The 139,792-nt window shown below is 42.1% G+C and overlaps 1 protein-coding gene across 6 annotated transcripts; it reads right to left on the bottom strand.

Moving 5' to 3' along the window:
- Nucleotides 1-23,295: 23,295 nt before the first annotated feature.
- TRIM9 (tripartite motif containing 9) lies at nt 23,296-135,486 on the bottom strand. 6 transcript variants are annotated; one of them, XM_060004566.1, is made up of 13 exons: nt 134,591-135,486; nt 73,019-73,114; nt 70,658-70,780; nt 57,007-57,117; nt 55,734-55,887; nt 47,506-47,663; nt 46,176-46,314; nt 33,964-34,152; nt 31,385-31,426; nt 30,937-30,960; nt 29,806-30,109; nt 27,339-27,501; nt 23,296-25,328 (listed from the first exon to the last, which is right to left on the bottom strand). In XM_060004566.1, exons 1-13 carry the CDS (start codon nt 135,410-135,412, stop codon nt 25,266-25,268), a joined length of 2,388 nt encoding a protein of 795 aa, XP_059860549.1. In that variant the 5' UTR covers nt 135,413-135,486; the 3' UTR covers nt 23,296-25,265. The 6 variants fall into 6 exon arrangements, with proteins under 6 accessions (XP_059860549.1, XP_059860550.1, XP_059860552.1 ...); XM_060004567.1 differs by having other exon boundaries at nt 47,506-47,651; XM_060004569.1 differs by lacking the exon at nt 33,964-34,152.
- Between the last annotated feature and the right edge of the window lie 4,306 nt (nt 135,487-139,792).

Raw genomic sequence — 139,792 nt, 5'->3', positions numbered from 1 at the left:
GCCAGGGACCTGGGCTGAATCCTCTTGGCAGTTGAAGGTGGGACCTTTGGTGACTCACGTGGACACTCTGACGCCTCCTTTCGGATCTGGGGAATGGGGCTGGGGGGTGAGTAGAGGAGGGAATTTGTCCTGCCTCCCCACTCTAGAGTCTTGGGTAGAAGGAGGATGTCTGGTGTGAAAGCGTTGTAAGCAGATGGGGGGCAGGGGGGGAAGGTCCCTGGAGATGGGAGAACCACCTGCATGGCTTTCTTGACATAAGAGAAGGCATTTTTGGCCTAAGCCATGTTGTGATCTAAGCCTGGCCACGGTGCTTGTCCTTGAAGAGGTCTCAGTGATTAATGATCTTAAGGGAAGTAAGGGAATGCAGGAACAAAGGAAAAGCAGTCAAGAAATAATGGTTCAGTGATAAAAACAGAGTCCTAGTTCCTCCTCAAGGGATATACATAGCAATCTGATACCCATCTTTGAGGTCTGCAGGAACTAAGGCCCCCCAGCCAGGCGGAGGGTGCAATGATGATGTTGACCCTAATGACTTAAGTCAAGGAAAGCTTGGCTTCTGTCTACCTTTGCCCCAATTCTTTGCTGAGTTCTCCTCTCCTCCAGCCCTTTCATGAATATGCATGTACCCTTAGCTTAAAACATCCCCAGTTTTGCTGTTCAGGGAGACTCTGCTTTGGGAAGGATTCCGCGTGTTCTCCTTACTTGCTGCAAGTAATAAATTCTTCCTTCTCCCGATCTTTGGCTTGGTTGTGTCTCTGGGCTCGACACCCACCAAGAGGCGAACCCAGTTTTCAGGTAACAGCAGGTTGCTGGCAAACTTTTGTTTTACGGAGGTTTATTTGCTATTATTATTGCTATTATTTCTCACCTGGAATGGGTTCTACCACAAGCTTCGGAAGGGATCCTGGAGGGTCAGCACTCTTTTACTTCGGTTGTCCCATGTCCCTGTCAGTCCTTGACATCCCCCCATCTAGGATCAGAAAAGAAAGCCAGGGCACCCCGTTTGCTTTCATTTAGTTTTTGAGGAGTCAGGAATTCGGGCTTCTTGACTCTTAGACTCATGCTTGCCCTGTCAAAGCATCCTACTGCTCATCTGTACAGACAAGTTAGTGAGAATCAGAAGTTCTGAGTTGGACCTTCAGGCTGATTAGGTGGCAGGGGCTTTCACCTTTGGCCTCTTGTTTAACCGAAGGCAGGGTGGAGGGAGGAGAAAAAAGAAAGGTGTGTCCTGTAAAATGGAGGGATAACTCACTGGGCTGGTTGCCTCGTTTACAGGAAACAAAGCAGTCTGTGTTACTCTGCAGTACAGGCTGATCTTTGCACCATTCACCTCCAGCGTAGGTGGTATTTATTGGCGTGTGTGTGTGTGTGTGTGTGTGTGTGTGTGTGTGTGTTTAAACATTGGCAAAGGATGTCAGAGGCTTTTTCTTTTTCAGTAAGATGTGGTATTAATCTATTATTTTAGAAACAGTCCATTGCCAGAATTGAATTTCCCCCCAAAAAATCTTAGTGCAACTTATTAATGGACTTTACTGTTAATAATAAACCAAAGCTGATTATTTTGAGTTGATGTGGTGTGTGGGGGAGGATTATTTGACTCAGGCTAAATGCAGCTCTCGCCATCAAAATAAAACTTCAGATCTCATAGGTCTAGCAAAATATCCAGACCCCTTGTCCTCCCAATGTCAGGGCTTTAGACTCTAGGCCTTTGGGGCAGAGCCAGGACTGAGTTACAATATGCAGTGCCTGTAGTACTGATGACCTGCATAGGAAAGCATTTAGGAGACACAAGGATGAGGGTCTGGCCATCTGGATGAGGCCAGAAATACCCTGAATTAAAAGTGAGAGTGGAGCAGTGTCAAAATGGTTGATCTTACAGATAGAACAAACTAGTGGTTACCAGTGGAGAGAAGGGGGGGGGGGAGGGGATTAAGATATACAAACTGCTAGGTATAAAATAAATAAGCAATGAGGGACTTCCCTGGTGGCACAGTGGTTAATAATCCGCCTGCCAATGCAGGGACATGGGTTCGAGCCCTGGTGCAGGAAGATCCCACATGCCACAGAGCAACTAAGTCCATGCACCACAACTACTGAGCCTGCGCTCTAGAGCCTGCAAGCCACAACTACTGAAGCCCAAGTGCCTAGAGCCCGTGCTCTGCACCAAGAGAAGCCACTGCAATGAGAAGCCGGCGCACGGCAACGAAGAGTAGCCCCTGCTCGCCGCAACTAGAGAAAGCCCGCGCACAGCAACAAAGACCCAACGCAGCCAAAAAAAAAGCAACAAGGATATATTGTACAGCAGAGGGACTATAGCCATTCTTTTGTAATAACTTTAAATGGAGTATAATCTATAAAAATGTTGAACCACTGTGTTGTACACCTGAAACTAATATTGTAAATCAACCATATTTAAATAAAAAATAAATTAAATAAATGAAAAAAAAAAGTTGATCTTAAAATAACCAGGTCTCTATGGTAAAATTTGAGGGGAGGCTGAAAGGGCAGGTCTCTTGACAAATTAGATGATAACAAATATGTTTCTAAAAGCAGTTTTGAATACCTCTAGGATGGTCACAGCATTAAGCCAGTTGTGGGTCAGTCACAGGTTGGTGTGAAATAGTTCAACAGTTAGATGGAAAATAGGGTAGAGCAGTGAGATGAGGGGAAGCTAGGTCTGAGTAGATCTTACTCCCAGGGAGGCCTGAACAGCAAAAGGCAAAAGAATTGTCTGGGTACTTGGATGGGGAGTGAGGAATTAGGGGGTGCAAAAGAAGAGATGGAAGCCACCAAAGGCAAACTCGCTGCTTCTTAGTTTCGTTTAAGAAAATTTCAAATAGGTGGATCCTAGCCCCCCTATCTACTTAGATGGACTAAGTTCTTGTCGGAAACCCAGGATAATGATGAACTAATAAACACACTATTTGCTTGATTCTGTAGCCAGTTAGTAAACCTACACCCCTGAGTTGCACATCTCTCAAAGTGGAAAAACTGTGAATGGTAGAATGTCCAAACTACAGCGTGAGGGGAGGGATGTCCAAGCCCATGTGAAAGGGGTGACTTAGGTGACTTAGGAGTGTGGCATAGATCTAGTCTTGAATGACAATGAATCACATTGTCAGATAGTCTTTTCACTTCTCTTCCATTCTTTCTAGAAAGTATTTGGTGTTAGCAGGTCTCTAACCTGCTATATTAGCAGGTCTCTAATCTGCTAATATAATCTATATTTTTAACAGAAATCAGGCCCAGACTCTACACCTTCTTCAGGTTTTAGCATCTAACAAGAATTTAATAACGTTGTCTTCCACTTATGGTAAATGATACTTCTCCAGTTAACACTCTGACATAAACTTCGCTTTTTAAATTTTAAGTTAAAGTGAATTTACCTGAAGAAAAGTTAGCATTTGGGTGGCACATGGGTTGGCCTAAAAGTGTACAAATGTAACTAAAGTTTGGGAAACACAGAGCTTATGGTCTCCCAGGTCCCTTTGAAAGCTAACATCCGCTCATTCTGTACTGGTCTAGGACACTGAGGCCCAGAGAGGTTAAGTTACTTGACCAAGAAGATTACGATCTTTAAAAACCGTTCCTTCAGCCTCTCCCTGACTAGAAACACCCAAAACTGTGGTTCCCTGAAAAAGTGTCAGCCTTATGTGGCTCACCTCTGTTCACACCAGCCTGTGCAACGATGACCCCTGTTAATTCCTGTTTCTCAGCTGTGGCTTCCTCATGGCTGCTCTGATGAAATGGCCCTTGCGAATAGCTGAACAAACCGTGCAGACCTCACAAGACAAGTGTAAGTTGGCCACTTCAGAAAAGAACGTGGGAAAGCGTGTCAGTCCGGGTCTTCAGAGAAGCAGATGGCGAGACAGGATTCAGCATGCAAGGATTTTGTTAGGGCCAATGCCTGCGGGCAAGAAAATGGGGAAGGAGCCAAGTTAGCCTGGTAGAGTTTCAGGCTATGATGCAAGTCTGACCCCCAGTGAAGAAGAGAGGGGGGGAACAATGGGAGGGACGATCCCAGACTGCCCTCAGTCCCAGGAAGATCCAGCAAAGCCACTGGCAATTCTGGCACCAAAGCCAACCGTCAGAGAAGTCACCATGCTCTCTTAGCCATTGCTGGGAGCAACCTGGGGAGGCGTGGCCTTTTCACAAGCCCAGCAAGGACATCCGTGGCCCTTGGTCAGTTATATGCTCCCTGCAGTTGGAGGTCTATGAGGCCCATTCTGGTAACCACCAGAAAGATATCAGATAACAAACATAGGTTAACAGCCACTATGTTCCAAAGTAGGGCTTACTGTGTTGGCACACCACTTTCAGATTCATCGAATCTGCAGCTAGCATTTTCCAAGGGCTCTGGCTAGGCTCTTAATGTGTGTTCCCTCATTTAATCCTCTTATCAGCTCTGTAGGGCAAGTTCTATTTTTCTTCTCATTTTGTAGATGAAGAAACCGAGGCTTGGAGAAGTTAAGTAGTTTGCTCAAGATCACTTAACGGGTAAGAGGCTGAAGAGGTTTTCAAATATTTGCATATTGTTTTCAGGTTTGGGATCTGTTAAGTAAGCATGAATTCTCACTGCACTTTAGCTGACCTACTTACCCTGTCCCCTTAGTTTGTTTTATACTGTTCTCTGGCCTTTTTTTTTTTTTTTTTTTTTTGCGGTACGCGGGCCTCTCACTGTTGTGGCCTCTCCCGTTGCGGAGTACAGGCTCCGGACGCGCAGGCTCAGTGGCCATGGCTCACGGGCCCAGCCACTCCACGGCATGTGGGATCTTCCCGGACCGGGGCACGAACCCGTGTCCCCTGCATCGGCAGGCGGACTCTCAACCACTGCGCCACCAGGGAAGCCCAGGATGGGATTATTTTTTGAAATATTAGTCAGCATTTCCCTTATTCTCCTGGTGGTTTACTTTTCCACTCTACCTTGTGCTCCTACTCGCTGAGGAAGGACGTAGCCTTCCTGGTTTGTAGCTGGTCTAGGTTAACATTTGGGAGATGCTGAATGAGAGCCAGGGGTCTGAGAAGACTCACAGGAGTGAGAAGCTATCACAGTGGGTGTGAGGGGAGTAGAGATGTCACTGATCTTGGAGCAAGGAGCCTGGAGGGAGCCTGCCTCCCTGGGGAGGCAGCAGAAACCCCAGGGAGCAGCCTGGGGTGTGGCCCTGCTTGTCTGGAAGATCCAGGGGAAGTAGCAGGACCTCAGGGAGGAGGCTGGGCTTAGACACGATCACAGAGACTCCCCATCCCCAGGGAGGCGTGGGGCAGCCCTTGGGTGAAGACCGGATGCCGAAGGCTGACTCAGAAAATACCCAGGGGGAGACTTGTCAAGGCCTGGGCTTCCCACCCCCAATCCCCTGCCACTGGTGCTTGGAGTCACGTTTTCCCTTTCCTGGAGGAATGAGTGTTCCAATTAGAAATTCAAATTATATATAACAAATAAAGCTGCATTTTGCACACACCTGAGTTTTCATACTGTTTGTATCTGCTTTACCCTCTGGTATTATTACTAATGCAACAAGACTCATGTTTCCGAAAAAGTTTTCACCTTGTTATGGGAATGAATAACATTTATAGGAGATAAATTCTGGGAAAGTTTTGCAAGGAGATATGAACAAATCCTGACAGAGGAAGGGAAGTGAGAAGTGTGCTAAGCCTAGGGTTTCAGCAGGTAATCAGGATGCAACATGCACTAGAGACAGCCTCCCTGCCACCTCGTCTCAGGGCCTTTGTCGTGCTGACCATAGTTGGTCCGCATTTTCACTTGTTCTTCGTGTGTAATAGATTTATTGCGGGGACTACCTATAAAACATATAGCTGCCATACAAATATTACTGTTCTTTAGACTTTTGTTCTCTTAAGGAGTAAACTGAAGGAATCCCAAACACCAGGTTCTCAAATGCAAACACTTTTAACTTCTCTGAGCTGTTAATCATCCATCCTTAAAGCTCTAACCAATAGGATGCTTGGATTTGAGGTAACATTTATCAGCTTAAAACATATTACAGAGAAGAAAATAGCTTCCTTTTCCTTTAATGTTTTCAAGGATGGAGCCTGGGAGTCTGGATGATGTATTAAAAGCTGATCTCATGCACAAATGTCGGGCTTTTCTTTTTGCATTTCTTGTTTGTACTAGAGTTCATTCAGCATAGGTTCGCATAGCATAGCCTATCTCTGTTTTTCAAATTCAATGTTTTAATTTATTGATTTATTTTAAAAATATTTGTTAAGAAACTACTATGTGTCCAGCCTTTTGCTGGGCACTTGGGATACATCAGTGAACCAAACTGATGACAGAGTAGCCAGGCACATTGTTTCCCCAGTCCCTGGTTTCCTGGGAACTCACTCCCTCTCTTTATCTGCTTCCCCTCGCCCCTTTATACTTAAGTATATCGTGGGAGTGGTCATTTTACAACAATGACTATAGAGGACTCCCTTTTGGTCTGTTCCCGGTGAAAGAAGGAACTGGAAGAATGGACCAACTTGGAAAGTCAACAAATCAATCATTGAATGAGCACCCATTGTATGCAAGGAACTGTGCTCACTGTTAATGGTACAAAAAATACAGGCCGCAGTCTCTGCCTTACCAGGAACTTTTAAACTAGGTTAAGGCACCACACTCACATGAAAATACAAGGCAGAGTATATGCTGAAGGAAAAAACAGTTAGCCCAGAACTTAAGTGCTCAGTTCACAGGAAGGAAAGAGCATCTTGTATTCGTCTTGAAGCCAAATGACAACAGCTGTTTCTCTTTCTTCTTAGAAGTGCTATTTCTTCCTCCACACCCTTGAATCATAGTATATTAGTCATGGGATCACAATACATTTCCAGTTGAAGATGAAAACATGAAGTTTCACTCCATCCATAATTTTCATGACAAATCATCATTTTATATTTTTGAGATTTAAGTGTGAGAACTGCAGAGTCAAGCTTATACCAGCAGGTGGAGGAATTTACTATTTGAACTCAACATCTCAGGCCATCCAGTGGTTCAGCAAAGGATGTGATTGCAATTTTAATTATTGCCTTATTTCTCTTTCTTTGTTCCAGATATTTATGCACTCTGAAAAAATTACCTATATTCTGATGAAAAAGAATATATATATGTGTGTGTGTGTGTGTGTGTGTGTGTGTCACAATATTGTAAATCAACTATACTTGAATAAAATAAAAGAAAAACAAGCAAACAAAAATTACCTGTATTCTGAAGAAGATGAATCAAAATTGATTAGTTTCATCCCTCTAGCCAGAGCATAAAATAGGTGGTACTTTCTCCCTTTCAAAATCTTAGATGTAGATGTATTGACATCTAAAGTAATAATTTATTCTCACACAGAACATTGAAGAAGTCTTTTTAAAAAAGAAGATTTTAACATTCTGTTAAGAATCTTAACATTCTTTTTCTTTTTTTACATTTTTTAAAACATCTTTATGGAAGTATAATTGCTTTACATTGTTGTGTAAGTTTCTGCTGTATAACAAAGTGAATCGGCTATACGTATACATATATCCCCATATCCCCTCCCTCTTGCATCTCCCTCCCTCCCACCCTCCCTATCCCACCCCTCTAGGCGGTCACAAAGCACCGAGCTGATCTCCCTGTGCTATGCGGCTGCTTCCCACTAGCTATCTATTTTACATTTGGTAGTGTATATATGTCAGTGCCACTCTCTCACTTCGTCCCAGCTTACCCTTCCCCCTCCCCGTGTCCTCGGGTCCATTCTCTATGTCTGCGTCTTTAAGAATCTTAACATTCTTATGCTCGATTTAGAACACACTCAGAGTTGGGTATACTGGTGGCTTGGGCTCCCATATGGGTCAAGCATCTGAGTTTGCAAATATTAAAGTAGCAGAGTAGAGGGATTGCTACACTGGTTTATCTGGGGTCTATCACAGGTTTTCAGGCCTGTCTGAGCACATCAGTGAACTGGTGAGACAGGCCTGAGTGACATCAATACACCCAGGGAAGGTTGGAATCATGGGGAAAGAAGTCATGCCCTTCCCGCTGCTGGGGTGAGGGCATGTCCAGCTGTGGGAGGCTGCTGGAGGCTGAGGAGTTTCCTGGGCAAGAAATCACCCTAAGGGTAGAAGGAATCTGCTGATGAGCTTGAGCCAGCAAGAAACCTTAGCTGTCAGAGGGGAGCAGTAAGTCTGATTGGGGCACTGTAGCAGTTTCTTGATACCCTGGTCTAAGTATCTAGACGCATGATTTCCACGAGCACGTAGAAGGCCGTCAGTAAAAACTGAAAGAGTTTTCTCACTGAGCTTTATAAAAAATACTCAGATCCAAGAAACACTGTTTTAACATCCCACCTGAGCAGGGGACTCAATCTCTTGTGCTTCACTTCTGCACAGCTTAGAGGGTCTGGAGGAAGCACTGGGCTCAATGGGCAGAGGAATTGCCAGCATGACTGGGAGCACGTGGAGGCTCCCAGAAACACACGACTTGGTGCACAGGGCGTGGAGGTTTGCTATGGAAAATGGGAGCAAGACCCAGACATTTGCGCTGGAGTTAACGAGATTCCTCCGACTCAAAGACGCATAAAGTCTGGAGAAATAGGCATTACATATATACTGTTGGTCAGGTTCTTAGAGTTATTGAACATTTACTAAAAGAACCGTAATTACTATGTCTGTTTTTGATGTGTAAGCTCTTTGTAAAACCCTCCTTTTTGGTTAATATTTATTTTATTTTTTACAATTTTATCTATTTATTTATTTATTTGTGGCCACGCCACGCAGCATGTGGGATCTTAGTTCCCTGACCACGGATCAAACCCATGCCCCTGCATTGGAAGCGCAGAGCCTTAACCACTGGACCGCCGGGGAAGTCCCCATGAGTAATATTTTTATAGCAGTAAAGTATACAGACAGATGTATAAATCTTAAGTTTTTATCACAGTGAATTTTTACAAATGAATAACTTGTGCAAACTCCACCAAGACGGAGCTACAGAATATTACGAGCAGCTCGGAAGCCTCTCTTGTGCCCCTTCCTTGTCTCCCTCTCTAAGGGTAATCACTACCCTGATTTCCAATATTGCAAATTACTTTTGCCTGTTTTAAACTTTGCATAAATGGAATTAATTATACAGTGCATCTCTATTTTGCCTGACTTCTTTTACTCAACATTATGTCTGTACGTTTTGTGTTCTTGCCAAACTTCATTGCTTTTCATTGGTGTATAGTGTTCCGTTATATGAATGTAGCACAATTTTATCCCTTTTTTTAGTTACCCATGTTTTATGTATCCACTGTTGATGGACATTTGGGTTGTATCCAGTTTTTGGTAATTATGAACAAAGCCGCCATAAAGATATTGGTACATGTTTTTACTGCACACAGGCCCCCCATTTCTGTTGGGAATATAATTGCTGGATCTGATCTATAGTTTTAATGACATTTTTTGCTTCCCATTGTGGAAAATGTAGTTTAGCTATAGATGTACAGTTCTCTTGCCGTAAAGGGATTGAAGTGATGAAGAAACTAAGTTCATCTACGAGGGGGGAAATAAAGAGTTGGCATTACTCAGAGTAGCCGGGTATTGACAAATTGGGTACTTAAGGTTGAATCCTTGCTGGTTATCATAAGTCATAATAAGTGGTAACAATGTAAACTGTTGTATTGCTGATGCCAAACTGAAAAACATTTAGGATCGTTTCCCACTGCTACCTAGAATGTGTTTAGGATTCCTCCTCCTATAAGCTAAGTTTTAATATTAACCTTAGGAAGATATGCTTGGAAAGTAATTAAAAATTTTAAAAAATTGTTTCCATCCATCAGTGGAGATCGCTAAAAGTTGATTGCATCACTATAGGTTGTAGCATTTGCCACTGGAAGCTGAGAAACATCAGTGGATCTTCTGATTTTTTATTTTCAGTTTATCAGTTGACAAATCTTCTTTAAGTGTTGACCATTGTATTTTCCAAGTTTATTTATGAAGACTGAATGGAAGAGAACAACACTAAGTTTGAGTCCCAAAGGACAAATGCTTTGTGATGTGGGCCTCGCTCAGAATGCCTGTGGCCAAAAATATCCCTGAGGTCAAAGTTATCCAGTGGATCTAGGCCCATCCCTGCAGATTCTGCATCTAATCTACAGGACCAACACTCAGATTTGTTGGAAAGTAACATTTATTTCTACTTGTTTTGTAATTATAGCAATAGTATGTGTTTATTCTAGAAAATTTGGAAGGCATATAAAAATACAACAAATAGGAGAGGCCACGACAGTGAGAGGTCCGCATACCGCAAAAAAAACCAAAAAACAAAAGACAAATAAAAGTCTCATGTAATAGCATTTTCCTTTGTTAATATATTTCAGAGTATTTTCTTTCAGGTTTTAAATTATCCAATTTTTTTCTTTTTACATGACGCATTTATGTAACACATGTTTTTGAGAGCTTCTTATGTACTAATGGCAAAACTGAATAAAACCAGAGATCCTGAGATCTTACAGGGTTTCCAAGACTTGAGCTTACCCAACAGAATCCGGAACAAGTCCAAGATCAGAGGTGTTGGGGGCTGGGGAGAGGGGCCTCTGGGAGACTGTGCAGAAAATAGTTGACATAGCAGCCCTGAGACACCTGTTCTTAGCAAGCCCTGCTTGCAAGGTTGGCCCTTGTCTAGCATCTGGGAACTTGGATTTCAGGAGTTTTCCCACCATTCCCTAATGATAAGGACAGTTTACTGTGTCTAGACTGTGCAAACAATATGTTCATGCTGAACACCTGCTTCCTTCTGGGAGTCTGAAGTTTTGACACGTGTTTGGCAGCGGGTCTGTACATGGCCGGCCTCCAATAAAAAGCTCGACGATGAGGCCAGTGAACTTCCCTGGCAGACACACTTTGCAAGTATTGCCACACGGTGCCATGGGAGGAATTAGGTGCCCCCTGTGCGACTCCACTGGGCGAGGACTCTGGAAAGCTTCTGCCTGTTTTCCTCCAGGCTTTGCCCCATGCGCCTGTTCCCTTTGCTGGTTTCGTTTTGTATCCTTTCATTTCAATAAGCTGTACCTGTGAGTATAACTACCTCTTAGTCCTGAGTCCTTTTAGCAAATCACTGAACATGAGGTTGGTCTTGGGGGACACCTGATACACCTGACCGCCCCCCGCCCCGGGAAATTAAATTACCAGGTGAGTCATTACCTATACTTTTATGGTGACCTTTAGGGCAGAGCTGGGAATATAACTCCTGGAGTGAGTCTCCTCAAACGTGCTCCAAGAGTGGAGATCTGGGCAAGAGAAATGGATTAATGTCCCAGGTACCTTGCAGCCACAGGAGGGCTGGGAATGCTTTTCCTGAGGAAGAGCCACCTATTCCATCCACAGCCTCCTCTGCCCTGAACAATTCTACTGCAGGGGAACAGTCTCACTGGTATGAAAGCAAAAACAACATGCTGCTGCCAGTATAGTTCAACATACCTTCAACACAAATACAGCGAAACATTTAAGGAAAGCCAACAGATTGACACACATGGATTCAACAGACAGAACTGACACACAATCAAAAAAGAGTTAATATAGGAAACAGAAGGAAACTTAAAAATAAGTACAAATATGTAATAAAATTAAGAAAATTTTATTTCTTTAGTCCTCCTTACTGAGTGCACTTAGAGTCCTCCTTACTGAGTGCACTACATGTGTTGGAAGAATCACTATACATGTTACTTGGGTGCTGGCTTATTCAGTCATTCCCGGGCATTTTAGTTTAACCCTCCGATCCCCAGATCACTCACTCTCAAGCAGTGAGGCACTTCTCGCTTAAAACTGGCACTGGGTTATATAAGTTAGGCTTCTCTAAAGACTCGGCAGGGAGGGTGATAATAGAAGAGAATTATGTCACAACACAGGAGATATCTTGAAATCAGAGTTTAGACAGCATCGAGGCCAGAGACCATTAGACAAACGGTGTCAGAGGGAATTCCTTACTGACTGTTTCTTTCCTTGGGTCCTATTCTGCTTCCATGTTCCTAGAGACCACCCTTTTCGATTAGAGTGGCTTTTTCCATCTCCTCTTTCTTTTGGGACCACCAAGTGTAATCTTTGGGCCGCCAGGAGAAAAAAAGAAGTCCTTTAAAATGAAACAAACAAACCTCTCTCCCCAAACCTTACCTGCACAAAGATGAAACACGTTACTGCAGAGAGCTATTTAGCTCCGCATTCTCTCAGCCACCCCTACTGGGATGGGCTGGGGCTTTCCTGTTGTATAATCAGAGGTCCCTTTAAGGCATTTTAACAAAAAAGGGGGAAAAAAGAAGAAAAAAAGCAGTTTCACCCAAAGCAGTTGTTTACAGTGTCCTCAATGCCAGCAATGGCTGCAGCTTAAAAACTTCTTTTCTCTCTAGTCTCCCTGCTCCTAACTCCTTCTCTTTCATTCTGTCTTACTAAGGAAGATCATTTTTGTCCTCAAGAATATTAGCAAAACACCCTGAGCATGGCTTGCCTCTGAAGATCTTCTGCCCCTGCCCTCAGGTGCCAGCATCACCTCCCCGGCAGAGCATCCTGTCTGCATACAGCTGTCATGGGTGCGCTGAGAGGTATAGTCGTGAATGCATACAAAAGAGGTGGTTCCCGGGCTTCCCTGGTGGCGCAGTGGTTGAGAGTCCGCCTGCCGATGCAGGGGACGCGGGTTCGTGCCCCGGTCCGGGAGGATCCCGCATGCCGCGGAGCGGCTGGGCCCGTGAACCATGGCCGCTGAGCCTGCGCGTCCGGAGCCTGTGCTCCGCAACGGGAGCGGCCACAGCAGTGAGAGGCCCGCGTACCGCAAAAAAAAGCAAAAAACAAAAAAAAAAACCAAAAAAAAGAGGTAGTTCCCCTCTTGGCTGCAGCAGGGCATAGGTCCCTGCGTGTTATTTTGTGCAGGACCTGCATTCCTGAGCTGGGTGCTGATAGTGGGGTGACTCAAGCCTCTTTTTCTCTCCTTCCCAGGTGACCATGCTGCTCTGTCCCAGGGGGTAAAGCCTGTTTATTTCAATAAATTCCTTTTGCATTTTGGCCACAATTGTCAGCCCCCTTTATGCTGACATTGGTGTGAATTCTTTTTAGGCACTGTCAGATGGTTGATAGGATTTTTAATGCTGTTGAAACTTTTATATGTTAAGAAGCTTCTATGGATATCTTAGTAGGAAGTTGCAAGAAACTATATTGGAGTTTATTACCCTGTCACAGCAATAACCTGGAAATTGAAGACTGGGAGATTTGATAAATGAGGGAAATGGAAAAGAGATTGAGCTCCTGAGGCATGGGGTAAGTTGTCACTGTTGGAAATTTTCAGTGCTTTGGATACTGTATTCCTGGTGAGAAGTGATGGACACAGAAAGGAAAGAGAATGTGTCAAAGAGACACCTTGTTTACTTCGGAATTTTGCCTGGAGTTGGCTTTGTCCTCTATCCTCCAGGACACGAAATAGGACAATAAAGCCTAGAGAAGAGAGCATCTTTACAATAGCTTAGCGATCCTCCGAGGAGGCCAAGGCCAAGGGCCAGGTTTCAGGGAGACCAGGTTTCCTTCAGAATTCCTCCAGGTCCTGGGCATAAACCTCTCATTTTATTACTTAATTTTATTTTGTTTTGTTTTATTGGGATGAGAACACAACATGAGATTTATGCTCTCGGCAAATTATTATTTTTATTTATTTATTTTTAAGTTATTTATGGCTGCGTGGGGTCTTTGTTGCTGTGCGTGGGCTTTTTCTAGTTGCGGCGAGCAGGGGCTACTCTTCATTGCAGTGCGTGGGCTTCTCATTGCGGTGGCTTCTCTTGTTGCTGTAGGTGCGGGCTTCAGTAGTTCTAGGCGTGTGGGCTTCAGTAGTTGTGGCACACGGGCTTAGTTGCTCCGCGGCATGTGGGCTCTTCCTGGACCTGGGCTCGAACCCGTGTCCCCTGCATCGGCAGGCGGATTCTTAACCACTGTGCCACCAAGGAAGTCCCTCTTGGCAAATTTTTAAGTGCACAATACAGTATTGTTAACTATAAGTACAGTGTTGCACAACAGATCTCTAGAACTTATTCATCTTGCTTAACTGAAACTTTATGTCTGTTGATTAGCAATTCCTCATTCCCACCTCCCCCAGCCTCTGGCAACCACCATTCCATTCTTTGATTTCTTTGTGGATCCATGCAACACACATAACTTTATAACTGGAGGCTTAATTTGTTACTCCAAATGGAACAACTTGCATGCAAAGGAGGGAGTTGCCCATGGGTGAGGTAGTGTGTAGATTAGTGCTTCTTTGCTATTTGGAAAGTGAAGCAGAATGGTTAGGAGTGAAGGCCCCAGGACCAACACGTAGGGGTTCAACTCCCAGCTCTGTCACCCACCAACTGTGTGACCTTGGGCACATACACAAACTTTATTTGTTCTAGCTTTCTAATTTTTAAAATGTGGGATAATAATAAGGCCAACCTCATGGGGTTGCTGTATAGATTAAATAAGTAAATAAATATGAAGTGCTTAGAATAGTGCCTGGGACATTGTGAGCACTAAAGTAATAGTAACGATGATTATTATTACTTGTCCTAAGAAACATTGGCATGAACCATATTCCCAAGGAATGTAAATCTTTTAAATTTATTCAAGGCCAAAACCTTGCGTCGACTTTCTTCCCCCTCCACATCCACACTAATGTAAACATACTAGCAATGGTGTTTTTTTTTGCGGTACGCGGGCCTCTCAGTGTTGTGGCCTCTCCCGTTGCGGAGCACAGGCTCCGGACGCACAGGCTCAGCGGCCATGGCTCACGGGCCCAGCCGCTCTGCGGCACGTGGGATCTTCCCGGACCGGGGCACGAACCCGTGTCCCCTGCATCGGCAGACGGACTCTCAACCACTGCGCCACCAGGGAAGCCCCTAGCAATGCATTTTTTAATTGTATGCAGAGCATTCTCACGGCAAGGATCAACAAGTGCTTAATCAAGAGGAATCCCAAAGAGGTGCTGTATTAGGCACGCAACGTATTTTCTAACTCAGTCCTTACAATCACCCTATGGTGTAGGCATTATTATCTCCAGTTTATCACAAACTAAGGCTGATGGAGGTTAATTAACGTGTCTAAGCTTATATCTAATAAGTGGTTGATGTGGGCTGGGAAACTGGTTTTTGTGACTTTACAGCTCATGTTGAGGCAGATTTTCAGATGAGCAGGACCCAAAGAATAATTTTTAAAACTCGACCGTGTGACTCTTTATGCCACGAGAAAAATTCCCAGCTCAGTTCTGAGTAGCTTAGAGGCAACGATTTCTGTGTTCATTGCTTGGAAATTTCTATTAGGTAGAATTGGCTGTGGTCCCAGTTTCGACAGAGTTATAGAAGCTCTGTTGTTTTCTGAGCTAAATAAGTTGTGAGCGTTTAGTATCCTGAGATATAAAGTCAGTACTGAAGAGAACATCCCCCTTCACTGTTCATTCTCTGCAGAGATTGAAATTAAGCCTCCTCTCTTCCTACCATTTCGAAAACATTTGCTTTTGTAAACACACACCGCCCGCCCCCCAAACCACCCCCGACCCTGCATCCCAGAAACTGAAGGCACAGACGTAAGCAGCATTCATTCATTCAAAACATGACCTGGATAGAACCTGTCCCTTTGCTTTGTTCATTTGGCTGCCAGCACGCGTCCCCTACCTTTCTGGAAACAGCACACAGATCGGATGCAGTAGTTGGGGTTCTAGGTCCTGACGTCAGCTAAGAGGCAGACACTGGAGCGAAGCCAAAGCGGACACTGTCTTTCTGGAATCAAATCTTGAGCAGAGACTAGGAGATGAGGCACTGCGGGAGTATACGGTCTCGGGGGCTTGGAGAAGGCCGTTGCGCATCAGTTCCTGCTCCCTTGATACCTAGAGCTGCCCTGGATCCCATCTTTCTGAGCTGCTCCCTGCCATTCCAGTACCTTCCTTCTGTGTCTTTAGGTCAGCCAGAGTCAAGTTTGTTTTTTTGTAACCAGACTCCCAGCTGGTGCACCTGGCCTGCAGGAGCCTCAGTGGTCTGGCCCAATCCCGCCCCAAGCACACACACACCTGGTGCTGCGCTCCTCTCTCTCTCCCCTCCTCTCACTGCTTGTCAGCCGAACTGACTCTAGTTCCTTGGACACACAAAGCTTCCTTTTGCCCCAAGGCCTTTGCCCCTGCCGTTCCCAATCCACCCCCCTGCCCCCTGTGCCCACCCCCCAGCCCCCCGTCCCCACCCCCGCCTCTTCAGCCCAAACGTCATCTCCTCAGGGAAGCCATTGCTGACCACCCCAAAACCTTCCATCTCATCAGCCTGTTCAATTTCTGATATAGTATTTATTACTACCTAAAATTACCTTGAGCTTTATTTACTTATTTGCATTTCCCTGTTAGAATATCAGCTCTAAGAAGGTAGAGACCTTGACTATTTTCTTCGCTAGTATCTCCAGTTGTTATGACAATGTTTATAGCATTTAATACGTGCTCATTAACTACTTACTGAAGGTATTGTATGGGGTACACCCTATGTGCAGCAATCACAGTGCCCTATCACCAAGTGGTTAAAAGCGTGAGCCCTGAAGTTAGGCCATCTAGGTTCAAATCCTGGCACTTGCTTGCTGTGTGACTTTGGACAAGTTACTTAACCGCTCTGTGCTTCAATTTTCTCATTTCTAGAATGGTTATAATAAAAATATGTAGGTAAGATGAAGATTAAGTAAGATGATTCACTTAAAGCCTTTGGGCATTGCATGGAAAACAATGAGATCCAATATATAGCTACTATATTATTAGAGTATTTCTCAGTTGTAAGAAAATTTGTTATAGATCGTAAGATGCACCACTGACAATATTATTGACGGTTCTTTGGACAAAACCAAATACAACATAAAATGTATACAACCTTAAAAAAAAAATCTAATTTACCACAGTGTATATTTATACCCACAAATACATGCTACTTTCCTCTTCAGAATGACAATCACAGTTGGGGTCTAGAATGCCTATCTCTCAATTATGCCTACTGGCAGCTACATGTAACGGTCAGGTCACCCCTGCTGATGATCTGGACCTTGTCAGCATCTTTGTGATGCTGCAGAATAATTTAAACACATACCAAAGAACACTGTGCGTTCTGTAGGGTTTTGTTTGTTTGCTTGTTTGTACTTCCCTCTTGGCTATTTTGTTTGTATTATTGCTAACTGAATTACACATAACTAAGGTAAAGAGATTTTTTGGAAAGTAGCTGGAAGCTTTTGACAGATTTGGACATCTGAAGGATAGTTTTTTTAACACATCTGTTGGTCCCAACAATTGAAAAGCTGTGATCTGGTCTCAGAATTTTGGCTATTTTTATTGCCTTCAGTTGCATTATCCAGTATGTGATTAATTTTGTGTACACACAATATATTTTTTCTTTTCTATACTACATTGTAGTGAGTTTTTTTGTTTTGTTTTGTTTTTTGTCCGTTCCACGTGACTTGAGGGATCTTAGTTTCCTGACCAGGGATCAAATCCGGGCCCCCTGCAGCGGAAGTGTGGAGCCCTAACTACACTACAGGGAATGCCTTGTAGTGGGATCTTTTAGAAGATCTTTTAAGTGGAAATTATGATGTGAGTTTAAGTTTACAAGTTATCAATGCAAATAACTCCACAGAAGTAACAGACTGATGAACTGATGGTCTCCCCATCCCCACAACTTATTAATTTCCCAAATGTACAGGCAATAAAAACTGTCTCTGAGTGCATGCCACCCCCTCATCCCTTACCCCTTCATTCTCAACCCTGGCTGCATGTTAGAATCACCTGGGGAACTTCAAAAAGCCCACATTCCCAGGCTGCATCTCAAGCCAATTAAATTAGTAGCCTGGTATCAGTATTTTTAAAGTCCTTCAGATGACGTCACTGCGTGGCGAAGGTTGAGAATCACCACTTTACCAGTGGTGAATTTCTTTTGATACGTGTGAGATGTATCTTCATTGCAGAGATGTTAAAGTGTGGAAAACAAAAATAAAAAAACAAACCACCCTTGTATTCAAGAAATAAGAAAATAGGGTATTATTATGATGATGTTATTATTAGCCTAGCCCCGAGATGATTCAGACCATGAAAAATATCATATTGAGTCAGACCCACTTGGTGGAAGAACCGATGTTTCTTTGTTGTCCTTTATAGTATCTTTGAAAGTTTCTACTAGGAATATGCCCCAGTGATTGAGTTTCCAATGGTTATTGCCAAAGGCTCGACAAGAGGCTTAAGGATGAAGCCTAACACTTGAGACCTCTAGGAAAAAAAATGCACATGTGAAATGCATCCGAATCTCCTTGTTGCTGAGTGTGCCCCTGTATCCTGTTCTCTCTTGTTCCCTTTGGGTCCCTGATGTGGCATCCTGATTGCCCTTGAACTAGCTCTCAGTGCTTCACCTGATCCGCTGGGATTCTCTCTCCCCAAGCCATGGAGAGCAGATGCTCAGATTCTCTCAACATCAAGGAAAAGTGTCCCCTCAACTTGGATGATGGACAACTAACACACACAGTATACCTAACTACACTGTTTTAATTCTTGGTCTTAGTTGAAATCTTGAAGACAGGGAATTTAATAGTGGCATGGAGTTTTGACTGATCCTCAGGAGTTTCTAAGATTAACTGATTTCTTTCTGATAGATATTTGAGATTCGTTTTTTCTGCAGGCATAGCAGGTCTGAGAGCATCACTATACCTAGATAAAGTTTGCATATTCTGCAAAGCCCATTTATTGCTAAGCATGAAACCAACCTCTTGAGACGCTGCAATTAACCTTCACCTGCTCATCATTTTAAGCCTACCAACCGATAAGCCTGGAGACTTATTTCTTCACATCTGACAGCCACGCTGTTCACCAGGCAATTAGGAAAATATATTGAGTGGAGTAGTCTTCTCACAGATCAAATGTGGAAATCAGCCTTTACAGAAGAACAATTAGGAACCTCATTTACTTCATATGACTTGCTCATTAGAAACTCATTAACTGTTAGGTTGAAAATACAGTCCAGAAACGGAGTGTAGAGTAGTTCATATTTAATAACTCCATCTTTCCTTAAAAGTAGTTTGTTAAATGGCAGCATAACAATAAATCAATACATTCAATAAATCTATAGTACTAGAAAGTGGGTTTAGACAGGATAAAGATGGGCCCAGTTCATTAAAGAAGAAGACAGATGGCTATGGTGTATAGGCAGGAATAACAAAGGAGGGTTTAAAACATAAAATATAAGTTGGAGAGGAGTTTTAGAAAATTGATAAACCTATTGCATAAAGTAATCCACAGTGACTTAAGCGTCCTTGAGAAAGATCAGATGAATATTTGCATTGTCTTCTGGTTTATTAAAGTTTTAAATATTTCATGTTTAACATCTTAATATCTGAGATGTGATATGATTAAAAATATAGTTTCCAAATAGTTCACTAAATTTCAGATAATACTTTTCAACATTTTGGAATAATTTGCATTTCTTCCTTTGTGATTCCGTGTTCAACATTCATTGAAATATCTATTTCTGAGTTATAGCTGAGTTTAGTAATACAGTACCATTTTGATTACTGTGGCTTTGAAATAGATTTTAATGTGTCATATAAGTCAACTTACTGCTTTTTCTCAGAATTTCCTTGCCTACATTCTACAAATTGGAAGAATTTGACAAAGAGTTTTTGTTAAGTTCTAAAGACAGGCATTGTCACCCAAGAAGATGACGGTAAGAATCATTACTGACACTCAGTTGGTATCTTAGGGAAGGGATGGAACTGACATCACCAACAGATGGCACAGAAAAGAATAATACCTAACAGTTGATAACACTCATTACGGGCTAGGTACGGTTCGGAGTGTTTTACATTTATTATTTGGTTTAACCCTCAAAACAATTCTGTTTTTACCTCCACTTTAGAGATGTGGAAACTGTGGGTGAGTTTTCATTGCTTGTTCCAGGGCGTGCAGCTGGTACACCTTGGAGCCAGGACCAGAATTCAGACGGTCACCAACAGATGCTGTGCTCTCAGCTGCTATACCTGACCACTCTCAGGTTGTCTGACAGTGCAGAGGGTAGAGGTCACTTAATAATTATATTTAACATGTCTTTCATCTCTATTGCACAAAGCACTTTTACATGCTTTGCTTTGTGCCCCTTTCTTTGTGCAGAACATATATAAATGCATAGTTGGACATATTGCTCTTATTAGAGAGTTTTAGCCAGGGTGGAGAATGACTCACTGGTTTATACCTTCATGAAGTTTCTCTCATCAAGGTGGTTTCTTTTTTTTTCTTTTTTTTTTTTTTTTTTTGTGGTACGCGGGCCTCTCACTGTTGTGGCCTCTCCCGTTGCAGAGCACAGGCTCTGGACGCGCAGGCTCAGTGGCCATGGCTCACGGGCCCAGCCACTCCGTGGCATGTGGGATCTTCCCGGACCGGGGCACGAACCCGTGTCCCCTGCATCGGCAGGCAGACTCTCAACCACTGTGCCACCAGGGAAGCCCAAGGTGGTTTCTTTAGCTTTATGGTTTCCTTCATCATACACATTAAAAATCGTGGCCATACAGCAAAACACGTTTTGTAAGTTAACAGGTAATTGAACATTCAGCCATGCTTATTAGTGGAATTATAATTTATTATCTTCATTGCTTAGAGAATTTTAGGAAAAAATATTGGGGGAAAAAGGGCGAGAACACAAACCAAAATATTAGCCCTTTTAGATTTCACGGTGAATGTTTATTTCTACCTGGTGGGAGAAGGAAAAAAGATGTGAGCAAGGTTCATACCCACTGGGGGGATGTAAGACCTATTTTGAATTGCTTCCTTAATGGTAGCCAGGTTTTCTACTCTCTCCACCACTATGACCCTCAGGAAAGGGGCGGGTTAAAGTCCATGATAGGAAGGCCAAGGACGAAATGTAGAGGCGGTCTTCAACACACAGGAAGAGGAAGCAAACCAAAGTCCTTCCACTGACTAAGGGAATATGGGAAGAGGAAGAAAAGGTAGAGCCAGGAGGTCAGCGCCTCGGTCCTCAATACCGCTCCGTCTCTGCCTTAGGCTTTATTTCAGAGGACAGGTTTGGGGAAATAGGAACAGACTATTAAGTAGTTTGATAAAGGCTGTAAGGAGAGCCCTGGTCATGTCCAACATGGCCTCTCACCCCTTTAGAGTGTACAACTCAGTGATTTTTAATATATTTACAAGGTTATGCAACCACTGCCACTATCTAATTCTGTTTTATCTAATTCTGTACATGCAGCGTTCCCTAGCACAGCTGTGGCAGAGTGGAGCTGATAAGGAGTCCAAATGACCAGGCTGATGTTTCTGTGTATTTAATTAGGTGCTTCCAACTGTTCATTCCTATTTGATACCCTCAATTCTGTATGTATCCCCAAAACTGGTTCTTCAGAAAAAGACACGATTTAAGGAGCCTCAGTTATGTGTGATGTATCATGTCAGACCCAAGGTTCCCTAAACACCAGTCTAAGTGGAAGTAGCTGGCTCATATAGTTGAAGAATATACGCAGATATCTTTAGCATGTTCATAAAACTTATAAGGTAGTGTGATCTAAGATCTTCTTTAATTACTATAGTTTCTTTGCTCCATAATCAGAAATTCTGATTCAATGGCAAGCCCTCCTTTCTTATCAGTGAGTTGAATAGATGGGCAAAAGATGAACGCACACATTAGAGGCAGAAAAAGAGGATCTCATTTCCAGAAAATAGGGTGATTTCTTGCAAATCACTTAGTCACTACTATGAGGAAATTCGAGGGGGATCAGAAGTTCTATTCACCTCAACACCACGGGAAGAGGAAAACATGGCTAAAGTGTCCCATTAGGTAGCAAACAGAAGAGAAGGAAACCAGAAGATGGGGCCAATAGAGAAAGAAGAACAAAATATCAGGGTAGGCGGTGAGGAAAGAAGAGTGCAGAAACCTGGACGGACACAGAGCAGCAGCTCCTAACAACTGCCTGAGGTTCCACTCAGGTTACAACCTGGATCATATTGTTACTGAACCAAGTTTTTTAAAAAATTAATTTAATTAGTTTATTTATTTTTGGCTGCATTGGATCTTTGTTGCTGCACGTGGGCTTTCTCTAGTTGTGTCAAGCAGGGATGACTCTGCTGCGGTGCGTGGGCTTCTCATTGCGGTGGCTTCTCTTGTTGTGAAGCACGGGCTCTAGGCACATGGGCTTCAGTAGTTGTGGCACGGGGCTTCAGTAATTGTGGCACGGGGCTTCAGTAGTTGTGGCACATGGGCTTCAATAGTTGTGGCTCGTGGGCTCTAAAGCACAGGCTCAGTAGTTGTGGCGCACGGGCTTAGTTGCTCCGTGGCATGTGGGATCTTTCCGGACCAGGGCTCGAACCCATGTCCCCTGCATTGGCAGGCGGATTCTTAACCACTGCGCCACCAGGGAAGCTCTGAACCAGGTTTGTTTTGCCCATGGCACAGCGTACCAAACGCTGGGATGCTGAGGTTTCCAGGAAAGCAAACAGAGGAGGGAACAAATCTCAAACCCACCTCCCCACCCAAGGCAAGGGGCTGGGGTATTTATGGGATAACTGCATAAGGAAGCAGGTTGGTCTGAGGTATGGGGCTCGTGGGGCGCGTGGGGGGCATGGGGAAAGCTGATTGGAAAAAGGTGCGGTAAGTGTCCTTCTGCCCAGCTGTAACTAATTACAGGCCTTTGCGCCTTCAGAAGGTCACCGAGAGGACACTCACGCATGCCCAGTTGAGGGGTTGGTAATCCTATCCAGTCTTAATCAGCTCAGCTGGAATTAGACACAGCTGATGCCAAGTTCCTGGAAAACCACTCCCTCAAACATCTTATAGTTCAGGCTGCGAGCCGGGTCCTAAAACAACCTAGATTCGGGAAGGCAGGTGAAATGGATTTAACCCGTGCTTTCGATATGCTTTTAGGTCATGTTTTCCTTTTAATATAAAACCGAGGCTGTTCATTTGAAAAGGCTAGTTGTTGTAATTATTTAAAAACAATCGTATTGCTTAGCTACTCCAAGAAGTGGTGAAGGAACCAGGTTAGAAAAAGTCAGTGACACTGTATCTTGCAGTACAAGTTTGTGGAGCTTCTAGGAGCAGGTTTGTTAAGGTAAGTGCCCAGTGTTTGGAGGCAGACCCTCAACAGCATCTCACTGTTAATGTTTCATACTGAGTTAGGATTCAGGAGGTCAGCACCACTAGGCGACGGTGCAAGGTTCCTGAGGAGATGGAATGAAGGGCAGGTGTTTTCCCGAGCTCTGCGGGACCTTCCCATGACACTTTGCTCTGACAAAGGCGAACTGTCGTCCCCAAAAGGCAAAAACTAAGAAATTCTAAAGACACATGGGATGTTCTCTCATAAAAATCATTTATTGGCACACCAGAAATATCCATCTGTTCTAGTACAGTAGCTGTATGCATCTATAACTGCAATTCTGTGTAAACTACGTGTTACCGGTCACTAGAAATCTAATTAGCAGGATGAATTTAATAAGGAACAAGAGAAACTATGAGTCTACAGCGGCCCAGCCATCGAGTCTCATTGGAGAATAAATCATATATCAAATTAGTGTTGGCCTGCAACAGAATGTTTCTGTAGCCAAGAAAAACCAAGGTGGACACAAATAGGATAGCACCCATTCAATAAATCAGGTACACTTAACTAGAAAAACACCACAGCTGATAGGAATAATCTAAATCAAGTAAGCCCAAAAGTAAATTAGTAGCTATTTACATATATTACTTTTTGCCCAAACTTTAATTTGTTAGCCTTCCCATCCTACCTCTTCCCTTTTGTTATTCTTTTTCTTTTTTTTTTCCATGGTGAATTTCTTGGCTCCCTGGCAAATATTTAGACAACTAACCAGAACCTCCTTCTAGGTGCTACATTTTCTAAAACTTCATGTCAAACAAAAGGATCGGAAGGGTAGCTTATATAAGTCTATCTCTACACGGAAGTAATAAGCTTAGTATTCTGCTATCCATCATAGCAATGACCTACAATTTCCTTTCCTCCCAAACATTATTTGAACAATTCCAGAAAGTTGGGTTGTGAATGGCAGCAGAGAGGATGGATTGTTCATTTGTAACAGGCACAGATAGTGAGTCTACACGGAGACAAGCGCATTAATCCTGAGAATGTGAATGCTGTGAACTGCAACTTAAGATCCTCCGTTATGGACAATGAGTCTTCCTCCTTCTGGTCATTAATTTTTTTTCACATTTATTTTTAAGGCTTAGTATCACCGCAGTATTAACAAATAAGAATGCTGACATCGTTTCTACTGAAAAAGGACTCTGTGGTGAAGGGCAGCAAGTACCATCATTAAAATAGCACAGTTGAAAAGGCATTGAGTTGGTATGTTTCTGGTGCTGTGGCCAGAATGCATGGATTTTTAGCATCATTCTAGGGGATCTGAAAGATCTTACCAAGGAGCCTCTTTGGCCCTTGTTTATTTCCTTCCTAATACTAATAACAATTTGTAATAATTTTATTTTTGGTTTGTTCTCCTAGGACCATATAAGCTCCGGGAGGGCAGAGACCACACCTGTGTATTCACCACTCTGTCTCCATTGTCTAGAACAGTGCCTGGTCCAGAGTCGGTTTTCAATTAAAAACTTGTATTAAATGAATGAACCAGATCATGAAGTCCCCTGCCCTGCCTCTATTTAGAGACCTTCCCATTTCATTCAGCGACCAGGGTTTCTGGCCCGTCCTAATGACCTAGCTGTCCTGTGAGCCTCTACCCCTTCGTCTTTGTGTAGTCGGGTCGCTGATATCTTTGTGCTTTAGTGGATAGTAAAACTTTTCATTGCTGAAAAGACTAGCTTTGCAGAGCTAATGCTGCATGAGAGGTCGCAGGGTAAGAACACTCAAGAACGTTCTAAACGGCAAGCTCCGAATTTAGCTCATTCTTCCTTACCTCTCCCTACTACCTACCTCCTTGACAGAAAGTTTAAGAAAAAAGTTATCAGGAGAATTTTCTCTTGGCAGTGCCAGGTCAGTAAGTCACCAATGACATGATCAAAGGAGAAAGAAAAGATAACTCACCTACGTAAAAAAAACAATGTAACTAAAAGCAAAATCTGGCTGTGGAAACAAAGTGACATGGTGGGTTGTCTAGGTCTTCCGTTGGTTAGAACTGCTGAACATGGAAGAGAAAGCAGGCTTTACAGCAGTAGAGAGGCTGGAGGGAAAGGGGGGCTGCGGGGTGCGAGGACCAGCATCTCTCTCCTCCTCCCTCTCCCTCCAGCTCTGGCTGAGCTCCTTGCTGTTGCTCTCAGGTGGAGGTAAGAACAGGCAGCTGGCGCCTCCACAGCACATCTTTAGGCTATTGATGCTCTGCTGGAGTAGCAGTCGGGGACTGGGATCCCCGTGTGGAGCGTGACCTGTGGGAAGAGACTGTGAGTCCCAAAGGCACTGCAGGATCCCCCCCTGCACCCCTTCCCCAGAGCACAATGGGTGTGTTCCTCACTCAAAAGGGGATCTGTTCAGTTTTCTGTAACATCTATTATAGCAGGCATTGAAGAGAATTCTAGTAGAGTTCAGCCTGTGCTAAGAACCTGACCACCATGCTGGGCTCCCCACTCTTGGAGACACTTGATAATATGGTTCGCAGCCACTTGCTTCTTCAAAGGATTCTGGGGAGATTGTGTTCCTATGACTGAAGACACAGGCATGGATATGAAGGTAGAAAAGCCTGTTGGCCACACGGCGGTGATCACTGCCATGTCCATGGACAGAAAGCAGATGCACAGACAACTCTTCCCCTGTTATTTGTCCACTAGTTATTCCAGTTAGGATAAGCCTTTCATTTAGGGATGGACTACATGATTGCCAGGTATGAAGAAACGTGGGCACTTATTTAATATTTCACTGAATTTTGTCCAACCTCATACTTGAGCTGCATGGACCAGGCTAGAACCATTTCATGCACTGCTGTCTGTCATCTCTCCCCTTCTTGTCCTGTCCCTGTCTTCCCCAGCCCAACAGTCTTTCTCTAAAGATACTCAGAAACCCCTAAAGAGCGTCGAGTACAATATTCTTTGCAAGGGAAACAGCTGAAAATGTGGAAAACTTTGAATGAGGGTTTTCGAAGACACACTTCTAGGGAAATCTATAGCTTTCTTTTGTCCAATGTAGGGGCTGCACTCTGATTGATTAGATGTCAGCCATCCAGAAAAACCCATCTAGTTGCAGCAAGACAGAAGGGCAGAGGTCACTGGGTTGCAATCACTTCTACCGCACATACTGATAAACAACAATGGATTTTTAAAATAGCTTCCAAGACGTGGTTTTATATAGAGCAAAAATCGCCAGCAGTGTTTTGATTCTCAAGCCCTATCTATCCTATCGTAAGGCAGCCATTTGCTGAATGAGGGTCACAGTCGATGATGAGCTCTAGCTCAGGACGGAAGTGAAAGGTCCCGTCCCGGCAGAGGCTGGCAGGGCACACCCTCCCGCATGGCTCTGATCTTCTCTCCCACTGCCCCTCATCTGCCCCAGTTGCCACCTCCTGGCCCTTCCTTGCTTAAGTGAGGCCCCTCGTGCCTTAGAAACTTTGCCCTGGCTGTTCCCTCTGCCTGGAAAGCCCCACACAGCTCACTCCCTCACCCCCTTCAAGGCTCAGCTCACCTGTGACTACAATAAGGTCCACCTATGCTGACGACGCTGCTTAAGATGGCCACTGCCCTCCCTCGGTCTTGTCTCCACTGGATATCGCCTTCTAACATACTATATAGTTAACATAGCAGTTGTGCTTATTATTCACTGTCTGTCTCCTATAACTAGAATGTGAGCCCTAAGAGGGAAAGATTTTTGTTTTGTTTTCACCGGTAAACACCAATACTCATAATACTTCAATAGTGCCTGACATATTAAAGGCACTCAATAGATATTTGTTGAATGAATGAATGAGAAGAACTTGTTGTTTTTATTTACAGTAAATCATCAGTATGTGTTTTCCGTCCCCGAAGCGCCTGACAGAACTGATAAGAGTGCACAGAAATCGCCCCAAATTTCTGAGCATCATGCTAGCACTTCAGGCTCGCACCTTCACTTCTCTGGCACTCACGGCGCTTTGCATCAGTCATTTCATTTGTTTTCATGCCAGCTGATTCAAGAGTTTCCTTTCTACTAGAGAGGAAACTAGGGCTCAGAGGGACAATCATTAATTAGCCAGCCACGCAGAGAATCCCAGTTTCCCACCTGCTGTTCACTAGATTGTGTCTAAATATAACCGAGGGGCTCATGCCAATCTGGAATCATCTCACTTGTCACGTCCATCCCACCCGGCGCTCCTCCCCCCCCCTTCCTCCGCGTCTCGGTCTGGGCCTTCGGTGGGCAGGGGCTGAGTTCGCTGCCCGTGGGCAGCCTCAGAAGCAGAGTCTGCAGCTCACCTGCACGTTCCTGTTCAGGCTGACTGCCGGGAAGAACAGCCCTTCCACGTTCTCAAACGCGATGGGACCTTGCTGCTCGTCGTTGATAAAAAATGTCAAGGTTTTTCTATTTAAGTCTAGGAGGACCCCGATCGTGGCCCCCTTTGTGATCCCTCCCTCAGTTCTGTGGGAAAAGAAAACATGGGGTTTCACTTGCCTGTCATCATTCTAGAAGCTTCCCGTTTTGTATGGTTAAACCAGTATTTTTTAACTTGTTTAAAAGTACTGTTCCTCATCCCCACCCCAGGAGCCTTTTAAAACATTTTTCCCCCTAATCGCCCCTCCTCACTTACAGTTTTAATACCGCAGATATACTGTGTATCTGCTGATGGGCTGTACGTATATCTGTGCTTTATATATATAAGAAGTAAGATCTTTTGCTCGCTCCCTGGAAAACCAATTTTCACTCCCCTGTTGAGAATGTATAGGTTCACCGTGCCGTTGCCGAGAGCGAACTCCTTCATACAGGGTCTCTACAGGCTGTCGTCTAGTAGAAAACAAAGCATCAAAGACCAGGAGCAAAAAGTAGCCTCTGGGCTATCAGAGCTCTGCCTAGAGCTGGGTCTCACGCTTTGCACATATGGTGTGAATTAAGCGTCATTAAATACAAAATGATTTAATTTGAAAGTCAAAGAAGCACTTAAGCTGAACCTAAAACACATGCATGAAAAATGGGATTTGGGCCCTTCTGCTCTCCGTGAAACAGAAAAGCTCATTCCAGAAAGATGGTAATTTGGGGCATGCTGAATTTGGAGAAGTTGGAGGCTCTTCATAAAACGCCAACACCGGAGAAGAGGAATCTCCTCTCTGTAAGGTGAAATCATTAATTATACTGTAGGAGGTGGAGTGACTGTCATTTGACCACGAATTGTGTCTTACGCTTCCATTGATGGTTTCACAGAAGCCATTGAGCATGGATGATCAGATTTGCCTTTTTCCTCCTCTTTGAGGGCTAGCAATACTGAACTTCAGCCTCATCTCAGCAGAGCACAGAAATGTTAGAGTGTTGTTCTTTCCCCGCCCCGGCGCGCAGAACGCAGACTGCCAGTAGTGGTGAAAACACAGGGGTGTCAATTTCATCTTGGAAATTCACAGCTTCGGCAATGAGGGCACTGGTGACATGCAGTTTGCATGCAAGCAGATGTGCTCTGCCTTAAGAAAGTGTTTCTCTGCATAGCGTGGCAGTTGTGTTATTACTCACTCCTTCACTCCAAAATAAAGAAGCTAAAAGGGAAAAGTAAGCGTGGTACATGGCATCAGGGAATCTGGTGACAGAGGGTCCCCCCAATGTGAATTACTGAAGACAATGGCTTATATACATCTAGTAGGATTTGATATCAGGCTGGAATGGCATGTGTGCTCACTTCAAGTGATGGTGAATAATACACAACTGAATGCAGTTGTATAGAAACTATCCAAGGGGACAGGAAGTGAAGGACCTAGGAGTCCTACTGGCTGGAAAAGGGGCAGTGATGAGCATACAGAAAAAGCTGAGACAGTGGAGTCCACTGCCTACCACTGCCTGACTCACTTTCCTTGTGATCCAACTGACTACAACTGTATTTTTGTTTTTTTCCCAGAGACACCAATGAATGTATCCTGGGGAAATCTTTGAGAATAAGGTGGACTAGGATCCACAAAAGACACTTCTCTACCTAGGAAACGTGTGACAAATACATTTGAGGAAGAAAACGCACACCGTATGAAAAAGGAGGTCTAGAAAAAATATGATAGCATGGGTTACATTATACTTGCCTATATTTTGGTGTTAAAGGAAAACCTTTATTTACCTTTGTTCTCTTTCCCCAGCAAACTGGGTACTCTGAGTCCATACAATAATAAGAGAGCTCTTCAAGTACAAAACTATCCAAATTGGCATCCACACGACTTCGTTTAATGAATGGCTACTATTCTGAGAAGTGGCATTGATAATAATCATAATAAGAAGAACAGTGGCTTCTATTTTCAGGTGGATGGGAGGCATTTTTGCATGATTCATGTAATCACGGGAACATTTATGCATGGAAAAACATGATTTTCCTAATTGGTGGATTTGGAAACCGATGTTCAGAGAAACTAAGTCTCTTGTCCAACAGTGCTTCTCTGGGAAGTTGTAAGTCTGGATTTTAGAATCCGGGAATGTTTTTCTATAATACATATGCATGAGGATTCTTAGTTTCCAGCCCTGGGTGGAACGTAGCAATGAGGGACCTAGGAAAGTACTCATGTCTCTGTCATTATGCAAATAAAATAAAATAAAACTCCAGGAGGGACTCAGCCAAGAGCAGTAAGACTTCTACTTCATAAAGATCGCCTGCCTGTCTTCCTTCATGTTGTCTGTTTAACAGGTCTCTGAACTCGGGCTCTCGTTCTCGACCAGAAGCCAACGTGAAGAAGGCTTGCTTGGGGGGTAGGGGCTGCAGGGTACCTGTTGGTGTGCGAGTTGTTGTGCATGAACCAGCTCCGGTTGTTGTCCACATACATTGCCCAGGCTTTGTCGTCCTTTCCTAACATCACATCCTTCATCACGTTGTTGCGAGCCACACCAAAGGCAGGGTCTGGGTGGTTGTCATAGCGATCCACCGTGAGCTCCCAGTAATGGACACCCTTGGAGAAGCCAGTCTTCCCCAGCACCACCCGGTCATCGTAGCTACTGCAGGTCACAGTCAGGTTGTCATTGGAGAAGATGATGTCAGAGTGCGCCGAGCCAGGGTCAAAAGCAAACCAGGCCACTGGGAACAACAGAAGGGAGGGCGGTTACTAAGACGGACCCACTGAGCTCACGCCATAACGCACTCCTGGGCCGGAGAGGAGCGTCTTGTCCCGTTTTCATGCTTCCATGCGGGAAGGAGGTGTCCAGGGCCAGAAGGGGCTGTGAGTGAGCAGACAGGGGGCACTTCCTGGGAGCTAGGGCTCTCTGCGCCCAGAAGCAGACGGAGGACACACGACCGATTCAGCAGGGGTTACCCGGCTCAGCCTGCACTCCCAGCCGGGTGATCCGGAAGAGCAGTGGCATCGATTTTGGAAGGTGCAAGTCCCTTCACCCGGTGACTGGCAGAACAGTACACCAGAGACATAAGGGGAGAGGGATGCGCTAAGATGCCTGTGTAACCCTGAGACGGGGAGGCTAGGAGCTAGAGTCCTAGATGGAGGAGGGATAAAACACACTCAGTGAAACAAGGAAATGTCCCTTCTGCAGAAGTGCTCAGGTCTACTCGTTTTGAAAATTTCCTCAGTGTTAGCGAAAGCTCAAAAGCTTCGAAGCTATCAGCAACAGAAACTAATTTTCATGAGTGATTGTGACTTGGATGTAAGACAGGTTGCTTCCTTCACCACAAATGCAGTTTCCGTGTTACTCCTAAAACTACCGTGTAAAATGTTTTGGACCTTAGGTGCAGATGGAATGACGTCTTTGTACGCAGCGCTGTGCCCGAGTTCTAAATGTCACCTGCCCAGAACTTGCTCTGGACAGACGAAATTGCTGATGTATCAGATCTGTGAGCCACCACACATGCACTTTGGTCTTTGCTATTTGTAACAGAATAAGGTTATTCCATACCTGCCAACAGCTTTTTAATATCAACTGTTGTCATTCCAAGTGAAAGGCATGGGAGAGAGAAATAGGAAGCAAAATTGACATTGATAAGAAAACATGTCTCTCTTGATAGACTCATACCAAAAAAGGGCTCAGTTTAAAACTGCATACACTACTCAGTTTGAAACTGTATCAGTCTGATTAGTACCTTTGCCCACAAGTGCTCTGCTTATAAAGAGTGCTTTGCATTGATGTACAAGAAAGCTGGGGGAAAAGTAATCTTCTCTGAGGCATAAGATTTCAAAATACAGACTCATTTTTCTGCGCACGTGAGAAACTGCTATAGTGGGATTTGAACGACAGTTAGACAATTCTATTGACATAGAATAAGCTGCCACCGTTTATTTTGTGAAGGGAGTGGAGCACATCAAGCACATATGTAAAAGATAACAATTACAATAGGTATACTTGCCTAATTGAGAGTAAGGTGCAGATTGTGTCTCAAAATTGCATCCTATAAAGAGATACTACACATCAAAGCTATGAAACAACAACCAGGTCAATAAAAATTATTTGTATACATGTAAAAAGCACCAGCTGAAGAGAGTCACCAGAGGCCTGATTCATGAAAAACCAAAGCCCTTTCTATATTAGTTTACTTGCCTGGGTAAAAATTGCCTCTCTGCTCTTTCAAAATGAATAGTACATCTTTTTTTTTTTTTTTTTTCATTTAATAAAATCTCCTCCAATTGTTTCTAAACTGTACGGCTTAAATTTTCATCATCTTCCGAGTTTAATCTTTTCCACTAAAGTTTCCGTATTCAGAAGAAAATGAGAAAAATTCATCCAATTGAAATGGAGAAATCACTGAATCTTGATAAAACTCCATTCTACATCACTATTCCATGTACTTCTAACTCTGGTTAGGCCCAGAGGCCTTTGCTGTTACTTGGGCTCAAGTCACATGATAATTATATAACTAGATGTGTAATGTAATCCCTATGTTAATACATACATCTGGTAATTATTAATAATGACATGAATTAAATGTCGTAAATATGAAAATGACCTCATCTCTTTAGATTGTTTTACTACATGAGTCCTTTTCACCTAAGGGAGGGAGGGGGAAATGGTGCTGAAGGGGGTGGGAGTGACCTCAGAGATGTATTGGAATCACCTGTGCGACTTTTGCAACCGTCTCCCTCTTTCCCTAACATCCCCTTACCTACTCCATGAGAAGTTTCATCAGGGTGGATGAAGCCGTCTAGTCTTAAAATGTTCAAAGGTGTGTGAACTACAATTTCAAGTGCTGTCAGTGACTGATCTAGGAAATGTGTTTTTGATGAGCACCAGGGTATCTCCTAGAAAGGATCATTTAATGTTTTTTCAATTCAGTAAGGCCCTTATGTGCTAAATAAAGGATAATACACTGAATTAAAAGAATTTTAGAAGAATTAAGAAAGCACCTTAGAAAGGACTAATGATTGAATTAAAAACAAAATGTAAGGATTATGATATTACTTTTGGTTTTTTTTTTTCCTCTAGGATGAATTGATATGCAGAATAATCATTTTCTCCAACTCATGGCTGAATACTTATGTTTAGTTTGTATCAATTATCACTTCAATTCCTATTCACAGGTTAGAACTTAGTGAGTACAGAACACCTGGAGTTTTAAAACTGAATCTGATATCCAGCTTTGGACATAAATTTGTAGAATCTGAATAGGGCTTTTAAATTTTTTAAATGAATCATGCCTTGTGCAAGTCTTTTTCAAAACAAGTTTTCTGAAATCTTTTTTACACTACTTTAAACACACCATCGTACATTTAAGTTTCAACGATACAACTAGAACAATGGTGTCAAGTACAGCCATCAGATATCCCCAAACCCACATATTTTATTCTTGAGACAATATACATTACAAAGACTATAACAATATTTCAGTACATTAGACACAAGTGAAAAGGCTTCCATAACAAAGCATGTCTAAAAGCCAATAGCGCACAGAAAAACATTAAGAAACATAAAAGCACAAAGAAAAATGTCATTTTAAAGAGCGCTTGAAGTCCCTGCATCCTTTTTGCACTGTCATGCTGTGGGCTTCTTCATTCCAGGATGTGGGATGAGCAAACAGAATAAAATAACAAACAAAAGAAACCTTTGGAAATGTGAAATGTGCATCGTAAGTATCCCTGATTACAATATAGTCCTGAAGAGATCAAATAGGACTGCAGTTTAGATATTTTAAGATTCTATTGGCTAGACAGAGTTCATGGCACAGTATCACTAGTCCAGCTTCCTGAAATCAGCCTGAAGCCGTGTCACAACCCTCTTAGCTGTGGGAAACTTGGGGAGGCCAGACTTTTCAGTGACTCCCATCTTTGGGCCTTAGGCTAGTTGAGGGTTTCTGATTTAGCTGGTGGTGGTTCCTCCCCTTTGCTTAGAAAAAAATCAGCCATGACCCTGTCTGACCAGTGAGCGCAGGATTCGGCAGGAAATACTTTCACTTGCTGCTCTCTGGTGTGTCTGCTTTGTATGATGTATTCTGCTGTCGGCAAGTTTTTTACTTTTATTTTTTCAATAAAGATCTCTTGAGTCTATGTTTAATCAGACCACTCCAGGCTGGGTGCACTGATCCAGTCTCCCAGACACAGCTGGTTTCCTGGATACAGCAGGGCTGCAAACCTCCATACTAAGGCCACAGCCTCCACTCAGCCAGCACCTGCGCGTGCTATGCCACTGCATGTGATGACAGAGCAGGTTTCCCATGGTGGTACCAGCTTGTGCAAAAAGAACAACTTCACTCATCACTTTCCGACACCATTATATACATTGACCACAGCTCGATGGGTTGGTCCTCACACCACACACACAAGGATGCCACAAAGCTCCCTCATCCAAATGCTCCTCATACCGGAAGCAGGCCACAGACACAGAGACTAGCTCATCCCCCTCTGCACGCACATGGACGCCAAGAACGAAACAGGTATTCAGAGATGCCTTCAAGGCACAGAGATCAAGAGGAAAGGTCAGACGAGCTCAGCTCACCCGGTGCATTGAGAGACTGTAAAGAGGAATGCAAGCTCAGCTGATGGGGTGAGGATCGGAAATCAAAGTAGGATCTCCTGGGGAAGCTGGGCTGTAGATTAAGGGTGGAGGAGAAAGGACTCATTCTACGGAGCGGCAATCTTTCCGAAGGCACTGGAAAAGGGACTGTCTGTTCTTCTGAATCTGTGTCTAAATGTAAGATCAACGCAAACTAGAGATCAGAAATCTGCCACCTGCTGGGCACAGTTTTCCCCAAGACCTGCCTTACGAATGCATTTTCACAAAGCTTCATCCACCCCGTAGATGCCAATGTGGTTTGAGACTGGGAGGGAATTCTCGGCAGGTCGGAACCCATGACCAGAGGATACTTCAAATATCACAGACAATTGTCTTCTCTTCTCCCAATTTTTAGTGGTAGAGAAGGTATTGGAAGTTTCCGTTTAATTAAATATCTTTCGAGTTGAATTTAGAAACCTTAGAGGTAAATTTTACCCATTGATGACCAAGAGGAGATTAATACTTCACCCTCTCCAGCTCCCTTGGATGTTACTACCTGTACAACGATGGCCTCTTAAAGAGTTTCTATTTAGGAGGTGACGATTTTGACCAACTCTTTGCTGTTCCATAGTTTTCCTTTTGTCTCTTATTTTTTCCGTTTCTAAATGGACGAGGTGGTTTTTCTATACCAGCACACTCAAGACTTGCTCTTTGAATAGGAGAGGAAGATAGGGCTGAACAAGTAATCAGGGAAGGAGCCTTACCTTTGTCTCTGCATTAAGATGAGACCCTAACGATGCCCTTGAACATCTCTGGTTCTCTAACAATAAACAGACCATGGGCAGTGGTGAGGTGCATTTGTGGCAAAAACGTCTTTATTTTCAGATAGTCAGGTCTGGCATGAAGATCACTATTATCCCAGAGTAAGGACATATCAATTACTTGATTTGGTTCTAACATTTAGAGTAATTTAGAGGTAGCTCCTCTAAATTACTAAAATCATTCCTTTCTCTTTTGTTGAACAATAGGTGGTTGTATGCAGTAGGGTTATCTGGTCAGAGACAGATGTTTTACCAATAGGGGCCTTCTTAGAGCTTAGTTTGATAATAATAATTTAGGAAATACAGATGGCATGATGGTAGTATTCTATGTCCAAAACCACCAAGGAACTTGCTTCTCATTGAAAAAATAATTTTGTTTTGGTGGCCAGAGAGTGTTCCTGGGAATATTTTTCTGGTTTGAGTCTGTTAGCATGTTCCTCTGTGTTGAACACAGCCTTATCCTATCCAAACGCTATTCTGCGTGCGCTCAGTGGAGCACGTGTGTGCAGAACGGGATTCTATTGGAAGAGCTCAGAGCAAGGGCATTGGTGGAGCATTTCAGCTTAATACTGCCAACCCGGTCTCATTTTCATTTCTGAACATATCAAAATTAGCTTTTCAGGCTTTAGACTTATCCTTGGGGAAAATTCTTTTCTTTTTCTTTTTTACTTTTTTACAGAAAAGTGTAAAGCAGATTTTCAGAGAAAAGAAATGGCTACTTATGGAGTTAAGGCTTTGTGTTCCCAATAATAATACATTCCAATTTTCTTCTACCTAAACTTCAGATGGTTCGGGTAATTTGGCATGTGTGATCATTTCCTTGTTCAGAAATGATTTACATTATAATGATCTCAGGGGGGAATTAGTCTTTTAGTTTAATGGAAAAATTTGAAAGACAATTGCACAGCACCACAAACTGATATGGGCTTCTTTTAGGGAGAGAATTTACAATTATATTTATCTCAGTAAAACATTTTTAACAAGAATTTGCTTGGAAATGTATTTTTCACCAAGTAATAATAATTAATTCATTATCCTTAAAATACTTGTTGCCCTGAAGATTAAGGGAAAGGACACATACAGTAGAATGAATTTCAGGGTATACTGAACTCTCGAGTAATCATTTGAAAACCAGTGAAGAGACGTGTACTCTGCATCCAGACTCAGGGAGCATATCCAATCCCATCATACTCCCCTTTTCTATTCTCAGCACCGGGAAGAAGCACTTGGAGTTGGTGATGGTACCACTCTGCGGGACTGGGCTGAGGGCAGCTATGGTTATTCATGGGATTACTAACTTGACACTAAAATGGTTAGCTTTTCTATCCTTTTATGTAGATCCGTTATTTATTGATGACCCAATTGTCCCTGACTCCTCTCAGTCTTGAACCATGCTCTCTATTCAAGCAAGCTTATTTAATATACATGTTACCCAATCACTCCATCTCTGTCTCTGAATTTTTCCCACCTATGGCCTCCCATACCCTACCAGCTGGGCTCTTACCCCATTTTCTCTAAGAAGCTCCTAAAAAAAACTTCCTACCTTGTCATGAAAATTGTCCAAATGAACTGCAAGAGAGCACTTTCCACTTGATCCCAGCAGACTCTCTGTGCCCTTCCCCATGGGCACATGGTGCAAGTGTTGGGTCAGTTGCCTACAGGTCATCTAAGTCACTTGATATTACCTTAGGTTGCAGGAGTCTAAGAGGGAAGACACTTATCTCGATAACATCTGAGCAGCAATCACAAGCTTCCCCTTGAAGTCCCCTAGGTTGAGGATCTCATGGCCTCCGGCAGCCCCCTCCTGTTTGTAGTCATTGCTGACATGGGTCTGGATAGATCTCTTTGGGAACTCGACTCCTTAATCGTACCATTACTATCTGGGGCCGTACAGAACAGCGCGCTAGTTCTTCAAATATTTGAGAGCAGTCACCGGCCCCCTTTAAATCATCCCTTTTCTGGGATAAATAGAATCGATTTCCAACCTTTCTTCTAGGGTGTGGATTTCAAATCTTTACTCTCCTCATCGTGCCCCTCTGGACATGTTCAAAGACATGAACCAAAGACAGTAAGACAACATTGGGAACAGTGGTGCCACACCCATGTTTAGCCAAATCACACAACTAACATTGAGCCTACACATAGCTACCCAAGAGTGTATTCTGTGTTATACCCAGGATGCAGGAAGGATGTACATGCCACTTCCTTACCTCTCCTTCAAAGCACAATTACTGAGATCTGGAGAAGGCTTTTCAGCCATTAATATTCTGTCAGTCACGACAAAGAGGAATTGGGTTAGTGCTTTTTTCAGAATACATGATATGAAGCTATGTTTCAGGTCATAGCTAATAACCAGGATAACTATTATTAATTTTTCACGTATAGGTCGCTGGAGGAAGAAAAATAGCCCCTTCAAAGATTTTTAATTTTTTTGTCATGTTTCATCACATGCAGTGATCCTGTCTGCTGAAGAGCTTTGCTGGGCAAAAAGCAGTTTAGCAGGAAAGAGCAACGGGAAACAGAACGCCAACGGAATACTGGTGTGGCAGCTCCGGGCATATCAGTAACTCTGGGATGAGGACAGTGTTTATAATGGGAGTGTGACGAGACACACTTTCCCTCAACTCTGTCAGTGACCATCACTCTCCTCTTGCCTTTGCCTGGACTGCTTTCCCTTCCCACCTGGATTGGCCGGACTCTGGAGTTGGGGCCTCTGCTTGGAAGAAGTAATCAAGAATCATCAAAGCAAAGATTGGCTGGGGACCACACTTATTATTTACTGACTTTTGGGTTTGAGGCAAAAAAAGAATATTTAAGTGGTGTGCTCCTTTTTTGCCTTACTGTATATTTATTTTATTTGTTCATTAGCAGACATTGCATTAAACCTGAGCAGCTGGGAAATGGGACGCATGAAGTTGGGAGGAGAACTGACCGTATTTAGAGAAAATCTGTATCTTATACTACTAATTGGTTTTTATACTTCTGAGGGTAGAGTTTCTTGACTGATTCCAACATGTACAGTGCACTAAAGATTTCTACAGATGTGGAATATTTGGAAATGTAAAGTACAGTCTTTGAGGTATTATTTTTGGAATTCAAAGAGGAAAGGCAAACTGACAGGGATTCCATAGGCTAACCCAGCTTGTATTGTGCTCTGGTAGAATTCTTGGTTATCTTCCTGTCTGGTAGTGAACAGCTTCATAACTTAAGCAGTCCTTGGGTGCTGGTTCAACAAGATGGTTGTATTTCAGAGTACAGTAAGGCAAGATATGTCACTAAGAGCTGCACGAGCAGTGTTAAAGATGAGTTTCAGTTCAATTATAAACCAGCTGTAAAATAATTTGCTTTTGTTGGGAAGACTTGAAAAGAGACAAAGAAATGAATGAAGGGGTTGAGTGTCCTTAAATGATCTAATGAGCATCCAAAGTCACAGTTATGTCCCACTGGTACATAATTTACAGTGAAAGGTGGTATTATAATCTTTCTTAAGTGTGGCATGAACTGCAGTTGAGAAGTGAGAAACATTTCCGTTCTGAAAAGCTCCTTTTAAAAGAAGAAAGGCAACAGGCTCTTTCCACCCTTGGGACAGCTGCACACTCTGTCACCAAGTCCTCCACTCCAAGTTAGAACACCAGGGCATGATTCATAAGGAACTATCATCAGAAGAACTGAAAATTCCTATATTTCAAAGAGATACAAAAGATTCCAAAGGACCAAACTGCTCCCCAGAGTGTCAAGTGCAAAGCACATTCTCCAAAAGCGAAAACAGGGTTTGGATCCAATTCGGTCTTATGGAAAATCAGGCAATTCTCTGGGATGTCGTGCATGTTGTCAAAATTAGAAAGAGCAAAGCACCTCTTCTCTGGGCTCTGAAAGCTGTCACGATGCCTCTCACCTTGGATTTCATAAAATCTACCTGGATTTGTTCAGGTATGGTTTACCTACCTTGAGGAATTTGTCCTGGAAATGCATATCCCTCTAACTAGATACTTTTATTTGGGGTTGCAGGGACGGCTCTGGTGCTCGGAGTCATGAAAACTACAGCCGAGGCAGAGTGGACCATACGCTTTTCCTTGTGTGATCCTTTATCAGCTACTTCCTACTAGTGTTGAATTTTCAGTGTCACAGGCAACCTCTGAGACCCACTAGAACCCCTGGGGCAAGTAGGAGGCGGCTACGCCAGTCCATAGCGTTTCCTGAAATAGTAACAGCTTTCGGCCGTGATTTTGAAGACAGAAGCCACAGAAGAAAACCAGGGGGTATTAACTGTAAAAACTTAGAGGTCATCTGCTCTAAGTCTATAGTTTTAGAGACAAAACAATCCCCCCCCACCCCCCCGCCAAACAAAACCGTGAAGTCCAGAGAGATTAAGGGACACATCTAAGTCACACTGCCACCTGTGATGGGACAGGATAAGGGCCCCAGGCACATCAGTTCCTGGTAGATAAAATTTGGGGGCTGACAAGGCCATTGCTCTCTTCTGTGCCTTGGAAACGTATAAAAGGTAAGGTCGATGCTATAGGCCATGGGGCACATTTCAGTGGTCTCAGGGGTGACCAAGGATTGTGTGGAGGACCTAATTATCATTCTCCACACCCTGCATTATACTGAGGATGAATCTTTCTTGTCTATATAGAGTGATTCCGTGGACTGTGGTGGTTAGGAATTGAAAGGCAAATACGTCATCCTCCCCTTTGGGATTCTGACCACACAAGGTGGGCAGGCTGAGATCAGATGAGGTTCTTTTCCCTCCACAAGGTTACATATTCTCTGGTGGGAAGTAGGGTGGGCGTGTGTCTCAGTACATTAAGGTTTAAGAGTACAGCACTTATCCTGGCCCCAAATCACTATAAAATATCTGCAAAGAGACTTTTGAACAGATGCATCTGGGGTCATTCTGGGCCTGTATTCTGCCTGCATCACTGAATATTCTCTGGGTTATTTTCTGTGATGTGTGGGACAAGAAGCTAGCACACTGGAAAGGGTGCTGTGATGCTGAGAGCCTAATGCGAAAGAAAAAGGCATTTTAATCTTTATGAATAACACTTTCTATGTCCCCTTTTAGAAAGCAGTTTCTAAGATGTGATTTCAAGAGTCCCAACCCTTTTGTTGTCATTAGATAAAACAGTCCTGGAAAGCATTGTGGAGATGGCTTTTACGGCTGTTCAAGTAAGACAATGCTTGAGAGCACTTTTGCTCAGTGCTCTGAGCACCTGTGTGCAGAGAATGCTACAATTTACAGCCTTATCTACAGCCTGATTCTCTCATGATCCCTGATTATGCTTCCCACTTTTCCTCACAGTTGAGATCTGGAGGGCTGAGAGCTTCTGTGAATAAATAACTCTGTGGTTTCAACCCGAGCAGGGCTCCCAGTCCCAGACCTCACTTGGTGGGGTCTTTCAAGGACCTCAAAGATGTGGCTCTGACATCCTTTTCCTTCCCAGGCAGTGACCCATCACTGCCAGCTGAAAGTGTCCACGTTGGAGAGAAGCTCAACCCGGGGGGTTGGGGAGCCAGAGGGAAGACATTGAAAAAGGACAGGACCCAAGGACGTGCTTGGATACTGGAAATGACAGTCATTCTCACATCTCCTTCTTAAAGCAGGAATATTGTTCTTTAGAGCAAAAGTCTAACATGACTGAAAGTGTTAAAGTCCAATTTCTGCCTGGGGTTTCTGGATGAACATGTGAGGCAGCTACACAGTACTGCTTCTACAAGCTGTCTTCAGACATCTAGCAAACAGACTTAGGGTAGTTTTTCCTCTTTTCCTCTTTTTGGTTGAGTGCAAATAGCACTGTTTTAATGTCAGCATCAAAGTGTACTGTGCTGGGCTGAAAGGAGCTGAAAGGCCCAGACCTGGCACGTCATTTATCCTCTTCCAGGATAGGAGAGGGAAGGCTCCGTTTTGCCATATGTAGAGTGGAATAATAATAATAACACTTTCCTCATAGAGTGCGGTAGGCAGAACAATGGCCCGTCAAAAAATCTCCACGTCATAATCCCCGGAATCTGTGACCATGGCACCTAAAATGCCAAAAGGAACTTTGCAGATGTGACTAAGTTAAGGATCTTGAGATGGGAGATTATCCTGGACTATGCAGGTGGGCCCAAGGTAATAAATCACAAGGATGCTTATAAAAGGGAAACAGGAGGGTTAGAGTCAGAAAGAGATTGGAAGACGTTATGCTGCTGGCTTTGAAGATGGAGGAAGGGGCCGTGAGCCAAGGGATGCCGGTGGTTTCTAGAAGCTGGGAAAGAAACAGAACAGATTCTCCCCTAGAACCACCTCCAAGGAACGTAGTCCTGCTGACACCTCACTTTTAGCCCAGTGAAACCCATTTAGGATTCTGATCTCTAGAACTGTAAGGTGATAAATCTGTGTTGCTTTAAGCAGCTAAGCTTGTGGTAATTTGTTAAAGCAGCAATGGGAAAGTAATACATAGGGCAAATCTGGAATGTTGCAGCAACAGAACAGAAGGGAGGTTTAAACAATAGCAGTGGGTACAGAGGTATATAGCAGTCTTAGGGTGAAGAGAAAAGAATCCCTATTTTTAGGACCTTATAGTAAATGGATAGCTTTTATACAATTCCTCTGCTGGATTTCAGTACCCTAAAAATATTTGCTGGCTTTCAATTTGCTGTCTTTTTTCATGGAATCTTTTAATGGGCAATGAAGAAAGTTCTTGGAAGCTCTACACAAAATTACCATAGTATTTTTTTGGGGGGGGGTACTTATACTGTAATTCCATAAAGCCTTCTGATATACTTAATACTCCATTATCAAGAGTTCCAGAATATATACTGACTCTTAAATGTATTAGGTGGAAATCTTTCTAAAATGCATTATAGACTTTCTGACTTTCTGAGCATATGCCACAGAACGTTCTCTTTCTCTCCCCCTTTTTTTTTTTTTTTGGATTGTTCACAGTTTTTCCAGTTACCTTCCTTGCTCAGTACTGCCAACAGCCTCAATTCACTTCTATACCAAATTCCTTTCTCTTCTAATGTGAGGTTTCCGGTCTGCTGTGATCTTTGCAAATGGGTCAATGAGCTCAGCGGAATTGTGCACAAAAAGAGGGAGAGCCGAGTGACACCAAGGGCTCTGCCGTGAGAACAACGTAGGAGCTTCTGTGCCTGAACTCTGTCCTTCCTTTTCCTACCAATCACAGGTCATTGTTGCTTCCATCTTGACTGTAAGATGACTGCCTACACTGTAGGGTGGAAATCTTAGTTCTCGAGGGGTAAGGTGGTACCACAGTTTTAGGCACTCTGAGCCAGGTGCCATGGAGTTCAGGGAAGGAGGAAGAGTAAAGCCCATAGTCACTGGGCAGGGCCATGCTGTATGCATCGCTGTGAGCGTCAAATCGGCTCGCTCAATTAATGTTTGTGAGTGAATGAGGCCTCCTTTGCAAAGTCAGCTCAAGGCATAATTTGACGTTTTTACCTTACCTACAGTTATTCCCTCTGTTAGAATTTCTCTCTCTCCCTTCTCTGAGAAGTCTCTCCTTCCCTTTAGATCATGTTCATTTTCCCTGTAGTGTGTTGTATGTCATGTAGCTATTAGATGTAAGACAATCAGAATATTATGTCTATGAAAATACGAATTAAAAAACCCTCTGTTAGAAACATTTTTACTTTTAGAAGAGGCTGCTTGTTAGTCGAAATTAAACTCTAAATAGTAGAATTAAGGTGATATTAAAAATGGAACGGCTCATACATTTCTGGTGTAAAATCTATCCGGAAAGCAATTTGCAAACATAGATCAAGGGCTTAAAAACGTTCATACTCTTTAGTCTAGTAATTCTACTTCTAAGAATGTGTCCAGTGAAATGATCTTTTTCACAAAGATTTGGATTAAAGAGTATTTTTTGCACAGAAGGTGCAACCCTCTGTGTTCTAATTCCCCTGAAGGATTGGTGAGCTGCAGCTCCTCCTGTGCTGAGAAGGCTGTGTGAAGCAGTTGCCTGGCTCTGAGAGCTGAGGGAAGTCAGAGAAAGACCTTTCTCCAGCCAGATAATAGTCTCAGTGAATTATCTGAGCACCAGGAATATTATCTTTGGTCTATCTTATTTTTTCTCCAGATTTGAAAAGAAGAAAAAAAAAAGTAGTCTGTTTAGGTAGGTAGAAGGAAAATAGAGAAAAATGAACAAAAATTTTTCCGTCCTATTCTCACCCATGTCTATTTTTCTTTGGGGGTGGGGGGCAGGAGGATAGTCTCCCAGACACAGAATGAGCCCTAGAACTCTATGTATTAACAAGGCCTTGTCACATAATATTTTAAACAAATACTCTTGTAGCTGGTTTCAGAGACCGTGACACAGCCATCACAGCTATTAAATGAATTACTTTAAAGATATATACAACCAGGTTGTGGGCCTTATTTTAAAATTTCATTAAAATTATTCATTGCTTACAGTTCAGTTTCTTCTTAAGTCAGGGTAATTTGGTTGAGATCTGCAACTGGCCTTATTCTCATGGCTGTGTTACGTACATTCCCAAGAACTTTGCTTTCAGGGAACTAAGCAAACTTGAACTCATATACTAATTTGTTTTCCTTTCCTTTTCTCTTTTGATAACACATTCTTTATAATTCCATTGCATTAAATTATTTTTCATTGTCTTCCTGACTGATTCCCTTATATAAATTATGTCTTCCTTACGGTCCCTTTTCCTTCTCTCACAGTGTTTATCGTAATTTGTAAGTATGCAATATTTACATGTCTATTTCTTTAAGGCCTGCCTCTCTTCCTAGACTGTGAGCTCCGTGACAGCTGGGGTGACCTCTGCTCAACACTCTATACCCATATCAGACACTTATCAAATACTGCCCAACAAATAGACAAACAAATTTGCCTTTGAAAAAAAAGGTCAGAATTCACAACAATGTGGACATTTGATCTCCCCTGCATAGAGTTACCTTTAGGTCAGCAGAAGGTTCTCTAATAGTTCAGAGAGTATAAGTGATAGGTGATTTAAACCTTGGACTAAATGCATGTAAATACGAGTTAGACTTGCTATCACATACGAGATCGTACCCTTCTGTGATACAGACTTTTTATTTTGAACCTTGGAAAGGGGTCAACTCTTGCTAAAAAGAACATAAAAGATTTTATTAAAGTAGAAAGCAAACCAACCATCCCATCACCCACAACAGTAGCAAAGAAAAAAAATCTCCAAAGCAAATCTTTCCAGGAATGGTAAGAAATAAGATTAATAAAGTATAAGTTCAGTTAACTTATTAAAACTCTTGTTAATGGCATTTTTCTCATTGCTTTCTAAAAAACAAAAAAAAGAGGTATAATTCTTTAGTTCTACAGGCTTTCTCAATTGTTACAGATCGATCAAATCTGTTTTTTCCTAATAAGCTATTCGTTATATTTTTTCTTGCTTTCTAAATCTTGTCTCACTGTTGGAATGAATTAGAATGAGGGAGAAACAAATAGAACAAACCAAAGTTATGGAGAAAGTATGTGTGTGAACTTTATTTCATCATGAGAAAATCACTTCTGTGCAGTAACAGAGAATACTGATATCTACACGATGATAGGGTTTTCTTTGTATTTAGATACATACCTTATATTTGTACACAATATATAAAATTCATGGAGGAAATTAATTTCTACAGTACAGTTTCTTTGTTGGAAGAGGACTTGTTCCGTTAGTTTCTTTTAGAAAATGACCCCCAGTTCTGTGACTGTGGTACCAAGGATCGCAGTTCCAATCCTGTAATTTATTAGACACCATAATCTTATGAACATTAATCGAAACTTAGAAACTACATCCTCCTGCAGGATGAAAAGAGAGACATAAGTGCTCAGGCTGCTATGCTAATAACTGATTTTAGCAGAATAGTATGATTTCCATGATGCATTATGAATAGAAATAGTTTTCCCATAGGTCTGGTGACACAGATTAACAACGCTGCTGCAGATTGTCACCCTGCTCTGATAGCATGCACTTCACTCTTCAATCAAACCGCTTTGTACACACATGGGAAACAAGGCCATCCCCATCAAGGGCCTTCTGCATTGCACCTAGGAACACTTCTGGAGGACTTTAGCATCTAGCATGGTGCTTTGGGAAAAGAGGCAATTGCTCTCAGCTGACAGGTCTCTTCCCAGAGAGAAGTTGCTAAAATGATCATCCCAGGGGAGGCTCGGCCGCCACATCCCTATAACCCAAAGCGGGATAGGTATGTGGGCATTTCCCCTTCACCAGATCCTTCTCTTTGAGTAGCATCATTCAGACTTACAAGTGCTCCCCAAGTGTGGTTTTCACAACTAGGGGCCTTTCAACCTTGCTGTGGGATTTGAAGTTGTGCTTATTTTTAACCATGTGAACCATTTTAGGGGTGACTGGCACATGCTGAGGTTTGTGGGAAGCGGAGCACAGTTCTTTTTGCTAACATTTTGAATGTGAGCAAAATCAACATAATCGGTTCTGCAGAGGGAAGTTACGGAGAATGCCATGGGATGGGGGTGGCTTCTATGATTAAAGTGACACCCAGAAGGTCTGAAAATGCTTTGGCACCGACCACAAATACCTCGTCATAAGTTTCATTTCATGTGTTGCAATTGCTTTTAGAGTGAAAATGTTAACAGCCTCAGAGGTTATACCTGGCCATCAAATGCAAGCCCCTCTCCTGACATGGATGGCTTGCCTTTGATGGCCAAAATATTTACAGTATAGCCAAGAAGCGAAAGTTGTCTGGAGATGGACCTTGTGCGGAGGCCCCGGGCAGCCTAACCAAGCCTAGAGGGACTGGCAAAGGTGAAAATGGCGAGGTAACGCAGAGGCGCTGGCCTCTTCCTGGCTGGTGCCCACGGGGAGCCTCGGTCCCAGCGTGTGAAACGGAACTTGCTGGTTAAGCCAGGAGTGGCAGACAGGCCCTCTCGGAAAGGCTCCTGCGCCCCACACCCCTTGGAAACACGTTCAGTCAGATAAATCCGCAGCTGGAAAGGACCTCAGCCCCGCCCTCAGACACAAGCCAGCGCTACAAAGCAATTGAGAATCGTCTGGGCAAAACTGGCCAGTGGTGTGTATCGTGGAGAATGGGAGCCTGCCCTAGAGCCTACATACATCTGTCTCACACACCGCGGCACATTGAGGCCTTCACTTTTCAGCTTCTTCCGCTGCAGCTTATTTAGAGCGTTATCAAAGGAAGCCGCCGGCCAAGGCCATTGGAACTGCCGCTGTGGACTCTTTGGTTTGATCACGTCCACATACCATGGGCTCGCTAAAGGCAGGAGAGAAACAGCGGCTCTGTGCCAGAATGCAGGGCAAGTCATGGAAACACTTGCGAATGTGGGCAGTGGTGGGGTTACCTCCGGGCTTGCCAGCCATTCTAGATGCCTCGCAGTTCTCGCTCTGAGGGATACTGCTGAAGGGCCTTACCCTCGGACGTCTGGAGGACCAGGGTCTTGCTGTACTGGCTGACTCCTGTTTTGTTGAAGGCCTTGATGCGAGCATTGTATGTGCTGTTGAAGTGAAGACCGTCCACGGTGCACATGGTCTCCTTTCCAACATACACTTCCTGAGGGGCAGAAAAGAACAGGCCACCATTTAACTCCAACCCTTGCCCGGGGCTGGTCAGGAGGCAATGTTGCAGGGTGGACAGGAGCAGGTGCTTTGGGGTCTGCCTGATCTGAGCTCATCCTGTGAGCTACTGGGCACTGAACTGACCTCTTTTAGCCTCAGTTTCCTTCTCTGTAAAATGGGGACAAAAATACCTACCTTATGAGGCTGGTGTGAGGATTATATGAGGTCATACGTGCAAACTGACTAGCGTAGTGCCTTGTGTTTAGCATGGGTCTGGCAGCTTACGGAATGCTAGTTATTAGCAGATAGGGCTTAAAAGATGAAAACTGGGTACTTACAGTTAGCATTATGCTTATTATTATTATTGGCATTTATTCAGTATATTATACCTACTGAGCTCTTTATTCATCAGTATGATTTGTAAAAAACAGGTTTGAAAACATGCAGTGGTCTCTATGCTATGTTTATAACCCACTGATAACTTCAGAAACTGTCACAAAGCATAGGAGTTTTGAAGTTTAGGAAGGGAAATCATGAGTATTCAGATTTTCACCACAGTACAGAAGGAAGAGGGAGGAAACGGGGAAGGGAGGAAGAATGACATTTCAAAAGCTTAAAATAAATCCTAGCATAATGCATCCTTAGCATAGGTTAGGCAGATGCCTCTCTCTTTAGCTGTACACGTTGCAACATTATGCTGATGTAATGAGTAAAAATAATTCGCATCAAAAGCACAGCCTTAAAATGACAACTTGTCAGTGGGATACTCAGTAGACCGGGGTCTGAGATCGCAGTATGCTAAGAATTTTATATGAATTATCTAAGTGGCTCTTAACAACAGTGCACGAGGTACATATTATTGTCATCCCCTTTTTACAAATGAGGACCTGAAGGCTCAGAGAGCTGGGAAATGGGCACAGTCCCAGAGCCAAGTGGGGGAGTTGGGACTTGAATGCAGGCAATCTGACACCAGAGCTGGCAGTACTGCACGTATCAATATTTTCTCTTCAGAAGAGTGGAGCAGTTTCTATTCAGGGACTCCTTTGTCCTTCTTTGATGGGACAGGGAGAAAGCAGGCCTCAGATGAAGAGCAGGCAGGCCCTGCCGGGATGGGTCGGAGACTCCCTAGTGGGTCCTCCGAGGTCATCACCGGTTTTGGCTGACAAGCCGTAGGTTCTCCACTTACCCGGAACTGACCACCATTGCCGTCATCCAGCTCCAGAATGTATCCTTCGGCGGGCACCGTGGACAGGGGCGGCTGTTTCCAGGACAGCGTAGCGCTGTTGTTGTGGGTGCAGCACTCCTCCAGCTGTAGGATGGGAGTCGCTGGGACTGGAGAGGAAGCTAAACAGAAATTAGTGTAACACTGGCTTCTGTCGAGCTGCCAACATTTTCAGTATCTAGGAATGAGAAGCACGCCCTTCCTTAGGCCAAGTGGCTGGGCTAAGCAGCTAGCCTGGGGTGTATGGAGGTGGGGGGCGCCTGAACAGGATCCCTCCTAGAATCTCCAGGAGTGGCCGTGGTTTCTGGTCTACTGCGCTGCCTTTTCCCAGCTCATGGTGGTACTTCCTACCTTACCTGGCGGGGAGACAATGGCTCTGTTCTCACCCCCTTGAGCACCGAAGACATCACCCCTAAGAGAAGTGTTTCACGTAGGAAATGGATGTCCCATCCAGCCCACTGAAGCCTGTTTCACCCCCATAACATGGCTGATGAATTTATCATAGAGTTTATTCTGAGCCTTAAACCACATTTAATAAAATGGGAACTGCCTATGCTGAGAAATAGCTCTGAAACCACTATATTTCTAAGGTTCCATCATTTTTTATTAGTGATTCCACTCAAGGTTTTGTGCACATAAGAAGCTATAGCTCTGGATTTTTGAAAATTTGGTACCAAGTGACACAAACAGTGATTTCTCAGTTTTGAAACTTCTGAGGAATTTGACACCATTCTTTCAAAGCAGCTATACCTTGAAAATGGCACTAGCTCAAGTCTGTTCTTTCTGTAGGTGTAGAGCAGTCAACTGTGAACCTAGAGAGGAGTATGGGAACAGATGGGGCCTGGCAGGGAAGGTCAGAGTGTCCTTGTGACCTTGTGAGAATCTGTCACAGTGTTACTAGTCACAATACCACCCCCCCCATTTTGTGCTGAGTCTTGTATTACTTAAAACTGCAGATTAGTTGAGCCTTCAGACATACAGACATAGAAATGTCAGCGAATGAATAATCCTAGCTCCTAACATATGAACTCAATTTATGTATCTGGGAGCAGTGTTTTTACTAACTGCTTAAAATTATTTTTCAGCACCAGAACATGAATTTATTTTTGTAGCACTTTAACACAGGAGAGAATGGTGTGGACCACGTCCAGGGACATTCAGGTGAACAAATGTTAACTGTGGAACACCTGGTATGCTGTACCAAAACTGGACTTGGAGTGTCATGCACTGAATTAAATCTCCTTGCCAGTCACCCTGACTAAGATGGTTAATTTAACAGCAGTTTAGAAAACAGGTTCTATGGTGGATTACCTAACAAAAGCAGTGACTATAAGTGACTATAAGTGATATGAAGGTGAAGCAGGTCTATTATCTTATAATTAAGAAGGCTGGTACATGACAAGAAAACCATGCCTGAGTTACCAGATCAAACATAATTAAATCAAAATTACCACCAGGTAATTGGAGGTCATCAGTTTAGGAAGGGAAATAACGTTTCAAGTTTCAATTGCACAGGGTTCAGGTGGGATCTTGTCAGGGAACAATGGCTCTGCAGCCTCAGAGGAAATCTGGAATTGGAGGAAAGGAAATAAATGCACTGCCTTGTTCAATACATAGACTACAGGACTGGCTGGGAAGAGGAGACAGAAGACAGAACTGCTTCGAATGATTCTAATGACCATCTACATGTAACAGGTATCATCTAGGAGTTGTAATTGGAGGTTAACTTAAGGTCGTTATTCCAGTTAGGAACTTACTTTGTCATTTAAATTTTTTTCCGTATAAACAGAATACATCTTAACATATCAACAGTGGAGTAAAATCTGACAAGTTTAAGCAAACCATTCTTCAAAGGGCTTCTAGAGACATGGAACGATTCTCCCTGGGGACATTTGCTCTTAGCTGTGCCTAATGGTTACAGCCTTCCATAAAACAACAATTTCTTGGACTCTATTTCATTATGTGCCCTATCAGTCTTCATTTTCCCTTTGTTCATGTTTCAGGCAAGTTTACATTTCATCAATTTTAAAATCAAAGAATAAGATCACAAGATGTTTTCAATTTGAATCATACAAATACTTGCAATGTCTCTGATAAGAAACCTCAAATTTCCCATATAGACATAGGTATAATTAAAAGATTAATTGAAATACATGGTGTCATATATAATTAAAGCATGTGAACTTCATTCATAAGTCCTCAGTGGATACACTTTAAAAGGCCAAGAAGAGAGAAAAAAGTCTAACCAGTCACTAATCTTCAGATCTTAACAGTGTCCCAAATTTAAACAAACAAGCAAAGAAAGAAAGCAAAGTGAGAGACAGAGAGAGAGAGAGAAAGGAAGAGAGAGAAGGAAGGAACCCAGAAACATTTGCATGTATCTAAATCTATTTCTCAATGTGCTGAGAATTATTTTTTCTTTTTCCTTATTTACCCCAAAGTGATGTTGCATATAAAAGGAAATGGGACATAATTACAGCCTCATTAGCAAAGACTAAGGGTGGCATTTCAGAACAACGGATTTTATACTGGGTGTTATATTATTATTACCCTTTTTCACTTTATTAGGTATAAAATAAATGACCTACAAGAATATAAAGTATTTTCAAATTGATTTATCTCTTGTGTTTTGGAAATGGACAGCATTACAGTTCCTGGGCTGAACTCTGAGAGAGAAGGTTTTATTTTATTGAAATTCCTATAGTTGGAGCCACAATAACTATCTTAACTCCTTCATGATCATTCCTGGACATCTTTATTTTTCCTAAAGAACTAGTTTCCCCTGACCTGATCAGAATTCTAGTACTCAGCATCCTTTTAGCCTGTAAAATCAAGCTTCAGGCTAAAAATTCTCTTTGACACAGGAGGGTAGGTGTTCTTATTGACTTCCCTGGGGTCTGGTGGAGCCTCATCTCAAAATTAAATTCTGCCACAGTGGCTTGTTATACCAAGGTTTTCAAATGTCTTACCTTTTTTTTTTTTTTTTTTTGCAGTACGCGGGCCTCTCACTGTTGTGGCCTACTCCCGCTGCAGAGCACAGGCTCCGGACGCGCAGGCTCAGCGGCCATGGCTCTCGGGCCCAGCCGCTCCGCGGCATGTGGGATCCTCCCAGACCGGGGCACGAACCCGTGTCCCCTGCATCGGCAGGCAGACTCTCAACCACTGCACCACCAGGGAAGCCCTCAAATGTCTTACCTTTTAAAGGCCATTCTAGTTCAAATTATTTCTCACGTTTTTCACATTTGTTTACTTTTCCCTCTTCCCAGTACTTTTCAGATTGAGAGCCCTCACAACCATCCAGAATTCCTCTGTGAGGTTTCACAGGAGTGTGGTGAGGACAATGGGAGAAAAGAGATCCCGTGCTGTGGAAACACTGCTGAGGGCCAGACTGTGGGCAGAGGCTTACATGTGTTCACTCATTTAATTTTCAGCACGACCCCACAAGGTAGGTACTGTTATTATCCCTATTTTAGAGAAAGAAACTGAAACACAGAAAGAGTTCACCACTAGTCAGTGGCAGAGCTGGGTTTTGATGCCCAGCTGGTTGGTTCCAGGGGCTGGATGTTTTTATTGCCTGTCCAGTCTGGGGTTCAGTAATAGTGAATGAGACGGAAAGTGTAGGCCTAATTCCAAGAGAATGAAACATTTTTGGTTCCTATAATGTGAACAATAAAGCTTCTCAAGAATTGCTGGTATAGATTAAAGAAACATTTCACCTTAAGAGCTATGGTGGTTGGGAAAGCAATTTTACTCCGTCATGTTCTCTGAAGGTTCCTTTGTAGACTGTCTTTCCTTTTTATGGTGGTTGAATAATACAAATGGCATCTGAGGAAAGTTTAGACTTTAGAGGAAGGACAGGCTGTTTCTGGAAAGCTATCACTAGTACTTTGCTAAGGATAAATGTGAACACGGGCTTTGAGGACACAAATTCCAGGCCCTCAGACCATGAACAGCTTCCACACAAGTCCGCACGCGTGCTCATTCCCATCCCTGCCAAAGCTCTGTGCATTCGTTCTCCATGATTTATAGCAGGGTCTGTTCAGATCATACTGTCCTTGCCCATGACCTTGGTGCATACTCAGGGCTTTTAACATTCAACACTAGTTAATGAAGATAAATGTGTCCTTATGTGAGTAGAGGCACTCAAGGGATTAACAGCCATTGGTCTATGTGCTAAAAACGCTTGATAGACCATTAGGTCAATGTTTCATCCTGGGCTGGAATGAACACACTGGTGTTTCATTTCAGCACTGACTCATGAACCTTGGACCACTTTGTGTACTTAGGCAATTCTGGGGTAATATTTTTCTGGGAGAGGGTAGGTGTCTGAAATCTATTCTAAGCCAAGCAGCAGAGCCCTTGATAGACTGGGGAAAAAAACATTAAAATTTCCTTCCCATGACCTGGTAAGCGTTGAAAATAGCAATTTAGAATTAAGGAAAAATGTGTTCATTACTCCATAATAAAAACAGAAAACAAAGTTTAATCAGTTGTTTTCTACAAAAGAAAAGCCTGAGAGATCAAGCACAACTCCCATAGTCTGGAAAGAGGGTAAGATGATTTTCTAATCAAAATGCAACTGGAAAACATGCCATCACAATTTAGGAATATTTGAACAAAGAGGGTACCAGCATTCTCTACTCAAATCTCAATTGCTTGAGGCTGATATGGAATCAGAAAGAGCAGATCAGTTAAATCCTTAACTAATAAGAGAATAATTTTAGGCAATGCATTTTAGCTGAGTAGCAGCTGGCCTAAGTGGAAATATTTAAAAACCAACCACAGACCTATCTTCTTTGATATTAAAAAAAGAAAGGCAGGCTTCCCTGGTGGCACAGCGGTTGAGAGTCCGCCTGCTGATGCAGGGGACGCGGGTTTGTGCCCTGGTCCGGGAAGATCCCACATGCTGCGGAGCGGCTGGGCCCGTGAGCCATGGCCACTGAGCCTGCGCGTCCGGAGCCTGTGCTCTGCAACGGGAGAGGCCACAACAGTGAGAGGCCCGCGTACCGTTAAAAAAAAAAAAAAAAAAAGTCACCTGAGATGAAATTTCAAAACCAGAGAGATGCTCAGATTTTGAGTCAGGCATTAAACAGATATTCTAGCTGTAAGTTTGAATCATAGCTTTAAATACATATTTCTAGTAACTTTGAAAATATTTTAAAGTTTCTGCTAATCCACTTCGCACAATTAGATATCATATATTGAAATTAACGTATTGTTAGTCTCACAATGGTCAGATTAACACCATTCCAAATGCTACTTAAATTTGGCCATTTGTACATGGATATTGGGGTGTAATTTCTTGAGATATTTTTACTGACAAGCTGTGAAAGCACAGTTTATTAAACTGACTATGAATACCCTAAGAAAATAAAAAGACCAACACTACACAAGGCAAGGTTGTGTATATACTAACAGATATCAAAGGGGCCAGTAGGAGAAGTCCTAACTACCGTCAATCAAGTTCTACTGTGTCATACCTTTTGGCTTTTTCTTTCCATTAAAAGCATGACAGATAAAAATTATTCAGATTCTAAAGAGGACTGGGCTCTCACTGAATTAATTAAACTTAATGAGCACAAAGCAAAGCTTATAAATGAACTCTGCAGAGGGATACTTAACAGAAGTAAATTAAATTAACATGAAGTGTTGAAAAGGAAAATGGAATAATCCACTCTCATACCAAATGACCTGCTATATTAAATTCATAAATAACTGTTCTGGATAATTTTGTGTTCCAGGTGAATTTTTGCTGCGAGAGCTCTCTGCGTTTTGGCCTTTAGTGTGTGTGACATTCTCTCCTGTGTGTACAGTCGTGTCCACACTTAACTCCTGTGTGCAGCCCTAAATGGCCAAGTGAGAATGCTTTAGGAATGTGGTCTGTGATGCACGACACGTGAACCTGCAGTTCCCACATCAGATGAAGGGCCAGTTCACTCCAGTACAATAGTTACCATCGTGCCAGCTGGCCTGGAGTCCACCATGGCAGATGGACATGACTCAGGACGGATGCGGGAGGAGAGGGCTCTCCAGCTGATTAAACCATCTGAAAGCCCTGAGGCGTCTATCCTCTACCAGCCCCTCCTCCTGCCCCATCACCAAGGCTAATTGGATTGGCTCTTTTTTTTTTTTCTCTTCCACCAAAAGCCCTTACATTGCCCTTTTGGGACACATTTTCTCCTCTGAGCTACTTATGACATAACCTTTCAATGATTCTACCTCCTTGAAGGAACTGGGCAAAGAGAGAGGCTGATCAAGAGGGCTTTACCTCAGGCTCTCTATACTACTTGGATGGTGACACATCACAGGCTACTGTGTAGGTTAAAGAAAAAAAATTTTAAAGCTTGAAAGCACTGCTGCAACAAAAAGTTAAATTTCTTAAGTTTAAGAGAAGACTTCAGTTATTCCTTGAAGAAGCCACTTAGTAAGGCATTAACTTTACAGCACAAACCAGAAGTTGTAGGTGTGGGTTCTGGAAACATGCTCCCCGCGTTTGAATCCCGGCCCTGCCACTCGCTAGCTGGGTGAGCTCAGGCAAGTAACCCAGTCTTCCTGTGCCTCAGTTTTCTCAGCTGCCTACTAGGATTGTGCGAATAAAATGAGTTAATCCATGGAAAGCAATTAGGAGTGTGTCTGGTTTGGTAGGCAGTCAGTAAATGCTAACTATTTTTGTTACTACAATGAGGCATTTTTATTTATCATCTATACACTACTTACTTCGAAAATTAAGGCATTATCCCAAAGCAATACAGATGAAACAAAAAGATGAGAAAACTGAAAATAAAAGAGGGTCAAAATCCATTAAAAAAATGAGGGAAGTACATGTACCAGGGACAGGGATGAGTGTAACTGCATGATGTAGTCTGCAGCCCTAACACTCGCTGGGTTATATGGCTCTCTCTGTCTAATAAAAGGACGCATGCAGGTTTTTCTTAAGAAACAAAAATGTTAAAGCACTGAATTCTAAGTTATTTATTACACGGATGCTTAAATTGGGAGAAGCAAAGAGCAAATCAATTTCTTCAGTTTTAAAAAAAGATCCGAAAATGACAAAGTTAGAGGGATAGAGGATAGATAGTGGTTGCCAGGGATTGGGGATGGGGGAGGGGAGGCGTGTGGGTGTAACTAAAAGAGGCAGCAGGAGGGAAATCTTTGTGGTGATGGAAGAGTTCTGTATCTCGATTGCAGAGGCGGTTATACATGTGACCTGATGGCACAGAACTACACACACACACTGCACCAATGTCAATTTCCTGGTTTTGATATTATGTGATAGTTAAACGCTAGATATAACCACTGATGGAAACTGGCTGAAGGGTACAGGGGACCTCTCCTTAATATTGCTGCAACTTCCTGTGAATGTATAATTATTTCACAATAAGAAGTTCTAAAAAAATCAGAAATATTTTTCAAATGGGCTATTACTTACACTGCCATAAAAATATCATTGCTGTTTGGTTTGAGTTTTTAGCTTTTTTTCAAAGAGTTATTTTCCTTAAGATAATTTTAAGTACTTGTACTTCCCCTCAGCCACCCCAAATCTCAAACAGATCTTGCCATATCCCCTAATTGCATGGACCAAAATGTTTAAAAAGTTAAAATTTATTTCATATTTTCATTTTCCTTCTGTGTCCAGGGTCTCATTTTCCTGACCACTATAGGCAGGCTGAGTGATCCTCTCAAATTCCCGCTAATCTACACTCAATTGTATGCCACTATCTCTACTCCTGTGGAAGCAGTCTCAATTCTAACTCCCTTGATTTATATCAATATATCTGGGTTACTATCTGTAACAAGATTTTATGTACAGTTCTCTCTCTTTCTTCCTCTTTTTATGTCAGCTATTCTCTAATGCTGAGCACGTGAAATCTCTAAGATTCTCAAAGACGCAAGCATTGAGTTGATCTGGATTTATCTGACTTTCTGAGAGGCAGGTCACCCAGCTAAAAGGGTACATTTCTATTACATGATAAGAGAGGAGCCACTCCAGAATTTTGTAACATTAACCAGAGGGAGGTGTGTGTGTGTGTGTGTGTGTGTGTGTGGACTTTCCCACCTCTCAGCTGATTTATAAACCTGGAGGCTACCTTTTGTTTGCTGCAATCTGGCAAGCCGCCTTTATCCTGCTTCCAGCACCAGGATCCACTTGGGGTACTGCTATGACTGGGCAGGGGGCTGGCACAGGCACTCACTTTTCATCTGCACAAAGTCGAGCTGGTGGATAGACTGCAGCAGAGGGCTGTTGTCCAGACTCAAGTCGAAGTCCGTGGTCATCCTGGGAGTGAGCGTGCCTTTCCCCCACTGATCCTCAGTCAGGTGCACTCTCCTTATGAGGGCGTCAGAAATCTATCACAACAAAGACCACAGCCTAAGAAATACATCCCCACAATGGACACAGAGCTCTTCGGCTCTCCCAGAGCAGCCCACCGAGTGCCTTGGGACTCACACCCTTCCTGTCTCTGTGCAGGCAGCAAGGAGCCTTTTATGACGAGGGTGACCCGTGATTTATCATGAGAATCTGAACACTTTTGGGAGTCAGAGGGAGGCACTCTATATAATTAGCTGCTGTTAACTGCTCTAATATATGATCTGGATACATGATCATGCTGTTTATGACTTATCAACTAAAAGCCAACAACATTAAATAATGATATGTTAGCAATTAGTTAAATCTACTAGAACCAATGGCCCTAAGTTTCTGATATGAGCTGTGGGTATCCTGTCAAGACTTAGAAATTAGTTTTATTAAATAGTTCAGAGAGGTTGCATATGCTAACCTGTAATATAGAATTTCCTACACTTTAAGCACATCATCTTCATGTATGACTTTATTCTTTGGTAGAGAACTATTTTGTTTCTTATATTTAGGTCCCCTCTGTTGTTCTTGGCCAGTTTGGTAGAATGTCAGTTGGAAGGAATCTACACGTTCCTTAATAAAAGGTCCCTTAATCACTGGGATCAAAAGTTAAGTAAAATTTAGTTGACATCATAACATGTCACTAAAACAACTCTGAAGAAATCATGAGACATCCAAGGAATGAAAAAACTTCAACTTATTTGCGAAATCACTGACTTACTGGCCAGAAGGTGTCAAAAAAGGTAGAAACCTTGTATAATTACATCTCTAGCTGACAAAACTGTCCAGGATATTAGTAAAGGGACCCAATTCTTAAGCAAGGCAATAACTCTGTTTTGGAGGAACTTAGAGGGAATTATGTTTTCATGATCAAACAAAAACAAATTTAAAAGCCCATGCACTTCTCAATCTTGTAGCACGTGGTGGCAGAGACTTCTGAGAAGCCAGTGAAGTTCTGCAGGCACCCATGTCCGCACGGCCACACAAAGGTGGGTTCTGATGTGCAGGGGCCCATGCCCAGCCAGGGCCGTTGGGAGTCTGGCCTTGGCGTCGTAGACTCAGTTTCGTGGGGCATTGAGAATCTGAAGCAGAAGCTAGTTGACACTTACCTGCAAAAAGCCACTAGGATCATTTTCCTTAATCACCTCCAGGCAGTACTCCATGAGACCCGTGGTCTGGCGCAACTTCACTGTGCAGTGAGAGATCTGATCTCGAACCACCTAGGATTGATGAGACAACAGAATGGTCCAAAATGGCAGAGGGTAGAAAAGAAAGCAAACTGGGACTTTGGAAAGCTTCTTTCAACCAGAATCCAAGAGCATCATGGAATGGAACTAAATTTATGAGAGTATTTGTGGCGTGGCAATGTCTGCTGTGGACAATGGCTCTGGAAGACTGATTAGATAATGGCTCTTATGGGGAGGGGCTTATAACAACCGGACCCATCAGAAAGGCACGCAGATGTTGGACCTCTGGGAAGCGGGTTACCTTGGTGCCTCAAGGGACATTTTCCACAGGTCCCCCTCACTCCCCTCTTCCGGGAGCTGCTCTAAGTGGGAGGTCGTGGAGAGCCTGTCAAGGAGCTGAGTAACCTGAGGTGCAGCTGCAGCTTCTGCTCTGGGACAGAAGCCCTCTACCCGTCCCTCCTAAAGAGCAGACATCATCTGAACACAGATCCTCTCTTGTTCCAATTCTCTTTCCCCTGGGTGGGTGGTAGAGTAGGGCTAGAGGTGGAACTTGCTGAAAGACAATGAGCTAATGACAGCAAGTATGCCAGAGAAAGATGGATACAGAATCAAGTTATAATCCACTTAGCAACACTCACTGCTTCACTTTGGAAAGCAGTTTCAAAGGCAATTTGCCGAGAGATGAGTCTACCTTAACCTAGAGAGGCATCTCTCTGAACATGCAGTTTTTCTCTCCAGGAAGTTGTCTTTGCCCAGTGTCAAGGGCATGGCAGTCCTTGAAAAGTTTCCTTCTTTAGAAACGTTCATCTTCTGTGTCCTCTGCTCAGTGACCCAAATCCTGAAGCAGTTTTTGAAGCATAGAGCTGAACAAGGGTTTTCTAGGAACCTCAATTACTCATCCTCTATATTTATACTACTTGGCAAAAGCCTCAAAAATAACCACCGTTCTGGATTTTATGGGTAATAACTAAAAGCGGTTTTAATAACAATGATTTTAAAACTTTTCCTTGTTCCTTCTTTTCAGTTTTCATTATAAATTTATTTTCCATGAAAGATTATGACACCCTCTTTCAAAAACAATAGGAAAATAGGTTAAAAAAAAAAAAAAAAAAAAAGCAAATCACCTCACCACTCCAATGCAAATTGTTAAAGCATTTTGATATTTCCTTTCAGTTTTCTTTCTGAGCTAGATTTAGTTATAGCTGCAATTATAGTATGTGACAGTTTTATCTCCTCCCACTTAACACCATATCATAGGCATTTCCCGTGTTGCCGTCATCAATAAATGTTACTGGTTACATAAATATCTGATTGCATGACTTATCATAATTTAACCTATTTTTTGACACAAAGTTCTTCCTAATTTTTTGACAGTTCATCCATTCATTATTGTTGATCTTCCTTTCTGATTTTTTTATTTTCATAAAATATACATAAAACTTACTATTTTAACTTTTTTTTTTTTTTTTTTTTTTTTTTTGCGGTATGCGAGCCTTTCACTGTTGTGGCCTCTCCTGTTGCGGAGCACAGGCTCCGGACGCGCAGGCTCAGTGGCCATGGCTCATGGGCCCAGCCGCTCCGCGGCATGCGGGATCTTCCCGGACCAGGGAAAGAACCCGTGTCCCCTGCATCGGCAGGCGGACTCTCAACCACTGCGCCACCAGGGAAGGCCTTGAGCATCTTTTCATGTGCTTATTGTGTATCTTCTTTGGCGAAAGGTCTATTCAAGTCCTTTGCCCATTTTTAAATTGGATTGTTTGGTTTTCTTGCTATCTTTTGATGCACAAAGTTTATAAATTTTCATGAAGTCCGATTTTTCTACTTTTTCTTTTGTTGCCTGTGCCTTTGGTGTCATATCCAAGAAATCATTGCCAAATCCAGTGTCATGAAGCATTTGCCCTATGTTTTCATCTATGAGTTTTATAGTTTCAATTCTTACATTTCAATCTTTGATCTACCTTGGGTTAATTTTTATACCTGCGCAACTTCATTCTTTTGCATGAGGATAGCCAGTTTCCCCAGCATCATTTGTTACAAAATTTCCTTTTTCCCATTGAATGGTCTTGGAACCCTTGTCAAAAATCATTTGACCATATGTGTGAGAGTTTATTTCTGGGCTCTATTCAATAGTGGTCTTTTGTCTGTCTTTATGCCAGTATTATACTTCATAGCTTTGCAGTACATTTTGTAATTAGGAAGTGTGAGAACTCCAATTTTGCCCTTCTTTTGCAAGATTGTTTTGACTATTTGGAGTCTCCTAATATTTTGACAGCTGATTTGTTATTGCTTTTAAACTTTTAATATAATTAAAATAAAAAATAAAATGTAGGCTTTAAAATCTCTTTATCGGAATTGGTGAAAGAAACCAACTTCGATGTGGGGATTGTTTTGTGATTTTGACTGGCGGGGGTGGAGAGATCAAATTTTAAATTCACTGTTTGATTTATTTTCTTCTGACATCTAGTATGTTTCTGTCAAACTACCACCACCGTCTGTTGGTCTGGGCTCAAGGAATGCAAATTACTATATTTTATTATTTTACTTTAAAATCGGAAAGTAAAGAAAGGTTAAGTTTCTGCTTCTTAGGGGAAAAAAAACACCCACAGGTTAAACCCTTAAAAATGCAACACAGGTGACCTACAGCTAATACGCTACTCCTCTCTGCTATATGAGGCTTGACTAAATTGTTCCCAGAAAATGTTTTTACATTTCAGCTGCCTGTGCATCAATGCTGCTAGGTAGCAGAAACCTCAGCAGTCACCATTCACTATCCAAATGGCATCTGCTCTAGACCATGCAGAACTGACTGGTACTGAAAGTCCAAACAACAAGCACAGACTGGATCTGAGCGCTGTAACCCAAAGTAAGTCTGCTTTTGAGGCAAAAAAGACGGAATTGTGTTTACTTTCCAGAACATTCAGCTCAATGATAATTTTATGACCTCAATGTGCTGAAATAAATACATTACTCAGGCCTCATAAAATTCTATGTCTGCCTCTATAAGTTTCCTTCTCAAGCAAGGTTTCTTGGTGCAACGGGAGCTGTGGGAGGGTTGGGGGCTCTGACTACTCTTAAGAAGCTTCACTGTTGCACTGCCAAGAGTCTGTGAGTTTCAAGGCTGTTTGCCATTGGCTCCTGTAGTCCATGGTTCAAGCTTCTTGGAAGGACTCAACATCCCTAAATTCTTGGCTCTCAACTCCCACTGTTGCCACAATGGATGCTGGTCCATTTTTAAAGCATTTTAATGAACCGTTTCGCAATGATCACAGTAGCCTGTGATAAAAATCACTGTTAAAAATTAAACAGTGGGGTTCCCAGAAGCAGCATTTTTGGGTGTTTCATAAGTAACATTTTTTTTATAAGATTGAAAAAATTTTATTTATTTATATATTTATTTATTTATTTTTGGCTGCGTTGGGTCTTCGTTGATGAGCACGGGCTTTCTCTAGGTGTGGCGAGTGGTGGCTACTCTTCGTTGCAGTGCGTGGGCTTCTCCTTGCAGTGGCTTCTCTTGTGGAGCACAGGCTCTAGGTGCACGGGCTTCAGTAGTTGTGGCACGTGGGCTCAGTAGCTGTGGCTCACGGGCTCTAGAGCGCAGGCTCAGTAGTTGTGGCGCACGAGCTTAGCTGCTCTGCGGCATGTGGGATCTTCCCAGACCAGGGCTCGAACCCATGTCTCCTGCGTTGAGAGGCGGATTTTTAACCACTGCGTCACCATGGAAGTCCCTCATAATTAACTTTTAGTTTCTCAATTAATTAATCTAGCAAGATTTCCCATCTTATGGAAATCAGCCAGATAATTAAATCTTTTAAGAGTATAAATATTTTTTTCTCTGAGTGTCTTTTTTTTTTTTTTTTTTTTTGCGGTACGCGGGACTCTCACTGTTGTGGCCTCTCCCATTGCGGAGCACAGGCTCTGGACGCGCAGGCTCAGCGGCCATGACTCACGGGCTCAGCTGCTCCGCGGCATGTGGAATCTTCCCAGACCGGGGCACGAACCCGCGTCCCCTGCATCGGCAGGCGGACTCTCAACCACTGTGCCACCAGGGAAGCCCCCCCTTTTTTTTTTTAAAGATCTTTTTGACGTGGACCATTTTTAAAAGTCTTTATTGAATTTGTTACAATATTGCTTCTGTTTTATGTTTTGGGTTTTTTGGCCACAAGGCATTTGGGATCTTAGCTCCCGGATCAGGGATCAAACCCCTACCCCCTGCACTGGAAGGCGAAGTCTTAAACACGGGACCGCCAGGGAAGTCCCTCTCTGAGTGTCTTTATCAGCTTTCTTACTTGCTACCTTCTTTACTCTGTGTTATTTCTACCACATTATTATTATTTATTTCTACATTATATTTTTTTATGAAAAACAATTCTTAGGAAGCCAGGCCATATCACTTTTTCTTTGAGTTCCACATTTCTGCGCAGTGGCTCTGATGCTCTGGAGAAACCCTTGGCACCATGTTTGCAGCTGGCTGGATTTAAGTAGTTTCTTTTATTTATTTATTTTTTATTTAAAATTTTTTTTGACTGCGTTGGGTCTCCGTTGCTGCATGCAGGCTATCTCTAGTTGCGGCGAGCGGGGGCTACTCTTTGTTGCAGTGCGGGGGCTTCTCCTTGTGGTGGTTTCTCTTGCTGCGGAGCACAGGCTCTAGGCCCGTGGGCTTCAGTAGTTGTGGCATGTGGGCTCAGTAGTTGTGGCTCACAGGTTCTAGAGCACAGGCTCAGCAGTTGGGGCACACGGGCTTAGTTGCTCCGTGGCATGTGGGATCTTCCCAGACCAGGGATTGAACCTGTGTCCCCTGCATTGGCAGCCGGATTCTTAATGACTGTGCCACCAGGGAAGTCCGGATTTTCTTTTCTTAAGAAGGAAATGTACAAGTTGCGGGAGTGACACAAATAGGAACTTGGAAACAATCTTCCCGTTTTCATGTGCATTAAAGCCTAAACCAGCTCTCAGGGGACAATTAATCCGTGGTCCACAGTTTCAGAGAAGGCTTCCACAATTTTATAAGCAGTCACCATCTCTTCTGGATGGCAAATCCTACTGATCACTTGAAGAGCTTTATTTTGTTGAGTGGCAAATTTATAAAGGTCATTTCTTGGGTCAGGATATGACACTGTACCTTTTCGGAAAAGGAGAATTTGAGAACAGACTGCTGTGCCCCTTTGAATGCTTAGACTTTTTTAGTGTCAGAGAGTAACCCACGAGACCTTATACAGTACAAATGTGAAATTCCATTCTGCCTATCCACAACTACATTTTCCCGCCACATCTTGAACAGGCCAATCTCTCGCCACTCAGCTCAGGTGATACAAAGAGCAGCAAGAACTGAGGTTAATTAAGGGGAATTTCATTATTTTATCCAATATTGACCTTGACACCTTTCCTCCACCTCCATTCACCTCTCCCTCTTACATGTGGCTCTTTAAAAATTGTTCTTTAAATCTTCTTTTTAATAAATACTTTTTCTCATAGTATTTTCTCTCATCATGGGGTCTGGAGGGATAAGACTAATGAATTTTTAGTCTAAGTAAATACTAACATTCTCTCTCTCATATTTCAAGATATTCTTTCTTAAATAGAATCTATACATTTCCATCACCATTTAAAACAATTTCCTCTAAGTATAATGCAATTCTTTTATTTTTTTCTAAGATACAAGTACTTTCAAGATACAGTCTTGAAGAATCTATTCTTCACAGGTCCCTTTGGTCAGTGGGGATAGTTTTTTCTATGTGTCCCATAATGTCCTGAAGCAAGATGCCCAACTGATACTTGGAATTAACTCATTGGTGAGTTACAGGTGAAGTACTTTGACCATTAGATTCATCTAGTAAAATAAATAATTCTCTTGATCTTCTCCTAGAGTAGAATATTATCTCCTATATTATTACATTCATTGAAACTTAGAGGCATTTAAATTAAGGAAGAACATTTTTAATGTCTCACATGCCACCATTCTCCCACATGGTTTATGGAAATACGGCAGCTATTTCCCCCATTCTCTAGATACCATCCTCTGTACTAGTGTTATTAATTTAACCACATTGGCAACTAATTATTTCAAAGACAAGTCTGAGGTTTTGAGTTTCTAATCAATAAAAGGATCATTGGGCTGCCCTGGTGGTGCAGTGGTTGAGAGTCCGCCTACTGATGCAGGGGACACGGGTTCGTGCCCCGGTCCGGGAAGATCCCACATGCTGTGGAGCGGCTGGGCCCGTGAGCCGTGGCCGCTGAGCCTGTGCGTCCGGAGCCTGTGCTCCGCAACGGGAGAGGCCACAACAGTGAGAGGCCCGCGTACCGCAAAAATAAATAAATAAAATAAAAGGATCATTTAGGCCTATTAAATAAATAAAACACATACCTGTTTTGAGGAAGGCTTGAGATTTTAACAGTAAAACTGTGAACTTTCTATCTCAGAAGTGTGAACGCCAATAACCTCACCAATAAACATTGAGTGGAATATCCAAAGCATGCTCTTAGTGTATAGAATACTGTATCCTTGTACAGAGAAGTTAATGAAGGAAGAAATACAAGGTATTTGGAGAGAGAGAAGCATCCTGGTGTGGTCCCACCCACACAGGAGAACATTTACAATTTATGCTGTTCCGCAATGAAAGTGATGCATCCAGTATGGTGTTTTGTAAGATGTGAGACACGGTGGATTATTTCATCATCTTCAAAGTGTGCTTTAAGTGTCTTCTGGAGCTAAGAGTGTCACTCATATATGGGTTTAGGCAAAGGGCATTAAACAAGTTCTGTGACTATGCTTCATTGGCATTGCCAGAGTGGGTTGAGGGTGTTTAAAGGTATGTCCTCTAACCTTGGTGAGTTCCAACTGTGTGTGGTGGCATCCTGACGATTCCACAGGCACCTTGGGCACTCTATTCCTTACACACCCTCTGTGACTTTTGCTCCTACACGGTGGGAAGCAGAGGACCACAGAATTTGCTGAATGAATTCCCCATTAGTGATAGGCTTGTAATCAATAATAACTGTGGTTAAATTATGAAAGTTGACCCCCAAAAGACTTCTGCTGAGGGCAAAGGTTTCAAGTGTTCCAGTGTGCCTGATTTTTCCAAATGTCTTCACTGTAATGAACTAATGGAACTCCTTGCCAGTAGTTTTATGGAAATTGAGTGGGTTATTGACTTTTTCTTTCTAGTTTTTGCTTTACTTTCTAGAAATGACTGTAACAGTCAAATCCTATCTAATTATTTTTAAATTCTTTGTGAGCTTGGTCGTCTTTCCTTCCCTCCTTCCTTCCTGACTACCTTCTTCCTTTTCTTCCATTCTCTCTCTCTCTCTTTCTCTCTCAACCTGAATCAAAGGATTACTTGCCTGTTATGAAGCATTGGCAAAATGGCTTAAGTAAGCCAGTAATATCCCTAGTGTAAATTTCTACTCTTAATGATATGGCCCTATAACTAATGTTTTTGCTAGCATGATGGGGACATACAGGCAATACATGGTAAATAATAACAAAGATAACAGTGCCAATCGTGATAATGAATCTAACAAAACCCAATGGTACACTTGGATTCAAAATCAAGCATTCCATAGATAACTACAGTGGGGACATGGAAGCCCTCTGTAAACGTGAAAGCTCTGGAAAACAGTAAGCTTTATGATTCTCCCTCAGCATTCTCACTGAGTAATGTCATTGGTATGTTAATTTACCAACCACACATGGAAATTAAAGATTAGATTTTCTCAGAATATATTTGAATAGTTATAATTATTTTTTTTCTTTCAGAGGCTCTAGAGTTGCAAGGGAACCAAGAAACCAAGAAGACACCTGTCACTTATCACCTATCATCATAGTTGTGTACTATTCAACACATGAATTCATTCTAAAATATTGGGGAGAGAACACATTTAAGATGATTGTGGAATTATTTCAAATTCTGAATGTTACATACATGAAAATAATTCTCAGATCTTTCTTTGGGCTTACCAAAAGAAAAATGACATTTGTAAAGTTCCTGAAAAAAAGCATAGATCTCATTAATGGCACATTTTAAGTGTTGTCACAAATTCCCTCTGAGGATCACAGGCAATGAAGATATTTTAAAGCCTTACTCAGCTAAGGAAGACCTGGGAAGGATACTGACAAAATACACAGTTCGTACAAGAAAACTGGGGACGCAGCTGACTCTGCTGATAGTGGGAATATTGCCCAAGTAGCACCAAATGTGAGTTAGTGATAGTTTTTGAAAGCTCAAAAGCACTTTTTCCCTCCAGTAGCTTTCTGACATTTGATTAGTTTACCACACCCTGAAAACAGACATTTGGCTCCCAGTGTGTTTTCAAACCACAGGACAGTATTAACTATAATTTATATTTCAGACAGTGTTCCTAAAATATGGTCACATCTGCATATGCCTCAAAGCCTTTTTTTCAGCTTTTAAAAATAGCTCACCAAATTTGGTGCACTATTTTATGCGATGATCAATTATACTCAAGCCGCTAAAGAATTTCCTAGGTTCAGAGACAATCACACCAGCACATAGGCTAATTTTACAATATGAACTCTGGTATTATGGAAAATGAGTCCCTAGGAGCACTTCTTCAGTGTGCTGAGTGAGACCATATTTCCAGTCTTCCAATGACAGCAACCATAAAGCTAATATCTTGAGTACTGTGCTAAGTGCTTTACAATGCCCTGTGAGGTGTCGACTACGTCTAGCCTTATTTTACGCACAGGTGAAAGAAATGGAGCTGTAGGCTTGTCCATGGTTAGAGACCTAGTAAGTGATAAAGTCTGTCCTCACACCCCGTTCTCTATGACCCAGAATCTGGGCTTCTCATCCCTCAGCTCCATCTTGCCTCAGAACCAGAACTGTTCAATCTGCTCAAGCAATCAGTGCTTTCGGAGAGGGGCATGAGTAGATTATAAAGACTGCCTTTACGCACACTTGCTTTCCAGCTCCCCTAGTCTTTTGCATGGCTCAAGAAGAGAAAGTTCCCAGAAAAACACACACATACAACTCTCCTCTTTGTCAGCAAAAAGCAGGCCCCCAAGAGAACTCTGCCAAAGGGAAGCGGAAGACCATAAGATTACCCCTGCCAGACCGTGAGTGATGGGCTAGCCAACAAAGACAGAAAGAAGTACTGTGCTTGGCAAGCGATGTCTATAAAAGGCCAGTCTTTTCTCACAAATCTGAGGAGCAACAGAAGTGACAAGAAAGGGAAGAGGCAGGAGGAGAAAAACAGAGGGAGGGAGACATTCGGAGGCTGACATCAGCAGTCGCGGTGTCGACCTTGCTGGCTGTTTTCAGAAGCAGCGACATACAATCAGCTGAAAACAGCAGAGAAACAAATCACTCGAGACAGAAGACAGAACAGCTTTGCTGCCGTGGGCCACAGCCAGCCACCTGTCTCTCGTTTCAGTAGCCCTTTGGGATCTGGGGCAGGGAACTCCACCCCGGGTGTAATGAGGGCAGGCAGCTGCCTCTGCTCAGTGGTCCCTGAGTGCATCAGTGTGCTTGGCCAGTCAGATCACCAGCACCGATGAACTGACGCTGGACGTGGGGTCCTCGAGATGCATTCCGGCTATTCCTGTGCCATCCCCACCCGTCCCCACAGCACAGCCTATAACTGATTTCCACACAGTCCCGTCCTGCAGAGGCAGCACTAAGGAGAGGGAGACAGGGGGCTCTGCATTTTCTGATATGGATAAATGATGTTTTCTCAATCCTTGATCCCCTATCTGTCCAGATTGCTGCCCTTACATCTCTCCCATATAGAAAACCCGGAGATGCCACTGTCGTCACCCTATGACTTAACACAAACTGCTCCCAGTTTCTGTTTAAAGATGCCAGGAAAGTGTCCGCAACGTTTCACAAAAGAGACGTCCGTTAAGGAAAAAGTTAAAATTTTATGGCTACGTATTAAAACGGCTGGTCCACTATTAGAGGGAAAATCCCAGCTGTCCAGCTCATTGCCCGAAGACAGCTGTGGTTTTATTTTAGATACTCTATTACTCTATGTGGTTCAAATGACATTTTAAGTTCCACCATAACAATAAAAGTTCTGGGTTTCCGAAGGGTGATAAAAGGAAGGGCTATGGTGATAATGCTTTTAGTAGCGTTAGAGCAGGAGATGGAAGCAGAAAGCACCCATCGGTCCTCATGACTAACTGGATTCACCAAGACCAGGGTGCACTGTGCTGATCACCCTCTTCTTCTCGCACAGCTTGGCCCATCCCTGCAGGCAAGAATGCAAGTCGCCATCAACACACGCCTCCCAGACTTTGGGCTCCTCCAGTGCCAGCTTTTCCATGAGGCACTCTGTGACCCTTTTAGCTGGAAGTAACTTTGCCCTCCTCACAACTCTAACGACATGGCCACCTTCTCCTGGAAACTCACTTTCTACCTGTGCTGGAGTCATCTGTGGGTGTGACTGAGCTCATCCACAGGACTGTAAGCCCCAGAATCCCGAGTCACCTTTGTGTCCCCCTCCCCCTGCCCCTGTGCCCAGCACTCTGCTCCTAGCAGGTGTGCATTAGGTAGGTGCTGGCTGACTGGTGAACGGATTAGGTCAATCCCCGTATGCCTTCTCTCTGCATTGTACTAACAGCCAGAGGCCGTAGGGGGCCACGGTCCACATTCTGGGTTCTGAAGCCAGGTTGCCAGGACTGGAATTCTGGATCCTTGGACCAGTTCTTAATGTCATGGTGCCATGGTTTCCTCATCTCTAGAATGTGGATAATAGTAATAATGACCTTGCAGAATTGTTGTGAGGAATAGAGGAGCTGATTCCTGTAACACAGTTTGTATAGTGCTGCCTCAAAGAAGGTATCCCCGAACGTCAGCTATTGCTGTTATGAAAGCCAGGGCTTGGTCACAAGGATGCTCATTCTGCGTTGCTCCTGGGTAACTACAGAATCACATTTCACAGCACTTCTAGATTTTAATTCAGATAAAAAATGGTGACTCCAGGGCTTCCCTGGTGGCGCAGTGGTTCAGAGTCTGCCTGCCGATGCAGGGGACATGGGTTCGTGCCCCGGTTTGGGAAGATCCCACATGCCGCGGAGCGAATGGGCCCGTGAGCCGTGGCCGCTGAGCCTGCGTGTCCGGAGCCTGTGCTCCGCAACGGGAGAGGCCACAACAGTGAGAGGCCCGTGTACCACAAGAAAAAAAAAAAAAGGTGACTCCAGAAGAATTTTTCACTTAGGCCTAACTTACCTTGGATGAAGATGCTTATGGATTTAAACCCATTTCCCAGGTTGTTGCGGCTAAATGTATAAGATTAGCATCCACATGGTACAACCTTCAGAGAACTTTCTGGGTAAAAAAACAGCATCTTTAATACACCCACACTTGTCTCCCGCACATTTTAGCAATGACTACATATGTTACCATGAAACACACACACAGTCCAGTGGCCCTTTACAAAAGTCAAAAGCAAAAAACTTGATCACAGACACTAAGGGACAGGAGCCTGGAAACTGATGAGCTAGAGAAAGTCGTCTAAGTAAAACTCGCCCTGAGTCAGCACTTTGTGAGTCATGCATGACCCGGGTCACTGTGGGTGTCTCCCGAGGAAAACCCAGGGCTCTCTTGATCACCTGCAGTTCAGTGCGAAGGCTCCACAGGGCTGGGGTTGGTGTGGTGCCCCTCAGGGGCTTGTATTCATTCTAAGATGAAACTGAGAGGGTCTTCCAGTTAGGCCCACCACCCCAAAACAGCAACAGCCTCTCTGGAAGAAGCGGTAAGACCCCCAGCCTTGGTTTGCTGTCCAAGCCAACAGACTGGGGCTCTCTGAACATTCAGTCCCTGGGCACTCTTCTTTCCTAACTCCTGGTTCAGATTCCAACTTCGAGACATGCAATTTTCTTTAACAAAGAATCTGCTGTGCCTCTCCTTGATGCAATTGCTCTTCTGTGTCACATCGGGAACACTCAAAGGGACATGGTCCTGACACAGCACCGGTGAGGTCAGGCCGGCCAATTTTATTGTAGGGCACAGCCCTCACAGGCCCTTTCTGGCTTGGACCCTGTTGTCGCAGCTCAGCCTCCATGTCACAGGCACTTTCAGAGTGACAGGTGGGTAAGTCACAAAGGCAGGGGAGAAAGGTTTATATTCCGGCCACATCACTGCCCTGGCTTTGGGGAAGGAAGAAGTGGGTATGTGGATCTAAATGCGTTTTGAGGAGCAGCAGGTGGGTAGCAGAGGAGGGAACCTTAAGGAAGAAGATAGAGTTGGGGTTTCCTTCAACTTTGGAGAGATCTGTTAAGCTTCCCTGGGGAAATGTTTCTCTTTTCATGCTGCCCAGCTCCCCATGCTCACAGCAGAGTCCCCTGGGCCCTGGGTGCTGCTGTGTGCTGGGCACAGATTAAGGACGGTGACTCCGCTGCTCAGGGCTCAGCACTGCCGTCTTGCTGCAGGTCTTGCTGAGGTCTCGTGCCCCAGTTAGCAACTAGTTTCTTGCCTTGTTTCTAGTAACCATGAACTGGGCACTGGCCCTGTCTGAAGCTTCCCTGCCACCAAGCTTTGGCCCCAAATCTTGTAAGCTCTGTTGTCTTAGTTCTTCATTTTGAAACTCTCCCTTGGCTCTCCTACTGGAATCCCACTCTTTTAGAAATGGGATCTCCTTTTGTTCTTCAGGGACTAAAGCCTGTTCCAAGCCTGCTGGGGATATCTGCCACTTCCTGGGCTGCTCACCAGTCCCCAGCTCCCCCGAGGCTGTGTCTACTCACTCTTGCCCAATACTGAAGCTCCCTGATGCTGACTGCCTGACCCCAACAGAGAACCAATGGTCAGACCTCACTTCTCCCTCCACCTCAATGCCAGGCCAACATGGCACACTGCCCACCCACTACCCACTGGTAGCCACCCTGAGGCTATTGGCCACGTATGTGGCCCTCTCCGGATGGTCTACTTCTTGCTTCCTTCGGCTGGCCGCTGCCCGTCTATGTCTATCCAGCCTGCTCTCACGTGTTGTTGCCCTGCTCCAAGGGGGCAATAGATGGGGTATCAGATGTCTCCAGGAAGATCAGTCCTCCTGCCGATAGGGCCCCAGACTTGCAACCAATTGCTTCTACTGTGTGATGACCAAAGTCTGTACAGCTGTTCAGTTGCATAGTTTGCTTCAGAAGTTAAGACAAATCTTGTTTGTTTTCTGGAAAGTACAGATTCCATTTCCCAATTCAAAAATACATTTGCCTCTGCATGGTTTTTCTGGCCACTCTGTCTAAAATTTCAACCCCCATCCTTTGTATTCCCCATCCCTTTTTCCTTATTTTTTCTTAGCACTTTTTACTAACATACTGCATATTTTACTTACTTATCTTGCTTCCCGTTTATCCCTTCTGGTAGAACATAAGCCCCAGGAGGGCAGGGATTTTTATTTATTTATTATGTCTGTACCCAGAGCAATTCCTGGTCCAGAGAAATCACTCAGTGAGTATCGGTGATGTCAAGGAGGGAGTGAGTGGTGAATGAAGGGACGTGCCTGCTTCTCCCCGGCCGGGCTACTGGCCATCCAAGGCGCGGGCGGGCGTACATCTGCCTGTCCCAGCCTGGGAGCCGGGCTTGCGGGCCTTCTGCTTCCCCCGGTGCGCAGCGCTCACCTTTAGCTTGTGCTCGTGCTCCTTGTTGACACGGGCGAGCAGCTGGGCTTTCCTCCTGTTGAGGGCGTCAATGAGGGCGTCACACTGAGCTACCAGGCAGGCCTCGAACTCCACACTGTTCTCCTGCGTGACAGAGCACAGCTGTCAGCCGCGAGGCGCCTGGGCACCTGGGGCTGCCAGAGACAGCAGAACCCCTGTCCACTTGTGGGGTGGAAATCCCTGCTGAAGGGAAGGAAGAGGAGCCCCGTCCACAGTGCACATTTGCTTTTTATAAATAACGGAATAAATTTTGTTCCACAGTGGTAGTGTTTCACGTTAAATTTAGATTCAAAGGAATAAATGTTACTTCATACATTTATTCTTATCAGAAGGAAATCATCTCCACAGTTTGACTTATATCAAGTAAAATAAAGTTTTAGTTTGTAGAGTTGAACATGAATCCTTTTGAGGGCTGGCACGCGCCCAGCTGTGCATGGTGGAAGGTGGCATTCAGAAAGGCTGGTTGCTGGGGGAATGGGGTATTGTTGAGGCATGAGGGAGAAAGAATCATCGAATCCAGGGGGACAAAGAAGAAAGCGGATGGCAATCGTCTTCGATATTGAACAATAATCCAATGACAACAGAATAATCATGGGCAAAAGCACTTGCTCCTCTCATTAAAAAAGCAAGTCATGAGTGCATGTAGGCAGTGAAGAATAACTGGTATACGTAACAGGCATCAGCCTGCTGTAAAAATCAGATGTGAACCAACCAGCTTGTGGGGAACAGTAAGCATGTTCGAAATGGATCATAGCTTTCCCATGACGTTTAAATTGAACGTTGGATCTAAAATTTTTTACGTGATTTAAATCTGCACATGCTACAGACATTTCTTTTAAGCAATTCTCTCCCTAAATTAAAGGTAACCCTTTCAATAGTTACATATGTAATTTTGATTCTCAAACCATAATCTGGAAAACAATTGTAATTTACAGCAAATGAAAGCTGAATACTCGTCACATATACGGTAACAGTATTGAAAAAATAGCAGTCAACTGAGTAAACGGAGTAAAATTTGGGGGGCTGGAAAGGAAGGAACAGCTTAGCCTATCAAATTTTAATTTATTCCCAAAGTCATCAAGAACTGTGTCTCTTAATATAAGGATCTATGGACAGGTATTAAGCCACTGTCTCAAATGCAAGGTCTTATACACGCCTGTATAAGGTGTGCATTTGTAATTGCTTCAGCAATGGCTTCTACAAATGTTAGGTTTTGGTTTTCGTAGCAACTGCTTTTGAGCTCTCACAGAACTCTCCTGGATAACATCATTGAAGAGCTCTCTGTGTCCCAAGCAGGGTAGTATTGGTAGGGAGTGGGGAGCTGTCTTTATACAGGCTCTGATTTAAAGCAGAAAGAAAGCTTTGATCTGATGAAGAGGTGAGGTGCAGAGGCAAGCCTGGGGCTGCACACTTTATGCCAGCAAAAGCAAAGAAAGGACCAACTCTACTACTCTGGAAAACAGGAGGAAGTGTACAACTGTTAGGTTGTTAGGGAATCAAAAGTTTTAACATGGGCCTGCACGCCAGCTAAAGGCAAAGAAATCAGTGTGAGATGCTCTGGAAGCCAGGCTTACATTTAAAAAGCCATTTCTGCCTTGACACAGGTTAAATATTAACTCAGAACGCCAATCTATTGGAGGCCAGAGCTAAGGTTATTTCTGTGAGGCAAACCTCAAAACATAAGAACAGTAAACAGTGAAGAAGGTCATTATTCTAGCATCTCATGCAATTTCTGGCTTCTCCCCTTCAGCTATAGTAGAGAGCTCACAAGCTCTCAAATGTCAGCTGATCCGTTGGTCACTGTGCAAATTCTAGTTGCCAGGGGATCACGGTTGAAAAACATTTAAGTATCTAAGTAGAGGAGAAGCATTATTATGGGATAGGAAGGAAGGAAAGAAGGACAGAAAAAAGAAAATGTGACCTGTTTGCTACCGTTAGATAAGATATAATGATTGCAAGGTGCTTTGGGAACCTATAGAATTAAAAAAACTTAACAATAATGACTGCATTCACAAAGAAATAGGTATCTTTCTTTGCACAGCAGCAGAGAATTAGGAGCTCAGTGTGGAAGATGGGAACCAGTTGGAAAACGGGGTTGTGTCTTTGGCCTGTTGGGGAAACGTAACCACCTTGAGAAGGGGTATATTTGAAGTTGGCCTGTATGTGTGTTCGTATGTATTAGAAGAGAAAGATCAGGAAAAAAATACATAGGAAATTTCCCACAAAACAGAAAATAAAAGAGACAGACAACCCCTCCCTGCCCGCCCCACAGTTACATCTTAACCCGCGGGGCGTGCTTTCCGCCTCCAGTGCTGCCAATACCTGGATCTGCTGGACCATGTTGCGCAGCTGCACCAGGAACTCCTTGGCTTCCTTGGCCCTGTCCGACAGCCCGTTCAGCGCCTGGGAAAGCTGGCTCTGCAGAGACGAAGAAGGAAACCATGGAGCTCTCATCATAGGAGGCAGCCACAAGGCCGCACAGGGTGGTTTTCATCCAAGACCCAGGAGACCTCGCCCTCCTCAGATTCCTCTTGTCTGAGCTGGGCCACTGAGCCAACATCTGTACTTGAGGATGCTGGTAATAACGGCATCCCGACTCCTTCCAGAGGCCCCTGAGGACTGTCTCCTCTGACAAGGTGAAAACTTCTGGCCATCGCAGTCAAAGGCCCTCCCCAGCTGATATCTGCCTGGAAGTTCCTCATCTCATTAATTACTTAATTCAGCAATAATTTATTTAATTAAAAAAAAAACAGTGAGTCAGATGATCTGATACTTATCAATATTATTTAGCTCCATGTGCTACTGATCTGGGATTAGGGCGGAAAGAATGAAGACAGTTAAGAACACGATGAGGGAAGAAAGGGTGAGAGCCTGTGCCATGCTCGGGGGTCACTTAAATGTAACGACAGATACAGAGGGCAGGATGATGCTTTTCCTCATCAGCGTCTTCGTCCTTCTCTCAAGTACAGCCCTGTTGCCCCAGCTCCTCTCCACACTAGCCTCCTAAAGCAAGGTGCACTCTCTTCTGACTTTCCACACCACCCCGTCCACATGCGGATGCAGTTCTGCTGGGGGGGCCCAGGTGTCCAGGTAAGTACTTGCTGCTGGCGGGTGGCACTTGGTCTCTGGGAGGATGCACTGAATTCATTACCGGTTTCCTGAGCCTAAATAATAGTGGTTCTGAAACATCCTCCACACGGGCTCCCAATCTCTGTTGCTGATTGACGAGACCTAAGTGGAAGTTGGATGGGGGCTGGAGGGGTCTGAGAAAGATTCTGCTTTTCTGCTAACATGGGACCATTGTGGCTGGTGCAACCTTTTCCCTTTGGCTGCTGACTTTATGGCAGATGCCTTGTGACTCTCAAGAAGAGAAGGCCAACGTGGTAAGGGAGGACGGTGAAAGGAGAAAGTTGCTTGGGTTCCAATGGCATCTTTGAGCATCTGAACCGGCACTTGAAGTCTCCTACCACCAAACTTCTTGTTATGGTGGGGGGAAAATTACCTCCGAGTTTAATCCCTGTACTGGAGTTTACCGTTACTTGCAGCCATTACCACTGTACTTGGTACAAAATTCCTGCTCCTGGCAGACTGGGCAAGTCCTTCCATCCCTCCTATAAATTACAGAGACACGCTGCCTTTCCCCACAACACTTTCTTTGAACACTGAAGCCCTTTCTCCTCCTTGCCAACACAGTGCCTCATCCATTCTGTCCTTTCAGCTAAAGGGCAGAATCTTAAAATTATATCTCTTGGTCCTATGGATGTTTTTCACTTATATTTGCATTATTACATATGCAGTCAGGCACTGAATCTCTTTAAAAGTGTGCATGCCACAGGCCTGGTGCAAGCACTGTGGGGAGGCAGTAAGAGCACAGACTTTGGAAGGGTTCAGATTCTGGCTCTGTCCCTTTCTAAACGTGACCTTGAGAAAGTGACCTCTGCCTGAGTTACTCCAATGGAAAAAGTGGGAATAATAATATTTTGTAGTTGGGTTACTGTGAAGGCTTAAGGCATTCATCAGCCTGAAGGCTCCTGCTAATAAAGGATAGTGGTTAGGGGAACTATTCCAAATTCTTAAATGCTGTCAGTTACCAGCTGTTCATATCTTACACATAGTTTGACCTCATCCATAAATGAGAAGAACACTACGATTCTTGGGTGCTGTGGGCACGGCATGAGATACTGTATCTAAAGTCCAGAACCCTGCTGGCACACGGTGCATGCTAATAAATGTCGGCTGTTATTAACTCTTACTCACCTCTTCCTTCCTGCCCACAAACACCTGTGAACTGACTGGGGTGGGATTCACAGGGCAGGTTCCTGGCACAGGAGGATACCCTTCATCACTTGTACTTTGATCGAGGTACTCAAACCCTGGGAGTCTAAACCGATGCAGCCCAGAAAGAAAAAGTAAAAAGTGATCCTACAGTGAGTTGCTGAAAGGGCTACTCAATGATTTATTACTGGGTCCCAGCTGCACTATAACTTGGGTTAAAAGTTGTCTCAAGAACTTTTTCAGGAGCCCAGGGGATGAAAAAGGTAAAGAGAGTCTTATTTGGAAGAGTGAGCAATAGAAGGAGAATCATATTCTAAAGGAAAAAGTTTGTTCTTGTGACTTTAGAACTCATATTCTCTCTTCTTCTAAATGAGTCAGAGTTGGCTGGGCTACCACAGTTTTCTTCCCCCTTTTATTGTAACCCATGCCTTAGTAACCACATTTGGAGGTTTGAGTAGAGACGTCAAATTCATTCAGCTGCACAGAACTGGAGCTACCTGATTTCTTACAGTCCAGCCTTGCAACTAAATGTGTGTGTATATAATGGAAGTCAGACCTGACACCCAATAAGCATTGTTGACCAGGTGCTGCTATATACTTAGAAGAAGATTATACTATAGTAGAAAAAGAGTGCTGGCCTCAACCATTCCCTGGATTTTATACAGTAAAGCAGTACATAAACTGCAAAACTCAATTTATTTGTGGATTTCCTCCCTTTGTGTCTATGTGCAGGCCTTCTACCTGGCTAATGATTGTTCTGGTATTTGATAAACAACTGCATTATAAGATAAAGATCTAGAAACCTTTCCCTTAAGATTTGCCACCTTGTGGAAACAGAGCAGGAGACAATGAAAAATCCTGGAAACTATCTATCACTAGACAATGCTCTTCTTGTAAGGATTTATATGTGCGTTGCTTTTATAGGACAGTCTTTTGATTACAGTTATAAGCCACATCTGATGTAGAAGAACATTATTTTTGATTGATTTTGTTTCCCAGAAGCATTTACATTCCTGCTCTATGCTAACAGAGATGTTCTGTATTTAGGACCACAGAGCAGCCCTGTAAATTTACACCAGAACACTGAAGATGAAAATACGTAGTATGTGTTTTCATTTTGGCATCTTTGGCTGTACCTGTAGCCATCAGAAGCTGTTTATAATGCCTAAGCAATGACATCCTGATTTCTTGGATATTTGTTTTCCAATTTACTTTTGAAAAGATGTCATGATCAGAAAGTGAATGGGAGTGGGACAATGATGTAGCCAAAGAAGCACTGACAAATTTCCAGTCCAGAGCTCAGAGAATGCTCGGAATAACCAAGATCGCCCAGAAAGATGGCAAGTTGTTTGGAGCTTGAAGGAGAGAAACAAAGAACTCCACCTCCTCCCTTCCTTCTCCCGGGCTTTTTCCCCTCCAGCTTCTACCCTGGCTGGCTCCCCTAGCCTCGCAAAGGAGTGTATGTTATAAGAGGTCAGAGCTCAGTCTGGGAGCCCCTGTGGAGGATTTTTCAGAACCACTATTATTTAGGTTCAGGAAACCGGTAACGGATTCAGTGCATCCTCCTAGATACCAAGCTTTCCCAGACAGAAAGTCACGTCTTCTTTCCTTTCCGTGCCGTGAACATTATTCTTCTGTCATTTCCCCCCCTCAATTTACTACAAATACTGGATGGAGACAAATTGGAACAAATGAAAGGAAGCTTCCTTGCTGTCTGGGATCTGAAGTTATAAGCACGAGATGGGTCAAAAAGGGTCCACCAAGATTTGGTACAAAATAGGTGAGGCGGCAAATGTGTAAAGGCACCTTGATGGCCCCCAAACGACCTTGCTGCCACCCTGGGCAGCTCTGACATAGTGCACCCCGCTTGGGACTGTGGCCCACGCCACCTCTTTGCCAGATACCAAGGTCACCACAAAACACAGGAGAAAAGTGAGGATCAATGCAATGCGATTCAGAAGGACCCGCCGCACCCCCCCCCCCGCCCACTGGGAGAATAACAATTTTTATTGAAGAAATACTGATTTTTGATTCTCACTACATTACTGACATTATATAATTAAAAAGTAAAAACAAGAAATTCAAATGGTGTCAACATATTGGTCATTTCTTATGAGCCACGAACTCTGACGGGTGCTTTTATCAGGTGTCCTATTTAACCCCAATCACCTCCCTGCCATTTTGCAGAGGTTCAAAGGTGTGGATACTCCTGAGTTAAGGCTTTACCACTCACTGGTTCAAGGAAGAGCCAGAACACAAACCCTAGTCTGATTCCAAAGCTGTGCCCTTTGCTCCAGCCTCCTGAGAAGAGAGTTCTTTCCCCACCCACAGAGGAAGAAACAGAAACAACCCATGGTGAGAGTATGTAAAACGAAAGAATGTGAGTTGAGGAGGGGATTATGATTATTAGGGAATTTGATTATGCTTAACAGTCAGCTTACATGTAAACCACAGCAAGACTAGCTACCCTATGAAATGGTCAACTTTTTTTCTTCCTAAAGCATTTTTAGTGACTTTAAAAAGGACCCCTGTCAAAGAGAGGGGTCTCATGGGAGAGGGCCAGAAGCTTTAGTTTGGGGTCCAATGCTGGCTTTATCACCAACTGACCTGAGATCTCGGGCAGGGACTGGGCTGAGTGTGGAATGAGATCAAGGAAGAGAAAAGTGAGTAGAACCTGGGGAACCTCCAAGCTGAGCTACCCAAGGGGCCTGATTCTCCTTCCACTTAGAACTTCAGTTCCTGCCTGTACCTTTCCTCCCCCCACGAAGGGCTCTTTCCTCTGGTCTGTTGGTGGGAGATCCTGGATCTATCCCAGCCCCAGCTCACGGTAGTTAGATGGGTGGGAGGCCTCAGAGGCTGGCCTGCTTGGAGCTGCCACCCTGTCTCTTACTTAACAGCAGGGCTGGGGCTGCAATCTTCAAACTGAGTAGCTGGGCCTGGGAACTGAAACACACAGTCCAGGGGCAAGTGTGTGTGTGTGAGTGCATGTGAGTGTGAGAACATGTGTGTGCGAGGCTGTGTATGTGAGTGTGTATGCATATGTGTGTGCGAAAGCCTACGTGTGATTGTATGTAAATGTGAGTGTATATGTGAGTGTGAACGTGAGTATAGAGTGTGTGAGAGTATGTGACTGTGTGTGTATGAGCTATCTCGTCAGTGGTGTATGGGGAGGCCCTTAGCTTTGGATGAGGCTTGTATCACAGTGGTCTTAAGGGTAGGGCACTGGTCCACTAAACTGCTGCTTATTGCTAATTGGTTGCGACAAAGAGTCTCTCCTTGACCAAACTCTATCTAGCCAGGCTCCTCTGAGTCCTCTTGTTTACTTTATAGGACTCAATTTTGGCCTACAAAAACTTGAACAAACACTAACATACTTTCTAATAGCTCAAGACTGCATCCCTGGGATGACCCTAGTCTCCCTTAAAGTGTCTGTCTATGTTTTCCTCTATGAATTTTATAGTATCTGGCCTTACATTTAGGTCTTTAATCCATTTTGAGTTTATTTTTGTATATGGTGTTAGATAATGTTCTAATTTCATCCTTTTACATGTATCTGTCTAGTTTTCCCAGCACCATGTATTGAAGAGACTGTCTTTTCTCCATTGTATACTCTTGCCTCCTTTGCAGGTGGATGTGGGTTTCAATCCTAGCCTTTTACTAGCTGTGTGGCCCTGGACATATCACCTAACCACAGTGCATTCTCTGGTGCTCTGCCCAGGTTCCCTTTCCAGGCTGCTGCACCCTTCCTCCAGCTGGGACTATCTGCTGTTGATAAATTATGCTAGGAATTGCTCTTGGCCATAGCAAACTGGGTTGCTCAAGGCTATGCCTCCTTTCAGGGATGTCCCATGGATAGGGATCAGCTGGGACCCCCTTACCTTGTTTTGAGAATAATCCTGAAGGGTCATCCCAGCTCCAGAACTCCCTGCAGGATTGGCTGAGGCTCCTGCAGGTCAACTCCTCCCTCTGCTCAATCCTGGCCTTCTCACTTCCTTGGAGGTGGATCTATGGAGACAACTGAGCAGCTAACCATCCCTATTCAACTCTCTGAATCTGTGTCCAGCGGACCCTATCTAAAAAAACAATTTTCTAGGCTTCAGTTTCCTCATCTGCAACACGTGGATAATCACGGTACCTGTATCATAGTACTGTGATGAGGATTATGTACTATATAAAGTTCTATACAACACATGGCATATTATAAGCATTTAATAAATAGTATTGTTTTTACAATGAGAATTATGTTAAAATACACATACATAAATCATTAAAACACTTTGTCATACCACATGTCCCAATGTGGGGTTTGGTCAATTACAATTATCTAGACAGTTGGGTATATTGTAGTATTTACAATTGTTTGTTCCCTCCCCATCTTTGCCACAGGACTTGGAGGACCTCCTGTAGATGGAGCATGTATTCTTGCCCCATTGTCACCCTTGGCCATGTGGTTTGCTTTAGCTTAAAGAGGCCTTGTGATTTTCTACCAGCTCTTTTGCTCTTTGTCACACAGATCCAGGGATGTATTGATAAACTGGCCCTCAAAAAACAAAACCAAGAAACAAACAAATTTTGATTTGCAGTGTTTGCCAATTCCCATGTTGTAAATACATAGTTAATTTTAGGCCACCAACATGGCATCACTGAACAGAGTTGGGGAGAGATGTGCACCATCAACTCTTTTGAGCTGTGGGCTGGTATAAGTCAGGTCAGCATGCCACAGGGCATATCCCACGTGGTGGCTGTGGCCCTTAGAAAGAAGACATGTATAATGGAACTTCAGACTACTTCCTATGATATAATATGAGCAAGAAATAAACCTTTGGTTTATAAGCCACTGAGATTTTGGGGGTTGTTTGTTACTGCAGCAAAACTGATTAATACAGATAGCAATTATAACTTTCCCTTCATGATTTATTAATTTAATCAACCTTCCATTTTTACCATGGACCAGGCACAGTGATTCATGCCAGGAAAACAATAATAAAGACAGTAGACATAATCTCTTGCCTCAAGGAACCATCATTGCATTGAAACTTCCACCATTCTGAGCTTAATAATGTCCCCTTTAAAAGTTCTCTCCCATAGGCTCTCTAATAAAGCAGAAGAAAGCTGGAATATTCTAACAACTAACAACAGAAATGTAGCTTCTCCACTTCTCAGGGAAAATGAGAAGTATCTGCTTTCCTAGTAAGACATAGCCAGTTCTGGCCAGAGTTTGATTCCAGAGGTTCTCTGCACAGCCTTTATCCACTAAACTTCAGATCTTTCTCTGTCTTAGACAGAAAACACTCAAAATGGAGATGCAAATCAACACTGAAGGTTTTTTCAGCAATGAAATAGAGGAGCCACTTTTTACCTCATCGCAAAGCAAAATAACTGTTGCCTCACCCCAGCGTTCATAGTTTCTTGGTGGAAATTGATTTTCAATGTCTCTATGGCTTTTGCTCAGAGTGCTGCAAGCTGTGAAAGAATTCATGCAGAAACTGTTGTGATTGAAGGCTTGAAACTTTAATAAAGTAGCAGGCACACAGGCTGTAAGGTCAACACCACTCTTCCCAAGGCAGAGCTCGCCTTTCTGTGGATATTCTAAGCCACCACATGTGTGTTGTTAGGCAGTTACTAAGTATTTACAGCCAAGAATCAGAAATATGCCTTCCTTGGGCTAAGCCTTCGTGCAAATATTGGATTTTACATCCTGGAGATGGAGTACAGGATAGATCTCCTTTGTGTGTGTGTTGCCTTTTCTCCTAGGAGAATTCTAGGGCCCCAACCAGCAGGCTCTGAGTGATTTTCCAGAAAGCTATTTTCTCTGTGGATCCCCCTGGCTGCCTTCACGTCCACACTGGTCCATCATGTTCTTCCAGGTGGTATTACAGCATTCTGCTTTGTCTGCTACTACCAGGGAATTGTTTTAAGACAAGCAAAACAGATTTAAGATCTATAAATTTTCAGTTCTTAATAGTATTTAAATACCTCAGATAGAAACTCTCAGTTCTAAAATAAGCACTTTTCACTAAATAGTTTAAAACATGATCTTAGAAATATACATGAAAAGGTAAAAAAGCACTGAACTATTTTTCATATAGAAACGCTTTGTGCTTTTTCAGAGACTCAAGTTTTAAGTGCTCAAAACAGGAATGACTTCTTACTCACCCCTTCAAATTTCCAGTGAGGAGAATTGGCAAGAGCAAGACTTTTTATTTGTTTTAAGAAAAAACTTTTCCCACCTTATTTCAAAGGCAGAATATGCTCATTTCAGAAAAATCAGAGAATAAAGAGACTTAGAAGGAAAAAAGAAAACCCTCAATCTCACCAGAGACATACTACTAATAGCCTTGATAATGAACCCTTGATGTTTATCTTTTGAAATTTTGTATACACTTATAGTCAATTACATATGTCTCCATATAGTGTATATCAACAAAATTGGGATCAAGTCATATACTTATTGATGTCTTGAAATATGATCTTTTCGTTTAATATGCTATAAATATTTTTCCACCTGACTAAGTACACTGACTATCTATCTGACTATATAATAGCTATATAACACTTTGATAACATTTACTACATGGCAGACACTTCTCACAAAGCTTTACACATATTAACTCATCTTTTTCACAAAATAACCCAGCAAAGGTGGTTACTATTATTATTCATATTTTTTATAGGTGAGAGATTGAAGGCAAGGGAGGTTAAGTGGTCCAAAGTCATACAGTTGTTAAGAAGCAGAGCAGAGATTCAAACCTAGGAAGTCTGTGGCCAGAATCTGTGCTATTCACCGATAAACTGTAGGGTAACCCACTGTGCAGGTGCATCATAATTTAGTTAAATAATCTCCTATTTTAGGATATTTAGTTTGTTTCCATTTTGTTGCAAAGAGCCAAAATGAAATTCGTGTAGGAAGTATTTGGACACATTCTTGATTATTTCCAAAAGTGAAATTGCTTGATCAGCAAACTTTCATAGTTAGAAGGTTTTAAAAATCATGTTATCAAAAGGTCCCTCTAGGTAATCTTCTAATTTACACTCCTGCTGAAGGTAATATATAGGCAAGTATTATTGTCTGTATATCTCACTCTAAATATTATAATTTGTATCTATCTTTGTAATCTGATAGGCAAAGAATGGAACCTCATTTTTAAAATTTGCATTTTAAAATTACCAGCGTGGGTGGGTGGGTTTTTTTCAAAAGCTTCTTATCGATCTTTTCCTAGTTAAGGTATAAGTTCTCACTGGTATTATTTGTGAAGCCCTTAGAAGAGGTCCTCGTCCATGGGGTGCTACCTAAGTGTTTAATTACAGAAGCTAGTTTCTTCCCACTGCTGATGACTAGACAAGGCTGGCCTCACCACACGTGTTTGCTTACCTTAGGGTCCCCAAGAGATCTGGAAAATTCAGGTTGCCTGTTGGAGAGGAAGTGAAGTCGTAGGTTGCTAGTTTTAGTAGATTATGGTCAGAATGTCTGGTTCACAAAATCTCTACTCTTTCGAATTTATAATCATTATTTTGCGGACAGATACAAGTACATGATAGCTTCTGGTAAACATGTAACAGGCATAAGAGATGAATATCCTCTCTTCTTACAGGACAGGATATGTATAATATAAAGATGATATGCATAATATAAACCTTTGTAACATATTTGTAAACATACTTGAACTTATTAATTGGGTTATTAAGATACTTTATATTTTTGTTCATTATCTGTCTACTTGACATAATTTTCTAAAACAAATAGATATCAAATTTCCCACAAGGATCATGTTCTCCTTTATTTTTAGGAGTTTTTCCTTTCTGTATCTGTGGCTTTCTTCTTTGTTATATCTTCTTTATACCTTTTAACACTAGATCTTATCCTTCTATGTTTCACTTAGTTCTTTTGGCCTTGAATTCAATTTCATATGATACTACTATATATATACCCTCCTGTCTCTCGTGTAAAATTTTGCTCATCTTTCATTTTAAAACTACTTTTGTTTTTAACTCAATCTGACTTTTTTTTATTACCATAGGGAAATTTGGGCTATTTACACTTATGGTATTAATTGATATAGTTGACTGTATTCCATCAATATTGTTTATATTTCTCTTTGTTATAATCCATTTTTCCTTTTTAAAAAATGTGTGGCTTTATCAGATTTCTTTCAATATCTTAATCGCACTCACCAATTAATTTGGATGTTTTGCTATGTTTTTCCATTTGCAAGCTGCTACTTTCCCATCTTCATCACATGTAAACCTACATTTGTCCATTACTGAGTCAAAATTAACTAATAACTTGGACTCTCCTTTCCCACTACAGTACCCCAAATGCTTCACTTAATGTATCTCTCAGAAGTTAAAAAATACCGTTCTAAATAATCCTTGGATCAAACTGGAAACTGAAACTGAATTTATAATTTATCTAGATATTAATGAGGAGAAATAATTTGTAAAAATATATTACAGTCAAAAATATGATTATTTGGGTGAGGTAGGAAACCCACATACTCTTTATAACATTGTTCCTACTAGAAATATTGTTCTTAGATGGAACTTGGAAAACCAGCAATACTTTTTTCCCTTCTCCCTATCCTGTACCTCCTAGACCCAGAATAGAATCCTTCCCAACTCTAATATACTTTCAAAGGTAAATCACAATGGTGGCCAGATCATAAAAGAAAGAAGAGGCTTTTTTGCACTTAAGTGCTTACATCAGGATGGCTCTGGCAGACTCTTCTTATGTTCTGAACATTCAATAATTTCAGTGTCTTTTTTTCCAGTATTAAGTTATGAGTTGCATGGCAAGATACAGTGGTCTCTAACTCTTTTAAAAATATTTTTCATAACATCAAAGAATAGCTCACAGCTAAGCAATCCTGCAACTGAGATTAAAGTCACAAGTTTCCTTTAAACTTTACTGGGAAACAAATACAAGAGGTGTCATACCATCTATTCTTCAGCTTTTGTGACACCTTGGGAGGAATAAAAGTCACACTTGTGGAATCTACACCATTACGCAGCATTAATGAATGTTCACTCCAAGGGAGCACCTGTGCCTTAGTAGTGTCACTGAGAGCAGGGCTCAGCCATCAGAATCAGGGTGACCAGGTTCAATCCCTGGGTGTTGATTCTATTTCTTGCTGTAGTATGCAGAATAATGCCCCTTCCCCAAATGTTCATGCCCTAATCCTTGGAACCTGTGTCATCTTACCTCACATGGCAAAAAAAACTCTGTAGATGTGATTAAGGTTATGGACCTTGGTTTGGGGAGATCATCCTGGATTATCCTGATGAGCCCATTCTAATCACATCAGTCCTTAAAAGTAGAGGACCTTCTGGGCTACAGTCAATGAGAGAGAGATGTGACGAGAGAAGAAGGATCAGGGAGAAGCCACATTGCAGGCTCTGAAGCTGGCCATGAGCCAACAGACACAGGTGGCCTCTAGAAAATGAAAAAGGCAAGGAAACTGATTCTCCCCAGAGTATCCAGAAGGGACTCAGCCCTGTGTGTTGGACTTTTAACCTACAGAACTATAAGATTAAAAAATCGGCATTGTTTTAAGTCATGAAGGGTTGTGGTAATAGAAACCTAACACACCTGAGAAGGCAGTCAGTTAGAAGCTGGAGGCTCACTCCCTTGGGCAATGGCCAGATTGCTTCATCTTATATATTGTAAATGTATTTAGAATATGCATCCTCTGTTCTCCCTTTGACATTGGACTAGCTTCCAAAGAAAAGGAGAATGACCACAAAGAATTTGGCCCAGTGAAATCTGCGGACACATTTCAAGGTTAAGGAACCGTAATTGGCTATTCAGCCCTTTCCATACACATGTGAAGTATCTGAGGCACCTGACCTCCTCATAAACTAGAAATTCTGGGAGATTGAGCTGTCTCAATAGCCCTGCGGCTAATCACCAAGGGCGAAGCTTCCCCATGAGGCTGGAGTCAGCTATTGAATTTCAGCTTTTTTAAAACAGGGACCGGAAACAGATTTTTGGTCTCTTCAGAGCAAGTGGCTATTTGTTCAAGCCTAAACTGACGTGTGTTTTGGATACCAGTGTTCCTTTCCACTTGAACCTGTTATGACCATCAGTTTATATATACCCTGAAATCTCAGCTCACTTGAAATTTTACTTATCTTGGAAAAGCTACATTTTTCAAAGTCATGGGGTCATTGGGAGGCTGGGAAGTGTTAATCACAATATCTGAATTTTTATTCTGACCTCAGGACCCTCCTATAACATTGAGGCAGATATTAGCACAGCTTCTCTAAAAAGCTTCTTTAGAAAAAAGGGCACACACAGAGAGACCACTACCCACCCACTAGACTGACAACACTGAGTGCTGGTGCGGATGGAGAGCCTCACAGAGGCTAATGAGAGTTAAAATGGCAAAACCACTTGAGAAAACTGACACTTTCTAGGCAAGTTAAATATACAGCTACCCGACATGACAGCATATGTCCACAAAAGACTTAGATAAAATGTTCATAGCAGCTTTATTTATAATAGCCCCAAGCTGGAAACTGCCCAGATGTCTATCAATAGTAACATGGATAAATAAATTCTGTATATTCATACAATAGAATACTGCTTAGCAATGAACACATTCAAGATAATGATATATGCAAAGCATAAATGAGTTTTAAAACATTATGCTGATCAAAAGAAGTGAGACACAAAAATATATCTATTGTATTTATGTAAAGTTTAAGAAAAGGCAGAACTAATCCATGATAATGGAAGTCAGGAAAATGGTGAAAGTGTTATGTGTAGGGATATGTTCTACATCTTGATCTGGGTGGTAGAAACATATATATAAGTGTAAAAGTTTGTGTATATATAAAAATTCATCGAGCTGTAAATTTAAGGTTTGTATATTTTACTGGAGATACTTTACGCTTTTTATTTTAAAATAAACATTTTTTTCCCCAAGGATAAATACTCCTTGTATATAATTAATCTTTGTTTACTAAGACCCCATGCTGTGGGGTTAGTATTTTTTCAGATTACTTTGTTTGTCTTTCAACTGAATCTCTGAATTTAAACAGATACCCACAAAACCCTCAAGGATCTTATAGTTGACTACTAGAAATATTTCACTCAATTTTCTGTAATACTTGATATTGGGAGCTATTGCTGCCTTGGATGAAGACCGTCATCTCTCAACCCTTCCTCTGACCGTGTTGTCACTTCACTTCTGTTGCAGATACCCAGCAGCACCTGAAATCTGGCCACATGGCATCCGCTAACTCTGATCTGTGTGCCCTCTCACAATGACATCATTGTAATTTAAAAGATGTGTCTGGTTTGATAAATAACAAGGTCCTACTGTATAGCACAGGGAACTAGATTCAGTATCCTCTGATAAATCATAATGGAAAAGAATATACAAAGGAATGCATATATATGTATAACGATCACTTTGTTGTACAGCAGAAATTAACACAACATTGTAAATCAATTATACTTCAATAAAAAAATAAAATAAAATAAAGGATGTGTCTGGTTGAAGGTCCTTTAGGGGGAAATGTATGCCTAATCTGAAAAGTGGTAATTTCTCAGAGGGAGGAGGAATGATTGGGCCCATGGAGTACAAAATGGGATGGCTCACACCACCTCTGCTAGTACCTCCACCTACCCTTAGAAATGTCCCGTCCTTTAGGAAGGCATGAATACCATAAGGCTCGAAATACACATGTCCTTTCTGGTCAACTCATGATGCCATAAGTTTGTAGGAAGAAGAACTTGTGTGCAGACGTGCTTGGTTTGACTATGAGTTTGAGATGCATGCGATCCTTTCATATTCATGATAAATCCACATATTACTTCTCTGACAGTCCTAACATTTAACTTATAAAGCCTAAATATAAGGACACTGAATTATCCTTAACATAACTCTCTCTCTCACTACTATGGCTTCAATTATTCTGAGAACAAATTAAAACACAATCTTATTATTCTAATAAATGATCCTCTTCATTGACAAAAGAGAAACTCTTTGGGTTATCTTAAATAGCTTCTAAAACATACTTCGATTTTTCTTCCCCCCAGCATTGAAAGGTTTGTTAGGATCCACTATTTACAGGTCAATTTTCCATCCTAAGTAAGATTAGTAGCGATCATCAATATTGTTCAGAAAAATGGATTTAAGCTACGTCTGATTTCTTTTTACCCTTTCCCTCTGCGTCTTTGTCAATCCATCTCCAGGCAAGTGAATTGCAGCTCCTGCCTAGTGAAATGGGAATGGTTTCCATGACAACAGCTTTTCGCTCTGCTAGTTAGAATCTAAGATTTGACTCCCGCAGAAATAAATCTCACCATGGGAATTGGTTGATTTTGTAAACGACTAAATAACTGTGCAATCATTTCCAAAGAAAAGCCTGTTAAAAGCTTGCATGAGCAAGGGTGGGTTATGTGAGGTGACATCACGCAGACAGAGCAATGTGCAGGGAGAGGCCTGTTTGGAGCTGCAGCTCGCTGCGTTCTGCACCCGCCAAGTGTGGGCTGCACAGCCTAGCCCTCCTGTGAATTTCAATGATGTTTTCATCCGAGGTAGAGGGAATAGATTTTAGAGCACCTCACAGCAAATGACAAGTGCTCACCCCCAAATGTCTTTCCTCTTATTTCCAGAAACTATTAGTTCTTGAAAAGACGAGATTCCCGGAGCTGTTCTTAAGTATGATATGAATTTAGTTGCTTATTATCTCTGTTAAAATAAGGTGCTGCTATTGCCCAAGAATACTCTTTTCTCTTTACCATCATTTCCCCTTCTTAGTAATCTTATTTTATCAATTAAAAATAATTTAAAATATATTATTTATTCTATATGTTAAGATATGTAGGAACATTTTCAGGTTTTTTATTTTCATTTCAAAACCTATTGTTCAGAGTTTCAAATAATGTTTTATAAACATATTTTCCTAATAACATTTATACAACTCATAATGGTTAATTCTGATTTGTAAGAAAAAAATTGCCACCAATCTAGCAGTATATAATTAACAAAGCGAATTCCATTAATTCCATTCCTGAATTCATTAAGCCACATTTCCTTCTGAACCGTGGGACTCACTGCTGGAGCAGGAAGTTCTGTTGGAGTGAGGTGGTGTCCTCAGCAGAGAACTGAGAAGGGAATGAGTATGCAGCTTTGAATAAGGATGCTGATTATTCAAGACTGTGATGAGGACCCTCTGCAAAGTGTGAACTTGATAGCTAAATCAACCCCTCCCTCCCCAGCCTAAGCTGCATTATGCTAAGCGGGTTTTAAATTTCACTGCAAGTATTACACAGCAATTCCTCAGTATCCCACCTGTCATTCTCCCCACCCAGCAGAAGATAATTATGGCCAAATCTGGTAAAGTCTGCCTCTCTGTGTTGTGCACTTTCCTTGTCCTCTCAGCCTGCCCCTGATGTCAATTCTTCTCCTTCCTCTCATAGCTTAGGGAGGATAGGATACCAGTCACTTAAGAATGATCGAATGATCGACCAAATACGCCATTATCCTGTCATTGAAATTCATTCACATTAAAATTTTATCTAAACCAAAGAGTTCCCTTTTAAATCTTTTATTTCTAGTTGTCAAATGAAAGACTTTGTAGTTAAGGGAATTTTTGGTAATGTTGAGAAAACTGGGAAGAATTTTGATGAGGAAAGGGGACCTTGAAGTTACATTAGTTTTACAAATGTGCTGGCCACAAAGGCAAACCTGAAATGATCTTTTTAGGATAAAGTTCCTCTCCTCCCATCCCTCCCATTGGGCATCTTCCTCCTTTGGGTAAGAGCAGCCCTCTGAGGCCTTTGGGGGCCTGGTCCAATTGGCAGGTGTGGGTGGAGGAACTGGTGTCCCTTCATCGTGAGCCTTTCCCAGGAGCTGAGCCAAGCCTGCTCTGCTACAGACCTGCCTGCTTCTTCTAGACTTGGCCTCAACCTTCTCTGGGTGAACACAGGGCTGGTCTCTTCTTCTGCCACTTCTAATTACATATATATCACACATATATATTCCCAGCATAAAATATTAAGCTCATGGTTAATAATGTTAACAGCTTAACTTGCTTATATGAGGTCCTAAAATGCATACATTGTAACTCCTATAGTGTTTCTGAATTTCTGACTGAGAAATTTCTGAATTTCTGACTGAGAATGTTATTACTAGAGTGAATCAGCTTTATGGGAATTGTCTACCTGAATGTCTTATATTTAGAATATCATCTTCCGTCTATTTCTAGTTATATATTTAAAGTGACAGAACTCTGGTATGCTGATGGCTAATTGATTAGAGTTAAGTATGGAGAGAGGAGAGGTGTTGGGGAAGGAAGAAACCAGAGTGGGTAGAATATGTGGTCTCATGGGCAGAGCACAGCAGAGACATCAAGCTGGTGGGGGGGCATCCGAGAGGGGAAGGCAGAGAATGGTGGGAACGATGGAGAGAAGAACAAGATAGAAAGGTAGAAAGAGAAGATAGAGAACAAGCTAGAATCAAATACTAGACCATCTGGGGTAGTGTTGAAATGCCTGTTGACTCAGAAGCATTCTTGATCAATTCCATCTACAGAAGTTTTTTTTTTTTAACATATTTATTGGAGTATAATTGCTTTACAATGGTGTGTTAGTTTCTGCTTTATAACAAAGTGAATCAGTTATACATATACATATGTTCCCATATCTCTTCCCTCTTGCGTCTCCCTCCCTCCCACCCTCGTTATCCCACCCCTCCAGGTGGTCACAAAGCACCGAGCTGATCTCCCTGTGCTATGCGGCTGCTTCCCACTAGCTATCTATTTTACGTTTGGTAGTGTATATATGTCCATGCCACTCTCTCGCTTTGTCACAGCTTACCCTTCCCCCTCCCCATATCCTCAAGTCCATTCTCTGGTAGGTCTGTGTCTTTATTCCTGTCTTACCCCTAGGTTCTTCATGACATTTCCTTTTCTTAAGTTCCATATATATGTGTTAGCATATGGTATTTGTCTTTCTCTTTCTGACTTACTTCATACTTCACTCTGTATGACAGACCCTAGGTCCATCCACCTCATTACAAATAGCTCAATTTCATTTCTTTTTATGGCTGAGTAATATTCCATTGTATATATGTGCCACATCTTTATTATCCATTCATCCGATGATGGACACTTATCTACAGAAGTTTTATGTGAAATTTGGTCAGGAAACCAAATATTAGGATTTATAACTTAGAGATCCTTTACCTGTTTTTATAGGATGTGCATACAGAGTTAATAGAACTAGGCATCTCACTAATTATATGACTACTTTTCAGTTCTCTGCTTGTAGAAAGAAACTGAGAAGCGGTGGTGGCTTTGAAATGTGTGAAGGAAAGTAGAACTGCATTCTCCAGAATTCCCTTTCCTGGATGTCCAGCTAGGGTGGGCCACAAGAGAGATCCTTGAAGGAGATTTGGAGTGGGGGAGGGAATTATCAGTCATTTGGTAACTTACACACATTGTCACTTATATGCTGGTTCAACTAGTTGGCATGAGGCAGCCACTGAGCCAGCAATCGCTCCACCTTCCCCTGGACCCTCCAGCTTCTCCAATTCCTGGGCCAGGTGTGTGTGTGGTTTAGTTCTATGATAAAAGGCCCCAGATTCTGCAAGACACTTGCATCACATCACCAAGGTCAGAAGCAAGAAGAACTGACATGGGTTTCGGTCCGTCCTCATGAGCTCCAGCTTGCGCTTGTGTGTTTCAGTCTCCTCTAGTTCTGCCCTGTGGACTTCAAGTTCCAGGGTCAGATATGAACGCAGATAATAGCCTTACAGAGACTGCTTAATCACTTCCTCCTACAATTGTGTGAGGTCAAATCCTTGTCACAAATCCCCCTGTCTGTCTAACTAACTAACTAACTGGCATATCTCCTAGTGGTTCTGCTTCTTTGATTGAACCCTGGCTGATATAGAAGGGAAAGATTTGAAAAACATTTAGTTCTAGAGTAAGCAAATAAAGTCTTCTTTAATGCTAAGAATGCTGTGCGTATAAAAATCAAATTAAAATGCAAACCAAAACCCATTGAGATACCCTTTCATCCCCACAAGGATGAATATAATAAAAAAGACAGACAATAACAAGTGTTGGAGGATATGGAGAAATTGAAACCTCATACATTGCTGGTGGGCATGTAACAGGGTGCAGCCACATTGGAAAACAGCTTGGCAGTTCCTCAAAAAGTTATAGAGTTACCACATGACCCAGTAATTCCACTTCTAGCTATATACTCAAGAGAATTGAAAACATATGTTTACACAAAAATTTGTATAGAAATATTCACAGCAGCATTATTCATGAAAGCCAAAAAGTGAAAAAAATCCAAATGTTCAACAACTAATGAATGGATAAATGAAATGTTATACTTACGCAGTATTATTGCTGAATATTATTCAACAATAAAAAGGAACGAAGTACTGACATATGCTACAAAATGGATGACCCTTGAAAACACTATGCCAAGTGAAAGAAGCAAGATGCAAGAGGATACATGTTGTACGATTCTATTTCTATGAAAAGTCCAGAATAGACAAATCTGTAGAGCCAGAAAGTTTTATAGATTAGTAGTTGCCAGTGGCTGGGGTAGGGGGAAATGAGAGTGACTGCTAATGGGTACAGAACTTCTTTTTGGAGTGATGAAAATATTCTGGAATTAGATTGTAGTGATGGTTGCACAAGTCTGTGAGTACTATACTAAAACCCACTGAATTGTAAACTTTGAAACGGTGAATTTTAAAAGGGTGAGTGAATTATATCTCAATAAAGCAACTGCTTAAGAAATCAATCTCAAAGTCTTTTTGATAAATGAAGCAGTAAAATCTAAATAAAATTTCAAATGTAGGCAATTCTATTTTCAGTATAAGCTAATAGAAATCATGAAGTTTCAAGATAATTATTAAATGTAGGGTTGTATTTACTTAGAAGGAAAACAGTGATCCCCAGAAGCCAATAATGGTTCACAGGAAGTAAGTACTGTCAAACCAACTTGATAGTATGATTTTAAAAGGCATTTAAATGAATCTAGTGTGATATCTTTCTAGAAAAGAAAAAGAAAATTTAGCTAGCTTATTACTTAGCTGGTGGAGCGTAACTTTTTAAATAACAAAGGGAGATTTCTGAAGGTATAATGCACGGTTCAGGCATAATGTTGGTCCTGTTTGGTTTATCTTTTAGATTTCAATGGAGTATGGATGGCTTAAAAGCAAAGAGGATACTATATTTGCATATACTTAATTTAAAAGACAGACTGAGGATCCAAAGAGATTCTGATTGGAGCCACAGTCTGAATTGAACCAGATTATATGCTTTGCCCTTGATAAAATCTAAAAAAAATTGCGCAAGTCCAAGATTGTAAGATGTGATTTTGCAGAATAATGTCAAAAGTGGTTTAGGCCTAAATGGGAAGGAAATCCAAAAAAGAGGGGATATATGTATATGTATGGCTGATTCGCTTTGCTGTACAGTAGAAACTAGCACAACATTGTAAAGCAACTATATTCCAATAAAAATTAATTTTAAAAAAGTGGTTTAGGAATTTTAGAAAACAGGTTCAGCAGAGGTCACAGAATGATGTGAATGCAGGAAAAAAATCAGGATGCATTGATATAGAGCTGCATCTTTAGAAAGGTCAACAATTCAAATTCTTCCAGGGGCTACTAATTGCTTTCCTAATGGCCAGTGCCTCCTTCTTCCATCCTAACAGATCACTATATTATTGGGGGCAACAGATCACTATATTATTGGGGGCAACGATGTGTTTGGCTAAAAATTATTTCTGAACCTCCCTTGCAGCTGTGATTAGCCAATGAGAGGTAGTTGAAGTTTTTGAGAGGCCTTCTGAGGAAGTTCTTTAATGGGAACTGACTCAGGTGCCATTTAGCCCTTTCCTCCCTTTCTTCTTTTTCCTGTCTGGGACGTGACCTCGATGACTGGAACTTTAGCAGCTATTTTGAACTATCAGGCAACTTGGAGGGTAGAAGCTGCACAATAAGGATGGTGGAGCAGAACAATAGACGGAACATAGGTCTCTGATGACAGTGTAGCCACCATAAGCTGACTACCTGTCTCTGTGTTTATATTATGCAAGTGAGAAAAAATTTTATTTTATTGAATCCAATCTTGTTTCCTATTATGTGGCTAAATCCAATCTTAACTTGTGAAAAATGAATGAAATGGGTTAGGTGAGTAGCTGCTACTTGGCCACTTCCTATTGTCTCCGCCACATGGAAGCTTCTATTAATAGTAGTAGTTGTTTGGTTTTGCTTAAGGAAGAAAAATCCAGGCTATCTCTAACATTAGCCTAATATTGCACCGGAGAGATACTTGGGATTGGTGAGGATTGTGGTGAACTAGAGAATTCATTTGTATAAGAGAGTGGCTGCTTCTCACCTCCTGTTGATTGTCATCATGTGAAAATATGGAAAACTCTTAACTACTGTGTTGGCTGACCCTGTTGGGGCTTTTCAAGACTCATCTGCTGGTCTCAGTCTGCGAGCCCCAGCTCAGCTCATGAGCTCAGGTCCGTGGGGAGGAACCAGTTTCATTCCCTGCCATCATCCACATCCTACCTTGGGCACCAGGTTTGGTTCTGGATATTATGCTCTGAGAAGAACTGGGGGATACATGATGGAACGGGACATGAAGGTTGTCTCTGAATATTCAAAGACAACAAATTTTTGTGTGTGGCCCTAGGAGGGTGACACTAGCTAATGAGTGTTTATGACAAGACAGATTTCATTTTTAAAAAAAAATTTTTAATTTAATTTTATTTATTTTTTTTATACAGCAGGTTCTTATTAATCATCAATTTTATACACATCAGTGTATACATGTCAATCCCAATCACCCAATTCATCACACAACCACCCCCCCCCCGGTGGCTTTCCCCCCTTGGTGTCCATACGTTTGTTCTCTACATCTGTGTCTCAACTTCTGCCCTGAAAACTGGTTCATCTGTACCATTTTTCTAGGTTCCACATACATGCGTTAATACATGATATTTGTTTTTCTCTTTCTGACTTACTTCACTCTGTATGACAGTCTCTAGATCCATCCACGTCTCAACAAATGACCCAATTTCATTCCTTTTTATGGCTGAGTAATATTCCATTGTATATATGTACCACATCTTCTTTATCCATTCGTCTGTTGATGGGCATTTAGGTTGCTTCCATAACCTGGCTATTGTAAATAGTGCTGCAATGAGCATTGGGGTGCATATGTCTTTTTGAATTATGGTTTTCTCAGGGTATATGCCCAGTAGTGGGATTGCTGGATCATATGGTAATTCTATTTTTAGTTTTTTAAGGAACCTCCATACTGTTCTCCATAGTGGCTGTATCAATTTACTTACATTCCCACCAACAGTGCAAGAGGGTTCCCTTTTCTCCACACCCTCTCCAGCATTTGTTGTTCGTAGATTTTCTGTTGATGCCCATTCTAACTGGTCTGAGGTGATACCTCATTGTAGTTTTGATTTGCATTTCTCTAATAATTAGTGATGCTGAGCAGCTTTTCATGTGCTTCTTGGCCAACTGTATGTATTCTTTGGAGCAATGTCTATTTAGGTCTTCTGCCCATTTTTGGATTGGGTTGTTTCTTTTTTTAATATTGAGCTGCATGAGCTGTTTATATATTTTGGAGATTAATCCTTTTTCCGCTCATTCGTTTGCAAATATTTTCTCCCATTCTGAGGGCTGCCTTTTCATTTTGTTTATGGTTTCCTTCATTGTGCAAAAGCTTTTAAGTTTCATTAGGTCCCATTTGTTTATTTTTGTTTTTATTTCCATTACTCTAGGAGGTGGATCAAAAAAGATCTTGCTGTGATTTATGTCAAAGAGTGTTCTCCTATGTTTTCCTTTAAGAGTTTTATAGTGCCCGGTTTTACATTTAGGTCTCTAATCCATTTTGAGTTTATTTTTGTGTATGGTGTTAGGGAGTGTTCTAATTTCATTCTTTTACATGTAGCTGTCCAGTATTCCTAGCACCATTTATTGAAGAGGCTGTCTTTTCTCCATTGTATATCCTTGCCTCCTTTGTCATAGATTAGTTGACCATAGGTGTGTGGGGTTATCTCTGGGGTTTCTATCTTCTTCCATTCATCTATGTTTCTGTTTTTGTGCCAGTACCATATTGTCTTGATTACTGTAGCTTTGTAGTATAGTCTGAAGTCAGGGAGTCTGATTCCTCCAGCTCTGTTTTTAATCCCTCAAGACGGCTTTGGCTTTTCGGGGTCTTTTGTGTTTCCATACAAATTTTAAGATGTTTTGTTCTAGTTCCATAAAAAATGCCACTGGTAATTTGATAGGGATTGCATTGAATCTGTAGATTGCTTTGGGTAGTATAGTCATTTTCACAATATTGATTCTCCTAATCCAAGAACATGGTATATCTCTCCATCTGTTGGTATTATCTTTAATTTCTTTCATCACTGTCTTATAGTTTTCTGCATACAGGTCTTTGGTCTCCCTAGGTAGGTTTATTCCTAGGTATTTTATTCTTTTTGTTGCAATGGTAAATGGCAGTGTTTCCTTAATTTCTCCTTCAGATTTTTCATCATTAGTGTATAGGAATGCAAGAGATTTCTGTGCATTAATTTTGTATCCTGCAAATTTACCAAATGCATTGATTAGCTCTAGTAGTTTTCTGGTGGCATATTTAGGATTCTCTGCGTATAGTATCATGTCATCTGCAAACAGTGACAGTTTTACTTCTTCTTTTCCATTTTGGGTTCCTTTTATTTCTTTTTCTTCTCTGAGTGCCATGGCTAGGACTTCCAAAACTATGTTGAACAATAGTGGTGAGAGTGGACATCCTTGTCTTGTTCTTGATCTTAGAGGAAATGCTTTCACTTTTTCACCATTGAGAATGATGTTTGCTGTGGGTTTCTCGTATATGGCCTTTATTATGTTGAAGTAGATTCCCTCTATGCCCACTTTCTGGAGAGTTGTTATCATAAATGGGTATTGAATTTTGTCAAAAGCATTTTCTCCATCTATTGAGATGATCATATGGTTTTTATTCTTCAATTAGTTAATATGGTGTATCACATTGATTGATCTGCATATATTGAAGAATCCTTGCATCTCTGGGATAAATCCCACTTGATCATGGTGTATGATCTTTTTAATGTGTTTTTGGATTCTGTTTATGAGTATTTTGTTGAGGATTTTTCCATCTATATTCATCAGTGATATTGGTCTGTAATTTTCTTTTTTTGTAGTAACTTTGTCTGTTTTTGGTATCAGGGTGATGGTGGCCTCAGAGAATGAGTTTGGGAGTGTTCCTTCCTCTGCAATTTTTTGGAAGAGTTTGAAAAGGATGGGTGCTAGCTCTTCTCTAAACGTTTGATTGAATTCACCTGTAAAGCCATCTGGTCCCGGAATTTTGTTTTTTGGAAGATTTTTAATCACAGTTTCAAGTTCATTACTTGTGATTGGTCTGTTCATATTTTCTGTTTCTTCCTGGTTCAGTCTTGGAAGGTTATACCTTTCTAAGAATTTGTCCATTTCTTCCAGGTTGTCCATTTTATTGGCATAGAGTTGCTTGTAGTAGTCTCTTAGGATGCTTTGTATTTCTGCAGCGTCTGTTGTAACTTCTCCTTTGTCATTTCTAATTTTAATGATTTGAGTCCTTTCCCTCTTTTTCTTGATGAGTCTGGCTAATTGTTCATCAATTTTGTTTATCTTTTCAAAAAACCAGCTTTTATTGATCTTTGCTATTGTTTTCTTTGTTTCTATTTCACTTATCTCTGCTCTGATATTTTTTTTCTTTTTTCTAAATTAATTAATTAATATATTTATGGCTGTGTTGGGTCTTCGTTTCTGTGTGAGAGCTTTCTCTAGTTGTGGCGAGCGGGGGCCACTCTTCATCGTGGTGTGCGGGCCTCTCACTGCCGTGGCCTCTCTTGTTGTGGAGCACAGGCTCCAGATGCGCAGGCTCAGCAGTTGTGGCTCACGGGCCCAGTTGCTCTGTGACATGTGGGATCTTCCCAGACCAGGGCTCAAACCCGTGTCCCCTGCATTGGCAGGCAGATTCTCAACCACTGCGCCACCAGAGAATTCCTCTGCTCTGATCTTTATGATTTATTTCCTTCTACTAACTTTGGGTTTTGTTTGTTCTTCTTTCTCTAGTTCTTTTAGGTGTAAGGTTAGATTGTTTATTTGAGATGTTTGTTGTTTCTTGAGGCAGGATTGTATTCCTATAAACTTCCCTCTTAGAACTGCTTTTGCTGCATCTCATAGGTTTTGTATCATCATGTTTTCACTGTCATTTGTCTCTAGATATTTTTTGATTTCCTCTTTGATTTCTTCAGTGATCTGTTGGTAATTTAGTAACGAATTGTTTATCCTCCATGTGTTTGTGTTCTTTATGTTTTTTTCCCTGCAATTGATTTCAGAAAAGATTGTGGTCGGAAAAGATGCTTGATATGATTTCTATTTTCTTACATTAACTGAGGCTTGATTTGTGACCTAAGATGTGATCTATCCTGGAGAATGTTCTGTGCACACTTGAGAAGAAAGTGTAATCTGCTGTTTTTGGATGAAATGTCCTATAAATATCATTTAAGCCCATCTTGTTTAATATGTCATTTAAAACTTGTTTTTCCTTATTAATATTCTGTTTGGATGATCTGTCCATTGGTGTAAGCGAGCTGTTAAAGTCCCCCACTATTATTTACTGTCGATTTCCTCTTTTATAGCTGTTAGCAGTTGCCTTATGTATTCAGATGCTCCTATGTTGGGTGCATATATATTTATAATTGTTATATCTTCTTCTTGGATTGATCCCTTGATCATCATGTAGTGTCCTTCCTTGTCTCTGTAACATTCTTTATTTTAAAGTCTATTTTGTCTGATATGAGTATTGCCACTCAACCTTTCTTTTGATTTTCATTTGCATGGAATATCTTTTTCCATCCCCTCACTTTCAGTCAGTATGTGTCCCTAGGTCTGAAGTGGGTCTCTTTTAGACAGCATATATATGTGTCTTGTTTTTGTAACCATTCAGCGAGCCTGTGTCTTTCAGTTGGAGCATTTAATCCATTCACGTTTAAGGTAATTATCGATATGTATGTCCCTATTACCATTTTCTTAATTGTTATAGGTTTGGTTTTGTAGGTCTTTTTCTTCTCTTGTGTTTCCCATTTAGATAAGTTCCTTTAGCATTTGTTGTAGAGTTGGTTGGTGGTGCTGAATTCTCTTAGCTTTTGCTTGTCTGTAAAGCTTTTGATTTCTCCGTGGAATCTGAATGAGATCCTTGCTGGGTAGAGTAATCTTGGCTGCAGGTTTTTCCCTTTCATCACTTTAAATATGTCATGCCACTCCCTTCTGGTTTGTAGAGTTTCTGCTGAGAAATCAGCTGTTAACCTTATGGGAGTTCCCTTGTATGTTATTTGTCATTTTTCCCTTGTTGCTTTCAATAATTTTTCTTTGTCTTTAATTTTTGAGTTTGTTTACTATGTGTCTCAGCATGTTTCTCCTTGGGTTTACCCTGTATGGGACTCTCTGTGCTTCCTGGATTTGGGTGGCTATTTCCTTTCCCATGTTAGGGAAGTTTTTGACTATAATCTCTTCAAATATTTTCTTGGGTCCTTTCTCTCTCTCTTCTCCTTCTGGGACCCCTATAATGTGACTGTTGGTGCATTTAATGTTGTCCCAGAGGTCTCTTAGGCTGTCTTCATTTTTTTTTCATCTTTTTTCTTTATTCTGTTCTGTGGCAGTGAATTCCACCATTCTGTCTTCCAGGTCACTTATCTGTTCTTCTACCTCAGTTATTCTGCTATTGATTCCTTCTAGTGTATTTTTCATTTCAGTTATTGTATTGTTCACCTCTGTCTGGTTGTTCTTTAATTCTTCTAGGTCTTTGGTAAACATTTCTTGCATCTTCTCGATCTTTGCCTCCATTCTTTTTCCAAGGTCCTGGATCATCTTCACTTTCATTATTCTGAATTCTTTTTCTGGAAGGTTGCCTATCTCCACTTCATTTAGTTGTTTTTCTGGGGTTTTATTTTGTTCCTTTAGCTGGTACATATCCCTCTCCTTTACATCTTGTCTACCTTTCTGTGAATGTGGTTTTTGTTCCACAGGCTGCAGGACTATAGTTCTTCTTGCTTCTAAGACATTGGATTTGGCTGCCAGAAGGACACTTTTGTCCTCTGAGAATATTATCTGTAATGGGTGGTGTCAGAAGCCTGATTCACTACTGACTGGAAGGCGAGCAGCAGCGCTGCTGACCATGTGGCGGCAGCGGTGCCGCTGACCATGCGGCAGCAGTGGTGGGAGCCTGGAGACAGCCCTGGCAGCTGGGTGGGCGCGGGCTGGCCAGGGAGCAGAGGCGTGAGCGCCGCCTGCGTGGAGCCATGGTCTCCGGCGCCGACAGCTGCGGTGATGGCAGTGCTGCGCCTAGACAGATTTCATTTTAATGTCAAATAGAACTTTCAACTCTCCGAGCTATCAGGAGGTGTGATGGGCTGCCTGGAGAAGGGCAGAGTTACCTGACCCTGGAGGTTTGGTATAGGATGTCAAGCTTTGATGGGAAGATTGTAGAGGGCATTCAAGACCTAACTAGTCTGGACTACCTGGAAGGTCCCTTCCAACTAGATGGACCTTCCAGGTAGTCCAGACTAAGGAGACTGTAACATAAATCCCCATTAAAATAGAGGACATGTGACGCTACTGTCATTGTATTGTGACATTGTTTGCCTTAACTCAAACACCTTCATTAGAAGTGAGCTAGTAATTTGGATATTTGTGAGAAAGAGGACAGCGAATGACTCTGATAAGACAGTTCTGGTGAGTTTGATTATAACAAATAGGTGCATTATCTGTAACAAATAATTTTTCTCATTCATCTTTCTTTGGTCATCAAAAGCAGACCCCAATTCAAGTGTGAAGAAGCAACAGTCTGCACAAGGAGATATATTCATGAATTGTTCATACTGGTGAAAAAAATCCTGGAACCAACCTCAATGTCCATCAACAGAAGAAAAGTTAAGTAAGTCAGTGAGTATGCACACCACAGTTACAATGAATGAACAAGAGAATAAAAAAACAATGTATCAATCTTGAAAATAAAATATTCATTGGAAAAAAAGCAAATTGTAATATAATAGAGAGGTTAAAAATTTGGGCTTTGGAATGCTAACGTTTTAGAAATGAAAGACAGTTTAGAAGTTGCCACTGGTTAGGAATGGGGTTAGAGGTGAGGGTTGGAGAAGGTTGGGGGTCGGATGGTGAGAGAGAAAGTGTGGTTTTAAAAGTACAACAGGAGGGAGATTTGTGGGGTCCAACCTATTGATCATCTTGAGTGTGGTGGTGTCTATACAAACTTATACTAGTGCTAAAATTATATAGAAATCACACACACACGAAAGTAAAAGTAAAATTGGGAAATCGGAATAAAATTGATGTATTGTATCAGTGCCGATATCCTGTTATATTGTGATATTGTACTACTGTTTTGCAAAATGTTACCACTGAGGAAACTGGAAAAAGTGTAGAAGGGATTTCTCGATATTACTTCTTACAAGTGCCTGATTGAATCCTGGCTTTCCCACTAATTATCTGTGAAACCCTGGACAAATGGAAGACTATGAGCCTTTGTTTCTTTCTTAGTAAAAATGGGATAACCATAGCACCCACATCATCAAGTTGTTGTGAGGATTAACTGGCTCAGTATATGTACAGTGTTTACAACAGTGCTGGCATATCTTAGGTGCCTAGTAAATCATTGGTTCTTATTGCATGAACACTATGGTACCACATACAAAGGTGGAAAACAGGGATACGTATATTTATAGTAAGACTATAAAGAAATGCATGGAGATGATAAATACAAATTCAGGACAGAGTCACCTCCGATAACGGGGAAGGGAATGTCCCTGGGGAGGCACACATTGGGAGCATCATTTGTCTGCATAGTGTGTTATCTCTTGAGTCCTGTAGCTCAAACATCGCCTCCTCTGAGATGCTGTCCTTGACTGCCCTGCCCCAGGTGAGACCATCAGTTACACTCAGACAGCACCTTCATCTACCCCTGCCTCAGCACTCATTCTTCCATGGCTGTGTCCCCACCGGAGCTCCTTGATGGCAAGGTCAGGCCCACTGGGCAATGGCTGAATATTGAGGAATGAACATAATGCTTAGAAAACCATCCTGTAGGATGATGAAATCATGGGACTGATTTCTTACCAGCAATGTTGCAAAGTTAGGAAGCAAGAGAGGACGATTAACACTCTGCAGCAAGTTATTTGATTGGTAATTAATTAAAATATTCCGGATGCATCTAACATGTGCAAGGCACTGGTCTAGGCCCTGCTGTACAAACACAAACAGGACAAGGGACATGAGATCTAGTATAGGCAAGACTTGCACATATGATCTGTATCTGGTAAGAAAAATGGCCAAAGAAGGGTACCAACCAATTGCTATGGGAAAATCTTGAGAGATTCATTTTTTTTCCCCCAAGTGAGAATAATGCAACACATTTTAGAGAACAAGAACTAAGCTTTCAATTGAAGTATATAGCTTTTAGCAACATTTCATATAAAAATATTTTCAATGGAAATACATAGCTTTTAACAAATATTTATATTTCGTTGTAATTTAAAGAAACACCTAAAAGAACAATCTATTTCGCATACATATGCTCTTATATAATTTATTCTTTTTAAAAAGTCCCCTTAGCTATCTTATCATTGTACAGTCCATGCCTTCATTCAGGCCCTGAAAGGTAATATTTTCCTTCCTGATTGATAGCTTGCTCCAAGATGCCATTTCCTAAATTTTACTCCTACAAGGCTCTATCATTAATGTTAGAAAAATGAATATCTAGCTATACCAAATTAAATTCTCCAACTGTTGCACATGCAGAGGTTTTCAGGGTTAAACTGGATGTCTGGCAGCTTAGGGAAGGATCATCATATGGGCAGTCCCTGCCGCGTGAAGGTTTGACTGCAGGTGATATAGAGGTCGTGCAGCTCTGTCCCCGAAGGCCTGTCCTGAGAATTCTCATCTCACAGACTTTACAGACAGGAGCCACATTCAATGTGACAGTCTAGGAAGAGAGCCACTAATGCTTTTCCCCAGTGAGAATGACAGCAGGGTGCTGAGCACGTCTTCCCTCATTTTTTCAAGAGCCGTTCTCAACAGAGCACTGTTAAGAAAGTTCATGCACTTGTCTGTCTGCCTGTCCATCCATCAAATCCTTCTACTGAGTGTGTCCTATGTCAAAGTCATTGGTTAGTTAGTAGGGACACAAAGACCAGCATGACCCCAGACTGTCCTGGAGAAGCTGGTGATGCAGGAGAGGAGGCAGGCATGCGAACTTACATAAGTGCAAAAAAAGTGTTATGGTGCCGTGAGAGGTGTGCGTCAGGCTACTGTGGACCTAACAGAATGCAGCACCTGGTTCTACTTTGGAAGGTGTGGGTTAAGAGAGCGTCAGGAGGTAAAGCTCAAGAGCTGTAGCGTTCCCAGCGAGCAAAGGTGTGGAGGGGTAAGATGGCCCGGCTTAGTTGGGAACTGTGAGCCTTTCGGCATGGCTGCAGCACAGCAGTGAGGAGATCTGGTCCAGAGATGTCCTGATGCTTTCTCTGCTTCCCGTAGTAAGCAGAACCATCACTGATCAAGTTGTTGCCAAATTTCTTAAATGACTAAGCATAGGCATTATTCTTGCTTTTATTCTGCTGGCTTTCAGAAAAGGTCTGAACTCTCAGCTCCTTAGCCGTACCATTTCCCTTGAACCCAGTGATACGCAAGGCAAGCCTGCCTTTAAAATCCATTACGGAATGCTACTTACCCTGAAGTTTTAACTCTTTGATATATCATCATTAAGACAGTGCTCCACTACTTCAAAAAGCCTCAGAGATTGTTGATTTTGGCACAAGCAACAAACGCAAAAGCAAAGCAAAGGGTTGGGTTGGACTCTGAATCCACAAATTAAAAGTTATCCCATCTCAGTCTTATCATTTACGTTAACTTAGTTTAGTGTAAGCACCATGATGGGCTTTTCTTATTCTTTCATCAAGACTGAAAAGATTACACTGGGTCTCACTGTGACTTAGCAGCTAGAAGGTGTACATGCTGTGGAGCGCTGCCTTTCCTGATCCTCCCAGACACACTCGTTATGGTGCTGCCAACGTTGATCAGAGGAACCTGGGAATGGCCTTCAGGAACAGGTGCCATCCCTTTTTATTTTCATTCACTCATTCAACACACACACACACGCACAGAGTGAGCACTTACTCTGGGGTAGACACTGTTCTGTGTATTGGAACTCATTTGGTGAACAAAATGAGTTCCTGCCCTCATCGAACACATATTCTGCTGAGAGGCAAGAGAACAAAGCTGTATCTGTATCTAATAGATGACATTATATAGATATAGATCTCTCTCTCTTTCTATCCATCTATCTATCCATCCATCTATCCATCTATCTCTCTATCCATGATGTCAGGTAGTGACAAGTGCCTTGAAGACAGATAGAGTGAGGTAAGGGGAAAGAGAGGAGAGAGAGAAAGTGAGTGTGTACGTGGGCATGTAGTGAGGGGCTCACAGGGAGGGCCTTTCTCAGAAGGTACCCTTTAAACAGAGACCTGAATAAAGCCAGGAAGCAAATCATGTGACAATTTGGGAAAAAACCAATCCGCGGAGAGGGAATGTGCTTAGCAGGTGTGAGAAGTGTCAAAAAGATGAGCGTGGCTGGAGAGGGGTGTGGGTGGGATAAGGGGAGTAGAAGAAGGGTTCACAGTGAAGGGCTAGGTCATGTAAGGTTTTGTAGGTAAGGAGTTCTTGAAAGTAACTGATGGAGAGCCATTAGACCAACTGATATTACCTGATTTACCGTTTACATAAAATACTTATTATAACCATATAACCACAGGGAACCCTCCCCGTGGAAGACTGTGTTTTTCAAAGATGGCCGTATCTATATACTTATCTCTTCCTAGATGTACTTCTAACAACGTGACCCGCCAAGAGAAGTGGTCTATGTTCCCTCTCCTTGAAGCTAGAGAGGGCTTGGGATTGTCCCAATCATTGCAGTGTGACAGAAGTGATCTTATGTGCCTTCCAAGGCTAGGTCATAAAGAGGATAAAGCCTCCTTCTGCTTCGCTTCCAATCTCTCTCTCCCTCTCTTTCTCTTCTCTCTCTCCGTCTCTCTCTCCTCTCTCTCTCCCTCCTTCCCTCCCTGTCTCCAGAGATGCTCACCCATAGGAACCCACCTGACAGGTTGTGAGGAAGCCCAGGCCCCTTGGAGAAGCTGATGGAGAGGAACTGAGGCTTCCCGCAAACAACCAGCACCAATGTGCCAGCCATCTGAGTGAGCCTCCTTGGGTATGGATTCTCCACCCCTACACAAGCCTTCAGATGACTTTGGTGCCAGCTAACATCTGACTGCAACCTCATGAGAGACTCTGAGCCGGAATCACAAAGCCAAGCCACTCCTGATTCCTGACCCACAGAAACTGTGAGAGATGACGAATTGCTTTTAGTCACTAAGTGGTGTCACTAAGTGCTAGATCATGTAAGCCTTTGAAGGTCACGGTAAGGAGCCTGGATTTAATTCTAGGTACGATGGAAAGTCATTGGAAGGTTTTTAGTAAGGAACTGATATGTTCTGATTTGCCAGTTACAAAAAAATATTATCATAACCAGGTAACTACAGGAAAGCCTCTTTGTCCCTGAACATGTATCTATCTTTTCTCCTTCCTCCTCTTTATGTCATCTCTCTCACCTGTGCTCTCTCTTTAATGCCCCTCTCCCTTGTTGTTGCTCCTTTCCTTTCTCTCAACTACTCACATTCCCTCCCTCCTTGGCCTCCCCAGTGGCACTCAGGGGAGCTGTGATTCTCTTAGCCAAACCGCCGCTGTGAGGAAAGCACTGAAGAGGAATTTGGGGTGGTGAGGTGAAGGCAGGCCTCTGCTGCACATTGAGAGTGAGAGATTTTTACAGAAAACACCCAGGAAGAGATGCATTCACCTAGCTTGCCAGTGTGGGTGTAATTAGCAGAGGAGTAGAATGCAAATAGCTAAATCATCCTAAACTTGGACTGTTAGTGAGGTATAAACGTAGGCTCCCTGAAGAAAAGATGGAGCAAACAACCCATACTCACGGTCTTTTTATCTAATAGGCACAATGATCCAGCTACTGAATTCTATTAATACCTTATGTGGCTTGTCATTAAGTTAATTCTCTCAACATGTATTTTTCCAAAATCATTAGTAGGGTGGAAAAAAGACCTATAAATGTTGTAAAGCAAACTGCCAACTCCCTAACACTTGAGGAGACACTATACAAATAACAAAAGAGCCAAGGCCTGTGAAAAAGATTAGGAATTGCTTTTTAGTTAATAAAGAGTCTTCAAAACATTTTTACCCCCTGTTGTGTGTCTGCTGGAATTCCTCTTCTCAGGAGAATTAAATTTAATCATCAACAGTCTCGTCCCTTAGTATTTTGGCTATCGTTGCTATTAGCAACATTTAATTTGTGTTTAATCCCTATGGATTTTATTTTGAATGGGAAGGAGACACTGATTCTGTTGCTTGAAGCAGCGTACTCCGACATGTCAACACTCTTCAATTGATACAAGTCCCTGATTTCAAAGCAGAGTTTTGACATAGGCACAGAGGTTGCCAAGATTCTATAATTCAGTTTAGCAGCTGCCACTATGCACTCAGACTCCATTACTTAAGCAGATTCCTCTTTAACCCTCATTTTTGACCCCAGATACAGACATCGTTGGCTGTAAATCTCTAAGTGTTGAGAGTTAGGATTCACAGGTCACATCACTTTATTGGTGCACAGTATAAGCCCCATACCTCATTCCTGACACTGATGGAAAGAACTTGTCATTTTACTCTCTGTAGACTAAACAAACCAACAAAAAACTAAGAATTGAAAAGAATCTTGAAAAATACCTTGCACTGAGCACTCATTTCATATTTATGAAATGTTTTATTAATAATAATTAGATGAGCTTTATTTCAGGTACTCTCACACTATTTATCAGACTCCTAAGGGTCCCAAGATGAGTCAAGTTGTCAAGCCCATTTCCTCCCAAAGTCCTGAGGGAAATCATCTGTTTCTTCCTGGTACTTTCTTTTAAAGACCTTAGTCTTTATGGAGCTGGGGATGCTCTTACTGATGAGAAGCGATGCCCTGTACACACTGACAACAGGGGATGAGGCTTCATTCAATTCAAATGCAGAAAAGTTCACTCAACACTCAGTCTGTAGTTCATACTTCACACTCTTTGGGAGTTTCTCAGACACACAAGCTCAACTGCAAGATTGATCAGAACGAGTACTCTTAGGGATGACAGGGGTTACAAATTATCACCTGAAGATAAAGACTATCAAATGTACAGGAAATATTTATGGGCAAAAATGAATCTACAAGCATCTGCTTTCTTAAAATCTTTAATAAAAGAAGTTGTCAATTTAATCAGCCATCATCTCTAAAGATAGATGAATGGTCAACCTGAATTTTAAAAATTCATTATCTTAAAATTTAGTAATTGAAGTCCAGGGACCATCACAGAATTAGTTCATCTTTCTCTAGAAAGAAATTTGACATCATTTTGAGAGTATGATTTATGACTCACACAGAAAAGAAAGGATTAAACATTACTTGTACTCATTTGGCATATTACTTTGAAGTTACCATAAGTTATTTCATTAGGTCTAAATGCCATCGATCCTAAAAAGCACCATCATTTTATGTTCCAGTAAGAAAGAAAAGCATTGCCAGTTAAACTATGAAGCAATTGTTAAAAATCACATTGATTGTAAGTCATATCCTGATTGCAGAAATGATAAAATGTGAAAAAAAATGTGTGTGGTAGGCAGAATAATGGCCCCCAAACATGTCCACAACCTGATCTCCAGAACCCACAAACATGTTAGGTATTCATATAGATGAATACATGCAGATGGAATTAACATTGCTAATCAGAAGATGGGGAGATTATTCTGGATTATAATCACAAAGGTCCTTGAAGTGGAAGACAGAGGCAGAAGGGTCAGAGGGAGATGTAATTACAGAAGAATCGTCAGAGAGGAGCAAGGTTGTTGGCTTTGAAGATGGAGGAAGGAACAATGAGTGAAGAAGGTGGGTGGACTCTAGAAGCTAGAAAAGCCAAGGAAATAGATTCCCCTCTAGAGCCTCCAGAAAGAATGCAGCCCTGCTGACACCCTGATTTTAGCCCAGAGAGATCTGTATCGAACTTTTAACCCATGGAACTGTAAAAGGTAATAAACCTGTGATTGTTCAATCCACCAAGTTTGTATAATTTTTTTTTTTAGTGAGTTGTCGTTTATTATTTATTTTAATTATTATTATTTTTTTTTTTTGGTCGTGCGGCATGTGAGATCTGAGTTCCCCGACCAAGGATCAAACCTGTGCCCCCTGCAGTGCAAGTGCGGAGTCCTAACCACAGGACTGCCAGGTAATTCCTGAGTTTGTATGATTTTTTATGGCAGGGATAGGAAGCTAATACAATGTACATCTTAGAATCCATGAATATAACTTGTACAAATTTGAAATTATAATATTTACATTTTACTAGATATATAAATTCGTGAGACTTATCAATTGTTATTCATAAACAATTTTAGACAAGCCTGAAAAGATTAATTATGCACTCCTTTCCCATAGGGGACAACCTTCATTAGGATGTATAAATTCAGATAAATACGTTCAGGAATCAACCTTACTACTCAACATTTCACTTGTCTCTGATGTTTTGCTCGCTTCTATTTATTACAGACGTGGAAAAAAACCCTTTACAATGGTACAAAATAATGCCTATGCATTCATAATCACTGATCCAGCTAAAACATTAGAATATTCCAGAGTATTAAAACCTCTCTAACCAGATCAGATATTAGTTTTTAGTCAGTGAATCTTTATCATGTAATGGAATGAAAAACATTAATTGGTATTTATTTGGTTTCAAAAATTTTTAAATATCAAATTCTTTGTGTTAGCCCTCAGTCTAGCACATAATACATTCATTCTATACAAATGTATAATTTGCAACTGTACTACCTAAATCCAAAGCTGAATTTCTAAAAACAAAATAAACAAACTAGTCTTTGCATAATCCCCAGCACCAGGTCTACTACACTCTAGATCCCAGATCTCATAATCTCATGTATAAAACCTTGACATTAAACAAATGAGTCCAACATTTTTCAGGCAATTTGGAAATGTCACCTCACCTGGACACAGTGAGCTATCCCTCAGGGGGCACAGTACTCTGAATACAAAATAGATGACCTAGGCATTGGTTTGGAGCACCAGCTCAGCAAACCATCAAAGAAAATTATTCTTTTGTTATTCTTATGCCATTATCCTTCAAGTTTCACAATTCCAGGAAGGATCTTAATTGTAACTGGGCCAAGATCTTGTTTTTTCTGGCCAACAGTTTTTTTCTTTTTATTTCTTTGTTTCCTCTATCATTGTTGTCTTGTCATACACAAGGCAATTTTCCCAACCCTTTCTCTGATCCTCTTCAAATTGAAGGTCAGTGTTTCCAGCTTCTGGGATCAGAAAGCAAATACTTATTACGGTGAAATAGAGATTTAAGGCAATATTTTGTACCTTAATACTCATCTGGCTTGGCTTAGCTTCTGCCCATCAGATAAAAAAATGAGTAAATGAACCCACTTCCCATTCATTAACAGAATCATTCTGGAGACGTTCATTTTTTGGAGCACTTATTGATAAGGCTCTTTGGGAAGCCAGCATGGGGTTTCAGACATATTATACCCGCATGGCCATTGATGTTGTGCTCTAAGTCTTCTGATCCTTATTTCATCACCCTAACCACCACCCCCCACTTTGACAGAAATTGCTGCTCACACTTTCAATGGGAAGCAAATTGCTTGGGTGGTCTCAACAGCAAATGACTGAGCTAATGAATTGTTCTATTACTGTTATTAGCCTGATTATTAGAAGTGCTGCTCATATTACAGAATTGAAATGTTTCTGTTTTCTAAAATAACCCAAAGAAATTTACAAATATTCTTTTATCTGTCTTCAGGAAGGTTATAATGCAAGTCACACTATTTCCTCTTAAAGATGAAGGGATTTGTTTTCTGGGAAGTCATAATAATTAATATTATTAAAACTTGAGTCCCCTATCTTTTAGAGTAATATTCTATCTGCTAAAATAAAATACATTAAATTAAAAATACTGCTTTGTCATATTTGAAATTTTTTTCTTAGATTTTATCTTTAAAATCTGCTTGTCAACTGTTCATTCGTGACCCACTGAAAATATGACATACAGTACATGGGCAGAATAGCATTGCACATCAGCAAATTTCAGAAGATATGAAAATTATGTTTTATTTTTGTTATAAAATCAAAATCATGGTCTTTTAATCTGAATTTACTCATCTTTCTTCTAGTAATATACTCTGTTGACTAAAAAAAATCACCAAGGTTATAAAATCCATAAATTAAAAAAATTCTTTTGAGACCAAAACATTTGTACAAGGCTAAAGCATCTCTCTGGAACTCAGTAAGAAAGAAGAGGTGGGTTGGAAAAGATGTCGACAGGGCCAAGTTGATACACAAATTTATCTGCTAAAGATCAATTCAAGATAATTTACTCAAAGGAGAGAAAGTTGGGCCCTGATTCCAAGACAATTTACTCTGATTTTAAATTAAATTCTAACAACCTTGATTGTTTTGTTTCAAAGTCTACGATTCACTGAAAGTAACGTTTCTATAAACAGATTACAGCAAGAGGCAACAACTGATAGCCTAGTAAAGAGACTTGAAAAACAAGTGAAAATGAAGAAAAGTCCCATGGTGATCTAGGGGCCTGGGCTAGCACATTTCAACTTTCCTCAGTACAGCTGAGAGGGCCCTGGACTTACAGCACAACACAGTCTTGCACTGGAACTCAGAGCTGAAATGCTAGTCTAGTCCAGACATAACAACTTATTATCTGAGTGCCCTTGAGCTAGTTACTGAGGTGCTATGAGTCTCACATCCACCTAATGGGAAGAGTTATTCCTGCGTTGCCTATTCTATCAATGTTACAAGTTGGGAAGACTAAATGAGATCACGTATGTATTAGGTTATTGATTCAGCTGCATGTGAATTCTTTCCACGAGAATGAAGACTGTATTTCTTAGCCTCTGGGTGTCGCCCTAGAACTAACTCTGGCCATGGTGGTGGTGAGAATGCAGGTGTGGTGGTGAGCAATCCTGGGCCGTGAGGATGATGGCAGCAAGACCAAAGGGACCTACATTCCTGATGACTCCTTCAGCAGAACAGGTACACTCAGCTCAGACTTTTATGTAAAAGAAGAAAATTTCCATCATGTTTAAGTGCCTTCAATTCAGCTGCATGTGGTGTGTCCCAATCACACTAAATATGAATGACCTATGCCCTGAAAATTCTGGTTGGGATTTGTTATAAGATGCTTAAAGAATAAGAAAAATATTGCTGTTTCTTAAGCTTAAAAATTATATTCTTAGCTCTCCACATACAAGTAAGAATTCTCGTGATGATTTGCATTTTTCTTTGGAGATCATAGAAGGAAACAAGGATTTTGGGACTCATGGGCTGACTGCACAGGTCTCCACGTTCTGTAGGGCAGGTCAGAATGTGTTTGTTTTCTTTTTTAATAAAGGTATTTATTTATTTATTTTTGGCTGCATTGGGTCTTCATTGCTGCCCGCGAGCCTTCTATAGTTGCAGCGAGCAGGGGCTACTCTTCGTTGTGGTGCGCGGGCTTCTCATTGTGTTGGCTTCTCTTGTTGTAGAGCACGGGCTTTAGGCGCACGGGCTTCAGTAGTTGTGGCACATGGGCTCAGTAGTTGTGGCTCGTGGGCTCTAAAGTGAAGGCTCAGTAGTTGTGGCACACGGGCTTAGTTGCTCCGCGGCATGTGGGATCTTCCCGGACGAGGGCTCGAACTCATGTGCCCTGCATTGGCAGGCGGATTCTTAACCACTGATTCACTAGGGAAGTCCCCCAGAATGTGTTTTTAAGGAAGAAGTGATGAAATGGAGGCTAAGTTGGCTAGGCCTAGGACCAGCCCAATGCCCATCCTCCCCATAATGGTTTTTGGGAAGTCAGCTCTTTCCTCCAAGGAGGGAAAGAGTGGAGCACAGAAAATCAGAGATAAGAAGGGCTGGGATTTTTCATTTCCTCTAATCACCTCTTCTACAACTTTGCCTGATGTTACAATGGTTACCACATGCCTTTTGAATTAAGTTCTACAGAAAGAGCAATAGTGGACCCCATAAGCATAGTGTTTACCCAGGTGCCTTCCTTAGTAATAGGAAGTTACAGGCCATCTGCTAAAAATACACGATGGGGTAGTCCTGTCTTTCAAAATTTACTTTCGATTGTCCACCACAAATTGGGGACATAGAATTGGGGGCACAATGAGAAGAATGGGAAAACAATACAGCTTTACTAGGGAATTTAATATTCCTCTAGCTACCGCTATCAGTGTAGGTTCTTTAGAATAATTACTAGCAAGGCTCTAAAACCAGGTTCCAAATAATTCATTAAGTGGAAAATGTGGAATAAATTCTGTAAAAGAAATGTTTTGTCCCAGTTTCAAGATTTTTATGGCTCTTTCACTCAAAAAAAAAATTCCACTAAACTGGAATACACAGACAAATCACCTCCTGCCTGGAAAACTTCAGAATCTGTAATGGGTTTTCTAGCTTTCTGTTTCTTTCTTCTATAAAGAAAAATGCACTTGACTGGTAGGATAGTCTTCAGAAAGCATTTTTATCATATTACTTACCTGTCAAGAGTCTAAATATTATTATTTTGTTTAGTCAATTCTCATTCTCTAGACTACCCTTCAAAGTCCTATATCAGCCAATCTTCCTGTTACCACCTTGCCAACCTCTTTATTCCTTCATTACTTCTTAGGTCAACATCATAACATTCTCTGCACATATCACACTCTTCTTATTTTTTATAGAACCATACAGTATATGTTCTTTTGTGTCAGTTGCTTTTCCTCAACATCAAGTTTTTGAGATTCATTCGTTCTGTTGCATGCTCATTCCTTTGTGTTGATGAGTAGTATTCCACTATGTGGATATTCTACAATTGTTTATCCATGCTCCTATTCATAGACATTTGAGTTGTGTCCAGTTTTAGGTTATTATGAATACGACTACTATAAATATTCTTGCACAAGTCTTTTGTAGACATATGTTTTCATTATTCTTGGGTAAATGCCTAAGAGTGGTATTATTGATTCATAGTGTAATAGTGATAAATTCATTATTGATTCACGTTTAAATCTATGAGAAATTGTCAGCTTTCCAAAAATCACTTATTCTCCCACCAGTGATGGATGAAATTTCTAGTTGCTTCATTCCTTTGCTAGTGTTTGGTATTGTCAGTCTTTTTTATTGTATAAAAATTATATAAAATATAATGTAAAAATAATTATAATGTATAATATAATATAAAATGGTATCTTATTGTGGTTTTAATTCACATTTATTTAATGATTAATGATGTTGAGTACTTTTTCATGTGCTTAATGGCCATTCCTCTATTTTCTTTGGTAAAGTGTCTATTCAAGTATTTTGTCATTTTAAAATTGGATTGTTTGCTTTTTGTTGCAGGAATATATATACCAGATTCAAATTCTTTGATATATGTTTTATTTTTTCCTGGTCTACGTCTTGATGCCTTTTGATTTGTAGAAAAATTATAAATTTTGATGACATTAATTTATATTTTTTTCTTTTATGGTTAGCATTTTTTGTGTCCTCTTTAAGAAATTTTTGCTTTTTCAAAACTGAAAATATATTCTTCTACGTTTTCTTCTAGAAGCTTTATGGTTCCAACTTATACTTTTAGGTCTATGATCCAATTCAAATTACTGGGAATATCCCCAATTCTTTCTGAAATATTTCAAGACATTTATTTCTGCCTTCTCATAGGGAAACTTAACTCTCACTCCCAAAATAGTTATCTTCATACTTTGCCTTATTACATGAGAAAAAATACTGAAGGAGGATAAAGTAATTAGGCTTCTATGGCAAACCTGTTGGTATATCTGTCCCACATCCAGCCATCCAAGGAAAGTTCCCTAAGCTCTGAAATAGTGAACTATTCTTTATAATTTTCTATATTCTTGCCATAGAATCCGCTATGGATGAATAGATTGCACTCCCATACCTAAATAAGGATTTAAAAAATAAGACAGCTCACACAATAGGTAAGAGGAATTCAATTTTTAGTGGACAAGGTTCTAAAAAAAAAGACTGAGGATAAGGAACAAAGCCTTTCTATTGAGATAATGGAAAGGAAAAAGAAGCCTTACCTCTGGAAACTTAAAAAAATTCATATTTAATATGGAATCAGAATTACTTTTTTGAGATTATTTAGGTTTCAACTCATTTTTTTCTAACAGACTATTTGAATAGCTCTACTTTTATTTAAGAAAGAATTGTTCTCTTTTGAAAATGTATTTGCATTTGCACTGTTTGCTCTTAAAACGCCCTTCTCCCTAAATTGCTTCATAATACTGCTAAGTGACACTATGAAATATGCACAAAATCTGATGACTTGATAGGGAGATGTACAGTGTATAGAGAAAGCAGAGGTGGCAAATCTTTTCTAATTAGCACCTGTGGGCCCCAAGGAAAAGCAGCTTATTTCAGAATTAGGGTTCTTTTAGTATCTGTGAGTAAAAAAAAAAAAAAGAAAGAAAAGAAATTTAAAAGACAAGTGAGTAATAAGAAGGCAGACAACTCAGTGGAAGAGTGGGCAAATTACTTAGCTGACTACATGTAAAAGAAGATATTAAAATGACCAGAAAACATATGAAAACCTTTTCAATACCATTGGCTATCACAACACTGTGATACCGCTATATACCTACCAGGATAGCTAAAATGCAAACACAATTAATAGCAAGTGTTGGTGAGAATGAGGGGGTGCTGCTGGTGGGAACGCACTAGGGCACCGCCACCTGGTAACACTGTTTGGCAGCATGGACTAATGGTGAGCTTACGTGTACACTATGACCCAGCAGCTCCCTTCCTAGGGATATAACGCACAGAACTGCTTACGTGCGTACACCCAAAGACATGTAGTGTAATGTTTACAGCTGCACTACTCGTAATAGCCAATACCTGGAAACTGCCCAGATGTCCACCAATGGTAGAATGGATACATTGTGGAATATTCCTAAAATGGAATACTGTAAAACAATGAAAATGAATGATTTAAAACTACAGGCAACAATACGAATGAAGCCAACAAACATAAAGATAATCAAAAAAAAAAAAAAAAAGCCATGCTGGAGTGTGTGCTGTCTGATTACATTCATGTGAAATACAAAACCGGGCACAATTAACATGCTGTCAGAAGCCAGGATATTTGGACCCTTGGCAGGCACAGGTGTGATCAGTTTGTGAAAATTCATTGAGTTGTACATTCACGATTTCTCCACTAAAACTTGCTGTAACGTTTCCTTTTTTTTTTTTTTTTTGCAGCTGCAGACTCAAATAATTTTAGAAGTAATTTCAGAAAACTTGCAATCTGGCACTTCCTGGGTCTGACATAAAGCAAAAGCACTAACAATGAGTGGTGGTGTGCTGGAGCTGGCTTGTTCTGACTCTCATCCCAGCTCCAAGGTCATTGCTTTCACATCAGGATAGCTTGAAGTCAGACATGGCAAACCCTACAAATCAGGGCTTTACTTTTTTTTTTTTCCAGTGTGCCACTGAACCACAGCAGTGATAAATTTCTTCTGCATAAATAATAATCACTTGAAATTGAAGAAATTTGGCATCTAAAATGAACATTCCCCTTAGAAGATTAGTGGCTCTTGCACTGAGATAAGGAACTCCACATCAAGACTCAAACTTCAAAATCCTCATGGTGGGTAAGGGAGAAGGCTAAAGCACATTTACCCATTTTGTTTTCATCTTTGATCTCTCTCAATCAAATCTTCTCATTTTAGGAAGTAAATAATCAAAGTAGCTTTTTTGTTCCTTTTTGACCACCCCCCTCCGCCCTGCCCTTTTCTTTCTCTGCAAGGAGGTGACAGTGAGTGTCATCTGTAGACAGGGGTCATTACAGACCCGCCAGTGGGTTGTCCCACCCAGGATAGAGAAGCAGAAGTCAAAGCTGGGTGGCGCGTTCTCCCCTCTCCCCACCTAGCTGCCTCTGCCCATTCCACCCTGTGCTGTCAGCCTCCCTCTCACACGGCTCTGGAGCCCCTGGGGCACTTCCAAGGCCAGGGTAATATGAGGGGAACGGAAGATGCTGCAGCTACCCGTTCCATCTTCTTTTGATCCCCAAATATTGAAGCCCCCAACTGAGAAACTTGAAACAGTAGGAAAATTAAAGTGTCTCTTCACAAAGGCACAAGCAGCAGGCAGCAGAGAGTTTTATCCAAGAAACTCTTGTCAGGAAATGAACCAGAGAAACATCAATAAATCTAGATCCCAATTAAATTTGACACTGACGGTGACTCTAGCTCTCATCTAATCTTACATCCTTATTCTATACATAAGAAGCTGGATGTCCAGAGAAGCCAAGTGGGTTGCCCAAGAGGTCAGAACAGGGACCTCTAACTCTGTGTCTCTTGCTTTTTCTATTTATATTGGGACTTGGTTGCCACTTTCATAAATTCCTGATGGACCTCTCCCCCACTCTTACTCCATGTTAATGTTTCTTTTTTTTTTTTTTTGCGGTACGCGGGCCTCTCACTGCTGTGGCCTCTCCCGTTGCGGAGCACAGGCTCCGGACGCGCAGGCTCAGCAGCCATGGCTCACGGGCCCAGCCGCTCCACGGCACGTGGGATCCTCCCGGACCGGGGCACGAACCCATGTCCCCTGCATCGGCAGGCGGACTCCCAACCACTGTGCCACCAGGAAAGCCCATGTTAATGTTTCTGAATTTGGGATGTACCTTGTAATTCTTTTTAAAATTCTTTTTCTTGTTTATCATTTTTTTCCTAGAAATAAATTAAAGCCTGTTATTAACTTGTTGGTGTCCTAGAATCTAGGCAATGTAGATTTACAACAGATATTTACATTTGAAAAATATATACCGGAGATTTCTTTGTAGGAAATGTTTCTAGTACATTTAAAATGTGATTTTGTTGGGCTTCCCTGGTGGCTCAGTGGTTAAGAATCTGCCTGCCAATGCAGGGGATAGCATTCGAACCCTGGTCTAGGAAGACCCCACATGCCACAGAGCAACTAAGCCCGTGTGCCACAACTACTGAGCCTGCGCTCTAGAGCCCGCAAGCCACAACTACTGAACCCGCGTGCCTAGAGCCCATGCTCCACAAGAGAAGCCACCACAATGAGAAGCCCGCACATCACAAAGAAGAGTAGCCCCTGCTCGCTGCAACTACAGAAAAGCCCACGCGCAGCAACAAAGACCCAACACAGCCAAAAATAAAATAAATAAAATAAAATAAATTAATTAAAAAAATTTTAAAAATATGGTTTTGTTTACATGAAGTTTACAGGAACACATGCCCACTTGGGGCTGCATTTTGGAAGCAGTCCATAGCAGCTTGTTGCCTGTCAATCTTTTTTTCCATTTTTGCTGTCCTCCTTGAAGTATTGGCCCGAATTCCTCACAAACACCCAGAGGTGAGTGAGAGTCAGGAATCCTTGGAGCAGCCATTGGGGAAGAGCAGACGGCAATGTGGATGGCTGTGCTACCCTCGCTCTCAAGCCTACCTGAATTTCTCACTGCTCTTGGCCAGCTTCTGACTAACCCCATGTGCTGGTTAATTTTATGTGTCAGCATGACTGGATCACAGCTATTTGGCTACACATTATTTCTGGGTGTGCCCGTGAGGATGTTTTGGGATGAGAGTAGCAGCATTTGGATTGGTAGACTGAGTAAAGCAGTTTGCCCTTCCCAGTGTGAGCAGGCATCATCCAATCCACTGAGGGCCTGAATAGACCAAAAAGGTGGAGGAAAGGAAGATTTGTCTCTATGACTGACTGCTTGAGCTGGGACCTTGCTCTTCCCCTGCCCTCAGACTGGGAATAACACCATCAGCTCCCCTGGTTCGAAGGCCTTCAGACTCAGAGTGAACTACACCACCAGCTTGCCTGTGTCTCCAGCTTGTAGCTGGCAGATCATGGGACTTCTCAGCCTCCAACTGTGTGAGCCAATTCCTAAAAATAAGTCATATACATATATGACTTATTATTATTTCCTGTCCTATTTAACAGGTAACAATAGCTCACATTAATCATGCACTTATTCTGATCAGGTTCTGTTCCAAGGGTGTTGTATCTACCATTCCTTTCATCCTCACAACAATCCTTGGAGATCAATCTGATTATTATCCCCATTTTACAGATGAGAAAACCAAGGCACAGAGAGGTCAAGTAACTTACCCAAGTTCATGCAGTTAAATGGTAGAAAATCTAGCGTTTAAACCCAGGCAGTCTGCTTCAAGGTCCGTGTTCTTAACTCCTCCATTGTGTTGCCTGAATAATAGCAGACCCAGGAACAGAACACAGCTCTTCCGGCCCTATACTAACTTTTCTGGCCCAGTACCATGCAGGCACTTCCACTACAGCTTTATCATGAAAAGGCCTCTTCAGCTGGGCTCTAGTCCTTTGGTTCTAACTCCCGTTACAGCGCTTACTATAAAAGGGCTTAACCAGAGACTAGTTTTTACATTCCGCCATGCTCATTCTATTTCCTGTTTCTCCATTTTATTGTCTGTTACCTGAATTCCTGCTGTGCAACTCAGATTCTTCTAGCTTATATATAGTTTTAAAATGCTTGCCATCATTTGCTCTCAGCCAACAAGGCACTGATGTGGCAACTTCACAATGGCATACATGGTCAACTGCTTTTAGGAGTGGGGAGGAAGGAGTCTCATGTTTCTGGTAGGTGACATGGTGGCCTCAATAGGGTATTTTAAGGTTTGAGGTAAGGTGATCATGAGCTGTCAGACTTTAGTCCTGGCCCTGAGTCTCAACTTCAACATGGATGAAGCCCTCCTAACCCAGTTATGATGATGATCACTGTTAAATCAAAGAAATAGTTCATGGTGGAAAAGACACTGATGCGACATCACATCTCATAGCACAGTTCACACAGCAAATCCTGTTCTAGCAACAACTATTCCGTGACCTTTGTTTTAATACATTACAAGAACCAGTTCTTCTCAGAGGTGCTTGGGAGTTAAAATGGTCACACGCCATTATCTGTGTAACCATTATCCACTCCTCTTTCTGGGTACATAAAAGTGCTTTGTTTTTATGATCAAACTGGAAATCTCCCTCATTGTATGAGTTTCCCCAGTTGAGCAGCTGAATAAACCCGGAGATCAGAGCTGGCTAAACAGCCAGTGGTCTCACGCTGCACCATCAGTATCCTGAACTTGATTCAACAACAGTAAGGTCCTCACTCAGCCCACACTAGGCCTTGAGGAAGTTACAGTGAGGATTGAGCTCTGAATACAGACCATCTAAATTCCTTAACATGGCTGGGAAGATTAAAGAACAGTAGGAACGTAGTGGGTTTAGTAGACCACTGATAAATACGATTTAATCCCTGAAGAAAATCATGTGATACGAACAAATACTAAATGAAATTAATTTTCAAATCTAATATTTATGCAAATTTTATACCAATCCCTTCAGATATACTAACTATAGAATTTCTCTAAAAACACTGGGTTAATTTTTTTTTTTTTTTTTTTTTTGAGGTATGCGGGCCTCTCACTGCTGTGGCCACTCCCTCTCCGGGGCACAGGCTCCGGACGTGCAGGCCCAGCTGCCATGGTTCAGGGGCCATGGCTCAGGGGCCCAGCCGCTCCGCAGCATGTGGGATCCTCCCAGACTTGGGCACGAACCCGTGTCCCCTGCATCGGCAGGCGGACTCCCAACCACTGTGCCACCAGGGAAGCCCCACTGGGTTAATTTTTGATGGCTGTATCTCACGATAATAACCTTCTATACATAGTTTTAGAAAACTTAATAACTGACCATAACCCAAAAGCCCTCATAACATGCAAATTAAATAACGTGAATTGTAAATTGATGACTTTGTTCTTATAAAAGTAAATATAAGACCTAAGGGAGTGAAATTTTAATATAATTGAACTATTTGGCTCCACTCAGAAGAGAGTAATTGACCGTCTTTGGCCAGCCTCCAAACTGGGTAATAATCTTCTACCTACTAATTCATTCCTTCCCAGTTTTGCAGATAAAATTTATAAATTATTCTTTAATTCCTGCCTTCAGTGTAAGCAGAGCTTCCAGGTTCTACTAAACAGCGCCATATTTCATTTCAGTGGTGGCTATAAGTCAATGGATTCTGTGTTTGTATCTAGTTAAATCATTTTATGGCATGTTTCAAAAGAAAAGTGTCATGTGAGTTCATTTGTATACAACCCAGATGTATACGTTGTAATCTTATTTTAACATTACAGGTGATCGGCCAAGTACATTACAGTAATCTTTTGCTGGGATCAGTGCCGACCCTGCAGCTGCTACCCACGTGGTATGAGCTGAGGAGCTGTCAGCACTGGGACGTTTACTGGGAAGGAAGCCAGGGCTGGGAAAGTCAGTGTTAGGTTGGAGGCAGAGGGTGCACAGGCCAGATGGGCTGGGCAGAGAGACTCCCCGGAAGTTGCTATCAAGGGTCTGAAGCTAGATGAGCAGACTGGAAACACACTGGTCAGAGCAAGGCATGGAGATGGGTGGAAGGAAGGGGCATACATTGAAACCAAAGCTGGGCCCGCAGACAGGTGAGCAGAAACCAGGAGATTCACAGGAGATCACAGTGGGAGTTGGCGGGGGAGGAGTAGAAAGGGGTGGTGGCCAGTAAGGTGCCAACAAAGCTGGCAAGCAGTGCACCAGAAGGGGGAGAGGAGCAACAGGAGACTCTTTCGCATCGTCTCATAAACTTCTTTTGTGCTTTTGGCCAGGGCAGGAGCCAATCAGGGGACAGCCATGCTGTAATGCAGCAGTTCTCCCTGCGAGAGGGACAAAGGAAAGCCTGTTGCCTACAAATTCTTCCTTTTCCGGCCTTTATGCTGAAATTCCTACCATTAGATCGATGCTTTGAGCAAAGGCACTGCGTACTGAAGGCAAATGTTAAAAAAGGACTATCATTTATAATGAAGGAACATTATTCAATAGTATAGACATATATAATCTCTCCTTCAAGAGAGAACAACAAGGTTAAGGTAAACTTTGATAGTTGTAGTCATGGAGTGTGGGAAAAAAACTGTGATTATGCTTTCTGGGGGCACAAGAAGGCCTCCAAAAGAGAGAAAAGGTGTTTCAATTGAGCTTCACACACATGTGCGTGCAAACACACACACACACACACACACACACACACACACATACACACAGAAGCAACTGAAAATAGGTCCTTGGTTGTTCAGAACAATTAATATAAGTTCTAAGAAATCAAAGGCATTTTTGGTAATACATACTGTACATAATTTACTGAAGTGCTCTGGGATTTATTTCTCTGACTGTTGAGGGGGTTGGGCAAAAGATCCCGATTCTATCATTTTATAACTCTCAAATACAGGGGAAACGTCCACCACTTTGACACCCTGAAGTGACTTGTTTGAATACCACAATGGTAACCTGTAAGTAACAGGAACCGCAGAACCACTGGAACTTTATGATATTGTACTAAAGTGAACTCCATCACTAACTTCGGGAGGAGTGGCACTTGAAGTAAAGAGGAGGCACAGCCATCATATTCAGGGATTTTCATAACGGAATTATTTCCTCCTTGGAGGAAATAATTTGGATTTCTCCATGTTTTTGGATTTCTCCATGGAGAATGTTTCTCCATGGAGAAACATGTTTCTCCATGTTTCCTATTTGTCATGAGCCAATCCTGGTAGAGCCTATCTGAGCTCTGCTTCAGAACTGGCTGATAGAGGTTACTGGGTAAGGAAGCAGCAGTAGGTCCTGGTAGGCCAGTCTTGACAAGTTTTTTCTCCCACTCATATCTGTGTCTGATTTTTTTTTTATTTCCTGTGTCTCTGAGAGATGAGAGGCTCACACCTCTGTTCCTTTCATTCAAAAAGTGAGTAAACTTCAGAACATATAAAGAATTCTTACAACTCAACGATAAAAGAGAAGTAACCCAATTTCAAAATGGGTATAGGCTTTGAATAGACATTTCTCTTAAAAATATATAAGGATAGCCAGTAAACACATGGAAAGATGTTCAACATCACAGTCATTAGGGAATTGCAAATCAAAACCACAATGAGACGCCCATTCACATCAACTAGGATGGCTCTAGGCAAAAAGCCAGGCAATTACAAGTGTTGGGGAGGATATGGAGAAATTGGAACCCTCATCCATTGCTGGTAGGAATGTAAGATGATGCAGCCTCTTTGGAAAACAAGAATCAAGGATATTCTCAATGCTGGAAGCATTAATTTTCTCTTTGTCTTGCTGTTTTTTTAAATTAATGTAAAATATTCGTGTGTTGACTTTCCAATTAATACCAATATTTATTAATATGTTTTTTAACCTACATAGCAGGACCTTACTGTCAAGTCAAACTTTTCCACAAAATTTCTATATACAGTGACCAGAGCAACAATTCTTTGTTCACGTGGAAACGTGTCAGTTTTGAATGGTAAGGGAATGGTAGTTACACTCTGTACACTTGCTTATCATGCTTGTTGAAGCTAGCCTGGAAATTCAGTGCTCATACAAGTTCCTATATTCCGTATTTTTTGTTCCTCCAAGTAGAATGTAGAGAAAATTTTATTAACTTCTGAATAATATTTTAGTTCCACCAACGGGAGATTTGCTTCCATAGTGGCAGAAGGTAGCCAGATAACACGAGTTGAATGTAAACATGGAGCTTCTTCACACTGCACTGACTGTGTGCTAAAAGTTGTTTATCGTATTTCCTTGCTGAGTCTGGGCCAGATGATTGATGGTCAATAAAATCAATAATAACTGCTTGTTAAAAGCACCACAGATTTATCTGTGCCATGTAAGATTTATTAGATTGGATGGAAGTCCAATATTACATTTGATTTTATGCGACTAATGCTCCTGGGATAACATGTCACAGACGTGGGGGTAGGGATGGCACAGCACAAGTGACACCATCTTCTCAAGTTCATGAATTGGTGTGTCTGGGTGATGGCATAAATACCCTCAGTAAGTAGCACATCTATAATAAAATCAGCTGTTGATTATGTGCACTGATGAAAAGAAATTAAAGTACAGATGATCAAAACTGGTAGATTATGTTATAAAGTCACTTCCCTTTGGCTTTGGGTGAGTTATAATTATAACTGAATCTGTGTATATCTGACCTTCTGAGCATTTGCTCCTTACAAAATCAAAAAGCCTGTTATGAAGACCTGCCTTAGGTAGAAACTGTTTAATCCCCCACGTTCACATTTACTTCTCTCTGCAACTGGCTTTGTTCAGAGACTAGATAATATCTTAGACTGATATACCACACAGGTCAGAGCAGCACGGCCCTCTCACAGGCTCTTCCTGGAGCATGGCAGAGAGTGATAAGTGTTTGGTGTCAAACAGTTGCTTCTTAACATGCAAGCTGCAAGGAAAGTAAGAGTAAAGAGAGGATAAAGAAAAATCTCAGTCAGCTTCAATGAATAAATCAGCAGTAGATGAGGATTAACCATCTATGTGTACTGGCTAATGACAGAAGGTAGTTATTCCCATACCAAAGCACAAGGTTCAGCATTCTACTTCCCAAGATAATTTTTTAAGGAACAGTTTCTTCTTTGATCAGAGCTATTAGGATAAAATGTGCAAGGCTTATGAAAAACCATTTTATTTGGTTGTGCTTTAATCCATTCTTAAACAATAGGCTTTTCCAGGTCACATATTCCTTTCTATATTTATGGTAAAAGGCAGGTTAGGTCTTTTCCTGAACAGGAATACACATAATTTTTTTTAACCATCTTGGCAAAAGGTGCAAGAAAAAACTGAAAGTAAACAGAATTAATAACTGCTTACAGGTTTGAATGCATTTTGATGTTTTCCAGGATAGACTTATAAATGTTTTAGATTTACAGAAATATACTTAAAATGCCAAAAAAATATACTTGTTCTTTTATATCATTTCTGCCTATAAATTTTAAGATGATTATTTTGTTAGAAGAGGACAATGAACCCCTGGCTGAGCTGATAGAACCTTTCTGCCTATCTGTCGCTTGCTTGGTTCTGACAAGGCCGAGGTATCCAGCACACTTCCGATGATCTGGTCTATGGAACACTCAACGTACTTGTCTCTCCCTTCCCTCTACCCGCTATTTTCCTCTTTAAATTTATTTTGTCACAAGGGGACTTAGGAGACAAATGACTTTTAATTTCTCACTAATTTTCATACATGAGAACTAAAAGATCTCAGTTATGTCACTGAATTTGTAAGCACATAAAACTGTGCTTTGCAGTCATATGTTTCCTGGGATTATCAGAAGGTAGGACAGAAGAGCAGTTCGACACAGGAGCTCTGGGGTTAGCCCGGATTCAAACTCTGGCTCTGCCTCTTACAACCGGTACGACTTTATAACCTTTAAAGTCCCAGTGCCTCAGTTTTCTCAGAGGAAAATATGTGAATTCTGGAGATTAAATGAGAAAGTGGCTAGAAAGGGCTTAGAACAGTGCCTCGCATGTAGTAAGGGCTCAATACATCTTTTTTAAAAAGAATAATTTTTTATTTATTTTATTTTAGGCTGCATTGGGTCTTAGCTGTGGCACGCGGGCTCTTCATTGCGGCGTGCGGGCTTCTCTCTAGTTGCGGCCTGCAGGTTTTCTCTCTCTAGTTGTGGCACGCAGGTTCCAGAGCACGTGGGCTCTGTAGTTTGCGGCACGCAGGCTCTCTAGTCGAGGCGCAAGACCTCAGTAGTTGTGGCACGTGGGCTTAGTTGCCCCGCGGCATGTGGGATCTTAGCTCCCTGACCAGGAACGAACCCATGTCCCCTGCATTGTAAGGCGGATTCTTTACCACGGGACCACCAAGGAAGTCCCAGTGTTCAGTACATTTTTAACAAAAAGTGTGAAATACAGGTTTTCAAGTCTAATTATTATAGTCAGGCTTGTATGAGAAACAAAATATTAGGATATGTTGCTAATCATTAATCTTTTTCGTACTGATTATTTTTTTCATTAAACAAACCTTTTTAAAACATCTTCTGAGTGCAGAAATGGGGGAAAACAGATATATAAGAAAAGTCTATGACTTTGAGTTATTAGGGTCCAATGGGAGATTCTAAAATATGCAATTATAATACAGTGGGAGGATGTTCAGTGTTAGAACACAAAGATGGGAGCTCTGCGGGGGTTGGTGGGTGGGGCGCACAGAAGGTAGAACAGAGTTTGGGACCACACTGTGAACGGGCAGGGCACTGAAATGACCGGTTCTGTTCCAGACATGCAGATACAAGTGGGAGTTGAAGCCATGGGGTAGATGAGTCTCTAGAGACAGGTGTGTTGAGAACAGAAAAGTCAGTGATGTTTCTTTATTCATGACTAGAAATTCAAGATGAGTTTTCTTGCTCTTTCAGCTTAAAATCAGTCAGTCAAAATGAAGAAAACTCTTTCTACAGTTAAGGAAAAAAAGTGTCTGTAATTAAACCCAGCTGGGGTGGGAGTTCTGCTGGTGCAGGAGAGGCTCTGCTGGAACGCAGAGCTGCACCCAGGTTCCCGGCGGGCATGCTGCCCTGGGGCAAGGCTATTGAGGCTGGCTCCTGTGAGCTGCGCCTGGCAAGCTTAGTGGGGTGATTTGAAGGTCTAGTCTAAGAAAATGGTGGAGGGAGGCCTGGTGGACCGGGAGAGGGCTGGTGGGGAAGCTGGAAGGCCATGAAGGTCAAGAAGGAAGAGGTAACCTAGACAGGCAGGTGGGACTATGGCTGTATCTGCAACGTAAACCAGAAAAGTTAAAAAGATGGCAAAGTCTGGGCCAAACAGAAGTGAAATGACAATTTCCCTGACAATGATGTTAAGTGCATTCTGTGCGGTCTGCTTGGGTTTTTCCTAGTAATCTTACTCTGAGATAGTTCTCAGTTTAAGACAGGGGCCCAGTTTCAGGTTAGGGATAAAACTGCTGTGAGAACACCCCAGGACAGTGGTTTTTGGCTTTGAGATGTTTTGGGGGATGAATTAGACATGCTGTTGACAAAACCTAGATGGTCTCTGATAATCTAGGTTCTCTGCTGGTGGCCATTTTATACTAGCTCCTTTTCCAAGGTTAAAAATTGATCCTGGATGTCAATATGAAAATATTAGGAAGGCTGGGATGTAACAGGCAAAGTACTACAGTACTACTCTTAGCTTTCACACATTGTTCTGCTCTGTTGTTACCAAGAGCAGCACCAGTTTTGACCTTTTAATATTGTCCTTTTGGGCTTCCCTGGTGGCGCAGTGGTTGAGAGTCTGCCTGCCGATGCAGGGGACACGGGTTCGTGCCCCGGTCCAGGAAGATCCCTCATGCCGCGGAGCGGCTGGGCCCGTGAGCCACGGACGCTGAGCCTGCGCGCAAAAATTGTCCTTTTTTGCTTTATAAAAGAATGTTTAAAACAATCTATTTCTATCACAATTTAATGAAAAACTCAATCAAGCCAGTCATTGGGTATCATGTATACAAAGTGTAAAAGCAGTCAGAAGTAGATCAAAGCAGTTATTTTTAATTATATTACATTAGTATTACTGATGTCCAAAATCATTTTTCAGTTGTTTATAATAGAAAGAGAAGCAACATATATTAAATATATGTACATACATACTACAAAATTTATATAATTGCTTTACCTCTTTGTCTTTGACTTTAATATTTAAGGAATAACATAAATTTAACTTTTAATATTTTAGATTTAACATAAGATTTAAGGATAGGCTAATTAGGGACATTTATCAGCAGGGTGGAGTTTTAGAGTAGTCTACTCTGCACACACAAGAAATTAAGAACACTGACCTCCTTACTGACTTACTGGCTAGTCATTGCCTAGAATGATGTCTCCCAAACTTGTGTGGAAGCAAAGAGAGCTTCCACAACCTAAGTGTCCATCCACAGATGAATGGATAAAGAAAATGTGGTATATATATATACACACACACACACCTACACACACACATGCAATGGAATATTATTCAGTCATAAAAAGAAGGAAATCCTGCCATTTGTGGCAATATGGATGGACCTCGAAGGTATTATGCTAAGTAAAGTAAGTCAGACAGAGAAAGACAAATACTGTATGTTCTCACTTTATATGTGGAATCTAAAAAATCTGAACCCAAAGAAGTAGAGAGTAGAATGGTGGTTGCCAGGGGCTGGGGGTGGGGTGGTGGTGGGGGGAAGTGGAGAGATGTTGGCTAAAGGGTACAAATGTCCAGCTATAGGATAAACGTTATGGGGATCTAACATACAGCATGGTGACTATAATTCAAAATGCTGTATTATATACTTGAAAGTTAAAAAAAGAATGATAATTATGCGAGGGGATGGAAGTGTTAACTAATCTTACTGTGGTAATCATTTTACAGTATATACATGTATCAAATCATCATGTTGTACACCTTAAATTTATATATATATCAATAACGTCTCAATAAAGCTAAAAAAAAGGAAACGAACAAACAGAAAAGAGTTTCCAAAGTCAAATAAGTTTGGAAAATTCTAGGTTGAACCAAGCAGGTTTCTTTGTTTCAGGATCGATCGGTATATGGATATATCAATGCAGAATGTGGATCACCAAGAGCATGTGTAGAGTAGAGAGTCTCAAACTTATTTAATTATGGAAACTTCGAGGGAATACACTTAAAAACTTCCCACCTAGAGAATGGGTCAAAACAACATGTGTGTCTTCAGAAGTTTCTTGCCTTTGAAAACAAACAACATTGATTTTGGGCAGAAGTTTGATTTCAGAACCTCCTTGTCCAGCCTGTTGGTCTTAACCGTAACGTCACCATGTATGCCAAGTAATTTAGAATTGGTTAAAAAAAAATCCCTGAGGCTTCTTTGTAAGCAATCTCTCAATAAGAATAGAGACTAGCCAAAAACTAGTGAAGATTACACAGTGGTCAACGAGTAGACAGAGTTAGATTAAATATTATATAATTTCTGCTTCATTGAATCAAAACTGCTTTTTTTGTATTTATGGCATCAGAATGCAGCCTTCCAACTATAGTATTCTAGAGATAATACTTAAAATGAATAAGAATTAGTATCTTCAGACACAAATGTTTATACGTGCTAAATCTCAGTTGAAAGTGACAGAAAACCAATACAAACTAGCCAAAGAGAAAAAGGAGGGGGAGATTTGCTGACTCACTTAACTGGAAAGGCAGGAGGGGGTAGAAAGGGGTTATGAAGGGTTCCAGGGACTCAACAGTGTTCTCAGAAGTCTCTGTTTCTTACCTCTGTAACTCTGGGGATTGCCTTACTTTCTTCTACTAAGGTAAGAGGAAGAGGAAGAGGCAGGGACACAGACACCTCTGGCTTTTATTCTAGCTGCAACAAGCCCAGAGGAAAGCAATGCTCTTCTGTCCCTGATTCAGTATCTATAAACCTCAGAAGAGGACTCTGATTGGATTGGCTTGCTTCATGTGCTCATTTTTTGAATTAATCACTTTGGCCAGTGGGATAGGGTGTGACGATTGGTCAGGCCTATGTCACATGCCCTCCCACTTGGCCAGGTAAGGCAGAACACTGGATTGGCAGCCCACCAGAATCACAAGGACTGAGCAGAGGCAGGAATGTGGTGGTGTGGGGAAGCACTTAACTAAGTAAGAAGAATACTGCTGTTATGAGACCAAAACATAAACAACACAAAACACTAAACTCTATGGCTGCTATACACTCTTTTCTTCTAACAAATAGATGGAATTACTGAAATGAAACTATATGATTCCCCCCACTCCCAACCCAATCACATACTTTTCAAGAGGCACCTGAAGTTAGTGCAAAATTGTGTTTTGGCACCTCTGTCCTCCTTCCTTCACTCATACACAAGCCAAGCGAGGGATCACTTTGCTCTTAGGTGGCCACATTTACCATAATATATAATAGCAGTAGGAATAACCACACAAACTGCTTGGTGGTGGAGCATTACTGGGGAGAGGAAGCACTGAGCTATAGCTATCAGTGTTCTCTACCCTTTTCTGTCTTCTTTTTCTTCATCAACTCTGTTGCTCCACTTTTTTTTTTTTATGCGCAGGCTCAGCAGCCATGGCTCACGGGCCTAGCCGCTCCGCGGCATGTGGGATCTTCCCGGACCGGGGCACGAACCCGTGTCCCCTGCATCGGCAGGCAGACTCTCAACCACTGCGCCACCAGAGAAGCCCCTGTTGCTCCGCTTTTGAAGCATCTCAAGAAATTAGTGCTGTATTTAAAATGCAGAAGATCCAGGGAGAGCAAAAAGGCTTTCTTCTGCACTCAGAATGGTTTCCTCTTAGACTGTACAAGAGGCGCCGGTCAGTGCCTCCCTGTCCCTGCTGCTCACAAAGGCATTCTGCCCTGGGCTTTCCTCCAGCTGAACAGTGAAACCAGGGGCCAGGTTTGTATCAAGTATCTGTTCATTAGGGCCAGGACTAGGGTGAGGGGAGTAAGGCACTCTCCTTTGATGCAGAATTTAAAAGGGTGCCAAAAAACCTCAGTAGTCAACACTAATATTTTAATGGAATATTTTTAAAAATAAAAATGAATGCCCCAAAATACATGATGAACAGAAGAGCAAAATCTTAAACAAAGATAGGATCAATAGTACTGATTTTCCCTTCAGACTCAGGCTCCAATATGGCTTAGCATGGCACTGTTACTGATCAACATTTAAAATGCTGATATTCTGCTCATCATGGATTTTTTGTATTCATCTTTGTTTTTTAAGATATTGCCTTACAATATTTTTTATCCTGATTACTGAGTTTTTGGTACCCCCTTATGTTTTTCACCCAAGGTGAGTGCCTCACTTGTCTCACTCAAGTCTTCTGCATACACCTCACTAAAGGGGTAGGCTTGTGACCTAGGCAGTCATCAGTAGACCCCTGACTCAAGTTGGGCCAATCACATTCTTTCTCTAAACTTCAAAATGTGGCCTAAGAGACACAGAGACAGTAGTTAGATGAGAGTGGATACTTGAACAGAAATGTCATGCTGCACTGGGGCTGGAGGAGTCATGTCAGGCCTCGTGCAGCCCAAGGAAACCCATCCAGAGAGAGAAGCAGGCATGAGAGAGTTAGGCATATGCCAGACTGTATTATTTGTTCAAAACGTTCTCTGTCCTCCTCTACAAGGCTCTTCTCGGTGCCTTTCTCTGTTGGAAGAGTGAATTTCCTGTAGCACTGATGTCAGTCTTGGTCACATGGTTTGTTTTAGCCAATGGAATGTAAGCAGAAGAGACATGCAATGTCTGAGTGGAAACTTTAAGTGCTATTGAGTGGTTCTGCTCTACTCCCTTCTCTCTGCCCTAAGGTTGGTGTGTTCCAAACATGCTCTTTCAGCCTAAGTTCAAGAATAAGGAGGATGTGGAGAAGGGCCAGAGCTGACTTTCAGTGGGTATTATTGTAAGAAATTATATGATATTGTTGTAATTCATTGAGAATTTACAAAATTAATTTTTTAATTAAAATATTATTTTTTTGTTTTTTAAAACAAAAAAATTGTTTGTTACTGCAGCATAACTTAGTCCAAGCTGACTGATACACAGAAGTGAATTTAATCTCTAGATTTCCAGTTCCAGTCTCCTTGTGAGTTGATTTTATTTCCCATGAAATCCTCTGAGATCCCCTAAGTAGGTTTCTGTTCCTTACTACCAACAACCTCTGATAAAACTGATAAAAAACAATATTATTTAGAAATATTTTTTTCTTAAACATTTATCGTAGAATAGGTTCTAGCCTCCTCTGTGCCAAGGCTAAGTTATACGAATACACACACTTTGAAAGGTGCTTAGGTGAGAGAAGTGCAATTTATTGTACTCATGGTAAGGATAATTTTTGCCTGTGCATTATATTTATTACTCAATGACAGATGGCTGTGACAGTTTTCTCTAATTTTATGAAAACTGTGAGTTGATCTGAAATTCCAGTTAATAGCATCTTTTCATGGTATATACAGGAAGAACAATTTCTGCTGCTTCAAAAGTGATAATATCTTCAAAACTGAATCATATCAGTTATCATTTTAGCTTTGTAATTGAAAAACAAAATACCTTTGTTTAATATACAAATAGGGGCTTCCCTGGTGGCGCAGTGGTTGAGAGTCCGCCTGCCGATGCAGGGGACGCGGGTTCATGCCCCGGTCCGGGAAGATCCCACATGCCGCGGAGCGGCTGGGCCCGTGAGCCATGGCCGCTGAGCCTGCGTGTCCGGAGCCTGTGCTCCGCAATGGGAGAGGCCACAACAGTGAGAGGCCTGCGTACCGCAAAAAAACAAATAAATCTTTGTGTGTGTCCTTGTTCCTTGGGGTTAATTCAAGTGACTATTCTCTGAGGACGCATGAGGATCTGGCTCACTCTTTTAGGCCACCTTTAAGAGTAGCCTTTGTATGGCACCTTGTGCTCTGTAAGGAGCAAGCAAATTATCCCAAATTGGGGGATGAGATTTTTATGCAGTAACTGTTGACTAGTGAGACAATAACTTCCGTTTTATGCAAAAACTTTCTATTTTGCCAAACTGAAATTAGTAAGTTATAAACATCTAAATTACTTTTTCAAAATATTTTCACAAATATAGTTTTAGGTGCTTTACATCCTGTGTGTAGGAAGCACAGAGAGGTTATAGACTTGCTTAAAATTACCAGCGAGTAAGTGGCAGCATCAGGTCTGGAACCCAGAACCTCATCTAGTTCTTTCTATTTCTGCCTCAGCACAAAGAGGAACAATTCATTCCTCTGTAACATTCTCCTTAATACCTGTAAGAATATTTACAGTGCTCACAGAACGTTCTGATTCTACTAAAAGTAAATTAAAAAAGAAGTTAAAAACATGAACATATGTTACCTGTTACATTTACCATACAGACATCTAGATTATATTGTATTTACTGCTGATATATATTACATATATTATATGTAATATATAATATATATAATAATATATATAATAATATAATATACGAACACCACTTTGGTTACATTAAATAACACATTTACTACACAAATTTTTGATGAGATGCCACCATACTACAAAGCAGGTATTTTTTCCAGAAGGCTTTGAAGGTGAAACCATAATAACTGATGATTTATTTCAAAATGTTTAACTTGCAAATCTTTGTTTAAAAAAAAGAAGGTAATAGAGAAATAACATTTGAGACAAGATTCTGAATGAATAGTCAGTGTTTAGAGTACAAAGGAAAAGAAAATTCTTGCTCAACAGTACAAACACAAAGGAACGGTTACAAATGTATTACTGATTCAGTGATTGATAAAATACACCAAGAATTCAAGGATAATGTTAGATTTAGAAATACGAATTGCCAAAATTACAAAGTAATAATAGTGTTTCCAATTGCCTATATGAAAATGTCTACAAAATCTTTTTTTGTGTGAGTAGCAATTCTTTATACCAACCCAAGTTTGATAAGGAATAGAGCAAGTGCTGATACTAAATAAAAAGTGTCACCAGATATTTGCCCTATAAGGCCACTTCCTGCATTATTTTGCATGGATTTTGAAGGCCATCTATATCTGAAACGTATTTTAATTTAGTCAATTGACGACTAATGAATTTCAACTAGTTGTTTTTAATACCATTTAAAAGATAAACTTCAGCCATTTTGTCTTAAATGTGTAAGATGATGACTTTCTGAGGGAAACAGTTATTTACAGGATTTTCTTTATCACTGGAAATGACTAAATATTAATGAAAACTTTCAGGTCTGGTGATAACTTGTGTGGATAACTAACTGCCCAACTTTGGGAGAACTACTTAGTGTAATTCTTTGCTCTCCTATGTTTTGAAGGACATAGAAATTCTGGCCCATAAGCTTTTTGTGAGGATGGAAGATAAATAGACATAGGAGAAAATCGCACATTATCACATTACCTTATTAAGGAGATAAGGTGGGGGAATAATGTTTGTTGTTCATCTAACAGATGATAAGTGAATGTTAAAATCTGTCATCCTTCTGCCTTATATTTATTGGCAGTTTAATAATCTTGATATTGACTGAACAAAAATATAACTATTTACTCTTTTGAAAAAATGTGCAAAAGATCAGAGAAGAAATGGTCTTTTTAAAAAATGAACCAATATTCCCTTCCTAGCCTACTTATGTCATGTCTGAAGGGCTTTACATTATTCTTTTTTAGCAGACATCCAAATTTCAACCCTGTCCACACCACAGTGTCTACTCACAATGTCCATTACCGATAAAACAAATGGTTTAACATTTCAAATCTACACAGGGCTTGGCAGAGATTTAAAGGCTGCCTTTGGTCTTAATGGATAAAGTATAGGCTCTTCTTCACAGAAGAATAATGCAGTGGTTTGACCATCCTAATTAGCATGTGCCTCTAAGTTCTTTTTCCAGACAGGTGATTAGTTTCTTAGTTCCAAGGAGAGTTTTGTAGGGCAATTTAACATAGGCTATAGTTAGAAGCTTAAGAGTGAAATCATAATATGAAGAAAAAATTGGCCATGAACTAAAGTTCTGAAAACTTTCAAAATTACACATCATTTAAACAAACTGAAGTGTTTAAAAAATAGTGGCATGTACCTAGGAGGGGAGCTCAAATTTGTGCTGAATTAAGTCTCTCCATCAGTACTAATACAGTTTAATAGACTATATGTGAGAACATAAATGACTGTAAACATGGATCCCATTCAGTATTGAGTTGAGCTCCCTGATTGCTGAATATGGTGATGTTTTATTTTATTTTATTTTATTTTTTCTTGCTGCAAATAAAATATCAGTGTTCCCCTCCTTAACCCCAAGGCCTCTCTCAAAGGCTAGCCTTTCTGGTCTCCAAGGAATGCCAGGAAACCCTGAGTGGGGCAGAGCTGATGCCTGAACACCATCTCTACTGCCCTGCCTCATCCTGGGGCTTGCAACTCAATGATGTGAAGAAAACCTCCCTACAAGAGTCCTGAACCCCTGCCTTGCCCTTTGCACACCCAACTAAGTCGATTATTTAAAAAGTAAAAGTCCAATCCATGTACATCTCCTCAAGAGTGGTTCCCTTCCTTCTAAGCAGTGTGGGCAATAACATTATAAAGATCTCTTTCCTCACGAAGCTTATTTTGTGTGTGTATGTTGGGGGGGGGGCAATAGATAAATACAAAAGTAACATGATAGTTAAAATATATAGCATCCCAGTTAGTGGTAAGTACTACTGAGGAAAATAAAGCGGGGAGGGAACCAAGGGGTTCAGAAAGGTCTCACTGCAAGCGTGACATCTGAGTAATGATCTGAAGGAGGCAAGAGAGTGAACTGTTCAGATGCAGGCTGAAGGAACATCAAATGCAAAGGTCCCGGGTTCAGAAGGGGCCTGGTGTTGGTGGAGGAACAGCAAGAGGGACTGCGTGGCTGAAGCAGAGGGAATGGGAGGAAATGAGGGCGATGAGGCCAAGTGGGAACAGGTCATGTGAGGTCCTGGTGGACTACCCTAAGGACCGTCTAAGAAACGCGGGGGGCAATTGGAGGATTTTGAACAGAGGAGTGGCATCACCTAACAAGTCGTTAAAGGCCCTGTTCTGGAGGCTAGCTTTGGCGGAGGTACCATCAAATGACATCAGAAAGATAAATTTGGTAACAGGTGTCCCCAAATTTTCACAGACAACTACTGACTGTGAGGAAAAGGGTTGGACTCTGGACAAATGGGTGTGTGGGTGATCGATAGGAGGGGGTTACCCTGGGAGACTGGGAGATGCACCTGCCTAGCTTTCAGGCCGCGACCGCGCAGAAACCTCCAGTCCTGCTACTCCAGCCTAGATCCCCTCCGCGAGGGTCAGGGCCGCAGCCTTCAGGCCGTGTTGCCATGGCGACTACAGGATTTTTTCTTTTTTCTTTTTTTTTTTCTCCACCCCACTCCACATTCGCACACCTCTGTGCGCAAAGCACCCGGACCCGCATCCTTACCGCGCTGCCGCTGGGCTTGGGCCAGCGCCGACTTATCAGCATTCAGCTCGCGGCGTGTTCCCCGCCCCCTCTGCGAATCCAGGCTCCAGCCTATCCAGCAGCTCCAGCACCCAGCGGTCCGCGCCGCCCAGCCGCGCCCACCTCCTCCCCGGGGACCACGGCCGGAGCCCCACAACCGGCTCTGCCCTGGAGCTTCCCTGGCGGCCCTGAGCACAGTCGCGGATCGGCCCAGCTACTCATCGCCTTCCCGCACGCTGGTGGCCGCCGAGAGCTGCACGTCCGCGGCGGGGAGGGGGCGCCCTAAGGCTGGCTCGCAGGCTGCGTGCACCGGGAGACCCGCTCTACGCATCCCCGAAACAACTCTCTGGAGAGGTTCAACTCTCTGGAGAGGTTCAACTCCCCTGTGCGCCGTTTACGGTCCCCTGCGCTTCCTGCAATGCACCAGACGGGGGAAGCAGATATTGGAGGCACCTGCATTGCGCCCCAGTTGGAGGCTCTGTGCGTAGAAGAGGGGGACCGTCTGCTGCAAAACCGGAGGATCGGAGGCGCGGGGAGTTAGGGGTGGGTTTTCTTAGGACTCACCTTGTGCAGTTTCCACATGGCTCCCAGAGCCTTGACTTCGTGGCTGGAGTGTTTGCCTTCCTCCAAGCACTGGTAGCACACGGGCATCTTGCACTGCACGCAGTACATGCTGTGGTTCTCCAGCTCGTGGTCTGTGCAGGTGGAGACCTTTCTCGGGCTCAGCCGCCGGCTCACGCGGCCCTGGGCCGGGGGCACCAGGCGGTGCTTGGCTAGGGGCCCCCGGGGCGGGTGGCAGCGCAGGCGGCACGGATCACAGTAGAAGACATCGCACTGTTCGCACATGACGGTGGCCTCCTTGGGTGCCTTCTCGCAAAGCTGGCACTTAAGGGCCGCCGCTTTGCTCTGCTGGTAGCGGTCAATTACCCCTTCCAGGACGCGGTTCTTGGGGAAGCCGCGGAGACCCCGGTCATCCAGGATGAGGCTGCGGTGGCACTGGGGGCAGGTGATACAGGAGTTGCGGGGCACCGAGGCCAAGGCCGGTGACAGGTGTGTGGCCGGTGGCGGCATAGCCGGGGGGAACACACGTACGCCGTTGGGGGACTTCTGGCACGGGGTAGTGGGGGCGCTGGCGAACCCCCCGTAGGAGCCATAGCCGCTGTCCGCCTCGCTGTACAGGCTCATCTTGTCAAGGTCCAGATAGTCATAGTCGGAGACCCCGGAGCCCGAGGCCCGTCGGCTCTGGGGCGACTCCGACTCCGGGGTCTGCACCAGGATGTTGCGGGCGCACGCCTGACATATATTATGAGAGCAGGGCAGGATGATGGGCTCCCGATAGAAGGAGCCGCACACGGGGCATTTTAACTCTTCTTCCATCTCTTCCATGGGGACCTTGCTGGGAGCGAAGCAGCGGCGGCTGCAACTGGATCCTGAACTGACGAGGTGGCCGGCCGGCCTGTCGTGTCCAGCACCTTGGCCAGCAGCGGCGGCGGTGGCGTTGGCAGTGGCGCCTTCCCGCGTCGCTTAGGCGCCGACTCCCTGTGAGGCGCTCTCTCTGTGAGCCACCGAACCGCGGCGCCGAGCGCCAACCCGGGACCGCCCCCTCCTGCCCCTCTAGTCCCGCCCCAGCCTGTAAGCAGCGGCTTATTGGACGGCGGGCGAGAGAGCAAAGCTCTCATTGGCCACATGCCCCGTCCTTCTCCTCTCCTCCGCAGGCCACGGGGGGTTTGGTGGAGGATTCTGAGGATGAGGGGAGTCTTCGTTTCGGGCTGCATAATCTCGGGAGGGGGCCGGCGTGCGGGGGCGAGGGCACCGGGAAGGAGGGATTAGGCGGGATGACTCATCCCTCGCCCCGCTTCCTTCCGACCTCCGGCTCAGTCGCCCAAGAGCGGGGCGTGAGAAACCCCTCGGCGCTGCGAGGGGGCTGGCAGAGGGGCTGGTGCCTGTCGCCGGCGTCTGCGTTTGGCTTGCAGCTGTAGTCTCCGCTCCGATCTCCGCTCGCCAGTGCTGCGCCGCGCGGGAGACCCCCACCTTCTTCCGCTGCTGGCGCCTCACCCAGGCCTAGGTTTCTGTACCCGAGCCGGGCCATTCTCCCGCTCAGGAACCCGCGGAAGCCGGCCCCTGCGCTCCTGCATCCCGGGGGTCTGACGGCGCAGGCCTGGCAAGAGCCTTCTTGCTTCTTTTTCTCCCTGTTCCTGGTGTCTAAAAGGGGATTGACAGTATCGATTTCCTAGTGTTGCTGTGAGATTTAAACTACGCGACCCACGTAAAGGCTCAATATATTAGTTAAAATCTATGCCCCCTTCATTTCACGCTTTCAATTCAGGCTTGGCCCAGAGGCTTCTTACCTTGCGGTGTGAACGTGTCTCTATATCCCCTCTTCATGTAAAAGAGCTTCTGTCCCCTCTTCAGTCCTCCTCCCCCCAAAGCTGTCCTCTCACCGGGGCTCTCAGCACCTGGCTGAGCTTTCACAAGGCCAGTAGAACCTTTGGTTCAGTTGAGGCAGGAATGGGTTGCTTATTTCTGAGTGCCCATAGTTTAGTAAACTAGCTCTGTAGATGAATCACTGTGTCACTGTCGAGTCTCAGTGTGTGACTCCAAATAGCTTTATTCAATGTAATGTGGCCCGAGCATCTACCACAGCTTCCAGAATGATGGATTCTTTCTGTTTCTTCTAGTGAAGTGCGAGAGGTGATGGTGATGGTGGGGGCCTAGTTCTAGTGTTAGTCCTCATATATTAAGCTCCATTCTTCTCCCTCTCCCCAAACATCGCTGGAGATAATTGGTCCTGCCCCTTGCCTGCAGAACTGTTGATTTGATGATGGCGAACAAGAAAATCCAAAAAACAAAAAACTCATATTTAGGTTAAGTGACTTAGTGATATTCTGAGGTAATAACTTATTTGAAGTTGCACATGGCTGTTTTGCTGAGTGATTCATGAAGTAAATGACAAAATTTCTTTCCAAGTTTTAACAAATCTTCCAATTTTCCGCCTTCCAAAAAAGAGATAACTTGATTATATGCAGCTCATTTAAATCACTCTACTGTGCAGGAAAAAAAAAAAAAAAAAGTACTTTTTATAACCCTGCCCTTGGAGAAATAGTCCGTAAACTAGGTTATCTTTCCCACCTTCAACTGCAGTAAAAACAGCACCTGATCATTATTTGGGGAAAAAATTTCTCATTGTTTTTTAAGTTATGTTAATTACAAATACTATGTGATATTTAAAAATATATATATTGGAGTATAGTTGATTTCTATGTGATTTATTTTTAACCTAGCTTTTAACTAGTTGAGTCCAGAGCATCCAAAGGCATATGTACTCTGTTTATAAACATTGAACTTCTTCGAGGTTGGAACATTATCTATTTGTAGGATACATCTAATTTATAGGTCCCAAGAGAATTTGCTAATAACAAGTAGTTAATAATTAATAAATAGTTAGAAAGGAGTGTCAGTACCACTCATAATTTACAATCCTTCAAATGACTTTTATATGCATTTGGCTGATTGTAGTAGCCTTGAGCCAGTGCTTTGGACATTTCAAGGTGTGCAGCTGTTACTCTTTTTATGAGTTTGAACTTTGCTTATCACAGTATAACATCTGCTATGGATTGAAAGTGTCGCCCCAAAATTCCTATCTTGATATCCTAACTCCCAAGGTGATGGTATCAGGAGGTGTGGCCCTTGGCAGAACCTTCATGAATGGGATTAGTGCTCTTATAAAAGTAGCCCAAGAAATCTCCCTTGTCCCCTCCATCATGTAAGGTTACCATGAGAAGACCACCACTGTGAGGATCTTCACCAGTTACCAAATTTGCCAACACCTTGACCTTGTACTTCCCAGTCTCTAGACCTGTGACAGATATATATGAAATCTATGAAATATGAAATATATTGAGATGATTTGTTAGATCTATTTGGTCAGGATTAGCTAAATCAAACCCAGGAGATTTAAATGAGTATCATTTTTTTAGTGTTCACACTGTTCCAGGACGTAAGTTAATTTATTTACATGCATACCTAGTTCAATCTCTGTAATAACAAGAAGAGATGGGTATAATTATCCCCATTTTAAAGATGAGTAAACTGAGGATAATCAAAGTTCTGAAGGTCAAATATTGGTGAGGCTGGGACTTCTTTCTTTCTTTGTTCATTCATTCATTCAACAACTGCTGAGCTCTACTCTCTGTCAGGCTCTGTGTGTGATAAATACCCCAAATGATCTTTTTTTTTTTTAACATCCTTATTGGAGTATAATTGCTTTACAATGGTGTGTTAGTTTCTGCTTTATAACAAAGTGAATCAGTTATACATATACATATGTTCCCATATCTCTTCCCTCTTGCGTCTCCCTCCCTCCCACCCTCCCTATCCCACCCCTCTGGGTGGTCACAAAGCACCTAGCTGATCTCCCTGTGCTATGCAGCTGCTTCCCACTAGCAATCTATTTTACGTTTGGTAGTGTGTATATGTCCATGCCACTCTCTCACTTCGTCACAGCTTACCCTTCCCCCTCCCCATATCCTCAAGTCCATGTTCTAGTAGGTCTGTGTCTTTATTCCCGTCTTACCCCTAGGTTCTTCATGACATTTTTTTTTCTTAGATTCCATATATATGTGTTAGCATACGGTATTTGTTTTTCTCCTTCTGACTTACTTCACTCTGTATGACAGACTCTAGGTCTATCCACCTTACTACAAATAACTCAATTTTGTTTCTTTTTATGGCTGAATAATATTCCATTGTATATATGTGCCACATCTTCTTTATCCATTCATCTATTGATGGACACTTAGGTTGCTTCCATGTCCTGGCTATTGTAAATAGAGCTGCAATGAACATTTTGGTACATGACTCTTTTTGAATTATGGTTTTCTCAGGGTATATGCCCAGTAGTGGGATTGCTGGGTCATATGGTAGTTCTATTTGTATTTTTTTTTTTTTTTTTTTTTGCGGTACGTGGGCCCCTCACTGCTGTGGCTTCTCCCCTCGCGGAGCACAGGCTCTGGATGCGCAGGCTCAGCGGCCATGGCTCATGGGCCCAGCCGCTCCGCGGCATGTGGGATCTTCCCGGACCGGGGTACGAACCCATGTCCCCTGCGTCGGCAGGCGGACTCTCAACCACTGCGCCACCAGGGAAGCCCTATTTGTAGTTTCTTAAGGAACCTCCATACTGTTCTCCATAGTGGCTGTATCAATTTACATTCCCACCAACAGTGCAAGAATGTTCCCTTTTCTCCACACCCTCTCCAGCATTTATTGTTTCTAGATTTTTTGATGATGGCCATACTGACCAGTGTGAGATGATATCTCATTGTAGTTTTGATTTGCATTTCTCTAATGATTAATGATGTTGAGCATCATTTCATGTGTTTGTTGGCAATCTGTATATCTTCTTTGGAGAAATGTCTATTTAGGTCTTCTGCCCATTTTGGGGTTGGGTTGTTTGTTTTTTTGATATTGAGCTGCATGAGCTGCTTGTAAACCAAATGATCTTCTTTTAACTTCTATGCTTATTCTGCTTACCTTCTCTGATAGTTTAGCATTTTCTTGAATTTGTTTCTCTAAAATATTTTATATTTTCCCCTCATGTTGCAGTATTTGGCCATAATGTACTTTACAACCCTCCAATGAGTTGTATTTAAAGGAAATAAAAATCTGAATGTAGTTGATACTATAGAAATACTATAGGGACTATCTTCTCTCTTCCAGCTGGAGATCAGCCCATGCCCTGAAGCATGAGGATTGACAGCCCTGCAATTT

Source organism: Delphinus delphis, chromosome 2 (assembly GCF_949987515.2).
Source record: "Delphinus delphis chromosome 2, mDelDel1.2, whole genome shotgun sequence".
Taxonomy (NCBI): domain Eukaryota; kingdom Metazoa; phylum Chordata; class Mammalia; order Artiodactyla; family Delphinidae; genus Delphinus; species Delphinus delphis.
Note: the sequence above shows the minus strand (reverse complement) of the source record. Positions and strands in the feature narration are given on the sequence as shown.

What these genes read in the sequence shown, in the direction of transcription:
- TRIM9 (XM_060004566.1), bottom strand. Translation starts at nt 135,412, where the DNA reads ATGGAAGAGATGGAAGAAGAGTTAAAATGCCCCGTGTGCGGCTCCTTC. An exon ending in ACATGGTCCAGCAGATCCAG is followed by an intron (nt 70,781 to 73,018) that starts GTATTGGCAGCA and finishes TCTGTCACGCAG; the next exon opens with GAGAACAGTGTGGAGTTCGA. An exon ending in TATTAAAAAGCTGTTGGCAG is followed by an intron (nt 30,110 to 30,936) that starts GTATGGAATAAC and finishes TGTTGTTCCCAG; the next exon opens with TGGCCTGGTTTGCTTTTGAC.